This window comes from Zalophus californianus, chromosome 6 (assembly GCF_009762305.2).
Source record: "Zalophus californianus isolate mZalCal1 chromosome 6, mZalCal1.pri.v2, whole genome shotgun sequence".
Taxonomy (NCBI): domain Eukaryota; kingdom Metazoa; phylum Chordata; class Mammalia; order Carnivora; family Otariidae; genus Zalophus; species Zalophus californianus.
This window is the reverse complement of record NC_045600.1, coordinates 80,775,528-80,919,706: the sequence shown is the minus strand read 5'-3', so window position 1 is coordinate 80,919,706 and position 144,179 is coordinate 80,775,528. Positions and strand designations below refer to the sequence as shown.

Genomic DNA, 144,179 nt, shown 5'->3' with positions numbered 1-144,179 from the left:
ATCAGAACTGAGCTCCAGCTAACCCACCATACAGGCTTTCCCAACCATGCCCTGCTGCCTCTCAGGCACAGTTAAGGTGGAGAAATGAAACTAGCTTGATAAAAGTGTTTTGCTGTTCACCATCTGTTTATCATTTTCAAACCATCTGTTCCTTCCTGTGAACTATTTTGGCTATTGAGGCACTAGGGAGTGGTGATTAGAGCTGGATTCTGGACCTAGAATACCAAGATTTTTTTATTTATTTAAATTCAATTAGCTGACATAGAGTACATCATTAGTTTTTGGTGTAGTATTCAATGATTCATTAGTTGCATATCACACCCAGTGCTCATCATACCACGTGCCCTTCTTAATGTCCATCACCCAGTTACTCCATCCCTTCACCCCCCTCCCTTTCCACAACCCTCAGTTTGTTTCCCGGAGTCCGGATTCTCTCATGGTTTGTCTCCCTCTCGGCTTTCTTCCCATTCAGTTTTCCCTCCCTTCCCTTATCATCCTCTGTGCTATTGCTTATGTTCCACATATGAGTGAAACCATATAATAACTGTCTTTCTCCGATTGACTTATTTCACTTGGCATAATACCCTCCAGTTCCATCCATGTCAATGTAATGGTAGGTTAGAATACCAAGATTTAAATTTTGACTTTGCCATGGGGCACCTGGGTTGTGCAGTTGGTTAAGCATCTGACCGTTGGTTTTGGCTCAGGTCCTGATCTCCTGGTTGTGAGATCAAACCCCACAGCAAGCTCTGCACACAGCATGGAGTCTGCTTGAGATTTTCTCTCCCTCTCCCTGCCCCTCCCACCTGTGTGTGCACTCTCTCTCTCTAATAAATAAATGAATCTTTTAAAAAAATAAATTCTGACTTTGCCACTTCTGAGCTTTGAAACCCTGGGGAAGTCACTTAACTTCTCTGTGCCTTAGTTTTCTCATGTATAATTACAGTATCTCTTCTATTGTTGTTGTGAGAGGTATACTAATTAATACAAGTTGTGACAGTTTAAGTAACGCAGGTTGTGTGAATTCAAGTAAGAATGCATGCAAAGAGCCTAAAGAAAGCCTGGTATATAATAAGTGCTCAGTGAGTAATAACTGTCCCTCTTATGATTATTGGCTTCTCTCCTACGATTATTTCTTAAGGTAAGAGGAGGGTTGAACAATTAATTTGGCTATCATGGTGAATACTGAGAGGCAATGATCCTGCTACATTCTGAGCCCACTGGCTTAAACTCCTTCATTTGACCACATGAGTCAAGGTCACTGACCTTGAAGTTCTGCCCAGGTGCAGGTTCAGTGAGGACTGAGCTTGGCTGGCACAGACTGTGTGAGGTAGGGACATAAAGGGGCACCCAATCATGCCTCTGTGACTGTGAGCTACGTCCTTGTTGGTGACTTTTCCCTTGGTTGGCTTTCAGTAGGATTAAAGGTGTCCTTTCTTATCCCATCTCCTGACAAAAGTCAGACAGCATCTATTAAGACAGGGAAGGGCTCCTTGGGTAAGAACAGTTTGAGACATTCCCCTCCCACCGGGATTGGACCTTGTTCTTACATACCTCACCCCAAGCTCTCCTCCTAGATCCTGGGGAAGAGGACTTTCTTAGGGTGGAGACGAATGTCGGCGATCAGTTCTGCGCAACTGCTGCAGAGAAGGAAACGAGTCTCTTCTTAGGCACTTACAGCGTGAATCTTGTTCTTTAAAAAAAAAAAAAAAGGGATGACATCGAGAAGTGGCAACTACCAAACCAAAGTCTGTCGTTGAGATGAAGAGCGGGCATGACTTATGACAAAGCTGAGTGTGTTGCAGTATGCCCTAGAAATGAGAATCACTGTAGATCATTGTTCTTCTTGCTTTCAGGAGAACTCAGGAGACTCAGCATGCACCCTGGGTTGGAAAGTCATGAAAACTGCAGCAGCGTGGCGTGCTACCGCGCTCAGTGTCACAGAACCCCTGGACCACCCGGGGGCAACACAGATTGGTAAGCATCACGAGTCTCCCGACGTGCTGCCTGCTCAGTGAACAACCAGCATTTGTTCCCCGGACGCGCCGGGCACTGGAGGCCCACAGGTCACCTATGAGCACCGCTCTGCCTGGCCACCAGCTGTCTGCCTGACTGGGAGCGAATACTGCAATTCTCTCTGAAGTTCCATTTCTTCATCCAGGACACGGGGAGCCAAATACTTAAGTATATTGGTTAGGATGCTTTCTTTGGGCATCAGTTACCCAAGAAGCATGACCTGAATGCTTTGATAACCAGGGGAAGGGCCAGCTCATGGAACAGCAAGTGCGCAGGTATGCCAGGAGCCGGGTCCTGGCCTCCTCCCTCTGCGCTGGCTTCCGTTACAGCTCTAGAAATTCCAGGCAAACATCCAGACACCACAAGGTCCAGAGTAAGGAAGAGGGATGTCTCTTTCTACGTACCTCTCTTGTCGTCAACGAGGAAAACTTCGCCCACCTCCCACCCCGCCCAGCTAAGCTTTACTGGGGCCTCTCGGGCTTAGACAGGGTCACATGACTACCTCTGAACCAATCACTGGTGACGGATGCCATGACTGGTTTCTTCACCCCGCGGCTGAGGGCCGACTCACCTTCCCCAAGGACAGGGTGGTAGGAAGACAAACCTAAACAATAGCAGGACTTTGCAGACAAGGAGGAAGCAGGAGCCGGCTGGGGTGTAGACAACCGACAGTGTTTGCTACAATACCCTATCAAATTCTTATGATGAACAGATGAGATCGTGGATGAAAATGACCCACTCAATGCCTGGAAAGTGGGAATAATAAAATAGCAGCTGACATTTTTGAGGACTTACAATGTGCCAGGCACTTTACATGCATTCTCTGTCCCCTGAGGTAGGCACCCCTAGTATGCCCATTTTACAGATGAGGAGACTGGAACACAGGTGAGTGAAGTAACTTGACCCAGGCAGAGTGTACATCTAAATTCAGGCAGTCCGACTTCAAAGTCCTACTCTCACGCCTTCATTCTCTAAGATTTCCTGCACTGGAATGGTCGTCAGATTCATCACCCCATCTCTTCCCTAGGCTCAAGAACTGTGTAACTTTTGAGTTCAATGGGATTCACACCCATGAAAAATTTAAAAACAATACAGTACAGCAGCTAATAACAATCTTGGTGGTATAATAGAGGAAAGAAGTAACCAACCAATGTGCTGAGCATAGGGAAGACAGTAGAGGGTGATGCCATCAGTGAGGAAAGCAACAGGGCCTTGGAGGAAATGAAGAAGGGGGTGCAATGAAGAGCATGCCAGACGGGGGTAGCAGCTTGTAGTTCTCAGGAATAAAAAGCTGCTCTTGGGGTGTCTGGGTGGCTCAGTCAGTTAAGCTTCTGCCTTTGGCTCAGGTCATGATCCCAGGGTCCTGGGATGGAGGCCTGCGTTGGGCTCTCTGCTCGGCCAGGAGCCTGCTTCTCCCTCTCCCTCTCTCTCTCTCTCTCAAATAAATAAATAAAACCTTAAAAAAAAAGCTACTTGTATGTGCCTTGGGCGAAGGGAAGTGGCTTTGGAATCGACTCAAAGGAGTGGGGAAGCAGAGTAGGACTCCAGCTGCATTCGACTTTAGGAGAAACTTTGAAGGCTGATTTACTCATGAAACCTTGGGCTCATGAACTGCATTACAGTGGACCTCCTGAGTCATACAGCTATTGTGCAAGGGAAACCAAATCCCATCAGTAAACTCAAGAGTTTTCCTAGTGTTCTCACAACTCATGCCTGTGAGCTCCAATACAAAGCATTGTAAACTTCCAAGACAAGTTTGGCATTGATGGAGAAGACCTGGAATGCCCCCTATCCCCACCCCTCCCATCATGGCAAGATCTCCTGTAGATGTGAGCTGGATGAAAACAGGTGCTCAAAGGGTGCCTGGGTGGCTCAGTTGGTTAAGCATCTGCCTTTGGCTCAGGTCATGATTCCAGGCCCTTGGATTGAGTCCTGCATTGGGCTCCTTGCTCAGCGGGGAGCCTGCTTCTCCCTCTGCCTGCTGCTCCCTCTGCTTGTGCGCTCTCTCTCTCTCTCTCTCTGACAAGTAAATAAATAAAATCTTAAAAAGAAAGAAAGAAAGAAAACCGTGCTCAAGTTCAAACTCAAGGTAATTTTGCACATATCCTCATCTCCCCAAGGATTACATCCCATGCCTGCCGTTTGGGGGCCCAAGTATTCTGAATGACTGGAGATTTGGACCCAAGCCTTACATCTTATGAAGAGTACCTTGAATTTCCCATTCAGAGAGGGCACTACAGTGTCAAACACTAGATGGTATTTCCCAGAGGAACCTAATTTGAGGCAGAGGATTTCTCTTTCTGTGTTATACCTTTCCCTGTAGCACCAACTTTCACACCAAGAAAGCATCTCCAAGGACATGTTCTGGGCAGGGTTTCAGGTTATATTCTGTTCTCAAGTTGATGTGTTTGAATCAAATCGCTATGTCTAGATCCTATTTAGAGTTTTGTCTATTATCAGGTCTTGTTTATCATCTTTCACTTAATGTGCTCTTAAAATTACTCCCCAAATTCCTCTGCAATCTGATACTTAGGCAACAGGTACCTCTCTAGGTTAGCAAAATAGATCCAAGTTGGAGAAGGATGGTCTTTGGTGTCAGAGATGGAGTTCAAATTTGCAGCATTATTGCTCACCACTGGGTGCCTCTGGGGCCAGGACTGAAGTTGTGAAGCAAAGCCTCCCCCCCACCCTCCCTTACCCCCACCCGTGCAATATGGCATAATGCTCCCTCCTGGCAGGGTGGATAAAGTTAAGGGAGGCATCGTTCATTGTTTGGCACATAATTGGTGTTTTAAATGTTAGTTTCTTGCCCCCTTCTGTCCTTTTCCCTTTATGGGGAGGGAGGGACGTTCAAATGCAGTAAAAGCAGAAGAGAACTTGGGTAGTTTGCAGGATGCTTGATTTTGCTACTGAGTTGCTGTGTGCCTTGGGACAAAACCTTCACCTTCTCTAGTTCCGTGTCTCTCATCCACAAAAAAAGGAGGTTGGATTTGATATTCCCAAAGTCACCTGTATATTTAGAATTATATTTTTATTCTGTACTGTCTACATTCCCCAAGTTCTGAGTCACAGGAATTTCCCCAATTCATCTGTCACATCCAGGCTCCCCAGTCATCTCCCTCCAGTGGATGTGGCTTGCAGGGACCCCTCCTACTTCTGGCCTGTTTTGAATCAGTTGCCATCTAAGATTAACAAGTACCCACCGACCACTTCTGGGGGTGGGGCACGGGGAGGGGTCTGGCAGGGACCCAGCGACAGTGATCTCAGCATGGTCTAGACTGCTGGCAGTTCAATCAAAGCACCTGATAGCAGAGATGTCAGTGGAAAGGAATGTGAGGTCACCTTGCCCTGTGGTTTACAGACTGTGTGTCTCAGAGACCTGAAGTTTCCTCCAAACCTCTGGCTGCGGAGGGCCCGGGGAGGCAGAAACAGATGGGCCCAGCCCCACTCCACCGCATTGGGTTCACCTCTGATTCATTTACTTCCCAGTAGCTGCAAAAGTTTCTGCTGGCAGAGTCTATTGGCTGAAAAGAAAAAAAAAAAAGAGCTTGAAAGCCACCAATTTCATCTCACCCTTTCCTTTTACAGATAAGGAAACTGTACGTCATACTTCAGAAACCTCAGAATGATTCCTATACCCTTGAGATCCAGCAAATCCACTTTCAGGTAAGTTATCTTGAGGAAGTAATCATGGATTTGTGAAAGCTTCAGGAATGTTCATCATACTATGGCTTAAAATGGAAAATTGGGAACCCCGGCAAGAAAGGAGTAGTTGAACAAATATTGGTACATCTCCAAACATGGAATATGGGGAAGTCCCATATATCACAAAAGGAAATTACTTATATGGAAAAAGTGCTCATGATATATTGCTAACTGGAACACACATATGCACATGCACACACACACACACGTTCAGCCTCTAATATCTCCATTTGTGTCATAGGAGGACTTTGTAGGAGCCTCCAAATGGGGCATCATTGTGCCCATGATCGTCTACCGTTGACCTGTGGCATGTCCCTTCTCTTGCCTACTAGCTCTCTCTCATGCACGAACTCTACCACTGCCTTCAAAAGAACGAGCATGTCCATATCACACTGTCCTATCCAGCTGCCCCCCCCCCCCCCACGCTTCCATCCCTAGTGCATGGGAAATCTGCTGGGTTCTTGACAAAAGACGTAACTCTGAGCCACATTTTTTTCCTGATCCTAAAGCAGGCTTGCATGTGTCCAGAGGCACGGAGTCTTTTTTAAATAGGTCTCTCCATTTCTGGCCATCGCTACCTCTCCAGCCAGTCTCAAGTCCAATACTTCAGCCAGAACTAGAATAGACCTCCAGAACCTTCCATTCTCCCCTTCTGCTTTTTCTTTTCTGTCTTCCCACAAAACAAAGAAATCTCCTCACTATTCCTCATATTATAACAATAACCATTTGTATGTACATAAGTGCAGACAAACAGCACAATGTGTTTTGAGGGTGGGAAGGTGTGATAGACAGAATAGCGGACCCCCCAAAATGTCCACGACCTAATCCCCGGAAACTGTCAGTCTGCTGCCTTACATGGCAAAAGGGATTTTGCAGGTAGACATGAAAGATCTGGAGATGGGGAGATTATTCTGGTAGGCACAGTGTGTTCACAAGGGTCCTCATAAAACGAGGCAAGAGAGACAAAGTCAGAAAAAGGTAATGTGGCAATGGAAGTTAAGACCGGAGTGCTGAGCTGTGAAGATGGAGGAAGTGACCACAAGCCAAGGAGTGCCAGTAGCTTCTAGAAGCTGGGAAGGACTCGCCCTTGGAGACTCCAGAAGGAACATGTCAACATGTGGTTTTAGTTTTAGCCCATGAGACTCAATTCAGACTTGTGACCTGCTCACTGGTGAGGTTATAAATTTGCAGCCATTTAACTCACTAAATTTGGAGTAACTGTTATAGCAGCAATAGGAAATGAGTAGTGGACCTTCAGGAACAGGGCTGTCATGCCAGGAACAGCAAACCATCCTACTGTATATGATCAGGGCAGAGTAAGAAAATTTTTTCCCGATCTATATTTTATATCTTTACTAAAATGAACACACCTAACTTTTGTAATAAAAAAAATGAAAAGTTGCTGTCTTCAAAAAGAAACGTCTGATGACCCATTGCCTGACAGTCCTGGCAGGGAGCTGGCCCCGGGGTCAGGTGTCGGCTGCGGTGGGGAGGGGAAGAGTTAAGGAGAGAGCCCGCGTACAATCTGGACCGTCTGTAACACCCCTTGATCTACCCAGGGCAACAAGGTCCAGGAACTCTTGAGAGATGGCTAAAAAAACAGGACTCCAGAGTGCCCTGGCTTCTCCCAAAATGAACTGAGGATGAGTTTAGAAATGAGCAGGCACAGGAAGGAAAAGGAAAAAAACTGAGAAAGAAAAAATCCACCAGGGAGAAAAGAGAAAAAATACATGAAAGTGAATCCTCAGACACTTAACAAATCTATATGAAGGAGGCAGACAGAGCAAAGGTCAATCCACTGGCTAGGCTGAGCAAAAGCATGGCATGGAGGGATGTTTGCAGCACCTTCTCTCAGCAGATTCTTTGGGGTTCCTCCCATCGGGACATCCAACGAGACCCTCCCAAGAAATAGCCCTGCCTGCAGGTTTTTCCTAAAACCACCAAAATGTATCTGTCACATTCTAAAGACCACTGTCAAACATTTAAGTCAATGTCATAGGGCAGAAAGGAATGAGGTATATTCTAGAATTGGCTCTGCCCAATAGAAATGCAATGCAAACCATATATGTCATTTTTAATCTACTGGTGGTCACATTTGAGAAATAAATAGATGAAACCAATTTTTATAACATATTTTATTTAACTCAATATAGCCAAAATATTATTTCAACACATTATCAACATTAAAATCATACTAATGAGATATTTTACATTCTGTATTTTTTTGCTAAGCCTTCAGAATTTGATGTATGTTTTGCACTTAAAGTATATCTCAAGGGTGCCTGGCTGGCTCAGTTGGTACAGCATGCAACTCTTGATCTCAGGGTTGTGAGGTCGGGCCCCACACTGGGTATAGAGATGACACGAAAAAAATTTTTTTTTAGATAAAGTACATCTCAATTTGGACTAACCACATTTCAAGTGCTTACTAGCTACATCTGGCTAATAGCTACTGTACTGTAAATGCAGTTCTAGATTAAAAGAAATTAAAGAAACATAATGACCAAAGTCAGTGAGTGATTCTAGTTTGGATCCTAGTTCTAGAGAAAAGAGCTGTAAAGATATTCTTAGGGGAATTGAGAACATTTGAATAGGACTGGATAATGGGAAAAAAGGGACTGTAGACTTGTTATTAGATATTATTATAGAATTATTATTGTTATAAATGAAAATTATGGGTATGCAGGAGAGTGTCCTTATACTTAGGGGATTAAGGCTGATGTATTTAGGGGTAAAGTATCATGATGTCTACAAATTATTTTTTATTTTTATTTGTTTATTTTTAACAATTTTATTTATGTGAAAGAGAGAATGGAAGCACAATCGGAGGGGAGGGGGTGCAGAAGCAGAAGGAGAAGCAGACTCCCCTCTAAGCAGGGAGCCTGATGCAGGGCTCAATCCCAGGACCCTGGGATCTTGACCTGAGCCAAAGGCAGACATTTAAGTGACTGAGCCACCCAGGCACCACTACAAATTATTTTTTAAAAGAAAGCAAGCAAATAGGACAGACTGTTAATAGTTGTAAAGACTAGGCAGAAGGTAGATGGATGTTTCATGTACTCTTCTTTCAACTTCTCTCTTTGTCTGAAATTCATAATAAAAACTTGGAGAAAACATATCCATACACATCTGCTCTAGACCACATTCTAAATAAGGACAATTTATCTGTTGAAGGCCATTAGTCTGCTGAATTAATTGTGCTAAAATATTTTTTAGGGTAGAATATTTTATGGAGAAAGCAGCTTGGTTAGTAGTAAAAACACTAAAGGTGAAGACAAAAGACCGAGATTTTGGTTCTAGGTTTACCATTTACTAATTCTCTAACTTGAGCAGCTCTTTTTTTGAAGTCTTCAATTCATACACGTAGCCATATGTATTTGGCTTTTTCGATAGGAATTCCAGGCCTTGGAACCAATGAGTGAGGAAGCTACTTCTGTTTGGAGGAACCCCGATGATATCATTTTGTTTTGTGCCCACTTGGCTCATTATGCTGGTATCCTGGAAAGAGAAAGATTCTCCGAAGCCTCTGTCCCCAGCCACATGCTCCTGAGCTATGGCACCAGAACCTCTGCCTTGCCCAGGTGGCACCCTATTGCTCCACCAGCAAGAGAGGGATGGACAAGCTGGCTTAACTGAGAGGTGGAAGTGGCTTTGAAACTATGAAAATGCTAAATAATATCTGGAAGTAGAAATACCCCAATAATGTGGGAAGGGGTCATCCCTGTGGACAAAGAACACTAGACAGCCACAGAAAGAATCTGTTTTGGAATAGTGCCCATTCATCCTCCGAGCACCGTAGTCAGTGTAAGATAAAGACAAAGCAGGTATGTCGTGTCCCCATCTGTCATTTTTAATCAGTCTCAGAGGAATGAGGCAATTTGCCAGCATCAAATAAAGAAAAATAAGAAAGATTCTACTAACTAGAACAAAAGTTCCCAGTGAAGTTTCACATGCCTGTGTTCTCCCTAAAAACTGGTTGAATTGGATTTTTTTTCCTCATTGCCAGAGTCGGGAATATAATACGGGCCTCTTATACTAAGCCACAAACCTCAAAACTCATTTATTATCCCCAAACATAAACCCTATGCAGATGTAGAAATAACTATCTATCTCAGAAATTCTGTTCTGGTGGGTTCCATTTTTTTGTTCTGTCAAAGATCTTAATACTTCTGATGAAGTTACACGGGTCTCTGACTTCCCTCTCTGTTTTTTTTTATTTTTATTTTTTTTTATGCTGCAGTCTCTCTTTTACTTAACTTCAAAATTCCAAGATGAATTCTTTCCTCTTTTCTGTAGGTAACTTCAATTGCCGTTGCTCCCTTCCCTGGGTCTGCTCCCTTAAGCTCCTTCAGCAATGAACATCTATCAGCATAGCACACATACCTGCATGGGTGCACACCCTCAGACACACACACACACACGCACGCACGCGCGCACACACATACACATGCATGCACACACACACCTGAAGAGACTTATGGGTTTGAAGACCACACTCAAATCCCAGAGGTTGAGACTGCCCTCAGAAATCGTGGTTCAATCAGTCCCTCCAAACCTTTTAATATTATAACATCTAGTTAAACTTCTCAAGTTTGGACCAATTGATGTGAAGAAGGCCAATGTCATATCTAAAAAAAAAAAAAAAGAAGTCTCATCTATAGAATAGCTTTAAGAATGTGGAGTTTTATGTTATTTTTATTTTTTAACTTCACAGGACATATTAATTGAAAACTCTTTTAGAATGTTGCTCAGTCTACTTTGTTCAACGTCTCTGTAATTAGTAGCCACAACCTTTAAAAAGTATTTGAATCTTCAAAGAGTTTTCTTCTTAGCAGTGGAGCTCTTTGCTCCTACAATCATATACTTAGGCTTAATAAACAGTTTCTTCATATGAATGTTTTTTAAAATAGTAACCTTCATCTCCTACCTCTGGAATGACTAATCTCTAAAAGGATTGAGTCTGGATTAATGACATTTTATCTAACTGAAGAGCACAGAGTTCAGTCAAGATTACTACTAACTACGGCACTGCTGGGAAGACCAAGGTTTCAGGAGTGACCTGTCTAGTGTGCAAAGCAAAGAAACAGAATTGAACTAACAACCTAATACTGTTTACTTAAAAGCTGAGGAAAACTCTACAAAACTCAAAGTCTGATGGTCCCTGACCTCTTTGGAATCTAGTTTAAGGGTGTCCAGGTTGGTGCAGCACCAGAGAAGGAGAGGGAAGGGGAGTATACCTCTGAGACCATCTAGCCCCTCCAGAAATTCATCAGATTTCTGATCAATGTTCTTAGGGATTTTTTTCTTAGCAAAACAAGTTATGAAATTCCACAGATTTTTGACATTTATGTTCATAGTATGAATGTATGCTTCCAGTTTATATATACAAGTCCCCATGAAATAACAAAAATGACACACTCAAGGTCAATACTAAAATTGCTCTTAGGCATTGAGCTGAGTACTTGCTTTCCTAAACTGTAAGAACAGGTGCAGCCCAGAGCAAGGGCTACAGCAGGGGTGGTTTCCAGGATATAGACAATCTTGATATGTCATTTTATTTTTTTATTACATGGATTTCTGTCTTTTTACATGAAACAACTCAGCAGAGGAGGATCATATAAAATAAAATTGTATGATGTGGATCAATTATGAAGGCTAACCAGACTTTTCAAATAATACCTGCTAGAAACCAGAAATGAGATGAACAAAGACAAAGACCAGTGCTTTACCACCTGTGACTTGATCTTTTCAAGAAAGATAATGCTGTTTTGGTCAAGAGACCAAGTTAGACTTTTAAGGCATGGTGCAATTCTCAATTTGTTAATGACTCACCCTGCAGCCCAAGACAAGTCACCTGTCTCGGTGCCTTGGGAAGGACTCTTGTGAGTAATAAAGACGCAAAAATGGAAACTCCTCTGTGAACCAAGAGGTACCACCCATCTACTGAAATCCCAGGAAAAATTCAAGAGGGTTAGGGATTCCCCACCCCGCAGCTCTGAAAGTCTAGAACTGCTCTGTTAAGACAGTCTCCAGTCTTGAAGACTGAGTCTAGCATGTTTCCAGAGGACTCCCACAACCCTAAATCTCCCCCAACAGACCAGTGCATCTTTAAATGTCCATAGGGTCTTTGGAGGTCTCAGAGTGCTGGGCCTTCCAGCCATGCCAAGAACAGGAGTCACCTCCTAAGGTCAGTGTTACAATTGATAAGTAATCTTATCTGATCTGAGTCCTCCAGATCAGCACTCGCTCAGATATGAGTTAAACCTCCTTAAGAAACAACTAGACTGGGCGCCTGGGTGGCTCAGTCGTTAAGCGTCTGCCTTCGGCTCAGGTCATGATCTCAGAGTCCTGGGATCGAGTCCCACTTTGGGCTCCCTGCTCAGCGGGAAGCCTGCTTCTCCCTCTCCCACTCCCCCTGCTAGTGTTCCCTCTCTCGCTGTGTCTCTCTCTGTCAAATAAATAAATAAAATCTTAAAAAAAAAAAAGAAACAACTAGACATCTGTAGCTTTCAAAAGAAGTTAAAGAAAAAAAATAGGGAAGAAGGAGCCTGGTAAACCGGTAACCATTTCCATGAGTTCTATTCTCTTTTGGAATGATTCTGTTTTGTTTGAAAAGTGCCTGTAACTATAGCCATGGCCATCACGAAGCACAAGAAGAGAATAAATGCAGAGAAGACAGGAAACGGTTATCTGGTTCTTCCCCTTCCAGATGAAATTTATGCAAAGCAATGAGCACTGCCTATCCGTAAGTGGTGGCTGGCCTGCCAATCAAAGTGCACTTGGCTTCCAGCAAGCACAGTTCCATGAGCTTTCTCCCTACAAAATGAGCAGCCTTGGTTCAGTGAGCGATGAAACCCTGAATACCAGGGACCAAAAGATGGTTTCAGGCCATCTTTTGAAAGCCTAACTTTCTTTAGCTTTCGGCCTATTCATGTCACTCAACAAAGACTTACCATTCAGAGTAAAGCTGCATCTGCCAAACACCCTGGGCCTTGACACTGTGAGTCAGAAGTCATCCCTGACTCTCAGAAACCTGTCATAGTTTTGGGATCTACAACCTTAGTAAAGTTGTGGCCTACAAAATATGAAGACTGTTGTCAGTCTCAGGCAGCTCAACCCCCTGTCTCCAAGTGACAGGGGAAAGAACATAAGTGTGAGTAGAGGAAAAACCTTTCTCCAGGGATGAAGTAGCATGGGACGTAGTTATTTTTCAGGAACCTGGACCGATCATGATTCTTTGTAGCGAAAGCTAGAAAGTAGGTGAGCCATCCTACTGGCTGCATCTCCACGTCCTTCCCTACGTCTAGCCCCCATTATAGGTTCTGTGTTATAGGTGTCCTGAGTAGTTGATCATCTGACTTTTCCTTCGTGAACCCCAGTGTTTGCAAGAACAGGATTTGGTGTGCACTCTTGGGGCTGGCAGAGATGCCAGACATCACATTAAGTAGAACATGAAATAAAAAGTAGTCCTCAAAGGTCCTGGAAGAGTAAAAGGAAAAGCAAGGCACTAATGGAATAATAGCAAGAAAAGGTGGTTTGTGTGTCACCTCTGAGTTTTCCAAAGATGCTGGGGACCAGGGAGAAAAGCAGCACCGCTGAGACAGAAAATTTCTGGCATGTGATTTGCTCTGAGTTGAGAGCAAGGCAAGGGAGGGACCCTTTTCTTCAGGACCAGGTTTGTATCAGAAGCTGTAAGCAGGCTGGGTATGGCAACAAGGTAGGAAGATACTGAGAACACTGGGTTTCTGAGATGTTCCAGGAAAGGATGGTCGGGGATGGGCACTTGAGGGACTGGACAAAATAATCCAAAACCCAGAAAAGTCAAAATCAGTCTTCACTCTTAATTTACCAGGCTAGAACAAATATCTATATTTATATTGGCACCTCAGAAGGATATTCACACTGGTTGAGAGTAGATTTTAATGTTGGAATGCAATTCCATTAATAGCTCAGTCGGGAGAACTTCAAAAAGAAAGTGTGATGACAGCTAAAACTCTTTTCACATAAATAAACAAACAAATCAAAACTTTGGGGTTGTAGCAAGAAAGCCCTAAGGAATAATCCTTGAATCACTTGATCTAATAATCCCCCATTTCTTCAAGAGAAGATCAAAGACCCTTAAAAAAAAAAAAAAAGGAATCATGGAGAAGAGACTATAGTGGGAACCATGATTTAGCCCAATCTGTTTGGGAACCATTCACATGTATAGACACACACACTCCAGAGCTATGGTACCTGTCACGTGAGAACTGATTTATAAAGGGAGCCAACATATTAGTAGCACATTCACAAGGCCTAGACTTTCCTTTTTCAAATAACTTACATTGCAACCTTAAGGTAGGGCCTGAGGAAGGCTTAAGTCAGTGGCTCTTCCTCCCCACATCAATGGCCAACTCTTTTTAGGGAGAGTTTTAGCTTGAGCTGGGTCAGGGAGTAGCTGTAACCAGACCAAAATTCTGATCCCTGTGATGTTCTGGTTTGTAACTTGTGGTTGATAAGACAGCTGAAAGGTAGCACTTCACTGGGACCATCAACAATTTGGTTAGTGCTGGTTACCTATCTGGAATTTCATAATGGGTAATCGCCAACAAACTCAACTGTTTTGGGGTGCAAAATCTAATATATTGTGAATGGGCAGTGTAGCAAATGGTGATAAGTTCCAGAATCACATTGACTTGAAACCCAGATTCCCCTTCCACTAGCAATGCATCCCCGTGTGAATTACATAACCTTTCTGAGCCTTAAAGCCTCATCTATAAAGTAGGGACAACAGAGGTAAATCATAAAGGTTCTTTTTGTGAGGATGAAATAAAATAATGTATATTTATTTCTTGGCATAGTGATTGACGTGTTAGGAAGTACTCAATATGTTGGCTCATATAATCATCATTAGGAATTTAGGATAAACTAAAAATACAGAGAAAAAAGTAAAAAGCATTCTACATGATCCTGGGATCTAGCTCAGCATAGCTTAACATGGAAGTTGGCCCTTTTTTGTCTGCTTGTTTGTTTCTGCCGCCTACCAGTTATGCCCAGTGGTGGAGCCTACTTTCTGCAGTAGCTTGGGGGCTGTCAGGCCCTTTCGGGCTGGACCTCAGGTACAACAACCCCAAGTTCAAGTCTCACATGGAAGCGATAGGTACTTACTTTCTGGTGTAGAGCAAGCATTGCTTAGTCCCTAAGCCAGTTGGGCAGTAAGTACTACTGTTTTGGTCCTTCTAGGCTGGACCCTCTGGCCTTGAATGGCCCTTCAGAGCCCCTCATTTCTCCTCTCCTCTCCAGGCAAGCCCTCACTCGCCATCCCTTTTCTCAGTTTACTGCTCTCCAGGTAATCTTTCCTGTGCCTCGCTACTGCATGTCCAAAAGGGACAGGGGGAGCTCCTCAGAAACCTCGCTTTGTCTCTTATTTTACACCAACATTTTTCAACAGCCAGAACCCGCTGACTCTCCCAGAGCCAAGAGAGAGCACTCTCTCTTTCATGAAGACAGTCTAACTCCCAGGGCCAACGAATCCAGGAGGTGCTGTGCCTAGAGCCCACAGTACTTAGGCCCATAAAAATGTTTTAATTTAATTTCTTTCAAGATTAGAAGGAAAAAAATTGACAGGAGTGAATATATAATAATAAATCCAGCCTGGACTTTATTCATCTTCATGCTAATACAATCATAAAATACATTTTTTAAAAGATTTTATTTATTCATCTGAGAGAGAGAGAGAGAGCGCGCGCACAAGCAGGGAAGAGGCAGAGGGAGAAGGAGAGGCAGACTCCCCACTGAGCCAGGAGCCCGACACGGGGCTCCATCCCAGGACCCTGGGATCATGACCTGAGCCGAAGGCAGACACTTAAACATCTGAGCCACCCAGGCGCCCCCATAAAATACATTTTTAAAATATATTTTTATGGAGGAAGGGGCCCACAAATATCAAAATATGGCCTCTAATATGGGGAAGGCTGAGGCAAACTCACCCACCATTTTTCCCCTCAACCCATCACCTCTCCTAGCTGGTACAGGACAAAAGTTGCAATGACTCAGATTTTTAAGAGAACTTTCTCAGCAACTGCCAACATTGATTATATACAACTTGTCTCCTTCCATCATAAGTCTAACCCAGATTCCTCACCCTCCCCCACCCAAATACAAACTTATGATGTCAAAGCAGTAACACTCCAGTGGGATCACACCTGCCTGGGCCAAATTAAGGTCCAGCAAGTGGTAACCTTTCTCAAGGAGCAAAGCCTCACTTCTGGGACACTTGAAAAATCACACCTAAACGGGCGCTGACTGGATTTATCACAACATATGGCAGTGCTTTTCACTGATTAATTTAAAATCAATTAAGCTGAACACTGAACACCCAGTTGACTGTCTTGGTTGGCAGTGAGGCTCTATCCATACTTATGAAGCCATAATGCGGACTTCTTTAGCTGCACGCTTTGTTCGAAGTATCCTCAGTTTGATGCAAGGTATAGGGGGAAAAAAAGCAATATGAAACAAAAAAGACAGTTTTCTTTTACAGTAAATTTTGGCTATTGTTTGGATGGATGCTGACAAATTACTTTGACCAAAATGTTTAAGTTAGTTGCCAATTAGGCATGGAGGCAGATCAATCTTGATCAATACTTGCAGCGAATTAAAACTTTGAACTTTGTTTTTAGTCAATGCATTTCTAATTGTCATGATGCTCTTTTGGGTGTGACTCTGTTATTCATGAAATACAAAGTCTGCACTCAGGGAACACAGTTACCCACAAGGTCAAAGATACACCCTTCTTAGTGGGGCCGACAGAGCCTCACTTCCTACTTCCAAAACCAGAGGAACACAGAAGACTGAGTATTCTGTCTCAGTTTATACTTTCCTAAGGCTGCTCTCTGCCCAGAAGAGTTTCACTCTTTATTCCCATGACAAAGAATCAGACTGAATAAAAAGATACTCCCCCCATGGGGTGGTGGGGGAAGACTGGGCTTTGGCACAGAGCAGTGGGATTGGGTGTTAGAACCCCACCTACTGCTTGTAAGTTGTGCATGAAATAAGTTACTTTAGTATTTCCTAACTATGAGGAAAGTATGACCCCTTTTAAAGGGAAAAAAATTTTCTTTTAGATTCTTAACTATGTGTCTGCAGATGATCCCAGGTTGGAATACACTCACCCCTATGAATTTACAATGATTTTCTCCACTGCTCACATGCAAGTGCATCTATTAATATTTAGGAGTTTTCCTTTCAATACTATACTTATTACAGTACTTTTTTGAGTGCATATTAAACAGTTTTTGTACCCAGAAAACCACATCCTTTGACTGGTCCAGGCCATTTGAATCTTTCTATGAACGGTTTTTTTTCCAGCTTTTACCCACGTAAAACACATGTCTTTGTACGTGTTAAAATCTTAAGTGGCATTAATGAGGGTATGGTGCCGAGTGCACAATAGGAGTTTTAAAAATAGTGGTTGCATTACAAAACTAGTTTTAGCATTTAGTTATTGCCCTTTGGTTTGCAATGCCATTTGAAAAGGAGCCCAGTGTTGGATTTTAATTAACTCGGTCCTTTTTCAACAGTTCATTTCAAGCACCCAAAGGCAGACTTGAGGAGTGATGTTAATTGAATCACATCTAAAGTGGAGGGGATTTAAAGAGCTCATGGGGAACTCTTCAAGGTGTGAAGCCTCTCAGATTCTGCAGAGGCATTAAGATTAAATCAGACTTGAAAACCTTGTTTATACATTAGCAAGGGTGGGGAGAATCAGAGTCAGTTCCTGAGTGTTGTAGTTCAGCAAAGCACTTGATCTTCCTTCTCCTTACTTCCCCATCTTCCTTTTTTCTGAAATATTCTCCCCTCCCACTTCCTCCCCTCCCCACCCCTCATCCTTTCTCTCCTCCCTCTTCTCTTCGCCTGCCTCCCCATCCTCCCCTCCCCTCTCTGTTCAGCTCACTATTCATCTTACCTTTTGCATATTAGCCTAGACATCACTTCCTCTGAGAAGTTGGTTCCCCATCAATCAACAGCTATGGTACTGTCCCTTTGGTGTGATCGCTTAGCCCTTAACTAGGTTCTCAAAGCATTCACTTTGTATGCCCGCCACTTAGCCCTTAACTAGGTTCTCAAAGCATTCACTTTGTATGCCCGCCACTTGGCACAGAGTCATTGCTCAAAACAATATGTCCTCAGTGGTTACTACATGCTAGGCGTAGACCGTGCCATATCATCCTGAGCAAAGTCCCATGAGGTACGCCTTGTTTGTGTCCATTTTTATAGATGTGAAAACTGAGGCTTAGAAAAGTTAACTTGCTCAGGGTCACATTACCAGGAAGCATGAGGAAGCATGAGGGCTGACATGAAAAATCAGTTGAAGTCCAGAGCTCCTACTTTTAACCACCATTCCACCTCCCAAATATTTGTGGAAAACATATTGTTCGATTTTTTTTTTTCATAAACTTGAACAAAACAGATTCACTGGTAACTCACCTTTGCTGGTCCCAGCCTCTGGTTTTTTAAAGCCATGCGGGTCAGAATCAGAAAGTAAGCTCTCTGCCAGAATGATTCAAAATAGGATTTATTTATTGAATAGGTGCTTGCACAGAATACAAAAATAAAAGTTACAAAAGGAGAAACAACGAAAATGAAGATGCCCGCCCCCCATATGCAGAGCTGGCTAGTTCCCTTTTCCAGAGGTAACTATAAAGATCTATTGTTATCATGACAGGTAGGCTTAGGAGCTGTATTTCATAAACTATGATCCCAACCCAGTACTGGATCAATTTTGTGGGTCCTGACCAGAATTCATTTTTTAATGTCATTAGAAAATATATATTTGAGAGGACTGTGTTTCACATAGCTTGTGTTTCGGTTTCACGCGTAGCGTCAATATACATCTGAGTCACAGGGTGTAAAAAAATGTAATTTTACACTTCTCAACATGAAGTAATGTTCAAAGCAGTTGGAAAGCCACTGGCCTGGTCAACCTAGAAGTTGGAAATTATGAAGGTCGCATCCACAGAGAACCTTCCATCCTTCCCTCTCATGAGTCACTTTGGAACTCAGCAACCTGAGTGACACCATTAAAGCAGAAGTCCGATCCCATTCCTCCTCTGTTCAAAGCCCCTTTCAAGGGGCGCCCATCTGAGGAGAGTAAAAGCCACGAGACAACAGGGATTTCTATTTGTTTGTTGTGTTAGCAGCCTAAAATAATCCAAAATCAAAAATATGGGCTGTGTGATAATAAATCAGACTCTGTGGGGGGAGGGGCTCTGGGAAGGACTTCACAGAGTTGGACAGCATCCATCAAAGCAGCTGATATTAAGAATGGATATCCGCAATTAGGGTCTGTATATGGGATGAGCTTCTTTTCCTTTTTTAAAGATTTTATTTATTTATTTGACAGAGAGAGAGAAACACAGCGAGAGAGGGAACACAACCAGGGGGAGTGGGAGAGGGAGAAGCAGGCTTCCCGTGGACCAGGGAGCCCGATGCGGGGCTCGATCCCAGGACCCCGGGATCATGACCTGAGCCGAAGGCAGACAAGCAACCAACTGAGCCACCCAGCCACCCCGGGATGAGCTATCTTAAAATATAATTTTAGGACATTCATAAAATCCCCTTTGGAGAATTCTGGGGGTGCCTCCAGGAGACAGGATACTGTCCCTAACAGCTGGCCCATAGTCAGAGAGGCTCCCAGGGAGGCATGCTGCTGCATCCATGAGAAGATGCAGAGGAGAGAGAACGAGAAGGAGTCCCACCACAAGCCCCTGACGTACAGGGGCAGAGCAAAATGGGGCTGCTTCTCATGTGGGCAATTCCTCTCGCCTTGGTGCGAGGTGAACGGCAGCAGGGATTTACCGTGTCCAGTGTGCTATTGCAGAGGACAGCCAGCACAACAGCAAAATAATGAGGCCAGTTCTCCGTGTCTCAGAAATAGGAGCAGCACTCAGCAGGAGAGTAAAGGATGGTTCCGCGTTGGCTCCTTCCCTTCCCTCTCCATCTCTCGTCACTCTCCTCTGGAGCTGTGTGCCCCTAAACATGGCAGCTGCGTCCTCACAGGTCCATGTGGAGGCCTCACTAGGGCCACTTCCTCGTGTCCCCATCAGGGAGGAGCTAACCCTCCTCTGAAGTGGCAGCTCCTGCAAATCAAGAGTGTAAAATCTTGGCGTCTTTGTTCATTTGTTGGCTTGATTCCTGTCTGCTAGACATGTAACACCTTGTCTGTCTTGTTCTCTACCTGAGGCTCAATGCCAAGGGCAGCATCTGATGCTAAGTAGGCAATCGGTAACCATATATCTTAAATGGATGAATAAATGTTAGGCAACATTTATTCAGAGTAGAAGCTGTGGCAGCCAATTAGTTCCTCAAGCACAAGCAGGCAGATCGTGAAAGGTGGGTGTGCACCCCTCTGCACCTGGGAAGTAGTCCTGTATGTGCCATCTGGGGTGACTTGCCAGTTTGACATGCTTTGGGTAGAACTGTGCCTTTGTGTGTTTACCAGGTGAAAAGAGATGGCAGGCGGAAGGAAGTGCACAAGCAAAAGCACAGGGGCTTGCAAGGGCACTGGGCACAGCAATTACCAAGAGTGCCATGGTGCTATCTAAGACGTCAGGTTCCTGGGAGGGCATGGCCAGAGGCTAGGCTGCACACATGAGGTTCAGTTGTGAAGGGGCACAACGGTAACAAGTTTGCACTTTATTCTGTAGGCAACTGGGGATTCCTTGGCAGTTTGGAAGCAGAGAAATGACATGATCAGGTAACTCTGAAAGTGATATGAAAGAAGGATCAGAGAAGAGGAGGTCCTGTAATTAGGGAAGCCAATTACGAGTTTATTACACATGTCCAGATTCAGACATAATGGGGGCCAAGACCACCACGTGGCCATGGCGATGGCGAGGAAGCCCTCTGGGGCAATTAAAGGGAGGTGACCAGTTGGAAATGTGGGTGTGGATGTTAGATATTGAGGTTGGACGTTCAGATGGAGAGTCATATGGGTCCTGTTGAAGTCATGGAAGAAAATAAAAACACCGAATTTGAGTAATGTATCATTTAGAAAATCTGACAAGAGCAGGTGTTTTTTGTTTCAGAGCCTTCACAGATACCCACCAAAAAGCCAAGTAAAAGGTCCATGCACATCAGTTATGAATACCTGATTGAAAAGAGGAAGAATGACAGAGTCCCAAGGAATGACCTCACCCAAGAAGTGGGCAGAGGAAGACAATGGTCCCCAACCCTTCTCAACTACTATAGAGATGTTGACTACTGCCCATCAGAGAGGTAGGAGAAGCTGAAGAGAGAACGAGAGAAAAGGAGAACTTTGTTCTTGAGGTCAGAGGTGCCTCAGACAACACCAGGAAGACTAACCACATGGCAGAAGATGAAGAAAGAGATAAAGCTCACTTCTAATCTTTTTAGATGTTTGGAAAAGACAAATTGCTTAAGTAGGAATAGCTAGAAAGCCTCATCAAAGAGTTCAGAGTGGGCACAGACAGAGTTAGATGGACGCAGAATGCAGCACTCTCAGGAAGCCAGAAAGAAAGATGCTTTCCAGGCAGAAGTAGGCCTCTTTCTTTAGAAAAACTCAACGAAACTCGGTTACTGAATGAATAATAATTTCTATACTTATATACGTAATGAACTCAGATGTACAGGTGTGTGCAACTGCCTACATGTGTGTTTAGTATTGTGAAATACTAAATAGCCTATCTATTATGTAGATATGAACACATATTTTCATATAATTTTGCATTTACAGAAAGGTATGTTCATCCATTTAACATATATACATATGCAAATACAGTATAGTCTAGAAGAGTGTTATAGTTTAATGTCTATTAAATATCCACATGCTCCTTCCATATATATGGCTGCGACTAAAACTTGGTTCTATTACCCAATGTTCATGAGGATTCTCTGGAGAAATTTCGTAGTGGTCTTACTATTAAGAAGAGTTGATGTTTTTTCTTCTTTTGTCTTGCATGTGACAGAAATTGAGTTTTATACAAAGCTCCCTTTTGAAGATGACTGCTAGAAATCTGGGAAACAAATTTTGGTCCTCTTTGTAGCCAAGTGCTCTATGGGCGTGCATTTAAAAAAATGACTTTCACTTCTGGCTCCATTTTATATGCTTTATTTTTCACTTTTTATTTCACACTATTTTTTGTAAGTTGTGTACCTTTGTAAGTTACCTTTGTAAGCTTCTTTTTCTAGGAGGTGCCATAAAAACATGAAGAAATACAGAAATGAAATCACAGAGGGAGACTTTAAGGTCCAGGACTTTCTGACTAGGAAGAGACCTATTATTGTGGTCAGAATTAAGGCATGTGACAATGATAATGGGTGTGTTATTAGGACAGTCCAGCAGCGATTACAGGGAGTTGGACAGATCTCAGCCCAGGTCACAGTTCTCTCTGCTGTTTACGAGTCGTGTGACGGGAGGCATGTTAGTCCCTAAACTGTAATTTTCCCATCTCGAAAACCGTGACCTCTCGGGATTTGGGGGGATGGCTTAAACGAGGCAACGTATAGAAAGCACTTTAGCACAACGCACTCCATCAATCAGCTACTGCTATCGTCACTATCTTTTGGACAAGCAGAGCTGGGCCACCATTCCTGGCCCTGTCTGCCGTGAGAAAGTTCTTCCCACTGCTCCCCGCATCTCCCACACCCACAGACGCTGGGCAGCTGTCTCCCGCCAGATACGGATCACACCTCCGGCGCGCACCTCCACAGCCGCCGCCTCCCGCAGGGTGCAGGGCGCCGATCTCCAGCCAAAGTCCTGCAAATCGCTACCAAGAAGGCACGGGAGGCGCAGGCTAAGGCAGAGCCACACCTGAGTGTTAGTTCCCTACCGCGCCCCCGGCGGCGCTCCGGTAGACACAAGGGGCCCCGCGAAGGGGCCAGGGGTCTCCGCGAGGCGGGACTGAAGTGCGGCCTCCCCCCCAGCCCACCCCCCGAGCCGCTCCGCGAAGCCCGTGCCCTCGGGCTCACACCGACTCCGCGGCGCCCCTTCAGACTTCAGCTGGGGGCCGGGAGCGGCGGGCGGCGCCGCCGGGCGCTCGCGAGTGATGGGGGCGGGTTTCGCAGAGGAGCCGGAGAGCGCCACACGTTTCCTCCACCGACAGCATCGGCGCGTGTCAGGTGGTTGGTGCGGGCGAGAGTGCGCGCGCGCGTGAGGGCGAGAGGGCGCGCTCACAGAAACTTTGTGCCTGCGGGTGCGCCTCGGGCGGGCTCGCCGGCTCGGAGCGCGGCGGGTGGGCGGCCGGGGGCGGAGGGGCCCCGCGGGCGGCGGCGACGGCGGTGGCGGCGATGCGCCGCGCCCCGCCGAGCCCGTCCCGGCGCGGTAGGTGAGGCGGCCGCGGGAGCGCCGGCCGTGGCCATGGGCACCCTGGGCAAGGCGAGAGAGGCCCCGCGGTGAGTAAGGGCCCGGGCCCTCGGCGGCGCCAGTTTCCTCTCTTGGGGCGGGCGGCCCCCTGAGCCCTCTCGGGGGTGGGAAGTGGGGTGGACGACGTGGGCGCCTCCTTCTACGGGAAGTTGCTGACCCGGGGTGCGAGCGGCAGCAGGCCGAGGGCTCGGCTCCAGTCCGGGGAGACCGGCGCGCCGGGCAAGTGGGGCAGGGAGCTGGGTTGCGCGCGCGGCGAGCTCCGGAGTTGCACCGATCCCTCCTCCTCCCCTGCTCCTCGGCGTCCGGCACCTGGGTCTCCTACTCGCGGACTTTCCGCAAAATCCGCACCTGCTGCGGGCGCGGGGCTCGGGCAGCGCCACCTGGCGGCCTCTCCCGGCCCTGTGGATCCCGGGCAAGGCCCAGAAAGGCCGGTGGCATTTGCGAGGTCCCCGAAACATACAGCCCTCTGGGTGGAAACTATACCTCCCTCTCCCCCGAACGGCGATTCTAGAGAGATGTTTTAGGAGGGTCTTGAAGATGAAGGAAGAGTGATAGTGCAAAGTCTCTTGGCAGGAGAAAGAGGCCCGGAGGGGCCAGGCAACTTGGAGCGTGTTCCCCTAGAGCCGGGGGAGCCTGAGCACAGCATACCAGTTGTGCTCTGCCCAACTCCCTCCACGTGGACCCCGGTGTGACTGCGCTGTGCCCAGCCCTCACAGACAGGCCCGGGAGGGGCAGGAAGCTTTAACCTGCTGGACTTTCTGGAGCCAAAGGTTCTTGGCCTTTTCTGCATTCCCCCAACCAAGGGGGTGTTTGCTCCGAGGGTATAGCACTGCACCTTCAGCTAGATTGGGGAAGGGGGGGGTGGGCGTCGGTAAATTACACTGCGTCTATACTATGGGGCTGAGGGAGAGGACAGAACTGGGAAGGACCCTCACCAGAAGCCAACTAAAGCTACCTTCCACTGCAGAGAAAGTTGGGGAAATCTGTGTTCTCTTCCTCCATTTCATCCTTTCCTCTTCTTGGCTAGATTTCATAAAAAGTTAAACCCGAAAGTGTGTGTGCCCTCCACGGAGGCACCAGTGCCTGGACAGGATTTGACCTGAACCGGTTCGGAGGTTTGACAGCTTCCTGCGGCAAACCCCACGCGGCCTTGGCTGCTCATGGTCTCAGAAAACACTTTCAAGTTAATCTGTTTCTCTCACCATCCCCTCCCTTTTTTTTTAAAATTTAGGTGAGGACATTTGGCTACAGTCCTTTAAAAATATGCCTTTGGAAATTTAGACTATTCTTTCTGTGGATTGTTTAATACCTTTAGATATGCCTGTAATGAAACATTTTATACATCCTTACATAAAGCCATTTCACCAGAAAAGAGAGTGGTTTGCAGGTTTGCCAGGAAGCAGCCAGTCAAGACTGTCAGCAAAAAGAGCAGAGTTTCCTAGTTTACGGTGCAGATAACCCCATTTCCCCAGACCTCTCAGGTTGCAGTTCGGTTTTTAGTAGCATCTCTTCTCCCTGGTGTCTCAGGCCCCCGAGCCTCTGAGCCTGTCTGGCCTCCAGACTCCCAGATGAGGTCTCTCACTTTCCCTTCCTGCCCCCAACCTGAATACTCCCTTCATGCTCCTTCTTTCTACTTGAATCTCCCCTCGTCCCTCTTATATTCTGGTAAAAGCATCTACCTCTGAGAATCACGTTGGGACCCAAAGTGGTTTCCCCTCCTGCTGACATTAGGAGATGTGACTAGAATTAGAGCCGGGGGCAGTTTTCAGAGTCCTCAGTGGTCGATACCACCAACCGAGAGAGAAAATGGAATTTTCCCAGGATCCAACAGTTGAGAGACTGGAGTTAACACCTCCCAGCCCCAGGGGCGGAAGAGGTATGTGGAGACAAAGCCTCCAGTAGCAGTTGCTTCCTCTCCGGGGCCAGCTTCATCTTTCCCCGCTTTGCCTTGGGTGGAGGTCTTCATGGTGAACAGGCAGCAATGAAGGCAGAGGCTGACCGTTTCCACTGGACACCCAGCACCAGGTTTAGAGAGTTGCCAGTACTTTCAGGAAGGGAAGGGAGCCTGGCTGGGGAGAAAGGCGTAGGGCGCAGGAGGCCTGGCTTCTACCAGCCGCCGCACCAGTGGCCGGTGACATTGCCTTTCTGAGAGCCTGGACCTCCCCACGTATATATGAAAGTGGAAAATGACCGTGAAGAGTCTGCCCAGCTCTGGGGTCTGAGGACTGTTCCAGGGGTCTGCAGGAGGAATAAGGCCTGGGATTCAGCCTTTAGGTTATTAGCTATGCTTTTGGAGGATTTTTTTGTCTTGAATTTTCCAGCCCCTCTGTGACCGTCTACTTGCTGATTCTCATGTAGCAAAGAGCGCACGGTTCCAGGCACAGTAAATATTTATTAAATAAAGCCAGAGAGGCACCAGGTACAAATCCCAGATCTAGCACGTATGAGTTACACAACTTTGGCTGTGTCATTTAGTAGCTTTTAGATTCAGTTTCAACTTCATGAAATGGAGATAAGATCATTCTGGGCTATCAGCTTTAAAAACCATTTTTTTTTTTTTTTTTTTTTTTTGCCATTTCATAGGTACTCAATTGATTATGCTCATTATTTTCTCTTATTTTCAGATACTGATCTGATCCTGGGGTTATCACAGTGCCTAGATAAAAATCAGTAATGGTCAGAAACTTGATCAAGTCCTGTAACACCAACTTGATCTTTCAGAAATCACTTCCTTGGGTTAGTAGATTCTCAGAAGCCAGTCATTAAGGCAATTTCCCAGGCCTCACCCCAGGTCAAAAGCAGAGTCCAGTGGCCACTGCTAGACAGCGCCCTGGAGCTAGTTTGAAACAGAGCTCAAAGGGCATGGTCTTCCTTCCACTAGTCTGGCTGTGGACTGAGAATGGCCCAGAGTTCAGTACACGATCTTATAGCTGGTTTCCCAAAATCCATGTGTGCCCCAACATTTTATTTTGATCTGAGCGTTTCAGCTCCTTCTGGATGAGATGCTATCTTCTTGGAGCTGCTTCCCCCACCACTCTGCCTGGAACTGGTTCTCTCTCCTCTAAGAACATCACACTTCTTAGGCTTGACACCCACAGGACAATTAAGATTTAGAGAGTTGTCTTTTCATGGTCTAGGTCTGACTCTCCAACTAGATTTTTGAATTAAGGAGCTTCTCGTTCACCCTTATACAACAACAGCAACAACTAGCATAATGAGTATTTTTTTTTTACAGTTTACAGGGACCCCTCACCTCCATGTCTCCACTCTCTCACTGCGGTCCCCCACTCCTCTGGCCTATCACAGTGTCTTGCTTATAGAATAAGCACTTACTAATTGATGCCATTATGTGTTTATCAAAATACAGAGGGAGTAGCTAAAGTTATGGATCTGAGGTACATATTTTTTTTTGGGGTCTCCTCTTTGGTAGTAAACTATGAAATAACCAAAGCCACAGAATTAATTATGTGTTCAAAGAAGTTACCAGCAACAACACCCATCACTATTAAACCTGAAAAGGTTATAGATATGTATCTGTGTGTATGTGTGTTTAAATGGGAAGGAAAGTAAAATGCATAGTTAACTTTCATGTATCCTTTTGCAAACAACTTGACCTGTACTCGTGAGGTCATGAGCAAAGATAAAGCTAAGTGAGAGTGAATGAGGGTGCCCTATTGGACTCCTAAGCCATTTCCAGATCCAGACTTGTCCTTTCACATTCAGTTCTGGAATAAAGCTCCCTTTAGTTCTGTTTTTTTTTTTTTTAATCAGTAAGGACTTAATAAAATGATATTTGGTGGTGAAAAATTACTCAATGATTGCCTGTATTATCAGCAATGAAAAGCAGAATCTTAAATCCAAGATTTGTGAGAAAGGTAGGATTAGCTTAAAATCTAAATCCACCACCATAAATCCTCTCCGCTGCACACGAGTCCTTAGTCTTCGACTTCTCCCACAAAGTCCAGAGGTGTTTCTGGGGCTACCTGGCCTTCTGTAGCATCTCTGGCATTGCTCAAGATGAGTGAATTTAGCTGAAGATGAGACCGAATTCGACGATTCTTCAGAACCAAGTCAGTGGACTCCCCACTAAAATCAATTATTGCTAGGAGCTAAGGACTGCCAAGATGGTCTTGCCTCTGCCTCTCCCCTTCAGGAGCTGGAGCCAGCAGGCCAAAGCAATTCCAACCCCATGATGAAGAGCCCTTGTTGCAGCTGGGAAATCTCACCTCATTATTGGCTTGGGAGATCTCTCTTTAACAGCCAACCAGTCCATTGGGTGCATTTGCCAAGTGGGAGGGTCTTCTGTCAGCCCAACTCTCAGGATTAATTGTCTTACCTCTACTCCTTTCCTGTCCAATCTGCCTTCAGAGCTTGGAGCTGCCAGTTTGTCCGTCCCCTGGCTGCTCGGCTCACACTCAGTGCCTCCTCTTTTCCCCCAGGAAACCGTGTCATGGCTGCAGAGCTGCTACCAAAGCAAGACTAGAAGCGAAGCCAGCCGGCAGCCCTGTCCCCTCCCATCCCAGCCTGGCCCAGATCACCCAGTTCCGAATGATGGTGTCTCTGGGACATTTAGCCAAAGGAGCCAGCCTGGACGATCTCATCGACAGCTGCATTCAATCTTTCGGTGAGTTGGCTAACTGCCCACATGCATAAAAATCTATATATTACTTTGTTCTTCCCTAAAAAGTTGCTTTGTAGAATAGCAACCTAGATGGTATTTTGGCTTTAAAAATATCTTTTGAGCCTTTGAAATGTTGGAGACCGTGTGCAGTGCCTAAGGCACGTGACTGTGTGGGTGTAATAGGTCGTGATGAGAGGTGTGATTTCAAGGGAGAAAAGTTACTGAGGAGAGTTTGCGTTTCCATTTTTCTTGGGACGGAGGTTTTTCTCATGATGAAAAATCTCATAAAATGCTACTGTGCATCTGGTGCTTGGACGTCTTTCCACCCTTGTGTTCTTAGGGCACACAAAGACTTGGTTCCCTGAGCAAACACTGTTATCAAACAAGTTTGAAAGACTTTGGGTCTTGGGGACAGTAAAGTTTCATAATTCCCCTTACAATTGGAGGCTAGTTGTGATGGACTAGGGAAGGACAGGGTAAAGCCAGAATGGCTGTGACTGGAAGGTACTGGTTAATAAGTATTGTGCTTGATGGTCAAGGATCTGAGGAATAAGCAGATAGACACACACTGACAGTGAATTATCTAGAATGCTGCATGCTGTCATGCAGTGTGAGGGATGTACCACTTAGGGTAGCTCACAAGCAATTATCTGCAAAGATGCCATTTTTTTAAAAATTTTATAAGCACTGTCTTTTTTGAGATTGTTATTTGTGAAATAGTGATTGAAAAGTACTAAATATTGGCTCCCCTCCAAAAAAGGAATGATTAAAATTGATGGAAAATTCATAGATTTCCAGCATCACTGCCCCCCCTAATCTGTGCCCCCTTTGAGTCCCTCTGTCTCCCACCCTGAAGGATATATGTACAGGTAGTTCAGCTCAGAAGTGCCTCCCCAGCCCAGGCCCTCGTAGAGCCTCCTGGGGAGTGTAGGGGAGGCTTGAGCAGATGCCAGGCAGCATGACACGTAGATTGTTTAGATTTCAGAACTAGGGATTGGTTCTAGGGCTGAACATGTTTACTGCTTGGTATACTCTAGTACAACATTGAATGGTTTTGATGATTTCAACATTGGTTTAAATCACATGGAGGTGTTGGTCATTTTTTAATAGATTGCTGGGCCCTGCCCCCAAAGTTTCTGCTCTGGTGGGTCTGGGGTGGCTCAAGAATTTACATTTCTAACACGTTCTAACAGGTGATGCTGATGCAGCTAATCCAAGAACCCACTTTGAGAATCACTGCTTTATTGTAGCCTTTTTTTTTAACTTGGAAAAGAGGGAACATTTTTGTTATTACTGGGTTAGTCTCAAATTTTAATTAAATTTCTATTTACACTCTAATCGTTCAGTTACGAATGACTTTGGGAGCAAAGTGAGTGGTTTTCTATTCTTAAATAGTTTTAGAAAACACACAGGCAAGGAGGTGAACTAGAATTCAGGAGACGGGGGCATATGGCCGTGAGCAGCCTTGTTCATCGTGCACATTACTTTCAACTCACTCCCCACTGGAATAAACTGCAGAGTTCCTCACAGAGTCTTGGGAGTTTTATGTACTATTCTGTCGCAGGGCACTGTGAACTGTTTCAGGAATAAGGATTTTTATTCTTTCTCCATTTCACTGTTGAGAAAACAGGGACGGAGAAATGGTATTTATCATGCTTTCTTCCTCGTGTGCCAATTCAGCAACTGCTGGCTGAGGTCAAGGCTGTTTTCCTAACCTCTAATAATCATGACATCAGCCTGAGAAATCCAGGACCAATTCTGAAGTCCTTCCCCAAAAGAACCAAGCCTAATCCACCACCCTCAACAAATCCTACAGGGCATAAGATCCATTGTTTTCTGGAATATGTTGACCTGAAAAAAGTATGTTAACATCCAAAAGCTGTACAAATCCCATTGAGTCCAATAGTCTTTCATCCATGCTCAGGAAGCCCCTCATTGCATCTGACACATGCTGGGCAGTGCACAAGGGGAATTATGGTGACCAGACAGACCCCTGTTCCTTTATTAGAGCTTAGAAGACCTGAGAGATGCACCGTTCAGGAAAAAAATAGGATACACGAGGCAAGGCAATAATCAGCTAAGGCGTGCAGGAAGAATAAATTACACACGTAGAGTTTGAGGAAATTCGCTTCAAGGGTGAGAACAGCCACTGTCCTCACAGCCCTCTGGCCATGGGATTGCAGTGGGAAAGTAAGATCTCAAGGTTTTGCATAGTACGTACTACACCGTTTCGTGCCGCAGAAATTTATATGAAAGAGGTGAAAAAGAAAAGACTTGCTGTGTCTGGAGGGAGCGGGAGACGCACAGTGATTTTGAGTCCTGGGTTGTCCCAGCCGTGTGTAGTGGGGAAGGGGAGCGGAGCTTGAACTACCGAGGCGAGCCGAGCTGGGGATCGCTAGCAGCCCTTGACAAAGAACAATCCAGGGTGAAATGCCTGCTTGTGCTTCTGCAGGTCTCCTCAGAGGTGATCCAGAAATAGTACAGAGCGAGCCTCATGTTTCTCTCGAACCTTATCTTACTGGTTACTTTCTGTAGCATAAAGCAAATCTAGCTTAGCTTTTTGTTAATGAGTTTAGATGCCTTCTCATTTTAAAAGCTGTGAAAAGAGAGGGAAATAGTACGGAAAGGTAGGGAAATTGTTTTGTTTTGGTAATCTCGCACTTCAGACTCTGGCTTCAGCCACTCTCGGACCAACTTGGGGAAAAAAAAGGAAAAAAAGCCTGTTTTGAGCATAAAGACCAATTAGTTAATTTACTTTGTCCTGCCTTCTCAACCTCGCCTTCATGCAGGTCCTTTGAGGAGGTTTGAATTAGCTAGAGCTGAGCTGCCCAATATAGTAGCCATTAGCCAGATGTGGCTACTTACATATACATTTCAATTAATTAAAATTAAATCACATGTAAAATGTAGTTCCTTGCGACATTTCCTAGTAAGCTTCACTAGCCATATTTCAGGTGCTCAGTAGCCGCAAGTGGTAGCTGCTGCTGGACAGAGTGCATGGAAACGATTTCCATCATGGCAGAAAGTCTGTTGGACAGTGCTGGACAAGGTAGATGGTTGACTTTGAGGGGAAAAGCAACAGAGACCTTCTCGAAACTGTGGGATTTGTGTTTTTCTAGCATCTCTAGGTAATAATCTGAATACTGTCTTAAGGCATCATGGACATTTGGATTTAGCATCTTTACTGATGCCGCTCTAGTATTATTAACCATTAATTACCACCCACACTGTTCTCAGAGGAAGGACTTATTACAATGCTTTTAAGGGTGGGTGACCAGCACATACAAACAAAGCCTTGAAGGCCTCTTGAAGGCCTCCGGTGAGCCTCCCATTGTCACAGACAAGTTTACGGACCTGTGATTAGAAACTCAGAGCCTTGAGTCATAGTTCACTGCTTCAACCATGAAACAACCCACTCCCACCTTCTGTTGTAATCAGAGGTCATGCTTTATCTTTTCGTCATATTATTGCTCATTAATCTACTCTTCAGCTGAGCATAATGAGGCAAATCATCACAACCTGGTACATTTATGTCAAACATATGTGAATCACACCATCTGTTTCTGGGGTAGAAAAGACCTATGAGATCATCTGGTTTTTAATGTTTTCACTTTTTAAGAGGACTGCCAGCATTTGGGGCCAAACGGAAGGCTTCACATGTCCAAACTCACAAAACTCTTCCCCTGTTCCATTCTGCATGCAAGACAGCTTTCAGCAGCATCAGAAAGAAAACTGCAAACATGTCCCAGAAAGGGACCCTCAGCAAGGAACCCTCCTGCTCCCAGGTGGGGTGTAGGAGGATATTCAGCATCTTTGTCATACCTGTCAGTGTGAAGGGAAATGCAGCTTAGCTAGTATCTTCTATTTATGAAGTGTTGTTTATTTTTTCTTGGGAGTTCCATATGTATTGATTTTCTTTTAAATACAAAACAACTCTGAAATTGTCAGGTCAGGTGGTCTTGTCTCCATTGGACGAACGAGAAGATAAACTGAGCCTCTGAGGACTGAGGCAATTTGCCTCATGCCCCCAGTCTAGAGAGAAAACATGCTGCTCATGTGCTTTTTCCTCTGTCCCCAACAGCCACTTGTGACCTGAGCTGGGGCTCACTCAAACCCCTCTCCCAGGAAGGCCTCCCTTCGTGCAGGGGACACAGAACAGGCCTAAACCCTGTGCCCACGTTCTGCAGGCCTGGGCTCCCCCAGATGAGAAATTAAACTCCCTTCAATATGAGAAATATTCATTGGACCCCATGTATCTATGTCTGCCTGAAATTCTATCTTGAACAAAGTGTTGATTAAAATTACCTTAGGCATTGTACTAATGCTGTTCGAAGACCTCCCAAACTAATAGGTATATTTTCTGCATGAAACACTTAGACGTTGAAAGCATTTTATAGACCTCAGCTTATTAATGGCAAAACACCTACTGTTTAAAATCGGAGCCAAAGAAGGCAATCACACATTTGTTGGGACTGCACACAGTTCCCCTCTGCAACTTAGAGCCTGTGCACCGAAGTGAGGTGCCCAGAGGCAACGAGGACAAATGACCAGAAGCCCAGGGCCATGATCTTGAAGGGCATTCAGACCCAAGAATGGGCAGCTCCAAGGAACAAAGCCAAGTGTCAAGAAGGGCCTCAAAGCCCTGTCCATTGTGGACAATAGATCCTTTGTGAAGAAGACCAGAGGTGACCCAGTAGGCTCCTCAGGGGAACCCCCAGGTGCTGGGGTGTCACATGTAAAGAATGGTCCTTGGGGCACCCATGTTGAAGGCTTCTAGGCCACAGAGCAGCTGCCAGACATGACTGTTGTTAGCCCCCTGGAGGGCATTAGCATTCTGTGATCAAGATGCTGTTGATTCCAAGGAGTGTCTTTGCCAGGCTGGCAGCACCCGATGCCCTCGCCTGATGTGTCTGCCCTCTCATGGGTGTGAGGTACAGTGATTGCCAGGCTCAAGAGGAAGAGGTGGGAGATCCCCCTCACTCTAATCTGTGCTCTTCTCTGTGGTGGTGTTCATGGGAGTCCTCCCTCTGTGATAGAAAAATGTCAGTGCGTAAGGTTGACAGTGTCTCAGGAATCCTGAGCGTTTTAGTTCGCTAAGTCCATCCAGAGAGATAAGGGTTACTGCTGAGAGACAGACAGACAGACGGTGGCTGGACACTTACTGTGGGCTCTGTAGGGTGTTGGGCCTTTACCTGAACTGGGCCCGTGAATCTTCACAGCAACCCTATTTTTTAATTAATAGGACACTGAAGCTCGGGGATGTTACGTAACCCGTGGAAAGTGGCCCACTTCATTAGTGGGAGAGCTGCTGGGGTCTGAACTCTGAGGCTCTTGTTCTTTCTGCTCTACCGGGGGCTCTCCAATTGAACTTGAGCAGTAATCATCAGGGGGTGTGTTCATTCAGATTCTTGAAGATTAGCTCCAGAGAGTTTCCATTCAGTCCGCAGTCACTATGGTTTCGAGGGAGGTGACCCGTGAGTTGATCTTGAGAAATACTGTTCTCTAGCACACTTGCTAGCCCTTCTCAGTTGCGCAGGCTCCCTTCAAAACTTCCTGCCTGTCAGTTGTTGGGCCATGAAAATAAGCAGCGTGGGCGTCTGTGACAACTACACTTTGGTTCTTTGCACTCAAAGGCAGTATTCCTCGTCTGCATTTCCACCTGTAAGCCACACTTAGACCAGTTTACTGGGGTGCGTTAGGGCCTTGCTCCCTGTTGTATTCTTGTTCTTCAGAGGCTTGGAGGTAGTGGCTATGCTAGGAAGCAGGAGAGGTGCTTCGTCTGAGTATTTCCCAAAAGTGCCATTTTTCTGGGATGCCTGGGTGGCTCAGTCGTTAAGCATCTGCCTTCGGCTCAGGTCATGATCCCAGGGTCCTGGGAGCAAGCCCCACATCGAGCTCCCTGCTCAGCAGGGAGCCTGCTTCTCCCTCTGCCTGCTGCTCCCCCTGCTTGTGCTCTCTCTCTCTCAAATAAATAAATAAAATCTTAAAAAAAAAAAAAAAGAAAGAACGTGCCACTTTTCCAACAGGTTTTTTAAGGCCGCATGTTGACATGAAGGTTCTAAAGTCCATGGTGGAAACACAGTAGGAAATGGTGTGAAAGCAAACGCGCTGTTGGCAGTATTTGGCCGAAACAGCCGGGATTGGGCAGAGGCCGCAGAAGGGCCCACCCCCAGGCCCATCTCCTGCTCTCAGGATCTACCCTCTTATGCCTGGAGCAGTTCCAGCTGCTGGACTGTGTGTCATGTTCTGCAGGTAGTTTGGGCTGGCACCCCATTGGGGAAAGACGGAGTGTGAGCAGGGTCAGCTTCCTGGGCACCACAGTCGATTCAGTGCTGTAACAGTCCTGAAAGTCTTCCTAACCTGCAAAAGCAGTGTTACATTCTCAGGAGTTCTTAAGCCAGTTGTTAGACACAACCACCGTTAAAAATTAAATTATGTAAACTTACAATTATATTAAAAATGAAGGTAAGAAGTCCTCAAACTCATCATTTTCTAATGTATGACCACATTTTACTATTCTTTGGGCTCTTGAGGTTTTGCCTGTTGTATCCACACAGTATGGATGCCGCGTGGTGGTATGCTGTGGTATGTGCACCTCCTCCCGCCTCATGTTCCCTGAAATCAGGCTGGTAGCTGGAGGTTGCCTGCGTTGGGGATATTTACACCCTGGAAATAGACAAATGCTATTCATCAGGACTTCCTGTTGAACCCTACTCCCGGAGAGGCAATTGTTTTTTGTTTTGTTTTTTTAAGATTTTATTTATTTGAGAGAAAGAAAGAGAAACAGCATGAGAGGGGAGAGGGTCAGAGGGAGAAGCAGACTCCCCGCTGAGCAGGGAGCCCGATGTGGGACTCGATCCCAGGACTCTGGGATCATGACCTGAGCCGAAGGCAGAGTTGCTTAACCAACTGAGCCACCCAGGCTCCCACTGGAGAGGCGATTGTTAACCGTTTTTCAGCACACTACCTCCTTCCAGCTACAGAAGGTACCTTACATAGCAAAGTGTCTGTGGGAAGAAGAGCTGAAAACCAGAAATGTTATTTTGTATCACCTAATTAGAAGTAACTATTTACCATCCTTTGTCTTCTTTTGTGTAAGTATCCTATAAAACTCCATGTGCTCCTCAAAGAAAAGGAACGTAGAAATAAGGAAATCAAACATCAGTGAAGTTGAAAATTTGTCATAAAGCGACAGTGGAACTTAAAAATTAAAACTCAGGGAGTCTTATTCTGGAGTTGAAGCTATCTGTTTTTGTTTTTGTTTTAATTTACCTCCTCTAAAAATTCTCCATCGTTAAACTATCCCTTATTTCTGACCAGCCCATCCTCGGTTTTGTGACCTTTGTTCTTCATGTATTATATGTTGTCTCTTGTTTCTGATTCCATCTGTGTAATCATTTGCCTCCATTTTCCGGCTATGTGGTAACAGGTACTACTGATATATATAAAACCAAGCTTCTGCTGAGTATGTTTTCATAAGTTTGTTGGCTAACTATATTTCCAGTTGTGTGGAGTGTTCACATCCTTTATTTATCACTCGCTCTTTAATGTTCTTATTAGAGGTTTAGGAAAGCTTTTTATATGATAAAGCTATTAACTCTTTGAATACCATTTGCTATTGACATTTCCGGTCCCCCCCAATCCCATTTCCATTTTTTATGTTTTATGTCAGCTTTGGGATTTTAATGTTTAGAAATTTTACATTTTTATGTAGTTAAGTTTGTCCTCATTTTTAAAATCTTTTCCTTTATAAACTCAAACTTGAGAAAAAAAATCCCATTACAGAGATTTAGTGAATGTTCCATTGTCATTTTAGTCAAAGTTTTAAACAAAGTAAATCCATTATATAATATGTTCCATATCCCACTCTTGCAGGTGATCAATGAAAGTTTGTCAGTAGTTTGTCAGTAGGCTGAAGAAAAAGAAGCCTCCAGTTTAGTTTCTGAGACTGTCATTGGCTTAAAACCAGGGAGCATTTACAGTCACTTTGTAACTCAGAGCCTCAGTTTCCCCTTACCATGATGATATTGAAGTGATTCTGATATTGACAGTATCTGGGAGAAGGTGTCATGTGGTCTTGATCATGATGTTGAATGTGAATTTGCAGACAGTCCTTTACAAATGTATATATTTAAAGAAAGTACTTTTGATCTTTTTGAAGTACCCTTAGGGTGGAGACTTAGATAACCAACCAAATCTAAATCCATTTCTCCCCCCTAAATTATTAATATAGAGTGAGTTTATTCTTACATTTTTTTTTACTGTGGTAAACAAAACTTACATAGCATGAAATTTACCACTTACATAGACTTTTAAAATATTATTTTAGTAAATAGTTAACTTTTGAGTATTTACTGTGAACAGCATGGTGTTCATATTAATACATCACTTAATCTGCACCACCCTTTTATTAGTTCTTATATTTACAAAGATCTAACTGTAACTCAGCCCTCGTGTTTCCTTTTTAAATTTTAATAACTTTAAAATTATTCATGCTCACTACAGAATATTTAAAAAACACAATCTAGCAAAAAGAAGAAAATTGTAGTCATCCATTCCACCACCAAGAGCAAGATAAGCACTACTAACATTGTTTAGTGTATCTCCCTAGATTCTCTTACATGCGTGTTTACATGTACTATAATCGTGGTAACTTTTTCTTGGTAGATTCACTGTAACTAACTCTTTGTTTTCCATCATTCACATTTTAAACAGTTATGATCTTACAATCAATGTTAGTATTTGTAAAGAGGTGTGCTAGCACACAGAGTTGCTATTCAATCCTAAAATGGATTTTTAAAGAAATGATTCCGGCACAGTCCCTTCAAATGTGGGACATAAAAGTGAAGGTTGTCTGGCAACTAAAGTGAGTCTAATGAGGAATTAAAGGCATTACAAGAAGAGTAGCTACTCATTTCTTTCTAATGCTAAGTGCTAATTATAACCATGGCTGACCATAGTTGTAACAAATCAAGGAAACAAACAAAAATGCTTCCATTAACTCAAAATTCTAGATGTTTGTTTTATTTTAATGCATAGAGAAAGTTAGATGGCTTTTTTTGAAGGGAAGCTTTACTTTCAGAAACAATGAAAAAAATCTTGGTCTTTATTAATAAACTTTCTAAGGTAATCTTAAATAGTAGGAACTGGGAAAGATACATAGAAGAAACAGAGATGCTACAGTTTGGTACATGTCTGATTCTTCTGCAGAGTGAAAGAGGTGGTGGACAGTGGTGTGACAGAGGCCATGTTTGAATACTTTGTTTTTTTCCAGAGAATGGTCAAAGGCCTTGGGGGAGATTGCAGAGGTGTTTACCAAAATCTTCAAGCTTCCAGGACAGAGCTTGGATCGAGGGACACCCGTGATTCATTGAAGTGGACAAAAGAAGTGGGAACCATGGGCACTATTCTTGGCAGGGGTGGGAGAAGCAGAGATTGCCAGTTTTACAGTGAAGGAGAGAATGGACTAACCAGAGTAGTTAGGTACTCAGAGATGAAGTCATCTGGGAGTTTCTGGGGTGGAGGAGCAAAGGTAGCCATGTCTGGCTTCCCTTCACTGATCTCTCTGAACCATCTTCCAGGACATGTTTTTGTCATCTTGTGAACAGCCCCATTTTAAGAGGGCACCTAGGGCATTTAGGAGGCCAAGAGTCCATTGCGTTAGAATGGAGTACAGCCTACAGAGCATCCTTAAATCTGATGAGCAGTTAATCACTTTGGTGAATTTGGCATCCAGTTACTCAATGCCAGGTGCATAGAGGCTTTTTCATGGGCTCCAGATTTACTCCATCCAAACCTGCTTTGGTGGGTTCACCATTTACTTCTACTCCCAGGTAGTTGAGGTCACACAGTGAGTCACTCCAGCTTCTGATGTGCTGCTTCCCAGAACGTAGTTGGAGTACTCATGCTGCCGGCTGCCGGCTCTTCAGTTATTGCCAAGGATAAGCAGAGTGCCTGGTCTCAGCAAGCAATCCTGGGGTTCACCTGTTCAGTTCTTCTTTAAGCCCAAAGAAAGAGCTCCCCGCACTTACTATGCCTGTGGTTCCCCAACCTCTCTGCCCGCCCCCATGGCTTTGAGTCCTCTTACCTACTCAGCAACCACCAGTATCTACCTGAGGTGGACTTAGCTTTAGTTACCTAAGAAAACATGCCCTCAAAATAGCAGGAAAGGTGGAGGAGAACCCTCTGGATTAAAGAGACTTAAGGGACACTTCAACCAGTCATAGTGTGTGAATATTTTTTCTAAAAATTGTGTGTATATATGTATATGTACACACATATACTCATAATTATATTACATTATTATATAATTACTTGTTTGGAAATTAGTATGCTGACTGGGTATTCCATGATATTAAGGAATTACTATTCATTTTGTTTTAGGCATGTTAATGCATTTTTCTTTCTTAAGAGTCCTTATTTTTAAAAATATATACTGAAATAGTTACTGATGAAATAATCACGTTTGGGATTTGTTTTAAAATAATATGAGACAGAGAAGTGAGTGGGGTATACATGGACCAAAATTGGCCATGTGCTGATCATTGTTGAAGCTGGGTAAATCCATAGAGGTTCTCTACATTGCTTTTCCCACTGTGGTATATGCTTATAGTTTTCCATAAGATCTTGCAGCACCAGGCTGGCTCAATCCAAAGAGCATGTGACTCTTGATCTCAGGGTTGTGAGTTTGAGTCCCATGTTTGGTGTAGAGATTACTTAAAAATAAAATCTTTTTCAAAGATAATAATTTTCCATAAGATCTTAAAAAGAAAAGTGTCCTCAAACCTAAGAAAAATAGATTAAGAACTACAGAAAATTCAAAGGAATGTAGTATTCTAATTTTCTTGAATGATGAAATAGATTATCATGCTTGTATTAAAGAGGGAGACAAAGAGTAAAGAATAGGAATGGGATACTTTGGTTCCATACTGAAATAATTTATTCATGTTCTACACTTGATTTTCCCCATTACATTCAGCCCATTCCCTATTCAACACAGAGATGTTGAATGTCTGGTATCCAGAAAGACAGGAGAAAAAAAAAAAACAACCCTGAAAACTTTGGTCTTCAATCCCACCATCAGAGGTGGGAGTTGTAGTTAAGTGAGAGAATCTAATACTCTCTTCCCCACCCCACCTCACCCCACACACACCCAGGTTTGTTCTGGAAAATGCCATGGTTGTGGCATAGCCTGATTTCAGCAGGGCAGAGAGCAGATTACAGAGGGGGCAATGGGAGACCACACAGCATTCATGGTCTTTGGAATCTACTCCTGACTCTACCATTTACCAAATGTTGACCTTTGGCAAGTTATTTTACTATAGTTTTTCATCTATAAAGTGGATGATAATGGTGAAAAATTGTAAAGGTTTTAGTTCGGTTGGAAACTAAATATGGATGCCTTAGTAGAAAACATTTACATAAAATATCAAAATGCCATTACATAGTAGATACTCAAAAATAGTAGCAATCATTATTACTATAGATTTGAATGTTAGAGTATCATTCCCTCAGATTAACGCAAACTACCTAGGGATCCATAACCACATTATAGAGATGCAAGATGGAGATAACTGGCTGGAATGGCTTGTCAAAGAAATTACCAGGATGTTGTCATAATAGACAAGCAGGTATGAGCCTAGTAGATAGTGCTATATATATTTTAAGATTTTACATGAATTTAAGCTATATTAACATATGTTGAGTAAAAAAGACCCAAAAAAGTAATTCTCTTATTTTTCAAAATGTTAGGGCAATGACAGAAATCCATGAACTATCTTATGGAATTTATTAGAAGGAATACAGATATTTCATGTAACTAAGGCACAGGAAGAGTATAGGATGCCTGTGCAGGCCTTGGGAACATCTGAGATTAGAGACTAGAACAGCATCAGGAGACACTAGCATGTCTCTGTCTCTCTCCCCTCACTCTTCCCCCTCCTCTCTCTGACTTGCTTCTCTCTGCCTGTCAATTAATCATTCTCTTTTGCTGAAGATTTATTTCCTTCATGGACAGGAAATATGGTACTAACAGCTTCAAATCTTGCATCTCTTATCAATAGAGATTTATTCTCCCCCCCCCCCCAATTCAATGAAAAAATTGCCAGGGAAGAACTTTGATTGGTTCAAATTGAGGCAGGTGGCCACTGCTTGAACCAATTATCTGTGGTCACAGGGTGGAGTGATTTAAGAATGAAGCATTTCTAACTAGAATCCCATGAGTGAAGTCAGGGAAGTAATGTTTCCCAAAGGAAGACTGATATTCTGGGCACACAAAACAATGTCTGCCTCTTGCACCAAGGTCTGACCCAACACTAGACTACAAAGTGTTATTAAATTCAGGCTTAGTCCTTGAGTCTTAGGATAGGAATGGAATGCTAGAGAGAGGACAGAGGAGATAAATAGCTAAGAAATGATAAAGAAATAGAATCTATGAGAATGTAAGATGGCAGCCCCTGAAAAGAAAACAAGTAAGTGGCTTTTTCTCTCTTAACAGTGCTAAGCAAATGTTTGTCCTGATAGTGTTAAGCATAGAGGAGTCAGAATGTTATTTACCTCCAAGAGGACAGATAGAGAGTAAATTGGATTTATATTTCAGCAAAGAACCACAGCTTCCCATTTATAAAGGTATTAAACATCAAAATAAGAACTTCTAGTTTAGACCTTAATGAAATACTGGGTACTGGAATTATTTTTCTTTAAAAACTGGATAAAATATGTGAAGCAAGTACTTTCAGGTATTGGAAAACAGGACAGACTTGTGATTGTGGATGTAACCAAAAGATACGAAGTAAACTCAAAATTCATCTCAGCGCTCTGCCTGGGCGCACTTTACAAATTGTGGTACAGGGAACCAGGGCCCAGAAAGGAGCATTTTGCCTGATAGAGGAAACGGACTTTATGCTTCTGGGATGACTGGCATTTGTGGAGCTGGGTCCTGGAGAGAAGGGATCTCCTTTAGTCTTTGGCTAAATACTAAACTATGCATGAATATGGTGGAAATCCATGATACCAAATAGTTATAGTTATGGAAGTCTGTGAGACAGAGGAAGGCTCATGGTTTGGGAAATACTGCAGTTCCAATCAACCAGAATGGCGAGAGATAACACCTTGGGCATTCAGTTGAAACATAAAAAAAGATTGTTAACAGGGGTGCCTGGGTGGCTCAGTCCGTTAAGCATCTGCCTTTGGCTAGGGTCATGATCTCAAGGGATTCAGTCCCTTGTCAGGCTCCCTGCTCAAAGGGGAGCCTGCTTCTCCCTCTACCTCTCCCCTTTCCTGCTGCTCATTCTTGTTCCCTCTCTCTCTCTCAAATAAATAAAATATTTTTAAAAAAATTTTTAAAAATGCAACATAGATGTTGAGGTACTCTAGCCCTAGAATAAGAGCTACTTTTGACCCATTCTAACAAAGCCTAAATCTAAGCCTTGACACGATCAGTTTAAGACTCCCATAAATTAAGTGCCTCTGTAAAGAAACAGGATCCAAATTCTCAGCATTGTCTCTACTGTGCCCAGCATATAGTATAAAATTACCAGACCTTTTAATAAGCAGGAAAATGTGACCCATAACCAGAAGAATAAAGGTTAATAGAAATGAACTCAGAGTTGATACAAATATTGCAACTAGTATATAAGGAATTACAAACAGCTATTAGAAATAGATTGAAGGATTTAAAATAATGTGAACAGTCGTGTAAACTTAACAGAGAACTGGAAACAATAAAAAGAACCAAATGGAAATTCTAGGAGTACAAAATATACCAAAAGGAAAAATCCACTGGATGGGCTTAATACTACATTGGACACTGAAAAAGCAAATACCTGTGAATTTGAAGGCAAGTCAATATCTCAGGGAAAAAAGAGTGAACGTTAAAAAAACCAAAAATTAGAGTTTCAGGTGACACAACTAGAGCTGATATGGGGATGAAAGGACCTGGGACAGCCACAACAACCTGAAAAAGAAGAATAAAGTTAGAGATTTTACAGTGCCTGATTTCAAGATTAACTATAAAGCTACAATAATCAAGACTGTGTAAGAACAGACAAACATATCCATGGAACAGAGAGTGAATGCAGAAATCCACATATGTGGCAATTGATCTTCAGCAAGAGCACCAAAGCACGTCAGTGGAAAAGGCATGTCCCTTCAACAAATGGTGGTGGAGCAACTGAAATTCATGGGAGAAAAAAAAAAAATGAACGGATATCTATATTTGGTACAATACACGAAAAATAATCTGACATGAACCTGGGACTTAAATATAAAGTTAAAACAATAAGGCTTCTAGAGGGAAATATAGAGGAATGTTTTTGTAAACTTGGGGTAGGTATTTTTAGACAGGATGCAAAGGACTTACTGTAAAAGATATATTTAGGAAGCTGGACTTCATAAAAATAAAAGACTTATGCTCATCAAAGGATACCATTAAAGAAAGAAATGGCCGAGCCACAGAATGGGAGAAAAATGCTTGGCATTACATGTTTTGTTACAAGAACTTTTATTCCAAATATATAAAGAACCGTTGCAACCGAATAATAGAATGTAATGGCGTGGAAAATTAGTTGAACTCCCACTTCACAAAGGAAGACATATAAATGCAAATAAATACATAGAAAATCCTCAGCATCACTAGAAAACATGAATTATAATCCCGAGCTACCACTCTGCACCCACTGGAAAGGCAAACAACACCTAAAGAACAACAACGCCAATTGGTGAGGAGGTAGAGCATTTGGAACTTTCAAACATTACTGATGGGGTTGTAAAATGACAGAATCACTTTGAAAAACTGTTTAGCAGTTTTTTTATAAAGTTAAAGGTGCATCTACCCTGTGGCCCACCAAGTCCACTCCCAGGTATTTATGCAAGAGGAAGGAAAACATATATCCACAATCTGACACATACAAAAATGTCCACAGCAGCTTTAGACATAAAAATCCCACACTGGAAGCAAACCAGATTATCACTCAACATCAAAAAGAATAAGAAAAATATGTTGCCTATACAACAAAATACGTACCCACTGATAAAAAGGAATGAACCACCGATATAGTTGACATTGGTTAACCTCTAAAATATTTTGCTTCATTAGGCACAAAAAAATACATACTATAGGATTCCAATCATATGAAGTTCTGAAACAGGCAAAACTAATCTAGGATATGAAAAAATTAGGATCGTGCCTTCATGGTGGGTGGGGTCAGAGGAACTTACTGGGAAGATTAGGGAATTTGCTGGGTGATAGAAATATGCTAGATCTTGAGAGGAGTCTGGGTTACATGGGTGTATGTATCAGAAGACATCAAACTAGACATTAAGACATGCACCTTTCACTGTACCTCAATTAAGGTAGAAAAAAGTTATTGAAAAAAAAAACAGCAACACCCAAACAGGCTATGAGAAAAGAGAGCTCCTTTTAACAATCCACATACCTGTGGTAGAGCTTGTTAGAAGGCAGACCAAGACCTTTCAAGGCAACAGCAGATGACCAGTGAAGATGACTAACTTCTGGTTCACCTCTGGATTAATCCTTTGGGTTCCTCTTTGGTTGTGTGTGATCTAATATGTGAGGGCCAAGATCTGAGGGACAAAATGTCTGGTAACTCAGAAACCAGGGCTCCTTTGTGAGGACTCACTGGGCAGGGGTGGGGAGAGGACATCTTTATTTAATCAGCTTACTGGTTGCTAACGAAATACTCTTCAGAACAACCTAAGAACTAAAGAGATGTGGGGCGCCTGGGTGGCTCAGTCATTAAGCATCTGCCTTCGGCTCAGGTCTTGATCCCAGGGTCCTGGGATCGAGCCCCACATCGGGCTCCCTGCTTGGCGGGAAGCCTGCTTCTCCCTCTCCCACTCCCCCTTCTTGTGTTCTGCTCTTGCTCGCTCGCTCTCTCTCTGTCAAATAAATAAATAAAATCTTAAAAAAAAAAAAAAGATGAAATGCCAGATTACTTGAAGATGGATTCAGGAGACCACACCAGTCTACAGGAGGGGTTCCCTGAAATTTACCAGGAACCCCACACATTTTGTTTTAATCATTCTTTTGAGTTTATTCCAGTTGTTCTACCAGAGTTGCTGAAATACTATAAAATAAGTAATGTTCAATCCCCCTGTGAGTCCTCTCTCAGGCAGAAATATTGCTAGTGGTACAAGGCCCAAGAGTTGGGTGGTGAGGAAGAGAAGTATTTTAATATCCTGAATAAAATGCCCCAGTTTAAACAAAGAGACCAGGGTCATCCCCAGGATTGAGATTTTGGTGTCCCTTCATTAATGCCTGGAAGGTGATAGACCCTAGTGAACACTTCCTAGGATACCAGGAGCAGAAGGGAAGAAGACTGCCCACACACCATCATAGACAAAGACCATTAAGGGGGAGGCCCTGTGAAGGCCACGGGAGAACTGACATCTTTGTTTTGGAGAGTATGAAGGGCCCTCATCTCTGGCCTCAGGGATAAAATACCACCTCAGCATAGGCTGTGCAGGCCCTATCAAGAGGAAAGCTTTGCTAGTTACAGTAGGAAACTCCCTGTGGCCCAGATCAGTTACCTTTGATCGTGGGCTTCTGGCTCACCCCAGATTGATTTCTAATGTGCTGCTAATTGTGCATTGTAAATTAGAACTAACCAAGGCCCACCAGGAACTGGTAATGTTGGTACCAAGTCACCTATGTAAGTACTTCCCTTGTGTCTAGCCCTGAAGACCACTGGAAGTGTCCTCGTGGGGTCATTTAGTAGCTTGTAGACCTACCCCAGGGCAGGGAATGAGCTAAATGGTTTCAGTCAGCCTAATCAAACTCGATTGATCATCAGATCCCAGTTTTTTTGTTTGTTTGTTTTTTGTTTTTTGAGAGAGAGCAAGCAGGGAGGGGAGAGAGATCCTAAGCAGGCTCCACGCTCAGCACAGAGCCCAACGCCAGGCTCAATCTTACCACCCTGAGATCATGACCTGAGCCAAAACCAAGAATCAGATGTTTAACAACTGAGCCACTCAGGAGCCCCAAAGAGATTTTTTAAAATACAAATTCTGTGCCCCATCCATGGATATCTTAATGCCAAACGACCTGAGATGAGGCCTTGGAGCCTATTTTGGGGGGAGGTTATCTGGTTTACTCTTGTTTGTTTTATTTCTAAGCTACCCAGGAGGTCTTGGAAAGTCTCTCAGGTTTGATATATTCATTTGCTTCTGGATAAGCCTGAACGTCTTCATTCTGTAGAGAAAACCACTGATTTCCCCATCCCCTGCCTGAAACTCTCCATTAACGTTAAGGTCTCCTCACTAAAAAAAAGAGAAAAAAAAGATTCACCCACCAAAGCCCAAAATTTTACCCTGAATTGCAAACTTTTTCTTTTCATTATGTTATCTCCTCCCAGAATGACTGTTATTATGCAAGTATGAGTTGAAGAATATTGAAGTCTCCGCCACCTTAACATGGGTGTGTCTTTCCTATGGTTTCTGTAAGTAACTAGGTGTGCAGAGAGATGGAAGTGAAAGGGAAAAAACTCACCAAGTGGGGAAAGCATCAAAGTGTTTACCTGCTTCATGCTCGGCCCTAGACCTATCTGGACTGGTGAAAGGGTGTCATGTTACTTAAGTCACTAGTGTGATTGGGTGCGGATTGGGTGTGGATGGGGTAGCTGTGCCAGGCAGTGCTTAGAAGGTGAAGTGACCAAGTTTACCCCCACTGTGATAAAACTCAGCCACGCAGATGAAGTGAAAGCCTTGCCAGCCGTCAGCCCCCCTCCTTGCTGACTTACATGTTTGGCGGGTCTGAATTTGTTTGAAAGTGAGTGACCCAGCATCCCGGTGACCCATCTGGGGAGCCCTAAAATCTTTGCTCCCTAGTAGTCATGGATGCTTCCATTTGGTTCCTCAGCTTCTAAAGCAGGCCGGGAAGCATGTGGACAGGGAAGGAGATGGGAAGTTGCCGTGCTAATGCCAGCAACATGAGGTAGGAGAAATCATAACTGCAAGTAACTGTGCTGCTCGAATAACAGAATCAGTTTAGTATTTCCTACTCTGCTACAGTGTCACTTACTACAACAACAAGTGCACACACAGATACACACTCACGCTTCCTAGCCTTCCCTGGGTGGCTGTGTCTCTTCGGGGCCTATGCGGTTAGGGGGAAACATGCAAGTGGAAAATAAAATAAGTTCAATGTTCTTTAGAGATGATCCACTTTGAAAAGAGCCCTCAGGGCCAAGGTTGTAAGATGCAACAACCTGGCAGTTGGAACAGAATGTGGGGTGAGAGGACAGTGCTTTGCTCCTTCTGTAGACCATCTACTCTGGCAGATTTTCAAGGTAAAGGTCAGGGTAAGGGCAGCTCCCCAGCTCAGTGTGTGAGGTTCCCACCTGCAACCCTGAGGTACATTTCCACATTTTCTCCCTGCCTAACCAGTGCTTTCTGATTCAACCAGACTGGACTTCACATCTTTTCCCAGATATGCTTGGACCTCTCTCATCTCCCACAAAACCATTTCTTCCTCAACCCAGAATACGCTCACCTCCATCTTCATCTGTCAAATTTTGAGCCCTCTCAGAGGCCAAATCTTCATGAAGATTAAGAGATTTCTTCTAGTCAAATCTGGCTTTCCCTCTCCCCTACACTGTCTTACTGTATTGTTCATACCTCTCTCCGGGCCCTTACTGTATTTTGTACCATATTATATCTGGTCATTTCTGGACACTTACTGGGACAGGATCCTGGTTATCTCTGCAACCCTGCCCCCTGCCCCCCTTCCCCCATACCTAGCACAGCACTCTTTGAACAAAACACCCTCGATTGATGATGAGAACATCCAAATCTGAAACCCCAACTCTGCTGTTTGGTGATGGTGTCATCCATGGGCCAGTTGTCTATCTGGGAGTGATATACAAAATATTTCACCAGTATGGTCAGGCCCTCATCAGCCTGAACAGATGCCAGTTGGTCAGATTGAACATCCACCCTCTTGTGCCATCTCATCTGTAAGATACAGTCCCTCCCCAGCTTCCAAGGTGGTTGTGATGGTCAAATGAGATTATGCACGTGAAAGTATTTTATAAAGTGAGAAGTGTTATGCAGATGTAAGTGTGGGTTGTTTAGTGGGACTTCTGGCCCATGTGTGTGGGGTTGGTTACCCTGCCCTTAGCATTTCCTTCTGCTTTGCTCAGAGCAGGATCTCAGGGGCTGACTAGTGAGTTGTTGGTCAGTTGAATAGGACACAAAAATTGAAATCTTGGAATCAACCTGTTGGATCCCACAGAAACTCAGGATGTCAACTCGTTCAAGCATCTCCCCTTACCTTTCAGTTCTGAAAATGTAAATTTTTCAGTAAATAAGTTTTGGAAGACCTAATCAAAATCAAAAGGCTAGAAAATGTTTTTTGAACATTAGTCTAAAGCTATTCTCACTGAAGGTTTCTAATTTTTTATTGGAGTGTAGTTGACGTACAATATTACATTAGTTTTAGGTGTACTACATAATGATTTGACGTTTATATACATTACAAAATGATCACAAGTCCCGTTACCATCTGTCACCATAAAAGTGATTACAGTATTATCAACTGTATTCTCTGTGCTGTACTTTACATCCCTGTAATTTATTTTGTAACCAGAAGGTGGTACCTCTTAGCCCCCCTTACCTATTTCACCCATCCCCCTAACCCCCCTCATCTGGCAACCCCGAGTTTGTTCTCTGTATTTATGAGTCTATTTATGTTTTCTTTTGTTTGTTCCTTTGTTTTAAGGGTTTTTGTTTTCTGTGTTAGATTCCACATATAAGTGAAATCATAGGGTATTTGTTTTTCTCTGTCTGGCTTATTTCACTTAGCATAATACCATCTAGGTCTGTCCATGTTGTTGCAAATGGCAAGATTTCTTTCTTTTTATATGGCTGAGAAATATTCCATTGTGTATATGCACTACATCTTCTTTATCCATTCATCTATCACTGGACAAGTAGATTGCTTCTATACACTGGCTACTGTAAATAATGCTGCAATGAACGTAGGGTTGAATATATCTTTTTGAATTACTGTTTTTATTTTCTTCAGATAAATACCCAGAAGTAGAATTGCTAGATCATATGGTATATCTATTTTTAATTTTTTGAGGAACCTCCCTACTGTTTTCTACTGGCTGCACCAGTTTGCTTCCCCACCAACAGTGCATGAGTATTCCCTTTTCTCTACAGAATCTGCAAAGAGTTGGACGCTCAAGCAACTAAGCCACCCAGGCGCCCCTTCTTATCTTTCTGATAATGTCCATTCTGACAGGGATGAGGTGATAGCTCATCATGATTTTGATTAGCATTTCCCTGATGATGAGTGATGTTGAGCATCTCCTCATGTGTCTGTAGACCATCTGTATGTCTTCTTTGGAAAAATGTCTATTCATGCCCTATGCCCCCTTTTTAATCAGATTTTTTGGGAGGTGTTAAGTTTTATGAGTATTTTATGTTTTGGATATTGGTACCTTGTCAGGTATATCATTTGCAAATATTTTCTCCCATTCATTAGGTTGCCTTTTTGTTTTGTTGATGGTTTCCTTTGCTGTGCAGAAGTTCTTTGGTCTGATCTAGTTCCAGTTGTTTATTTTTGCTTTTGTTGCCCTTGCCTTTTTTGGATTGTTGCCCAGTCCAAAAAAAATATTGCTAAAACTGATATCCAAGAGTTTACTGCCTCTGTTTTCTTTTAGGAGTTGTATGGTTTTGGATCTTACATTTAGGTCTTTAATCCATTTTGAGGGTTTTGGATCTTACATTTAGGTCTTTAATCCATTTTGAGTTTATTTTTTGTATAGTATCAGAAAGTGGTCCAGTTTCATTCTCATGCATGTAGCGGTCCAGTTTTCCCAGCACCATTTATTGAAGATACTGTCTTTTCCCCATTGTATATTCTTGCCTCCTTCATCATAAATTAATTTACCATGTAAGCATGGGTTTATTTCTAGGTTCTCTATTTTGTTCCATGCAGGTGTCTGTTTCTGCACCACTCTCATACTATTTTGGTTATGATAGCTTTGTAGTATATCTTGAAATCTGGGATTATGATACCTCCAACTTTGTTCTTCTTTCTCAAGATTCCTTGGCTATTTGGGATCTTTTATGGTTCCATACAAAGTTTAGAATGATTTGTTCTAGTCTGTGAAAAATGTCATTGGTGTTCTGATAGGGATTGCATTGAATGTTTTGATTCCTTTGGATAGTATGGACATTTAAATAATATTAGTTCTTCCAATCCATGAGCATGGTGTATCTTTCCATTTATTTGTGTCATCTTCAGTTTCTTTCATCATTGTCTTACAGTTTCAGAATACAGGTTTTTCATCTGCTTTGTTAAATTTATTCCTGGTATTTCTTTTTTGATGCAATTGTAAATGAGATTGTTTTCTTAATTTCTATCTGATAGTTTGTTATTAGTGCATAGAAACAAAAGATTTCTGGATATTTGTATCCTTAAACTTTACTGAACTCATGTATTAATTGTAATAGTTTTTTTAGTAGAGTCTTTAGGGTTTTCTATATATGGTATCATGTCATCTGCATATAGTGACAATTTTATTTCTCTTTACAATTTAGATGCTTTCCTATTTCTTGTCTGATTGCTGCAGAAAGGACTTCTAGTACTACGTTAAATAAAAGTTGTGAGGGTGAGCATCCTTCTCTTGTTTCTGGTCTTAGAAAAAACCTTTCAGCTTTTCACTGTTCGCTGTGGGTTTGTCATATATGGCCTTTATTATGTTGAGGTATGTTCCCTCTATACCCATATATGTTCAGAGTTTTTGATCACAAGTAGATGTTGAATTTTGTGAAATGTTTTTTCTGCATATATTGAGATGATAAGATTTTTATCATTTATTTTGCTAATATGATATAGCATATTGATTTGTAGATACTGAACCATCCTTGAATACTGGAAGAGATCATACTTGATTGTGGTGTAGGATCCTTTTAATGTATTGTTAAATTCAGTTAATATTTTGCTGAGTGTTTTCGTATATATCTTCATCAGAGATATTGGCCTATAATGTTCTTTTTTTGTATTGTTGTTATTTAGGTTTGGCATCAGGGTAATGCTGGCCTCATAGAATGAATTTGCAAGTATTCCTTCCTCTTCAGTTTTTTGGAATAATTTGAGAAGGATAGATATTAGCTCTTCTTTGAATGTTTGGTAGAATCCCCTATGAAGTCATCTAGTCCTGAACTTTTGTTTTTTGGGTGTTTTTTGATACTGGTTTCATTTCATTACTAGTAATCCCTCGATTCAGATTTTTTATTTCTTCTTGATTCAGTCTTGGAAGATTATATGTTTCTGGGAATTTATACCTTTCTTCTAGGTTATGCAGTTGTCTGGCATGTAATCATTCATAGTATTGTTTTATGATCTTTTGAGTTTCTGTGGTGTCCGTTATAACTTCTCATTTTTTTATTTGGGTCCTCCCTCCCTCTTTCCCCTGTTGCTGCTCCTCCTTCTCTCTCTTTCTCGCTCTCTCTTTCAGTCTGGCTAAAGGATTATCAGTTTTGTTTACCTTTTTGAAGAACCAGCTCTTAGTTTCATTAATCTTTTATATTGTTTATTTTTTCATTCTCTATTTCTTTATTTCTCCTCTAATCTTTTGTTATTTCCTTTTCTACTAACTCTGGTCCTTGTTCTTCTTTTTCTCTTGCCTTTAAGTGTAAGGTTAGATTGTTTATTTGAGACTTTTCTTGCTCTTTGAGGTAGGCTTTTTGTTTTAAACTTCCCTCTTAGAACTGCTTTGGCTCTGTCTCATGGATTTTGGAACATTGTGTTTCCATTTTTATTTGTCTCAAAGTGTTTTTTGTTTGTTTGTTTTTTAATTCTTTGACTCCTTGGTTGTTTCATAACATGTTGCTTAGTCTCTATGTGTTTGTTTTTTCCAGTTTTCTTCATTTTTTTCTTGATTTCTAGTTTCATGCTGTTGTGGTTGGAAAAGATGCATGCTATGATTTCAGTCTTCTTGTATTTTTTGAGACTTGTTTTGTGGCCTAACATGTGATCTTCCTGGAGAATGTTCTATGTGCATGTGAAAAAGAATGTTTATTCTGCTGTCTCTGGATGAGATGTTCTGTATATATCTCTTAAGTCCCTATGGTCAGATAATGTCATCTGAGGCCTCCATTTCCTTATTGATTTTTCTGTCTGGATGATCTATCCATTGATGTAAATGGATAGTGTTAAAGTCCTCTACTATTACTGTGTTACTGTCAATTTCTCCCTTTACATCTGTTAACATACGCATTTTATATTTAGGTGCTCCTGTGTTGGGTGCACAGATACTTACAGTTGTTATATCCTGTTGTTGGATTGATCCCTTTATCTTTATGTAACGCCCTTTTTTGTCTCTTGCTATAGCCTTTGCTTTAAAGTCTCGTTTGTCTTATCTAAGTCTTGCTATTCCAGCTTTCTTTTTGTTCCCATATTTGTGGAATATCTTTTTCCATCCCTTCACTTTCAGTTTCTATGTGTCTTTAGATCTGCAGTGAGTCTCTTGTAGGCAACAAGTAGATGAGTCTTGTTTTTTTTTTTTTTTATCCATTTAGTCACCCTACATCTTTTGGTTGGAGCATTTAGACCATGTGCATTTAAAGTAATTATTGATGTATATGTACTTGCTGTTATTTTGTTAATCATTTTTCTGGTTATTTTTGTAGTTCATCTCTGTTCCTTTCTTCTTTGTCTCCTCCCTTACAGTTTGATGACGGTCTTTAGTGTTATTTTTGGATTCCTTTCTTTTTTTTTTAATTTTATATCTATTTTAGGTTTTTGGTTTGTGGTTACTCTGAGGTTCATATATAACACTCTATGTGCATAGCACATAGTTCAAACACATTCTAAAAGCACTATATTTTTATCTCCCCTTCCCCAAATGTTTTATGTATTTGACATCATATTTTACATTTTTATTTTGTGTATCACATAACCAATTGTTGTAGATATTGTTGTTTTTACCACTCTTATCTTTTAACCTTCATATTAGCTTTATAAGTGGTTGATCCACTACTTTTAGTATATGTTTGCTTTTACCAGTGATATTTTTTCTTTCATAATTTTCTTCTTTTTATGGCCTTTTCTTCTTAAAGAGCTCTTTTTGATATTACTTGTAAAGCCAGTTTAGTGGTGATGAACTCCTTTAGCTTTTGTTTGTCTGGGAAACTGTGTCTCCTTCAATTCTTAATAGATTAGCCTTGCTGGATAGAGTATTCTTGGTTGTAGATTTTTTCCCTAGCACTTTGAATATATCATGAGACTCCCTTCTGCCCTGCAAAGTTTCTGCTAAAAAAAATCAGCTGATAGTCTTACGGGTGTTCTTCCCTTGTATGTAACTAGTTGCCTTTCTTTTGCTGCTTTTAAGATTCTCTCTTATCTATAACTTTTGACATTTTAATTATTATGTGTGTTGGTGTGGACCTCCTTGGGTTCATCTTGTTTGGGGCTTTCTGCAGTTCCTGGACCTGTATCTCTATTTCCTTCTCCAGGTTAAAGAAGTTTTCAGCTATAATTTTTTTCAAATAAAGTTTCCTGCCTCTTTCTCTCTCTCTTCTCTTTCTGGGACCTCTATAGTGCAAATGTTAGTACACTTGATGTTGTCCCAAAGGCCTCATAACCTATCCTCATTTTTTAAAATTCTTTTTTCTTTCAATTTGGGTGATTTCCACTGCTCTGTCTTCCAGATCACTGATCCGTTCTCCTTCATCCTCTAATCTGCTGTTGATTTCCTCTAGTATATTATTGGTTCCATCTTATATTTTCTCTTTTTTGAAGTTCTTACTATATCCATTCTTCTCGGGAGTTCAGTAAACATCTTTATGACCATTACTTTGAACACTTGATCAGAGGTATTGCTTTTCTCCATTCTATTAGTTCTTTTTCTGAGGTTTTGCCTTGTTCTTTCATTTGGAACATATCGGTCTCCTCATTTTGTTTAACTTTCTTTGTGTCTATGTATTACGTAGATTAGCTCCGTCTCTTGGTCTTGAAGGACTGGCCTTATGTAGAAGGTGCCAGTCCTGGCTAAGGCCATTTGCTGGGTGTGATGTGACAGGAGCCATTTTGAGGGTGCACTGTCTCAGCCAAGGCTGCCTGCCAGGTGTGGTAGGGCAAGAGCCCCTTTGGAGGGGTGCCTGCCAACACAGGCGAGTCGGGTAGGGCAGGTCTGCAGGGGAACACTGGAGTTAGGTGAGTAGTGCTGGCAAGGTAGATAGTGTCTGAACCAGCACCCACCAGTGTTGGGCCAGTTAGGCAGAAGCGGGGGGGAAAGAGTGGTGTCTGCAAGTACTTCATTCCCAGAGAAACTTCCTATAGATCCCTGCCCCTCCAGCACATGCCTGAAAACCAGTAAATCTCCTTTACATATGGCCCAGACACTTTTACATCTGCCATCTTTGTGCTAGGTCTTGGAGCGAGTAAGATTTTGTGTGGGCCCTTTAAGAGTGGAGTCTTGATTTCCTATAGCTCTCGAGTTTTTTCAGTGTTTAGCCCTGCTGATTTTCAAAGCCAGACTTTATAGGGGTTAGTCTTCCCAGTGCTGGTCCCCAGGGTGGGGTGTGCCCAATGCGGCTTGAGCCCCCCCCACTCCTCAGGGAGGACCTCGGTGCCTGTGATATCCCTCTCACCGTGCACTGCCATGCTGGGGGTGTAGGTCTTACCCAGACTGCGTCTCTGCCCCACCAACCCTTCTTGATATCTTGAGCTGTATAAGAGCTGTTCTGCTCCAGGTCATTTTCAGAGTTGCTCTACATGTAATTGTAGCCTCCGTGTATCTGTGGGGAGAGGTGAGCTCAGGATCCTCCTACTCTGCCATCTTGATTGGGTTTCTCTCTTGAGGACGTATTGTTCTACTGCACAATGACCTTAAAATTAAGGATTCTTACAGCTGTCTGGGAAGCTCTTACTGTACTGTGTCAAGGGGCTGTTCTGTCTAGATCTGTAAATGGAATTCAACACCAGTGACGTTAACACAGAGTGAAAGAACAGTCTAAATCTTAGTTCCTGCTTTGTCCTCATAGTTTCTTGACTCTTTTTACCCTTTCTTTTTTTAAAACTGTGTTAATTTCCTCACCATTACCTCCCTGCATCCTCTCACATCTCCAAGTCCTGGTACTAGAAATCCCTAGCAATTTTTCCTTCTAAAGGCATTTAACTCTTTCCCCACAGTAAGTGTGCATGTACTGTTTCGTATTATCAGTGGTTGCTAGTCATTGGCTATTCTTCTATACTGCGATTTAGGTGGAGGAAATGGCCCCAGGATAACGGGTACAGCAGGGGACTAGAGACTGTAGGAAACTGATAGGAAGTGAACACACCCTTTTCCTTATCCTTGGAGGATTCCCATTTAAACAGTAATGCAGGCCCATCATAGACTGAAAACCCTGGAGTCAGAAGGATAACCAGAGCAGTAGTCCCCCTCCTCCCACCTCCTCGCTTTGGGACCCCGACAGAGTTATTTTACCTCTCCTGAGTGTTTCTGCATGCGTGAAACAGAGACCCATCTAGAAAGCAGAGCTGCGGTAATAGAATAGATGTCACATGGCGTCACCTGCACCTGGCACACAGGATGCTCAGTCCGTGGTGGTGGTGGTTGTTGATGTCAGTGTTCTCATTTACCGTGGAAGCTGGCTCCAGAAACCCTCAGGTGCCAAGGGGAAGTGATCCTCCAGCTCTCAGACTGAGCAGCCATGGCTGCAGTGGAGAGGGCAGGGCTTGAGTCAGAAGACCAGAACTCAAGCCCCAACACTGGCACTCATCAGCTGTGTGACTTCAGGTCGATCACATTGCCTTACTCTCCATTTCCGTACCTATAAAAAAAATAAAACTCACACCCGTCCCACAGATTTGTTGTGAGGCTCAAATGAGCTAGCGTGCAGGGAGACTGTAGTCGGCAAGAAGGCACCAATAAATAATAACAATACTTCAGCAATAGAATGAGGGTTTCATGTGCCTACGTGACAACTGTCAGGCAGCCTAGATACTCAGGACCCACAAGTCAACCAGATGTCACATGGTTTGGACTCAGTTCAGGACCTGTTCTCCCCAAAAGATGTCAAAGCTCTTTCCTTATCTCAACAGATCTCTCTGCTGGGTGGCCAGGGGGCAAGACACTGCCAAGCTCTCTTTATGTAAATGAGCAAGTTGAGGCTCAGAAATGATCAGAGCTATCTCAGGCCTAGGCAGCCTGGGTTCAAACCCCAGGTCTGCCACTTCCTAGCTGGACTCGGGGACGTTAGGCCCTTTCTGCCTTACTGTCTTTATCTGTGAGATGACAATAATACCACCTATTGCATAGAGTTAATACACGTAAGACCTCCCTCGTACACAGGAAGCATTTCGTCTATGTTAACGGGAAGATACAGAGAAGGAGACGGAGTCAGGCTAACTTTTGAATATAGTTCATTTCTTCTAGTTAGATGCTGCATTTACTCCAGCATCACCAAATATTCCGCCTGGCTCATCCAGCTGCCAGTTGGTATCAACATGGTGAGTTTCAGTGTTGCATTTGGGCTATTTCTGTAAGATGGTGACAGCACCAGTTTGTGAGTTGGGGTGTTTTGGAACATTCTTATTTGGCTCTTTGCTCCTGAGTGGAGGGAAGCTGCTTCTCTCCTTCAGACTGTAAGAGATTCCTTACCCTCCATGCAGTTCTGTCTGGATAGCAAGGTTATCTAGGTGTGTAGGTCTATTAGAATCAGAATTTGTTTCCCAGGTTCTCATGCAGATTTCTCTCTAGCATCTCACCAAACTCTAAGCTGCCCTCCTGTCTTAAGGGTCTGAGGGGCAGGTGCACTTCAAAGCTAGGATTGTGAAGAAGCTTGGAAAGCCCCCCAACTAACTGTGCCATGGAGTGGGACCATGCTTGAGAGGAAGCCAAGTCCAGTGTCATTGGCCTGGACAGTGTGACATACCACAGTGGACAGCCTCTCTGAGTTGTGGTTACAGTGTTCCATGAAAAATCATAGTTCCATCTGGAGTAGCTGAAGACTAACAGAAGCAAAAAGAAAACAAAATGGTGCTCCAGATCCAGCCAGAGAAACAAGAATAGTTCACCAACTGTTGTAGTGCTTCATGGGTCACTAAGCCCTTTTTTGTACTTAATCTAATGTAATCTAATCCTAACTACAACCAAGGAAGGCAACGGGAGACTTTCAGAATAACTTCTATCAGATTATTTTGTAATCTGGGTTAATTTTGCCATACATGGTGAAATTATGACAGTTTTGTACAGGACTCTTCATCACAGAGAATAATAAGCCGAGAACAGCGTCTTTGGTGAAAGACTATGCTCGGTGTATTGCTGTTTTATGTCAACATATACCAGTTGCTTCAGCCCCATCATGCACTGAAACGAGGTGATTGAGGCATGTAGTAGGTCTGTTAGGATCAAGTCACACATTGAGAAAAACTTTTTGAAGAAGGTTGAGTGTGAGGCTACCCAATCCATCTCAGTGAGGCCTTGTATTAGTTCACTGGGTGGTATTTGGGAAGTTCCCCAAGTTGCTTCTTAGCCTCTTGAGCCTGTCAGTGAACATGCAAAAAAGGCCCCAAATCTAACAGACAAGAATGAAGCAAGAGGAACGTGCTCCAGTGAGCAAAGAAAGAGTGCTGCCCCAGATTTCCCTCCCTATTGTGTTTGCCCTGTCTCTTTTCCTTTGGGTCCACTCCCCCCTTGCTGGCCTCTCTCCCGGCCACCTGCTGGTAGCTGTGTGTGTCCTCTGGGGAGCTGGGACAGGCCTCTCTGCCAGGCACATTCCTGTGGCACTGAGCTGGGCTCACTGTGTGAGCCAAGTAGGTTCTGCTGACGGCAGCTCACCAAAGAATCAAATGGCAGCCTAACTGCCCAGGCAGATAATCTGATTGTTCCCAGGGAGTTGGGCCCCAGAGAAGTGGCTGCGCACTGTGTTCAGTTGGTGCTACCTTCTGACCACGGCTTGGAAAGTTTGAGGTCATGGTGTTGTCCCAGAGTCAGATCACTGGGCCTGCCTGGAACCTGTCACACCTTTCCCTCCCCTGGCCTTTTAGTGCCAGCCCAGGTCCCCAACTCCCGCCTCAAGAACTGTGTCTCGTCTGCAGAACTGAAGAGGACAGCTTCCCTCACGACTTGTCAGCCCCCTGATTCTTCAGACGTGACAGGTCCAGATTGAGGCAGCAGTCCCCAAGGAAGGCCGGCTGTCTTGTTCAGCAGAGATGACACAGCTAAAAGCTCTTTTTCACATTAGGCAATTCATGCACTTGGTTAGACATTTATAGATTGCAGTCACTCATCCAAAAAATCTGGGTCATCTTTTACATAGAGCTTCACGCTTTGGAAGGAAAACCGTGCCCAGGGAGGAATGTTCCTGCTGATGGCTTGGCCAAGGGAGCAGAGAGAGCACCTGCTGTGCCAGAGGGGGGAGGTGGGCCAACACAGGAGGGCTAGGAGCTCCCGGGGGCCTTGGCATTTCCACCCACACAGCCACTGGCTCGCCAGGCATTCTGGGTTCTAGTTGTCCCAGCTAAATGGTGCCGGTAATAGCTGCCTTGTGTTGCTGTGATGAAAAGTGGTAGGTTTAAGTGTTAGGGTCTCCAGGGTGGTTTTTAGAGAATGTACCATAATTGCAGTGAAAGGGTTGGTCCATATGGGTTCAGGGCTTCTTGGGGAGACAAAGAGAAGGGGGTTAGCCTTGTACCATGGATGGATGAAAGGTAGAGCTCTTCCCGGTATAACCAGTCTTCTCCCCATTCACCTAATCCCTGAGGAGTGACTGGTGCCAAGGAAAGAGCCCTGGGCTGGGGGTCAGAAGGCCATTCCTGTCCAGGAGCCTCCACTCACCAGCCCTGTGATCATGGCCAAGGCATGACACCTTGTTTCTTCATCTTTAAAATTGAGCCCACGGTCCCTGCCACAGGACAGAGTTGTGAAACTCCCACGTTCAACACGGGTGATCCTGTTTGTGGAACCTAAGTGCAATAAAAACAAAGCATTGTTATCAGGTGTTGTCATCTAGGGAGGCTGGCGTGGTTCTCCCTCTGCTGGCTTCAGGAACAGTTTGCTCATGTGCACTCTGTGTGTGTGTGTGTGTGTATATATACACACACGCATGCAGTATCTAGGTGTTGTGCTGCTTGAAATGGCTGCCCTGCTCCCACCCGCTGCCCTGACCCAACAGGATGGAGAGTCAGTAGGATGAAGGGAGGAGGCACAGGTGCTTTTCCTCACTGAGTGTCTCCCTGGTCGGCCTCTCTGGGACAGGAGTTGAGGGCCTGATGGCACCAAATCCCCTTTATGGTAGAGGTTGATTAGCCAGGTTTTCCCCTTCTCTGAGTTCCTGGCCTTAGCTGTCATCACCCCCCAGGGGTTGGGTGGGAGCAGAGAGAAGAGGTGAGCCTGGCCAGCCCCTTCCCCACTGGGGGAAGATTCTACTCCTAAAGGCCTGTTGCTGAAGTTTGCAGTTGCAGGTCATGGTTAAATTGAGGCTTATGTATTGTCCGTGTCCTGGTGCCCCCGGCCATTGCAAACAAATAATTAAAAGCCAGTTGTAACCAAGGTACTCAGAGCTCCTGGACGCTCTATTGGGCTACGGATTAGGAAATACTCTAGCTAGACTGACACCTTTGCGCTCACATGGTAGGCCCCATGCCTTCGCTTGGCTGTGATGTGCCAGGTTATCCCAGAGGGAATAAGATCAAGGCTAGATTTATGAGAAACTGGGAGCTTCCCTCTTCCCAAATTCTCACCTTACATTAAAATGTTTGTCCCTGGGTTAGAGCACCAACCACTTCAAGAAAATCGCTGTTGTAGATATCTGAGCAGCTTCACCCTTCACATCCTTCTCCACCAGAGGAGCTTCTTGATCCAGATTAACTGTTCCGTCAGTCACTAGGCAAAGTCCAGAGGGCGTGAGATGCGGAGTGAGGGGGAGCAGTAAAGTGGGTTCAGGAGCACCTGGTAGGAAGGAATAACGCAGGCTGCTGGGCAAGACCAACCTTGTTGATCTCGGGTGGGTTGCCAAGCCCTGCCCACTGCCCCCCCCGTCCCCCCCACCCCCTACAGGTAGCTCTCCCCAGCTCCACACTTGGGGTGACTGCATGCTGGCAGCTTGGAAAAGGCTGTAATGGGAATATTTAGACCACGTAAATCTGCCAGCACTACATATCAGGGTCCCCCTGGCCGTCCCCCAGGAGAGCTGTGCTCTCAATGCCTAGCGGCCCGCCACTGGCAGCTTCACAGACCCTTCGCTCGCTCCCGATTGTTCTCCTGCTCCCGGACTTGCGGGGCCAAGGAGCAAAAGCAAGACCAAGGTGGTACCCGGCACATGTTCTCAGCTGCGCAGGTGGTTGGGACTTGTGAGAGTTCAGGGTACGAAGCACCCCATTCTTTCTTCACATGGGCTTTCTGCCCTGGTGGCAACTGTTAGCGCTGAAAAGCTTGACAAGGAACAGCAACAAACTGTTAATTTATTTTTCAGCTTGCTGATTTTTGTACCCTCTCCAAACAGGATTTACTGAATATAACAATGTTGCTGTCAAGTAGATTTTATTTCTTTAGAACATTTATCTGGTGTTACACATTCACAATTCTCTGTGTATCTGTCAACTTCTCCCCGGATCCTGTCTTCTCCTTTCTGGAGACACTGACCTCCACTCACGGCTTCTGCTCTGCTCTAGGCTCCAGATCCACCTCTGCCCCCAGGGTTTTCTGACCCTAGCATTCCCATTACCATTTTTTCTGGTCCCTGGTTTTGACACACCTGCTATTTGGTGGTACACCCCCAATGCTGGCAGCTTGCCTACCCGCGATAGGCCAGTTTCTGACCTGCCTTCAGTACACTCAAAATCCTTCACATATCAAGAGATGTCCATGGAAACCAAAATGAAGAGGAGTTCTGGAGTTTCTCTGGTGTTGGTCATATTTTATGTCCATTCTGCTGCAAGTCATTTGTGCCTCATCCTCGGATAAACATTCGCTGTAGGAAAGTCATCCCCACCTCTTGTCAGCAAGAAGCAGTACCTGGAATGCAAGCTGATTGCAAGTTTATTCTCATGGGATTCTAATCATTAGGGAGTAGTTCATTGCTGTCAGAGGCAGATAACTTATTTAAGAAAGGAAGAAGAGAGTGTGCAGACCAATTGAGGGACAAAGGGCTGAACCAGATAACCTCTTGAATCTCCAAGTTCTGGGTCACTTCTCCACAGATACCAAGATGCTTCCTAAACCTTCATGACTAGAGAGGGTCTCTCCCTCCTCTGAACTTTGCCATCCTTCTGTGTGCTCACTCTTAACATTTACTGCCTGATAGTATTATGTGTCTTGGGTGTGTGTCTTATTCCCTAAGTAGATCGTGGGCTCCTTAATGACAAGGGGTTTCCTTAGAGCTCCTCAGCTCTCCTTTGGGACCTAAGACGGTGCCTCACACAGAGTAGATTAATGACCAGTATAGGTTAATTGCATCAAAAAATGTTTTTGGTTGAAGTGGAATGAAAAGTCACTCCATAGAATAGTTAGGGAGCCATATCCTTTTCCCTGGAAAGGTACAAGTCGATGCTAGATAGTCACCTACTGTAATGCTGTCATGAGCTAGAAGGTTCAGGTAGAAAATGTCAAAAGTCTTTTCCATCCCAAGATTTCGTGATTCCATAAAGTGTAGCTATTGCCGCCACTGAGCCTAATGATGGAAAATGGTGTGTTTTTTTTTGTTTTGTTTTTGGTTCAGAGACAAATGACTATCTAGAAGCCACGTGGCTTTTCTTTTTGCTTTGTGGACCAAATGGTCCTCAGGTTGGATGGGTCCTTAACTAATATACTTCCCTAGCAGCATACGTTACTCCCCAGGTCCAGTGATAGAGTATAGAAGATTGACATTTTGTACCCCACCGCTGAGGTTTCAACCCTTTAAAGAAGTCTCCCCTAAAGTGTGAGAAGCAGATGGTACTGAGAAAATATGCACATTTTATTATGCATTGCACATTTTACTTATTAGAATTTTTAGTATGACACCCTGCATTTTGAAAAGCCTAAAGAGGCAAACAAAATGAAATTATTCATTGAAATATTTAAATCAGCTTACAGCAATTATATCAAAATATCAAAATTAAATCCTGCAGTCTGGAAGGTAAATTCCCCTTGACCACCCACTTAGAAATCTGACTTTCAAAGGGAGGCTCTTCCTCTCAAAAAAGAAGTGTTTGTTCCGTGAGATGAAGTCAGGAAGGGAAGGCGTACTTGATGAGGTCCCATGGAGGCTGACCATCGCCTGGGGGGCAGATGGTGGCAGGAACGAGGGCAAGTGAACACGCAGACTTCCTCCTGGTGGAAAAGGAGAGCCAAGAAGGGAGTTCTGGGTGTGGGTGCCTCACCCCATTCCTGCCTCCCTTTGCTGAGTGAGTCAGCCCCCTCCCCACCCTTACCATTTGCCGGCCCTCACTCCCACAGAGAGCATGTGAGGATTACCACGCCGCAGTGGGGGAACATCATGGAGCTCTGGAAGAGGGGGTGCACGGTAAAAACGGAGAGCAAATATGGTTTTGCATCTTAGGCACAACACCCTTCTTAAGGGCAACTTTAATGATCAGTATCAATCAGCCAAGGCATACATGAATTTTTCAGAAACCATCAAGAGTACAAAAGCTCTTCTTCCAAATGTGCATTGCTTCCAGCCCGGTAGCTCAGCAGCATCTCTTAGACTCAGCCCTGAGCACTGGAAGAGATCTTAAAGCTGATCTCCTTCAGCCCCCATTTAACACTTGAATTCCCTATACTGGCCGATGACCATGTGGCAGGCGGCTGAGTAATAGTGGAGAGAGCTGGAGCCAGATCCAGATCCTAGCTCTTTGTCTCTTTGACCTAGGACAAATTACCTCATCTTTCTATGCTTTGATTTCCTCAGCTATAAGTTTTGAGCAACACCAACGTTGCTGAATTATTTTAAGACTGAGAAATAACATCATTAAGGTTCTTAGCGCAGCCCCAGGGATTAGTAGGGCTTCAATGAATAACAGCGGCTCTGCCCCTTCCGGGTGGAACTAAGTACTGCTCGGCAGCCTCCTCGTGCGTGTCTCTGTGATGGGAGTCCTTCCGTTGTTGGGCAGTCTTAGTGGTTAGAAGTTTCTGCCCCATGTGGTGCTCAGTCCTCTTTCCGTCTCAGCAACCCTGGTTCTGCCTTTTGTGGCCCCACAGAACAAATCTTCTCCCACAGATAGTACTCCAGGTATGTGAAGACAGTTCTAATAGCTCTCTCCTTAGTTTACTCTGTGGTAAACCTATTTAGTTCCTCAAATCCTTCCATATGTCACTTGGTTTTGATCTCACCCAGGACACTTCTAAGCCCCTTTCCCTAATATATGAGCATCCATGGAAGGATGCTGGGCAGCCACAAAGACCAGTGGAGATAACAAGGCTGCCCATCCTAAAGAAGCCTGTCAACTGTGTCCGTAGCTCCTGTGAATAGTCTAATGCATACCCTATAAAGATATTTCATTTTCCCTGCTTTTTACCACAGTATGCTGAAATATGACCCTACTACCTTGGTGAGGAAAGGAGCATTATAAAAACCATATTGTCAGATGCTGAACTGAAAAGTTAGCCGCCCACCTCCCCCCCCCCCCCATGGGGCACCTGGGTGGCTCAGTTGGTTAACTGTCTTGTCTGCCTTTGGCTCAGGTCATGATCCCGGAGTCCCCAGATCGAGCCCTACATTAGGGTCCTTGCTCAGCGGGGAGTCTGCTTCTCCCTCTGCCCCCTTACCCCTTCACCCCCTCACTCCGCTCTCTCGTACTCTGTCTCTCTCAAATAAATAAAATATTTAAGAAAAAATGAAGTTAGCCCCCTCATAATTGTGGTAGATTTGATTACGTTGTTACACACCCCCTCCCCCGTGTTTCACCTTCTGTGTGTCAGTGATATTCTTCATGTAACTTTAAAGTTCCCACTCTTTTGCTGGAGATTCAGCAGCGTGACTTGCTTTGGCCAGCAGAATGAGGCAGAAGTGGCAGCATGTCACTTCCAAGCCTAGGCTTGAGAGGCCTTCAGTACTTCCAGTAGTCCTTTGGTGCCCTGTGGTCACCACGAAAGAACACACCTCACTAACAAGCTGGTCCAGGGCGGTGGGGGGTGGGGGGGTGGGGGGGTGGGGGGGCTGTGCAACAGAGGCCCCCAGCAAAGCCCAGCCTTTCTCAGCTCACCTGCCAGCCAGTTCACAGACACTTGAGAAGAAATAATTGAGTCCTGTTTTAAGTCACCAAGTTTTAGGGTGGTTTGTTATGTGGAATTTTCATGGCAAGAGATCACTCTTACAGAGATTGGGCCGGAAAACAGAGAGAGTGCAGCACTAAGCAGTTCCAGGCAATTTCGGCACCGACACCTGTGCAGTAAGCATTTTCCCCACAAGTATTCTTGATGCATAACTAATCAGGTGAAAAACAATTTGGCCATAAAAGATAAAAATCACACAAAAAAGAGGGATATTCATTTAAAAGGACATGAGAAAACATGAAAACTGAATCACGAAATTAAAAAGACTTTATTGCAAAACAGAAAATATTTGAGTACCTTTAAAACGTGCAGTGGCAGTCCTGTGCAGATAACCAAGTGTCTTTTGTGTGTTAGAGCTCAACACAGTCTTCAGAGTCTTTCGTACTATTACACATTTTTTTTTTTTTTTTGCTTATGGATTTGTCTCCTCGCTAAAATTTCCTCCTTCATTAAGAGAGATATCCGTTTCCAAGTACTAAGATGCATACTTGTACATGAGCTCCATATCGCGTTGTGAAGCCCTTCTCCACGGCTGTTTGTTCTGGGCATATTGTCCCGTGTCCACTGACGGACATTCCAAGTTCTGTGGGAAACTTGGGTTCAAAACTCGTTGCCACCGTATAGACCATTCTGAGGGCTGAGCTTCATCTCCTATAGAAATGAGAGTATGGCATCATGGGAAGATGAAGCCAAACTGTCAACCAGGTACTTTTTTATCTTTTACAGCAAAATTGCCTTACAGCCTGTTAATTATGTGGTGAAAAAGCTTGTGGCAAAGATGCTTATGGTGAAAATACCCAACATGATACTGACCCTGCCTCAGTAAGTTGAGAAGAATTCATGAAAGATTAACAAAGCTGGGGCGCCTGGGTGGCTTAGTCAGTTAAGCATCTGCCTTTGGCTCAGGTCATGATCCCAAGGTTCTGGGATCAAGTCCCACGTCGGGCTACCTGCTCAGTGGGGAGTCTGCTTCTCCCTCTGCCTCTGCCCCTCCTCCCCAGCTCATTCTGTCTCTCTCTCTCAAATAAATTTTTAAAAATCTTGAAAAAAAAAAAGATTAACAAAACTATAATGAGCCTAACTGAATACTTCATAAAAATGATTTGTCAAGTTGTAAACACGAGTTTTTTTTGTAAACTTTGGCCAAGAAGAAAACAAATATTTCATCAGTGAAATATGTAATGACAAAAGAAAGCTCAATATCCAAAGACATAAGAAAAGTTAAGGGGTGTCCTATTTGATAGAGTTCACTCATTTACTCAACAAATGTTTAATGAATACCTGACATGTATCCTCACTGTTCTAGGCCCTGGAAATAAGGTTGTGGGAGAAACAGGGCTGAGGTCTCACGAAGCTTATATTCTAGGGGAGACTCAGAAAATAAAAATTAAAACGATAATTCTAATCATGGTAAGTGCTATGGAGAATCTCAGGTAGGGTAATGGCTACCTCAGGTAGTTTAAGGAAGGCCTTTCCGAGGATGTGACATTGAAACTGAGACCGAATGACATGACTAGGCCAATGGAAGAAAGGCCACATTGCAGGAAATATCAAATGCAAAGCCTATGAGTTAGGAATAAACTTGGAGGGTCTGAGGTATAAATAGAAGTATGGACAGGAGTGATATGGTATGAAGTGAAGTGGGAGATATTAGAAGGGGCCAGGACATGTGGAGCTCCACTGGCCACAGCAAGGATTCTGTATTTTATTACAAGTGGAGTGGAATCCATTAAAGGGTACGAAGCACATGACCTGATGTATGGGCTCCCTCCTGGTTTCTGTATGGAGAATGGACAAGAGAGGAAGCAGGGGGTCATTTGGGTTTGTGCATCACAGTGCTGGCTACGAGTGGTCTCTGTAATGGCCGGGATGGAGAGAAATGAACTGGTTTGAGGTATATTTTGAAAGTAGAATCAAGACCCACTGATGGATTGGATGTGAGGGAAAGTGAAAAATTAAGGATGACTCCTAGGTTTTCTGTTTGGGTAACTGAGGATGGTTGGTGGTACCATTTCCTGAGAGGAAGAATGGCGGAGGACTGGACTGGGCGGGGAGAGAGAGAGGTCAGGAGTTTTGGTGAGTTAGTTAAGTTTGAAATTAGACCTCTGTGTTGCTTTGCCAAGGAGGATGTTGGACATGTTAATTTGGTACTCAGGCTAAAGATATCAGTTGGACAGTCATCAGCAAATAGATGGTGTTTTCGCCAAAGGACGAGATGAGTTCACCCCAGAAAAAAAGTTAAAATTTTTAATTTAAAATTTAAGAAGTTTCAAATTTTTAAAATTGTTTTTAAAAAGAAGTGGGAGGACTAAGCCACAGAGCATGGTGACATTTAAATGCTCAGCAGAGGAAGAGGAGACAGAAGAAGAGTGTGAGAGAGAAGCTGAGACAGTGTGATGTTATGGAAGCCAAGAGAAGAAAGTGTTCCAGGAAAGAGGGTTGTCAACTTGGGTTGGGTTGGGTTGAATGCAACCTGAATCACGAAGTCAGACAAAGCCAGCGAAACAAACTATCAGATTTGGCAGTGTGGAGTTGGTTGATGACCTTGAAAATAAACTGTTCAGTGGGATAGCAGAGATAGAAGTCAAAATGGAATGGTTGAAAATGGAATGGGGAGGTGGGAAATTGATGAGAGTGAGGATCTGCTAAAAAGGGGAACAGAGAAATGGAGAAGTCCTAGAGCTGGTGAGAGCCCAAGGCTTTGTTACATTGTATTTAAGTGCCATGGGTAAGGAAAGCAGGAAAGAGAGAGAGAGGGAAGTGGTGATGCAGGAGAGAATGTGGACAGAGGCAGGATCGGCATCCTTGGGAAAGGAGGAGACATTGCGCCCAGTGGAAGCCATGGCCTCTTTAGAAAGGCCTCCCAGGGAAACAGGGGAGGGCGGGCAGGGGGAGGAACAGCACACGCAGAAATCTGTGGATTTGATGAGGGAAAGGTGAGTGATCCGGGCCATTGAAGTGCAGTTTCTCAATGAACTGTGACTTTAGGTCATCGTCTGAGGGTGATCCAGAACTTCCAAATCTGGAACCCAAATGCACGGTGCCCTTCATTTATCGTTTGGTGCACTTGGAAAGAGTGAAAATGACAACCTTGCTTGCACAATGTGTTTTAAAGAGCTTCGAAGTGCAGCAAGTCATGTCCCTTCCTTCCTTTGATACTTTGCCCTGAATCATCCAAGTTCCCATCAGAGAACAGAATTCACATGGCTTGGTTAAATGAGAGCACTGGAGCAAAGGTAGTACTTACAGAGATGAGGGTGGGATTAAGAGATGCTGCACCCAGACGACCAACAACCAGAAGTCATTGCCCTTCCCCCCACCCAGGGGCCAGGGATCAATGGAGATCAGTAGTGTTAGATCTCAGTTAGAGCTGGAGTCTGGAAGGACAGGCCAGCCAGCGTGATCATTCATTGAAGAGACCTAGAGCTGCTATCAGGAAGTGGCACCAGAGCCTCCCTGATGCTTCCCCATAGCTGAACCCACCTGGAAGCTGGCTGGCAAGGGTTAATGCACGGTGAAGGACAGAGAATAGATCTGGCCCCAAATAACCAACACAGCCCCTAACACTTCATGCCATAAGTGTTGAAAAGATTTTGGAAACCACTCCAGAGGGAATATTTATACCCACTGCCCATGTATAGAATGCATCTATGTGGTATCTGCTGGGTTTGGAAAACCTAGTTAACCGTGATCTTTGAAATGAACCGTCAGGGATACTTCATGGATACCACCATCTCCAAATGCCATGTTTGCCTATAGTCTTCCTCCTTTATTTTCATCCAGAGGCATTTTGCCCTTAAACCTAGGAAAGCTTATATTTCAGGGCCCCTCGCTGGCAGGAATCCCTTCCAAGGCCGTGAGAGAGCCCTAGAAATGTATTCCTATGATCACATGTTCTTGTAAATTTTTCAAAAGTAGGATATTTAACTGTAATCTCTTAAGACTATATATTTTTCACTCTGACCCTAGAAAGGACCCCACCCCACCATTATATGCACTTTGGGCCCCATAAAACTTGGATCTGTTTCTGCTTTCAACAGAAACTCGAGTGTATGATGCAAGTTTTATTCCTTTCCCAAGATTCTACTATCTTTCAGGTGGGGTGGTTAATGAACATCAAAATGGACAATTTGGGAAGGGGAGAATGCAGCAGGAAGGTAAGAAGCAAAGAAGGGAGGGGTGTGTGGTGCTCAAGGCAGGGGGAGAAAAGCACTGTGTGAAGCCACTCTGGCCGTCCACCACCTTCGGGTAATGGAGGGTTGTCAGGTGTCCCAGCAGGGGACTCCTTTCTCTCAGGGGGCCTCGCTCAGATGCTGCTTTTTGTGTTTTCAGATGCAGATGGAAACCTGTGTCGAAGTAACCAACTGTTGCAAGTCATGCTGACCATGCACCGAATTATCATTTCCTCTGCTGAGCTGCTCCAAAAAGTTATCACCCTATATCCTTGAGCACAGTGACTACCCATCCCTCAATGGGATTCATTCAGAAGTATCTTGAAATTTGACATTTGCTTTCATTGCGATTGGTTTGGAATAACTCTGAGTGGTAAATGGGTTCAAAAATGTCCTTTTGGGGGTATGCGGGTTGTGCATGGGTGTCGATGTGTGTGTCTGTGAGCACATGGGCACACACATGTGTCACTGCGGTTGGGCGGGGCAATATTTTCAAAGCTGATTGCTCAGGCAAATCGTCAAAGAAATGGGTCTTCAAAATCCCTTTCCTGTAGGTTAGTCAAAATCTGTTTTCGTCCTGTGCAGATTGACAAGGGTGACTCCAATGACAAACTGGCTCTCCTGTCTCCCCCTTTCCCAAGACTCTGAAGAAAGCTTCGTGACACCACAGTATCTGAAGAGTCCCCTTTCATGCTTCAGGCAGAGGCGCTGGCTAGGGGCCAAGCAAACCCTGCTGGATTTTAACCTTCTTATGGGGTGTGAATCGAGTAGGGTGGAGAAGGAGCCTGCCCCCTGCCTCTCGCTGGGGACACCGGAAGTTGTGGCCCCATCAGAAAGGACTGTAGGTGGGAGGAGCCCGTGGAGCACCTGCAGCCGGGGTCCTTGGCATTGAGTCATGACTGGTGGCTCTTCTCATCCTATACCCCCTCCCCTGGCCCCTTCTTTTTCACCTTATGGCATACACAAAAATAAAAGCCACCAGAAGAGACTGAATCTCTTCTCTAAACCTACTTGGAAATCTTTACTTCTCATATCAAAGGATTCCAAGGGCCGAGTGTTGGCAGAGGTCTATATAATAAGAGCTGCAGGTAATAAGTGGGTGCCTGGTCTGCAGAGAATTTTTAAATCATTGTAAAGCTGACTCAGAGTCGGTCAACTTTTTATTAACTCCATGTACCAGCAGTTTTAAACAGTGTCAATAGTTAAAACCTCCTCATTGAGAAACGTGTTCCTCGAAGGACTAAATGGTGCCCCCTGGCTGCCCCTGTGTACGCAGCCCCCTCTCCCTGCTCACCCCTCCGCCCCGCACGGGCTGACCCCTCACATGTCCCCTCTCCTCCACTTTCACCTCTGCCCCTTCAGTGACGCCTGCCCTTCAGCCTAAAACACATTCAACTCTCCCCAACCTAAAAATTAACTCTCCACCCTGCCTTCCCTCCACTGTTAGTTAGAAATTTGATGCACAAACCTCCTAAAATAGTCTGCACTATCTCCCATCTCTTGACTCCCACTCACTCCTTCACTCAGCTGGGGCCCCCACGCTGGCCCTCAGACTTTCCTCTCGAGTCACCACTGGCCTTCTGGTGGCTCAGCCCCTTGGCTCTTTTCTGTCCCCGCTTACTCTGGGCTTTGTGGACACCCCCCGCCTCTCCAGACCCTCTCCCTCCTGGTCTTCCGTCTGGCTTCTCATGTAGCCCCTTCTCTGAGCACCTCTCAAACAGGGGGAGAGCGGCCCGGGGTCCTTCTCACTCTGCCTCCTTGCCTGGGTGATTTCCCTCCAGGATCTCCACGTCTATCCCTCTGTGCTGTGGACTTTCAAGTTTGTATTTTTTGTTTTTGTTTTTGTTTTTATTAAGTTCAGTTAGCCAACATATAGTACATCATTAGTTTTTGGTGTCGTGTTCAGCGATTCATTAGTTGTGTAGAACACCCAGTGCTCATCACAACACGTGGCCACCTAATGCTCATCACCTGGTTACCCCACCCCCACCCCCTCCCTTCTGCAACCCTCAGTTTTGTTTCAAGTCCGTATTTCTTTAACCCAGACCGTTTTGTAAAAAATATTTGGACTAGTTTGTGCTGCGGACACTTCCATCTTAATATGCTCAAAACTTACTTTTCTCACCACCTTCATCCCCAGTTACTGCCCATTAATTCTGCTGTGACACCTGCATTTTCATTTTCAGTTTCAGTTCGTGGTGTCCTTGCCCATTCACTTAGCCAAACCAGAAACCTCAGAGGCGCTCTTGACTCCTCCCTGCTTTTCACCTCCTATGGAGTCCATTACTCAATCCCAGGGCTTCTACTTCAGAAATGACTCTTCGCTGCTTTCTTCTCTCCATTCCCCTGCCACGGCCTTAGTGTGGGCTTCCATCTTCTCTGCTAGGCCCCTCTCTGTTCCGGACTGCTGTCCTCACCGGTGTGCTGAAAGCACCCCCCACCCCCCAATCATTAGCCACCTCTGAAGTTACTTTCCAGAGAAGCAGATCACAAAGGCCATTGCTTCAGAGCCTCTGCAGACTGCAGGGTAATGCCCAGCTCCTCAGCTGCCAGGCCAGGGCGTCCGGGGTCTGACCCCAGTGTCCCTTCTACTCCCCACTGCAGCTCTCCCAGAAGCCCTGTCTCCCCCACACCCAATTTCCCCATGCACCAGGTGGACCAGATCCTCTTACGATTCCTGTGCCTGGATCGCCTCTTCCTCCTCATTGCCTGACAGACTCCTTCAAGACCCCTCTGTGAAGTCTTTCCTGACGTTTTCAGCCTTCCACACACCCCTCCCTTTTGAAAACACATCTAGTGTGCTTAGACAGTGCTTTGAAAATCTATCCAATTCCTGTGACTTTAGTTCTGTATTGCTTAAGTGTCTCTCACATCTCTGGTCTGGATGTAATCTGCTTTGAAAAGCTTTTCATCTACGATTGCAGAAAGTGCCAAGTATTTTTACTCTGTTAGCTAAATAAATTGATCTACCCAGACTTCAGTCTGTAAGTTTTGCAGTGTGCTATACGTGCTCTGGTCTCTATAGATGACTATTTCAAGTACACTGCAGAAACTGTGTGTCTAGCTGCGTAGTTTGATTTGTGTTAGTAACATAGAAAGTTACAAAGGTACTAAAAATTAATTATGTTACCTTAAGAAAAAAATATGAATATATTTTTAACCTAGATTTAAAAATGTATACACTGTAACTTACCTGCATACATGTCTCCCCCACTAGTCTGTGTGTCCATCAGCATCAGGAACCAAGGCTTATTTATCTTTGTTTCTCTAGAACTTACCTCAGGGGCCATCTCATGATAGTACATAACGAATGTTGCCTGACTATAGGTACAAAACACTGGACACTTTTAGGTGAGAAATTCAGGCTTTGGTCTGGGGCAGGGGACGAGATTCTAAGAAGGGAACATGAAGTAAGACTGCCTGTCATTGAAGCCCAGGTTAAACACTGACAGCAGAACGATTTTTTCTTCACGTTTAGTGTCGCTGTTTTCTGACTTGGAAGTAATAGAATTATTAGTTAAGTAAGCTCATAGTTCCCTTGATTCTTCCTGGTGTTTCATCGTTAAAAAGATTTTAAAACACACTTTGAATGGCTCAAGTGCCTGAAAAGTACAGTCAGAATACCGGCTGTGAAGAGAAGGAAGATGTGTGGAGCCTGAAGCTTCCAGCAAACAGTGACCTGAACCCCTTCGAGGCAGATGCTGGAGCCTCTGGATACTGCACGTGCTGGGTGCTCGCCTCGGCGCCCCACGTGAAAAAGCAGGTGCCCTGCCTCACTCCAGGGCTGCCTCTGCTGTGGCTTAGGGGCTCTGGTGAGGGGGAGGCTGTGTCCTCCCGCCCGGTGTCCTGCCTGGCCCTGTGCACGGAGTGCTGGCGTGCACACTGACCCATTTACTCAGGTCCTGCCCACACGCTGGGCCACCGGCTGCCCCGCGCACCACAGGGATGGGCATTGGAAGGGACAAGGGATGGGCAGGGATTGACCAGACGAAAGCTCCACAGTAAAAGGCACCGTGTTGATTTATAGATCTACTTAGCTGGTTTTAAAAGAGAAGTATGTTTTCCGTCCCTTCCTCATTAAAAAGGAAGAATAAAAATTTCAACAAGTGCATCAAATAATAAAAATACAGAATCTGGGCCTTATTTATCTAGAATGTGCCTTGTGCTTGAAGCTCTTTGCATTGAAGGCAGGCATTTTCTCAGCGATATGGCCTAAAGATGCGTAAAGTCCTTGTTTTCACTCTTAACTTTTAAGCCCAAAGGCAGGCGTCAGACAGAGCCTTTTAGTTCATCAGGTTTGCCGGCTACCTAGACTTATTTTTATTTTCTGTGTTGCTGTGCATGTGTGTTTTCGTGTTTTGTTTTTGTTTTGGTGCTTTTGAGGACAGATATTATAGGCAGTAAGTCTATTAAAATTTAGTTTTTAAAGTGATTTTATTAAAGGTACAAATTTTACAGCCATAGCTCTTCTTTAGGGCTTCAAGTTTAGTTTGCAAATATGATTCTTTCTGTAAGTCTAGCATGTTTCACCAAGCATTTTTAAGGGGCCTTGAAAAATGTTTGGTTAATTTGAATAATGCTCATTAAATACTTCTGATGGTTGTAAACTACAGTTACGAATTTTACATTTTGAATGATTTTTAAATACTTCAGATGCCTTCCTGAATTCTAAATAGTTTTTATAACTGTTAAAGTTATAAACAGTTAACATCATTTTAGAAGTTCCAAAGCCATGATTAAACTGAATAAAATTTCAATTTAAAACCACAAGTGCTTTAGCACTTAATTATAAAGGGAAGTTTTGAGACTATCATGCCAATATGCTCTTAAACATTACAGGGATATAAAATCCCCGAATGCTCCAATTCCTTCCTAATCAAAAGCACTGATCCTAAGATGTAGACTTTCACTTTGCTGTGTTTACCTCTACATTTTCTGGGATTTAAGATACACATGCCCACTGAAGGAAGACCACTCCCACCCAGTTACTTGAGCTTTCTGCCAGCTTACTCACTGGACTCCTGGCAGGGCCCCTGCAGGAAGTCACTGAACCCCATACCGAAGTTATGATGGCACAGTGTTTAGAAGGGACGGAGGGTACAGCCTCGCAGGGCCCACGGTGCACGTAGCCTGATTCCTCAGTCTGGTGACCAGAGATGGTAGACCCACCCAGGGTACCAGTGGATTGGATTTTGCATTTCTTTGGCTTGTAAAATAAATGAAATATTCTCTCCACAGATCTCTAAAGAGGTCAACGTAATGGGATCTTACTATTCTCTCGTATTTCTTAGGATGGCACCATTCTCATGGAGTATTCCGAGTGCCATCTCTGATTGTATTTTGGATTAATCACATGGCTTTGTCTGACTTGCCATCACAACTTCCAAGGCCTATCTGCTTACCTCCTCCAGGCATATATTATCATTTTTCACATTACTGCCCTTAATTATCATGACAGTATATCTGAATATTCATTCATTCTCCTCCTCATTTACTGCACAAATTGTTTATCCATTTCTTGAAACACTTTAAAAGAGAAGGGGCTCCTCTAAGTTGTTTCAGTGGGACTCCACATCTCTTGGGCATGGGTAGGAGTTCATGTGCCCCTTTGCCATTCAGATAGGCTGCTTATGCCAGGACCTTCCCACACTGTTGGCTTCCTACTTCCCCTTCTGCAAAGGAGATGTTGGGACCTCCTTCCATAAGGAGGTGTGGGCTCCACAGAAAGTCCCCATCATCAGCCTTCCAGGTGCTACTACGCACACAGCTGCACACATCAAGTTGGTGGTTGTCCTATGGCCAAAAAAATAAGAAAATATGGGGGGTGGTTAGCAAATACTGGGCACCTGGGTGGCTCAGTCGTTAAGCGACTGCCTTCGGCTCAGGTCATGGTCCCAGGGTCCTGGGATCGAGCCCCGCGTCGGGCTCCCTGCTCCGTGGGAAGCCTGCTTCTCCCTCTGCCACTCCCCCTGCTTGTGTTCCCTCTCTCGCTGTGTCTCTCTCTGTCAAATAAATAAAATCTTAAAAAAAAAAAAAAAAAGCAAATACTTCCAAACATGAGAAGTTGTTTGGTTTCTATGACAGAGGCTTCTATTTCCCTTAACCACAGCCCTACCTATAAGGACGCCTTGGCAAAGAACTCACCAGGGCTTTGTCTGAAGATCTGCTATTTTGTAAGGTAACGTTTCTACGTGTCGTTGGGACTTGTGGAGTGGGGTGAAATGAAAGGCTGAAGCAAGGGATTCTAGTTCTTTCCTTGTGCTCTCCCCCTTTCCCGTGCTGTCTATAGAACACCTCTGGACAGACTGGAGAGGGCAGTGCTGCCCCACTGGAGATTCCTTATTGGAGCACAGTCTCTGCTCGTGTGTCTGAGCTTAATATTTGATACCAACGTTTTCTTCAGTCTTAAAGCATTTTGGTATCAAATGACACAGGGAGAGATACAGAGATAATGAAGGAACTCTCTGTCCTTTCATTTTTAGTCTTAATTATTAAAGTAATACAGCTCATCTTAGAGCATTTTGGAAAATACAGTAAACAGTATAATTATAGTAATAATTATTCATATCCCACGACCTATTTTGGAATATTTCCTTTGTGATTTTTCTAAGCAGTTCTTTTTTAACATAGTTGAGATCAAAATACATTTTTGTATCCTTTATTTCTCACTTAATTTTATATCCTAGGAATCCTCTTTAGTCATTAAAAACTTTTTTTGTGGATATTATTTTTCATGGTCCTATATTTGTAAGATATGAGAAAGTAATTTACGGATGCACTGCCCCGTCTTTGGACGTTTGGTTTGTCTGTAACCGTATTCCTTAGAGTTGTCTCTGATACACACGATTGTGCCTAAATCTTTGCCATCCCTTTTTGTGTTGTGCTGCGCCTACCCTGTCAAAGCATGTGGCGTGTGGAGGGGCGGAGGACTGCCGGCAGGTGGTTTTTTTTCCATCCCCCACACCATCCCCCCACCCCCGTACATTCTGTATATAGAACATATATTCTGTATTCCCAGGCACACAGAAGGACAAAGCAGCCTCTTTTTCTCATTCCTCTTTGTGGGAAGAACCCACCAAAAAGCATGAGTCCTTGGCTTCAGTTTTGGACTGTTGTTTGTTTTGTTTTTTAACTCCCACCTCGTAGGTACTGGATAACAGAATTCTGGATCATGTTTAAAATGGATGCCAGCTTGACAAACACTATGGAAGAGTTTCAGGAACTGGTGAAGGCCAGTGGTGAGGAGTTACACTGCCGCCTGATCGACACAACTCAAATGTGAGTGTCAAGGTTTTGACTAATCTTTCCAAACCACCTCCCTCCTGGGCTGCTCAGCCAGGCCTCTGAACCCCTGCTGGGATGGCTGAATTCCCCACTTCCAGAAGCCCCTCAGGCAGGCTCAGACTGTAGCCCCAGAGTGAAAAGACTGCCCTTTAGCAGAAAAGCAGAGAAGCCCCACTGGTGATAAAGCTGTGAGTGACTAATGTCAAAGAGCAGGGGAAAAAAAAAAAAAAGTCCCAGTGAAGAAGAAATCGGGTAGCAAGATAGTGACTAAAGTGAATCCAGATGATGAGAAGCTGGAAGTACGGCCACTAGATGCTTCCTCAGCAGCCACGGTCTCGGGAAAGGGACTGCTGAGAAATGGATTGAGTGGAGGGTTTCTAATTTGTATGGATGTCTACAAGAGATGCGTAGACTTGCAGAGATGGGAAGGCTCTCAGGAATAGTTCAGATTATTCCATATGAGAAAGTGTAATTTACAGACGCACTACCCCATCTTTGGACATTTGGTTTGTCTGTAACCGTATTCCTTATAATTATCTCTGATACACGTCTATGACATTGTCTGTGACGTTGGCCCACTCTAAAAAAATGAGGGCCTTTCCATCACAAACTAATGATGTAATGTATGGTGATTAACATAACAATAAAAATTTTTTTAAAAAATGAGGGCCTTTCCTAGTTTTGGGAGAACACATGCACACACACATACACACACACACACACACACACACACACACTCTCTCTCTCTCTCTCTCTCTCTCTCTCTCTCTCTCACACACTGTTTGCAACGTGGGCACTTTATTTTGGAATAATAGAAATCCCTAGGATATAGCGTTGTAGGACTGAAGCACATTCTAGGGATCATTCCATGCAACAGCCCGGGAACCCGAGGCTTGGCAAGGTCGGCTCAGGTCACACAGTTAGTAGCAGAGCGAAGCTAGGCTCGGACCACCCTCCAAGCACTGAGCCACAGCCCCCCAGAAATGACCTCAGGATCACATTGCATCATCCTGGATATCGTTCTGCGGATGCCAGTTTGGATTCTCTGCACTTCTCTGCTTAGAATCTACAACTTGAAAGATAAGAGAAAATTTCAAAGTTAACAGTGTTCTCATTTTAAAGATGTAAAACCTGGGGCACAGGGCAGTTCTCAGACCCCGATCTCCTTGTCCCAGCGTGTCCCTAGCTGACTGACCTCTCCTGAGATTTCCCACAGTACATTCTTTAGGAAGCAGCCAGTGGGATATTGCCTGACCACATATACTTAAGAAATAGTGAGTTAAGGGCGCCTGGGTGGCTCAGTCGGTTAAGCGGCTGCCTTCGGCTCAGGTCATGATCCTGGAGTCCCGGGATCGAGTCCCGCATCGGGCTCCCTGCTCGGTGGGGAGTCTGCTTCTCCCTCTGACCCTCCCACCTCTCATGTGCTCTCTCTCTCTCATTCTCACTCTCTCAAGATAAAAATAAATCTTTAAAAAAAAAAAAAGTGAGTTAAGCTTCCCTTTGGCATTTCACTTTATAACACGTTCACTGGCCAACAGGGCTCCAGAATCTGTAGGCTTTCCCAAACTCACTTGACCACAGAATCCTTTGTCAAGGGACAAGGTTCTCATCAATACCAGTTTGGGAAACAGATCTGTACCCTGCTGCCTCTCAAAATGGCTGCTTCCTTCGTGAAGGAAATTGAAACTAAGGATCAATTCTAGGAAAACTAATGGATCAATTCTAAGAAAATGTGGGGGTGGAGGGCACTCTAGGGTTAGCTAGGCTTCCTTGGTCATTTCCGTGGCTGGGAATGTTTGAGGACAATGCCCCAAGTCTGCCCAGAGTGACCTTCCTGTACGATTCCCTTTAGCGTGGCTTCTCGGTCTGTGGAATGCTACTTTGCTGAAATCTTGAGGTAGCATCCCCATCGCCCTCCTAAGAACGAAAGAACACACAGAAGGCATGGAGAGAGCAGAGATCCCAGGGGCTAGACAGAGGAGCAAGGACCAAAGGCCAGGACACTGTGACCAATGCCTGAGACTTACTTTCCTTCCCACGGCCTTTAAAGTAAACACATCTTACCCAGGTCCCACGACGTGTTCCGAAGGTTCATTGAAAACCAGCAAGGCTTTCCTACTTGGTGCCATAGGGAAAAAATAAAAAGTGGGGGGAAACTGTTTAACGCTTTGTTTTGGCAGAAGAAAGTTAGCTAATTCACGGTGCTTTGTATATCCTTGTGGGAAATGCGAATGGATTTACTTGAACTAAAAAGTAATTTGGGTTTACTTTTCCTCATCTTCTCCCTTTCATGTTTACCCACAAAAGCAATGCCCGGGACTGGTCCAGGAAGCTGACCCAAAGGATAAAATCAAACACCAGCAAGAAACGTAAAGTTTCCCTGCTCTTTGACCACCTGGAGCCAGAGGAGCTGTCGGAGCACCTCACCTACCTGGAGTTCAAGTCCTTCCGGAGGATATCAGTATGTACTTGACGGGCAGGAGAGAAACTTCCTGGGGTTATTTCAGAAAATAAGGCCCGTCTGCCTCCTAACCCTGGAGGCCCCCTCAGAGCCGGTGGACTTTCCCATCAAACTTCGGGTAGTCTAGAAAATGGGTACGCTAGAAATTTCTTTGTAGCTCTGCTGTGCATCCCTTCTCCCATCCTCCATGCCACCCCACCACTCACTCAAGTGACAGTACCGTGGGCACCTGGGGCACCCTGCACACTGATACACACGTGTGTACACACAGCATACACACACTGACGCACACGCCTCTTACCCCGCATAACCATTAAGCTTCCAGAATTTTTAAAAAATTTTCCTGAAAAAAAAAAGGAAAAAGAAAACGGGGATATGTCTTCTCAGAGTTTTTTTCTGAGATAGGCTTTGAGTGGCTTGGGGAAATCCTAAAATAAAGTAGGGGCTAATGGTCTAGCCCAGAATATAGCGAAGTTCTTGAAGTAGTGCTGGCCAGGCCCAGCAGACACCCATGATTCTAGATCTAAACCAAGCAGTCCCAAACCTTGCTCCTTAAAGCTCTGTATGTGATACCAAAGAACACTGGATCTATACAAGAGAACCTGTCAACATGTCAGATGCCAACAGAACCCCCCCCCCCCCCAGCCCAGGCCAGTGTGCTTGCTTGCCTGAGAAGTGCCACCCTTAGCCCACTCAGTCCCCACCCCTCCCAGAGGTACAGTCTTTGGCTTTGCTCCAAAAATAGAGCATACCTAGTTGCTGGATGCATTTCTTGGAATGACCTGGGTTCCCCAGAAGAGGGGATGGGGGCTGCTCAGAAAGTGGCCTGAACAAAGTCACTCAGCTCATCACGGTCAGAGCCGGGGCTGGAGTCACGTGCCTCCTGGTCGCTCAGTTCCAATTTCTGGAGACCTGCTTGTGTCTGGAAGAATGACAAACCAAGTTTCAGAGTTTATTTCATCTTTTCTCCCGTGATGTTGATGTAATCCTGTTTTCACACAGCGGTTGCACCATTCGGCCAGGCCCCCTCCCCCCAGCTCCCATGTGGAAACAAGCCTCCAAGCATTAATCCCCACCAGCCCCCCCAGGGTCCCCACTGGCACCCCTCCCACAAAACTGCAGGCCCCGGTTAGGAAGCTCCACCTGGGGAGTTTCCATTTGGCAGTGCCTCCCCTGTCCCAGGGAAGGACACTGAAAAGAGCCATTTAGCACGCGGGCAACATGAGCCCTGCGGGGCCCCAGCGGGCCCTGGCAGCTGCAGCAGCCTCCAGGAGGCTCAGCTTGGCAGAGGCAGGAGTGAGAATCCCTGGGACTTGGAGCTAGTGCTCCCCCCAGCTGGAGGCTGTGCTCCATTTGCAAATGAAAACATCAGTGTGAACTTTCATTGCTTTTAGGTGGCATGATCCCCTCATAGAAGAGGATTTGTGTGTGGGGGGGGGGCCATATTTTCATTTTTCCTACACAATTCTAAGTAGCTTTCCCAAATATGTTCCTTCATTGTAGTTGGAGGGAAATTTCTCTCTGCTATGAATGGAGTGGCATTTGATATTTTCTGCTATTTATAGTACTTACTATTATAGTACTAATTCTAAAAAATAAGTGGATTTGATGTTTTATTTACAGTGGGAGGGGTAGATAAATGTATTCACTGGAGTGAGTCATGGGGACTTTCTCTCAGAACCAGTAAGATTGCTTATGTGTCCCTCTTGAGTCGTTTTTGCTGATAGTTTTCCACCCATCAGCAGTCACTGGCTCAGCCATGTCACATCTGATTTCAAAGGGGAGTTCGGAAGCAGAGAGCTCGAAATAGCTGGGATACTGCACCAAAAGCTTCCCCAGGCCCCGCTGGAGCAGAGTAGAGGGCTCCTGCCTCTTGGTTCTACCACTTGAACAGAGGATCGTCTGGGATAGGGGACGAGATGGCTGCATCCTTGCTTAGCCAGTGATCTGCCGAGACAGCTCCATTTTCACAGGAGCCGATCACGGTCAGCCATGGTCAGTGCCCTTGGCCAGTTGGAAAACTATGGTCACTCCATAATGGCTAACCACGTGGCCTCTGCTCAAGCTGGTGAGTCAGAGGAAATCCAAACAGGTTTGTTGTAGCATGAGGTTAATGATTATCCTGTCAGTACCACCTCATGTGGGCCAGCACTCTGAAAAGTTAAAGTGCTTTCAGACATTGTTATGTCTAACAACTTTGTGACCTAGATGGGGCAGAGTTTATGATCCCACTTTTCAGTTAAGAAAACAGTTGGGGATGCAGGGGGTGGGGGGGAGAGAAAGAGGAGATTTTTGAGGAGAGGGTTGTCTGTTTTTCCCCTTAACTTCAGTGACGGAGCTAGAACTAGTACAGATCTTACTCAACGTATGATGGGTTTATTGAGCCATAAACCCATTGTAAGTTGAAAATATCACAAGTTGAAAATGCATTTAACACCTCTAATCTACCAACATCATACATAGCTCAGCCTAGCCTACTCTTCAGTGTGCTCAGAACACTTATGTTAGCCTACGGTTGGGCAAAATCATCTGTTGCAAAGCCTATTTGTAATAAAAAGCTGACTATCTCCCGTAATTTACTGAATACTGTACTGAAAGTGAAAAACAGAAGTGAAAACTTTACAGGAGACAGGATGGTTGTAAGCGTATCAGTCGTTTATCCGTGTGATCACGTTTCTGCCTGGGAGCCGCAACTCGCTGCCCAGCATCACGAGTTTCGCACTGCATATGGCTAGTCTGGGAAAAGTTCCAGATTCAAAATTCAAAGTATGGTTTCTTACGAATGCATATGGCTTTTGCAACATTGTACAATTAAAAAATCCTAAGTGAAACCATTCTAGTCAGGGACTGTCTATACTGAGATTTCTCTTCTATATTGTATTCTTTAGAAGGGACAGTATCATTATCCACTCAGAATACAGTATTTGGATTAGTGTGTGGACACATCCCCTTGGGCCTAATGACTTTTGATGTAGAGAAACCATGCTTTGGGTAGGATAAGAAAGATTTCCTTCCCACCATTCTCATCAGCCAAGTGGAAGACATGCAGGAGGAGGGCCAAGAGCTCCTCTGTCCCATAGCATCAACTGAACCATCAACAGAGCAGAAGTGATGTGCCTCTCAGATGTCCCAGAGGACCAGAGGGCCAGTCCTGATGGGTTTCTTTTTCCCCAGTTCTCCGATTATCAGAATTACCTCGTGAATAGCTGTGTGAAGGAGAATCCCACCATGGAGCGGTCCATCGCCCTGTGTAACGGCATCTCCCAGTGGGTACAACTGATGGTTCTCAGCCGTCCCACCCCACAGCTCCGGGCAGAAGTCTTCATCAAGTTCATCCAGGTGGCTCAGGTCAGTGACTAGCTTAAGAATTTGACCTAGGCTATGAGGTAAAGTATCCCTTCTTCCCCCCAAGTCAGTCTATCCGTTAGAGCGGCTTCCCGCCCCCTGAACCACAGGAGAGTTTGTGTGATGTGAATTGTCCCAGGTTTAGATATGGTGACTTTTCTATTTCCTACATAAGGGCAATATGGTGAGGACCATATTGATTATCTCAGGGGTCAGGATACACTTTTAGAGCTGTTTGGATCTTTTAAAATTTTTTTACGTATTTATTTATTTTAAAGTAATCTCTACACCCAGTATGGGGCTCGAACTCACGACCCCAAGATCAAGAGTCACACACTCTTCTGACTGAACCAGCCAGGCACCCCGAGATCTGTTTAGATCTTTTCACCTATTCAGAAGATGCTTCCCAGCCTACATTGTTTCCCCAAATCTGGCCCACATGGCAAAGGAAAGGGCAGGTTTTACTGGGGCTGGACTACCTCAGTTGTCTTAGGTCTGTGAGCCCTTACTGTGTTGAACGGCTGGGTTTAATGTTTGAAGGCAGAGTTTAAGCATTTGATGAGAGGAAAACAGGTAGTAAGAACACATAATTGAAATTTCCCAGAGACTCTAGCTCCTCTCTCCCAGGGACGGTCCGGCATAGGCACTGGCACAGCATAAGAGAATAAAACAGTCTTTGTCCTTAAAAATAAAAGTGGTTATTTGAGATGAAGGATATAAAATAATATTAGTTCTAGAGGTTTAAGACCAGCGTTTCTCAAAGTTTGGTACATGGCCCACTTGCTCTGATATTAACTGAAAGTTTATCCCTCAGCTCAGCCCCAGATCCCGGGAGTCAGAATAGCTGCTCTTGGATCCAGCAATCTTTGCGTTAAGCAAGTACTTTGGGTGGTTCTTAGAAACTGCTGATGTAGAGGATGGCCTGCCGAACTGGTGCAGCAAAGAAGGGAGATATGACACCTTGCTAGATAGGGTTTGAAGTTAAGCCTATAGGGGAAAATGGTCAGAAAAGCACAACACCTGACTGCTAGGCTTTGACCAGTATTAGGAAGACTGGAGGTGCAGAGTGGAGAGGTGCGCAACTGACATGTACATTGACTACTCTCCTCGCTTTTCTATGTCACAGAAACTCCACCAGCTACAGAACTTCAATACATTGATGGCTGTGATAGGTGGGCTCTGTCACAGCTCAATCTCCAGGCTCAAGGAGACAAGTTCGCATGTCCCACATGAAATCAATAAGGTCAGTGTCACTGCCTCCTTCCTCCAGGGCCCCTTAGCAGCATTCCCAGGACCAGCATCGACATTTATTGAGAGGCAACCCAGAGAGCATTTCCAAACCATTTTATCCTTTCTCAGTTAATTAGGCAGAATACTAGAGAGGCAAACCCCCAGCAAACCCATAGGATGTGACTATCCCAGATCTGAGAGTGACTGTGACTCAGTCTGGCCTCGGTGTCACTGCATGCTTCCCTATGGTCAGTTGCAGTAACGTGTGCCTCTCTCCTGTACTGCCATGAATATTGAGAGTCACGGTCTTTAATACCGACTCCTTGCTCCAGCAACTTGTTCCAAATGTTTTCCTAAAAGAAAGTGGCTCAGTTGACCGTAGTTCAGTTTATATGTCAAATATGTATAGTGAGTGACACATTAGAAACCTGCCTATTCAGATCTCTTAGAGAATGACATTCTGGATAGTTGAATTTTCCCAGAGAGTTGAAAATGAGCTTTTCAGGTGCCATTTTGTAATAGGGTCTTATTGAGGGATATTTTTCTTAAGTGCCCTATGCACTTTCCTACATTCTTTAGATTTTAGAGAATAGGCTTTAGCTCTTCATAACGTAGGGCTATTAGGCATACAAACCCCTAAGGTATACTGAAGCTAGAAATGCAGCTGTTTGGTGCGGACTAGCTGACAACTGCTCTCTCAGTGTCTCCGCCTCACGTGAGGACCAGCCAGCCCCCCCTTACTAACCTCGGCCCCCAGCTCCCCCGCCTCTGTCCTCCCGAGCTGCATGGAGGCTCTTCTTCGGGAGACAGGTCTGTGCCCCATTGTCCTGTTGTTCTCAGCTGTCCAGCCTGCTTTCGGGAAGTCTCAGATTCATCATCCCTGCTCTCACCACCCTGAGCTCTGGGGACGCTACCCCACCCCCACCTTCCAGTTCCCTACTAGTTCTGGCGAAACTCAGTGGAACCGTCGAAAAGATTGCCCATGTCTCAGAACTGACAGAGGGAGACAGTCATGGAGATGAACACGCTCTCGTGTTATCTCACTGACAAGATCGAGCTTGCTCCTCTTCAGCTTGGAGCCCCACAGCAGTGCTTCCATGTCTGGAGCTTCTTGACCCTCAGGGTGGTCTGCACAGCCGATTAGTGAGGCCAGAAGTAAAGCAAGAACCCCTTGCTCCTCTAGTAGTTTATTTCACCTCCCAAGGGGAGCAAAACTATCTCATTTTTGCTGTTAGTCTCTCGTCTTGTGAGCCCCTTCCATACTTCACACTCACGGGCACCGTTTGCTGAGAGGTGAGTGAGAAGGAGGCTCTCTTGCCTGCTCATAGTGATTGAGGGAGGCTAACTCCAAGCCTCAAGTCCTTCATTGGAGAGAAATGGTACTTGTTAGGCCACAATTTTATTAAAAGAATTTCCAGCAGCATTTAAAGTAGGTATTTTGTGCTGTAACATGATTGGTGGACAGTCTTTGCGTCTGAGGAAGCTGGTCGTCATGCATGGGGACTGGGGTCCTGCGAACTGCTTGTTCACTTGAACCAGGCATATTTGTTGAGAACCGCAGATCTGGCCGCTCCCTTTTTGTGCTGGTGAGCAGCCATGCCCCTTCCAGGGCTAGGGCAGGGCGTGGGCTCTCAGGAAGAGCTCCCTAGGCCTTCCGCCTGATCTTCCTGCGTGCCCTCTGCTGGAACTCGGTCTCTGGTGCAGGTTTTCAGTCTGTGAATGCAGTATCCCATGCTTCAGAATCGCTAAGGCCCACAGAGTGCAACGTTAGAGTATGAACATGCTAGAGACCGCTGAAGCCCCACAGCTTCTCCCCTTGTTGGCAATAGTCAGCGCTTCGACAGTACACTTCCCATGTGTCTCTGGAAGCGCTCAGATAATAGTAGGGAGGGCAACTGCATGCCTGGGGGACAGAGGTCAGAGGGACACTTACTGTGTACTATATATTCTTGTACCTTTTTAATTTTTATCTCCGGTTTTTATTTTTAAAAAATAGTATAAAAATGTAAGACCGCACTTAAAATTTTTCAGTTATGTAGTATAATCAAGTAAAGCATACCTTGTGTTTGCAGATACACACTGACATTTGAAATAAACTGGAGTTTTTTAATTCGGGAGTCACAGTATGCAAATTGTAGATGAATCCCCTCCTGCCCAATTCGGGATGGGGTGAAATCATGGGAGGGACTGAGAGTATTGCAGATAATACACGCTGCCAGGTGGGTACCTGTGACCGGGTCTCTTCTATTTTGTAGGTTCTGGGTGAGATGACCGAGCTGTTGTCCTCCTGTAGAAACTATGACAACTACCGGCGGGCCTATGGGGAGTGCACCCAATTCAAGATCCCCATTCTGGGGGTGCACCTCAAGGACCTCATCTCCCTGTATGAAGCCATGCCCGACTATCTGGAAGATGGAAAGGTCAATGTCCACAAGCTGCTGGCCCTTTACAATCATATCAATGAACTGGTCCAGCTGCAAGAGGTGGCCCCGCCCTTGGAGGCCAACAAGGACTTGGTGCACCTGCTGACGGTGAGGCTCCCACAGGAGGCAGTTACTAAGGACGAGCTGTGTGCCACCCACCACTCCCTGCAGCCTAGCAGATACTAGTTCAGTTAATCCTCATAAAAACTCTCGCAAGTAGATACTATGATGATCACCATTTTATGGATGGGGTACTGAGGCACACAGGTATAATTGGTCAGGGTACCACACATGATTAAGCAGCAGAACCTGGATTCAGACCCAGGTGGTGGGACTCCAGAGGCTGTGCTTTTAAACAGTATGCCCTTAGGACTTCTAGAACTCCTTCCCACCCCTCTACAAAAGCAATTCTAAACTCTCCGGGAGGAGCTGATAGCAAATCAGGATCTAAAGCTACCTAAGAGAAGGAGACAGTGTATTCTCATTTTAAAAAGGGTAAGGCAATGAGTTAAAAACAAACAAACAAAAAAAACCAACAACAAAATGGAGGCATTCAAGTCAAGAATAGGTGAACAGTTGTGGTACAGGAGACCAGGATTTGCACTTTCGGTCCAGAGTGAGATCAGATGAACCCCCTTCCAGACCCACGATTCTGTAGTTCACCAGCTCTGTGACTGTGGGCACCTAACGTATCTGTTTTCTTCTCTGCAAATCAGAGAGGAGTCTCTGGGATAACTTGTAACTTCTTGCAGTTCTAAAATGAAACAGTTCTTAATCTGCTCTTCTGCAGAATGGCATAATTATTACAGCCTCTTCTTCCCTCACATGATGATTCTATTGATAGAGCCCCATGGTTCACATCCCAGCCCCTTTGGCAGTTGGCCAGGTGACCAAAGCAGGTCTCGGCCGTAGACACCATCTGTCAAAAGACATACTGATCTTAACTTTTTTGAATCACAAATCATGGGATGAAAACTGAAAAATATAAAAAATATATAGGAGTTCTGGACCTCTTGAAGCCATCCATAGACTCTAGGTTAAGAACAAGATTATTTCTAAGATCTCTCCCTTCTAGATTTTATGGTTTTAAGATATATGAAACTGATTAACTCTTAATATCATTTAATAAAATCTGTTCACCAATCACTTAAACTGGGTTCTGTTGTAGAGAACAAGTGAGGCATGGACCATCTGACCAGATGGGCCCTTCTGCCTAAACTCTAAAGGCTTAGATATTAAATATTTTAAAAGAGGACATCTTGACATTTCTTCACAATTTAAAAACACGTTAACAAGAAGGAACTAATGCTTGCCCTATTACAGTAGTAAGTGTTACACCCTCCAAACTTTGTGAATTGTTAAAACAAACCACTAGAATGGCCTAGAAGAGTAGAGAAACACATCAGCCCTGGGAAAGACAAACAGCATCCTAGCAAATAACTGTGTTCTGCTTTGACCTGCAGTTGTCCTTAGATCTCTACTACACTGAAGATGAAATCTACGAGCTTTCCTATGCTCGGGAACCAAGGAACCACAAAGCCCCAGTGAGTTTGTTCATATTTTTATGCTAAGATTACTGCAAGTAACAGGTACTTTACAACTGCTCATCAAGGTCATTATCTTAAGGAACAAACCTTTATTCAGTTTAATAAGTATTATGTTTCCACTGTATGCCCAACCTCGTGCTAGGAACAGAGCTTCAACATATGTATCATTAATTCCTGACCATAAAGAGCCTGTAGTCTACTTGAAGGGATGAGACGAATATAGGAACGGTAAACGACTATGTGCCCTAAGCACATCCCAGTGAGTGGTGCAGTCAGTGATTTACCAAGTAGAGAAGGGAGACTTGCGGGCCATAGTGACATCTCCTTCCTATTATTATAAAGTATCCCCACATCAGTTGTTTCTCTTTGATTTGTTGATAAGCACATGCATCCCAGTTAGAAAAGACGGATCATCCTGTATTCATCTGGGTCAGAAAGAGCAGTCTGCTGGGGCTTTTGACCTCTTGTGCTGGTAAGTCCTCAAAACAGCGCAGTCCCAGCGCTGCCCAGTAGGACCCTCACAGGTCGTCTGGCCCGCCTCTCCTACAGGCAGGTGAAAATTTCAGCCTTCCTTCTGAAGGTCCGGGGACCCCCACCCCCCACCGCCCAGTCTCCTGGGCAGCTTCCCAACCCCCAAACACGTAGTACTCAATGCGGGGAGGTACCTGCGCTTAAGTAATCCAACTTCTCTGCTCAGATGCCTAGACTGCATTGCCTCTACACAGAAGAATCAAGTTCTAGCTCCTACCGTAATGAAAGCTGTTCACTAAAAATACTTGGCAGGTTCCATCTTCAGGGTGTTAGAGGGCATTTCAATGGAAAGGGTACATTCTCCCATTTTTGGAAGAGATTTTCATTTGGGCCAAGTCTCAAATTAGGAATGGAGCCCGTCTCCAGGTGTCCAAGCCTCAGACTTCTTTCCTTGTGTCGTCCTGCCTGTGTTTCAGCTATTTTTCTCCTCATCTACGGCTTTAGTAAGAAGAGAACAGAGAGGAAATTTAAATGAGCCACTGTAGTTCTGCTGATAGCAGTTCTGCTGACAAAAGGTTTAATAATGCAGAGGGAATGGAGAATTTTGAGTTCTCTGTGATGAAGAGAATATTATGTGAGGAGCACTTTGTCAGCTGTGAAGCACAACATTTGCATTGGCCAAGATGACGATTGTAGATTTCAATTCCACATGGGCTCTCAGCTCCTTGCCCCTGCACAGAGCTGACGGTTGTCCAGTGTGGCCATCAGGTAGTGGGAAAGGAAGGAGCTGTAGGTTGTACTGCATTCTGGTCATGGGGATTTCTCTGAATATTTCATTTCAGCCACTAACACCTTCAAAACCACCAGTAGTGGTGGACTGGGCCTCTGGAGTATCTCCCAAACCGGACCCAAAGACTATAAGTAAACACGTCCAGAGGATGGTGGATGTAAGTACAGCTGTTATTTCAGCAGACAAAAGCAAGGCACAGCCTGGCTTAGCTTTATATGCAGAGGGTGGGGAGGGGGTGCCCACAGTGGCAGAAACACACAGAGGGGAAACTTGAAACCTGTTCCTGGTGAGCACAGGGAACCGCTTCTCATACTGTGCCTGTAGGACAGTTCACAAGTTACGTTTTGCAAACACACTTGGGCCTCATGTTGGGGGAGGTGTGCCCCCTCTTGAAGACCTAGTAGGAGAGCATATATTTAAGGGCTGGCAGTTGATTTGGGAGGCAGAGAGGCATCAGAAAAAGCTTAAGTAAGGATAATAAGGAGAATCTAATACTGAAAATTTTGGCCCTCTTGATTCTCTTCACTGTTACTGTGGAGGAGGGATACCTACTTCTGTGTTTCTAATCCAGGGTAGTAAGAGAAAAGGGAGAGCCAGCTCGTGACAGAACCATGGGCAGTGGAGGACTGAGAGGGAAGGAGCGCTTCCCGCTGGGCTGTTAGCAGAAGCACTGTAAGGGGGGCAGAGCAGAGGGAGAAGAGCCCCTGTGCAAGGAGCGAGGAGCACCCAGTGGCCAGGGAGGTGGCACCATCAATGTGCTAAGGGACCCGCCAGCCCCTGGCCCCCTGCCGATGTGGGCCCGGGGCAGCCCTGCCATGTGCCCTGCTGCTTCTCTGCAGCAGCTTCAGGAGCACGTTTCTTCGTTCTCTCATTCAGGCTGAGCAGAGGCTTTTATCAGACGTTCCAACCCTTTGTCATTTGGCTCAAGGGAGAAATGGCTGGTTTCGCTTTGGTAATCACCAAAGAAACTCCTTTTTTTCCACAGTCCGTCTTCAAGAACTATGATCATGACCAGGATGGATACATTTCTCAGGAAGAGTTTGAAAAGATTGCTGCCAGTTTTCCCTTTTCCTTCTGTGTGATGGACAAAGACAGGTGAGCGTTTGTGTACAGGCATAGGAGGCTCTTGGTGCTAAGGGAGCAATCATCAAATCAATGCTGGTCTGGTTTTCGTTTGGACAACAGACCATGAAAAACACGTGTGTTTTAAATGCCTCAGAATTGAAGATTTCATAAATCTGCCCGTTAAGGAATAGTCAACTCTAAATAAGAAAACCTGTAGTAGTGTTCCTTCTTGCTTGGTTCTGCAGATTATGAGAAATAATTATTTAATACGTTATCTATTTACTTTTCAGAAGGTTACATAAGCTCTATGTTGGTTCTCTGTATGAAATCAAAGGGATGGTTGGTGGGCTCCAGTTATGTGTCATGTACTGTCTAAAGTCAGAAACCACAGCATAAGGCACTTCTCTCCCTGTACAGTTTCCATTTCTTTCTTGAGTCTTTAAATTGGCTAGGAAAACCTACTTTAGCCAAAGAACACCTCTGTAGAAATGAATAGTGCCTTCTCACCTACTCATGACGTGCTATCCATGCATCCCTACTGAAGAGCAGGGCTCAGGGAAATAGTCCCCAGCACTACGTACTGTACCTGCCACACAAGGGTAAAAACAAAGGCTAGAAGCCACTCTTGTTACCCCAGACCCCACTCACACCTTGTCTGTCCCTTGCTGGCAGGGAAGGCCTCATCAGCAGAGATGAGATCACAGCCTACTTCATGAGGGCCAGCTCAATCTACTCCAAACTGGGCCTGGGCTTTCCTCACAACTTTCAAGAGACCACCTACCTGAAACCTACTTTCTGTGACAACTGTGCTGGATTTGTAAGTTGTTCTCTGAATGCTTTAGGTTAAACTTGGGGAGGGGTATGAGACAATTTAAGTGATTAAGCCAAGCAGAGACCTCACCACCCTTATCAACCACCCCAGCTTAAAGCCTAAACAAACACCTAGAATAAGCTCATTCTCAAATGCATGGTTTTTACTTGAACTCATCTTTACCATTTCTCCCGGACTGATTTCTTCCTCTGGTCTATGAGGCCTGGGACAAATGGTAAAAACCGTTGAACTGAGGATATATTTTTTAAGTAATTATAGTCATATGCTGTTGCCACTGTGAGAGAAAAAAATTATGAGACATCCCTGCCCTTTGCCCTTCAAAAGGAATGGCTTTTAAGAAGTCATGTGGCTCTGCCCCTCTCTGACCACCCCCCCCTCCACCGACCCCAGGATTCTGTATGCTTGTTCTCTAGTTTGGAGTCCCGAGAAACTAGTTTGTTCTTTGATTCATCTACTTCAGGCCTCAGGAAGGCCTCCTAAGTCCATGCTAGTGAGCTTCTCGCACATCTTTCATCAGCACAAACTCTTCATGTTTGCAATTTAAGGTCAGGAGAGTTAAGATGGGGAAGATAAAGGAGGTTTCCTTCCCACCTGAGGAAGAAAGCACAATGAAGGAAAATAAAGAATGGATGCCACTGTCTAGCCTCATACCGACAGATGAATGATGGCTGGTACTCTAACCATCTCTCGTCTCTCTCATAGCTCTGGGGAGTGATCAAACAAGGATATCGATGTAAAGGTAAGGCTCAGCTTCGTCGACTGTGTTGTTTTGCCTGGTCTCAGAGGATCTCCTAATAAAGTATTTTTTACCCAGAGGAGTTGTCTGTTGAATCCGCAACTTCTCAGCACGGCTCCCAGCCTCATTCCCAAACTGGTTTCCCTAGAGCACCCACTGACAGTGACTGCCACCACAGAGAAGAGGAATGCCTGAGCGACCAGTTATGAAGCTCCTCCCTGCGAGGTCCTCTCTCTGTGTGGGTTGTCCTGGACCTGGGGATGGCGGGTAGGAGATGATGCTTTCATATGGTCATGGAAAGGTGGGTCTCCAAAGAAGGGCACTTTGGGAACAGAAGTCTTTACATACAAAGGCCCTTGCCAGCTTTCCTCTTACCAGTGGATTCCTCCGGACCTAACTGTCCTTCCTTCTAACTGGAGAAATTCAGGAGTGAAAGAGGTGACTTTATGGCAAGGAAGAAAGAGTAAGACGTAAGAGCTGCGAGCTTCCAGGGGGCTCTCTGTAAATTAGGCAGTATACGCAGGATGACTAAGACACCACTTCTCTCCAAGACAGTGCTTCTGGTTCTGATAAGGGTTGCAACAAGATTGTGAGATCCAGAGTTGACCAAATGAGGCTACTAGGTTCATTAGGAATAGCAGGTGTCCAGCTCCAGACTAGGACAGGCACGTGTGACGAGAAAGCACGGCACCAATGTGGTTTTGAGACTCTGGAGAAGAAAGCGAAAGACTTCCTGACCAGGGTGTCTCGTCCACAGACTGCGGGATGAACTGCCACAAACAGTGCAAAGATCTGGTTGTGTTTGAGTGCAAGAAGCGAACCAAGAACCCAGCAGCTCCCACAGAGAACAGCACCGCTGCAGGGCCAACATCCAACCTTTGCTCACTGGGAGCCAAAGACCTGCTCCATGGTAAGTAGGCACAGAGAACATTCCTCTTGGAAAATGAAGTGGGAAGGATAAAGTTTTCAGGGAGGAAAGATTACCTTTGTCCTTCCCCCTTAATAAAAACCACTGCAGACACCACTGTGGAAGACACGTTTCAAGAATTACATATCACTTTTGGGGACCTCAGTTCTGTCACATAAAATACAAATTTTCATGGGAGAAAGGTGGCAGAGAGCAGCATGAAAGTCTGGTTGTAAAATGCGAAATACAAAAAAATCATCATGCATAATATTCCAAAAATATAGGGTTGTTCTTTTAGGGTAAATATAACTTAAATATTCTGATACTTCATGTCAATTTATGTTCCTAAGGTTTCTAGTATTAGAACTGTTGGTTCAAATTATAAATGCCAATTGGATAACTTTTTTTGTTGTCCAGAAGCCACTCTGACTATACCAATCCAATGTCTTGGCTACAAAGTTTAGTAATTAAAAATATGTAACATTTTACTAGATTAAAAAACACTTTATATAATCATTTCATTTCCCCCAAATCCTGGAAGGTAACTTTTTCATCCTTATTAAATGAAAGACTCAACAGAATCTAAAATCTGTTTCTTTATAAATGATGTGTTTAAACAGCCCAGAATTACTGTTGAGTCATTGCAAAACAATAGTCTTACAACCTACCAATCATCTCAAATATATCCACTCTTTACTTTTCCAAGAAATTACTCCTAATGGTTAATATCCAGGCTGGGTCCTGGGCAAGGGTGTTGGCTGAGAGAAAACCAGAATGTTAAGGGCAACACATTTTGAGACACACTTCCACAAAGCTGGAACTTCCCCCTCACAGTTAAGCTATGCCCACTGTACAAACAGGTCCCAAAGAAAATTCCTACCAGCTCCTGGAGGCCACCTGCAAGAGGACCAAAACTTGAACACTCAGAGCTACCCCCTCCCAATGTCCACAGAAAATCTGTATGGACCATTTCTCTCTACAGCACTGAAGCAGGGCCTCGCTTCAGCTAATCTGCAGCAACTGAAGTCCTCTAGACAACCTTTGTGCAAATAGAAAAATGTCCTTCCCTCAGGGTAGATGCAGCCTGGCACCAGTGGCCGTGGCTTCGCCAGCAAAGCACCTGCACTTCAGGCCCCTTCACCCCCTGAAGAGGGTGCCTGAAAAGGAGTCCACTTTGGGCCCATGGAACTCCTATAATAAGAACGGTCTCATCTGAGTCTCTGCTTTTCTGAGATAGAATACTAATATGTCCTGTATCTTTCTACAGCACCTGAGGAAGGGCCTTTCACATTCCCTAATGGGGAGGCCGTGGAACACAGTGAGGATAGTAAAGATCGGACCATCATGCTCATGGGAGTGTCCTCACAGAAGATTTCTGTTCGGCTGAAGAGGACTGTCACCCACAAGGCCACCCAGACAGAATCACTGCCGTGGCTTGGCAGTGAGGGTCCTTCCGGGCCCTTGATGCTGTCCTCCCCAAGGAAGACAGCCCAGGATACTCTGTATGTGCTTCCCAGTCCCACATCTCCATGCCCCAGCCCCGTCTTGGTCAGAAAGCGGGCTTTTGTCAAGTGGGAGAATAAAGAATCCCTCATAAAATCGAAGGAGGATCTCCGTCATCTCAGACTCCCAACTTACCAAGAGCTGGAACAGGTACCTTCCTTTTTTTTTTTTTTTTTTTTCTTTCAGACTCTCAGAGAAGTGGGGCTGAACCGGGGAAGAACATGTAAGCTGAAGATTCTGACCAGGTTGATTACTAGCAGGATAAAGCCAAAAAAAGAAAAGAAAGGATTCTGGCTTTCTTTCAAACCAGTGGAGGCTATGTCTCACATTACATGAGTAGAACAAGATATACTGGGCTCCCTATTGCCATTTCAACGTGTTGGTGCCAGGACCCAAAGTCTGTTCACAATAGGCGCTTTGAGAGAAAAAGACAGTTTCTACTAATCAGCTTTACTGTGCTGACCCCACAGCCCTGTTTCTAAATGAAACTCAAACACGTAAGAGAAGGTGCTGATCTTCTGTATACATCATTAGACAGTATCTGGCAGATGCACAGTTGAATGTAATCTATAAACTGGTAACAACTGTACCAGGAGTTGCTTTTCCTTCTGTTCAACTTACAATGTCCTAATTATAAGGTGCCCCATAAAGGCATTATAAAAGATAAAAGTTTACCAAGAAAGGAAGAATAGGAGTTTGGGAATATGGTTCCAAGGTTAGAGAAAAGGGCATAATGAAAGAGGATAAGAAAGGGGACAACAGGCAGTTGCCCTAATACTCAGTTCTGTAGGGCCAATAACTGATGTACTTCCTTTTGTTTAGAGTACAGGGCTCAGGGTGAGGGCTGGCTCCAAGGGGTTCCTACCAGTGTCAGGTAACTTTAAGTCATTTTAGAGAGAGGGAAGCTTAGATCCTTAACGGTTTTCTTTTTTCTAAAACATCAAGGTTGGCAATGTGTTTTTGGAGGCCTAGCAGTACAAACACAAAACCAACATCCACCTAGCGAGAATTCCTTAAATAATTCAACATATTACATAGTGAAATTGCCCAAAAGGGCCTCAGAATCCCCTGCCTTCTCAGTGTTGTACCTTCCCTGTCAGACTCCTAGAAGCTGGAATACAGAAACATGTGAGGAAACAATACATGTGAAACTCTTGGCTTGGTGCCTGAAACAAAGAACATAATATTAGGAGGAACATAGGAAAAAAATAACAGATTTTCTGGATGAAAGGTATTCTCTGGCTCAGAGTGTTTTTTAAGACCTGCTTTAAGAATCAAGTCAATCAGAAGGTGACAAAATGTGGGTTACACAAAGCCCTTTCTCTTCAGGGGTAGAAACTGTCAAAAGCAAATTACATGTGTGATGCTAATACCAGATATACTGTGCCATACTTAGTCCTCTGTAAAATACAAGGCAGGATTCCATGCTCTCTATGGTTTGCCTCAGATCGTGAATAATTACTCTATTATCATGGAACACATTTACCTAGCACGTAACAATCTAGATAATTTCCACTGAGAAACAACTCATTGTATCCAGATTACCCAGAAATTGCCTACACTTGCAGGGAGGGAGTAATCAATATGGTATAATGTAAGAACACTGGATTCACAGAAGACTGGAGACATCATCGTGGCAATGGGAGTTGTACCCTCCTACTCTCCCCTTTTATTTACAACAAACTGGTTATTCATAACCAAACAAAAAGTGACCTCACGGAATACCCAGGAGATCTGTACCTGCCTGTGCTCTGGAAAGTAGGTGGCTAGGCCTCAGATCCAAGGGAGGTGGTGAGCCTGCTCCACCCCGTCTTGCCATCTCCGTCTTGCCATGAGCAGGCAAGAGCAACACTGGAGAGTGCAAACCAGGTCGGACATGCAAGGAAGATACAGAAGTTGTGGAGGTCCCACTGGGAACGGAGCCAGACCGAGAAGAGTTTGGGGGCAGAGGCTGAGGAGAATCTTAGGAGTCAGCCTCCCTGCCCAGGATGACACTGCAATTGCACTGGGCTTCCTCCCTCACAGAGGACAGGGAAAGCAAAAGTAGTGAATGGCCCCCTGGCTGCACAGGCTATAGCTGGAAGGACTCATTTCTCTCCAACGGCACCCAGGTTTCTAAGAAAGGACCTCCAGGACTAGGGGGAGGGAGAGGAAAGGGAAAGAGGCAGATAAGAGTAACAAAGGGCACTGAAGGAACACATCTCCCTCAGGGTTTCACAGCAGGTTTGCCCATGGACCTCTGGGAGTACCCCCACTCGAGGATCCCCCTATCATGCCGTGGGCAGCCCTCCACCTCTACCGCCAGTACTCTATATATCAACTTTTTTAATGCACGCTCCCAAGTGCAGCACCAGAGCCGGCTTAGGTAAAAAGAAACCCAAAACTTGAGCTATAGTATGTGGCCACCTTATGAAAAACAAAAGGACTTTAAATGCCAGTCTGTTGCACTGTAACAGTCAAAGTAAACAACTAAGAAAGGTGTGTGCTACTACTTCAAATACGATGGCAGAGGCACATTTCGTGCGACGCTACGGAAACTCACGGTATCACAAAGAGAAAAGAATTCAACCAAACTCAAAGGCATGGAATATTGGGATCTAACTGATAAAGAATTCAAAATAGCTGTTATGGAGAGATTCAACAAGCTACAAGAAAAACTCAGAAAGGTTATTCAATGAACTGTGGAAAATAATGAACAGGAGTTCTTTGTCAAAAAGATTGAAATTGTTAAAGAACCAGACAAATTCTGGAGCTGAAGAATTCAATGAGATGAAGAATGCACTAGAAAGCTTAGGAAATAAGGCAGATCAAGGGCAGAACTAGCAACTTAGAGGACAGGAATTTAGAAATGATTAAGAGGAACTAAGATTTTTAAAAAAGTTTAGAAACCCTATAAGAGCTATCAGTTACGATGGGAAAAATATAGAAGGAAAAAGGAACAGAAAGCATATTTAGAGAAATAATAGCTGAGAACTTCCCAAACATGGAGAAGAAATTGGAGAATACAAGTCCAAGAAGGTAATGGACCACCCAATTATTATTATTCTTTTAAAAGATTTTGAGAGAGTGAGAAAGAGCATGAATGGTGGGCAGGGGGCAGAGGGAGAGGGAGAAATAAACTGGGAAAAAAGAGAAACCTATGAAGGAACCCCATTAGCTATAAGCAGGTTTCTCAGCAAAAACTCTATAGGCCATGAGAGAGTGAAATGACCAAGTATTAAAACTGCCAGGAAGAACACTTCATCCAGTAGTCACCTTTCAGATATGAACGTGAAATAAAGGCTTTCTCAGACGAAAACTGCAAGTGCTCACCACCGCTAGACCAGCCTTGAAAGAAATGCTGAAAGTAGTTCTTCAAGCTGAAATGATTTGGTGACATAAAAGCAAATGAAAGTACACCATACTCCAGCAATGATGAGAAATAAGCAGAATCAGAAAACTGTAACTATATTAGAATGGTGTGTTCAACCTCTTAATTGTAGGAGAAAGGCCTAAGGAAAGGAGCATTAAAGATAACTATAGCTACTATAATTTCTCAATGAATTCACAGCATAAAAAGATAAATTGTAATGTCAAAAATTTTAAAAGGGAAGGAAGAGTGGATAGCACTTTATTTTGGTCACCTATAAAATTTCAAGCTAAAAAGGACTATTTTAATTATGAGATGTTTTACATGTAAGCCACATGGTAATCACAAAGCAAAAAGAATGAAATCTTGCCATTTGCAACGATGTGGATGGAACTAGAAGGTATCATGCTAAGCAAAGTCAGAGACAAATACCATACGATTTCACTCATATGTGGAATTTAAGAAACCAAACAAATGAACATAGGGAAAGGGAAGGAAAATAAAGTAAGAGGAAAATAGGGAGGCAAACCATTAGAGACTCTTAACTATAGGGAACAAACTGACAGTTGCTGGAGGGGAGGAGGGATGGGGTGAGTGAGTGATGGGCCTTAAGGAGGGCACTTGATGTACTGAGCACTGGGTGTTGTATGCAATTGATGAATCACTAAATTCTACCTCTGAAACTAATACAATATATGTTAATTAAATTGAATTGAAGTAAATTAAATTTAAGTAAAACATTTTTTAAAAAGGCTCAAATCACCGTAGAAAAATCACACTTTACAAGAGTAAACAGAAGTAGAGGGGAAAAAGAAAATGGAGATAGAAAACAACCAGAAGGCAAATACGATGGCAGTAGTAAGTCCTTACATAACAATAATCACTCTAAAAAATAAATGGATTGGTTTCACCAGTCAAAAGGCACAGAGTGGCTGGATGGATAAAAAATAAGACCCAATTCTATGCTGCTTACAGGAAACTCATTTCAGCTCTAAAGACACATAATGGCTCGAAGTAAAGGGATGGAAGAGGATACTCCATGCAAATAGAAGCCCAGAGAAAATGGGGCATAGCCATACTTATGTCAAACAAAACAGACTTCAAGCCAAAAATGTTAACAAGAGACAAAAGGTCATTATATAATGATAAAAGGTTTGATACATCAACAAGATATAACAGTTGTAATATATATGCACCCAACACTGGGCTTCACTGGTGAAACCTACCAAACATTCAAAGAAGAATTAACACCAGTCCTTCTCAAACTCTTCCAAAAAATTGAGGGAATACTTCCAAACTTATTTTATAAGAAGAGCGTTACCCTGATAGTAGAGCCAGATTAGGACACCATAAGAAAACTATAGCCCAATACTGCTGATGAATACAAATGCAAACATTCTCAACAAAATATTATCAAACTCAAAATTCAAGAACATATAAGAGGATTATACACCATGACCAAATGTGATTTATCCCTTGGATGCAAGCATAGATCAACATATACAAATCAATAAATGTAATACATCACATGAGTAAAATGAAAGAAAAACCACATGATCATCTCAACAGAGGCAGAAAAGGCATTTGACAAAATACAACACCCTTTCAAATTAAAAAAAACAAAAGACACAAAACCGCAGTAGATTGGGTACAGAAAGACCCCCACATAATAGGGGCCCAAAACGACAAACCCATAGCTAATATACTCAGTAGAAAAAAAGTTAAAGCTTTTTTCTCAAGATCAGAAACAAGACACAAGGAGGCTTACTCTCATCACTCTTATTCAACACATTACTAAAAGTCTTAGCTAGAGTGATTAAGCAAGACAAAGAAATAAATAGCTTCCAAATCAGGAAAGAAGTAGAACTGTCACTATTTGCAGATGACATGAGTCTGTATGTATAAAATCGCCAGAAGAACCAAAATACTGTTTGAACTAATCAAAAATTTAGGTATAGTTGCAGGCTACAAAATCAACATACAGAAATCAGCTGCATTTTTACACACGAAGGATGAAACATCTGAAAAAGACATAAAACTATCCTATTCATAATAGCACCAAAAGCAATGAAATACTTTAGAATATATTTAACCAAGGAAGTGAAAGATCTGTACAATGAAAACAAGATTTTGCTGAAAGATATCGAAGACAGAAACAAATGGAAAGATATCCCATGTTCATGACCAGAAGAACTGTTAAAATGTCCATACTACCCAAAGCCATCTACAAATTTAATGCAATCTCTATTAAAAGACCAATAGCATTCTTTACAGAAATAGAAAAAAAAAAAAAAACTCTAAAATCTGTATGGAACCACAAAAGAACAAAGCTGGAGATATCATACTTCCTGATTTCAAACTATACTCAAAGCTACAGTAATAAAACCAGTATGGTACTGGCACAAAAACTAACACATAGACCAATGGAAGAATAGAGAGAGCCCAGAATTACAACTTGCTTATACTGTGAGCTAATATTTGATAAGGGCACCAAGAGCACCCAAGGAGGAAAGGACAGTCTCTTCAACAAATAGAGACTACATCAAACTTAAAAGCTTTTTTTTTTAAAGATTTTATTTATTTATTTGAGAGAGAGAGAGAGAATGAGAGAGAGCACGAGAGGGAAGAGGGTCAGAGGGAGAAGCAGACTCCCCGCTGAGCAGGGAGCCCGATGCGGGACTCGATCCCGGGACTCCAGGACCATGACCTGAGCCAAAGGCAGCCGCTCAACCTACTGAGCCACCCAGGCGCCCCCAAACTTAAAAGCTTTGGCACAGTGAAAGAACACAATGAAAAAGCAATATACAGAATGGGAGAAAATTTTTGCAAACCATAAACTGGATAAAGGGTTGATATCCAAATTATATAAAGATTTCATACAACTCAACAACAAAATCTGATTTAAAAATGGGCAGAAGAACTAAAACATTTTTCTAAAGAATACATACAAATGGCCAACAGGTACATAAAAAGATGCTCGATATCTCTAATCATCAAGGAAATGCAAATCAAAACACGATGAGCTATCAACTCACACCTGTTAGAATGGTTAGCATCAAGAAAACAAGATAGCAAGTGCTTGCTAGGATGTGCTGAAAAGGGAACCCTTGTGCCCTGTTGGAGAAAATGTAAAGTGGTGCAGCCACTATAGGACACAGCGTGGAAGTTCCTCAAATACTAAAAGCAGAACTATCATATTATCCAGCAATTCCACTTCTGGGTATTTATCTGAAGAACACAAAAATACTAACTCAAAAAGACAGATACACCCCCATGTTCACTGCAGCATTATTTGCAATAGCCAAGATATGGAAACAACCCGAGTGTCCATACCTCGTCAATGAATGGACGATAATGTGTATATAAACACACACAGTGGAGTATCATTCAGCCATGAGAAGGGAATTTGCAACAACATGGATGGACCTCAGACACATTATGCTAAGTGAGGCAAGACAGATACTGTATGACATCACTTATATATGGAATTTTAAAAAGCCAAACTTGCAAAAACATTAAAATGGTGGTTACAGGGTGCCTGCATGGCTCAGTTGGTTAAGCGTCTGCCTTCGGCTTAAGTCATGATCCCAGGGTCCTGGGATCGAGTCCCGTATCAGACTCCCTGCTCAGCGGGGAGGCTGCTTCTCCCTCTCTGGCCTTTCCCCCCAGCTTGTGTTCTCTCTTGCTCACTCACTCTCAAATAAATAAAAATAATAAAATAAAATAGAATGGTGGTTACCAGAGGGAGGATGGGAGGTACAGATGTTGTTTAAGGGTACCAACTTACAACGAGTGGTAAATAAGCCTGAAAGGTAAAATGCATGGTACAGTGAACAATAAACAATACCGTACTATAATCCTCAAACCTGCTGAGTCCAGAACTTAAATTATTCGTTACTAAAAAGGATATTATAACAATGAAAGGTCCTGATTGTCTTTACAATGGCAGTATTACAACATATCAAAATAACATGTTGTACATCTTAAATTTATACAATGTCATAGGTCAGATATAATTCAATTTAAAAAAGGCAGTAGCCTGGAAGTCAACTGCCGCAGAAAATTAGATAACTAGATCCCAGTTTAGGGGGTAGGAAAAAATTCCTTATCCAAGGAGTCCATTAGTTTTCAGTGATTTGGGGGGAAAAAACTTAAGACTAAATGAACTATAGTATTTCATATGACAGTATTCTGAGTCACTGTTTTCATACCTCAGACCTGACGAGAGACTCCGTTTCTGCCAAGTTTAGGTCTCCCACTATACAGCATCCAAAGGTTTTATATCCACCTCTTGTCTGGGAATGGTTTATTCCGCCTGCTAGCCATCTTTGATATGATAACAAAAACTAATTGCTGTTTGCACATGCTCACTTGACATTAAACTTGTTATTTTCTATTCAGAGCAAAATAAACGTCTTGAAAATAGTTTTTAATTCTCAGCCACAGTGAAGAGAAAATGCCAATCAAGTGTAGTACTCCCAGTATTGTAACTGATTTGCTATTCATTGCTGCTTTATTAACATACCTCATTCTCCTTTCCCTTTAGGAAATAAATACCCTGAAAGCAGATAATGACGCTCTAAAGATCCAACTGAAATATGCACAGAAGAAAATAGAAACCCTCCAACTTGCAAGAAGCAATCATGTCTTAGCTCAAATGGAGCACGGTCACTGTTCTTAGCCCAGAAACTGAAGGAGCACAATGTGTAGAGGAGTATATCAGAGATCTCTTAACTAAAATGAGTAACACAAACACCTGGGGAACCTTAGATCGACCAGTTATTTTAAAAGGGTACTTTAAAACAGAAAAGCAAGTTACTTTTTTTTTTTTTTTTTTACTTGAAAGACTCCTCATGAGTGGAACTGTCTTCTCTTCCAGTCAGTTGAGTCAAAGGGTAGGAAAGCTGAAGAATGCAGAATTTTTGCCATTCACACCATAAACTTTTTTTCCCCCTGGGACTAATCCCAACAGCTTGATAAAAATAGGACTACAGATTTCTAACAAGGTTGCTTCTCCTATGTGGCCTGTGTAGCTACTACTTCCTCAGAACTCAAATCCCTGGAAAATTAATTTGCTTCCTTTCTGTGGGTTTTCTGTGAACTGAAAGATTTATTTTGTTCCATCCAAAGCTTGCTTACCATGGGAAGAGACTCACATTCCAAAAATAGATTCACTTCCTCTGTATTCCAGCATTCTTTTCAAATGCGGTTCCCACTTCACTACCTCAGATACCTAATCAATTAGCCTTCTCCCACTCCTTCCTCACTAGGCTCATGCTCATACATGAGGGTATCTATTTAGAAGTAAACTTCTAGAGATGGAGCCACAAATTTGGGGGTGGGGGAGGGGACTAAGACATTATCCAATTATAGGTCAACTCACAGTGTTAGTCTCACAGTCATAAGTAGGCAAACTAAACACCTGGAAACATAGCTAATACCACCTAATATACTACCAGCCAGGTAGCTAAAAAAAACCTGCCAACATGGTATTTGTCCTCATATATCTACATTGGATAGAATTAGGAATTTATGGCCTTTTGAAAGAATCTGTTTAACTTTTCATGTGCCATCTTTTTTTTTTTTGAAGTAACTATTTTGAACTGATTTTGTGCTATACTGTCTTCACTATTAATATTATTTAGAAATAAGCTAATTGGATCAGAGGCTTCAATAAGACCTGAGAACGTGTATATGTGTATATATTATGTATATACAATATCAAGCATGCATGTGACTTGGAATTTTGTTTCCTCCTTCATAAAATATGGAGATGAATTAAACAACTTTGTCATTTACACAAATCCACAAATATAAAGTTAGTTTGTTACAAGATAAAGAAATTGCTCACAATGTAAAATGTATTGTTTAGCAAAATCACAATTAAGAGTCCTATGAGTTTTCTATTAATGAAGGTTAATGATAAATGGGCTCATTTAGTTGTCTGGGCAACTGTTTACAAACTCCCAATCTATGTGATTTCTCTAAAAAGTTCATATAATCATTTTCTTTTGGAGGGGAACTTACCTTCCATGCTTGGAAAGCTTGGTACCAAGCATACTTGAAATTCATACGCAAGTTGACCAACTGCCAAGAACATAATCTCAACAATTAAAAGTTCGAAACCTAAAACCAACACCACCAAATCTTATTCAGAATACAAAGTATATACAGTGTAATTTCCTTGGAGGATTCAGATCATTTAAGAAGTTTATCTGATGAAAGACCGGTTTCCATTTGCATACCTCCTTGTACTGAGCTTTGGTGACAAAACTAGTGAGTGGCTTTCAGTTAGTGTTTTAAAGAATTACTTTACACACAATTTACCCTTTCCTAATTCCAAACTCAGAAATTCCCAGAGCAGGATGCTTAGGTCCATCACCTCGTATTTAAGAAGCACTTTGTCCAAATAGGTAAGTAGCAAACATGAATTTATGGTAATCTCTAAAATTCATGTTCACTATTATTCTTTCCCTCTGATACAGACCAAAGGTGGTGCAGCTCAATTTCTTTATAAACATAGTCATGTAACACAATTTTTCACTCTCCTTACCCTCCATCCAAAATACAGACCCCAGGTTAACTCCTGTGTACCTAATCTGTAATCCTAGAATTCTAAAGGTCAGAGCTCCCTTCATCAGTCAAATTAATATGGCTAGAGGGTCTCAAGCATTCCAGAATTTATCACTAAAATGGACAGGAAGCAGTTTTATCACAAGTTTTTACAGTCCAGCAAGGGCCAAAGACGAATAGCATGTAAATTAATATCTGCATTGAGCTACATGGGATTAGTAGAATCTACAGAAATAATCTGGAAAAAATTTTTGGTTTGTCAAGCCTAGGATACAAACTTTTATGTCTTATACTGACTTGAAATATGTTTGAGCACATATTTACCTGTCAAAACAAGGACAAATCTTGTTTTGTCAACAGCAACATCACTTCTCATTTTCTTTGGTAACTGACTTGCCTTTTTACTGACCGTTTGTGAATTTCTAAGGATCTATAATGTAAAAGAACTGCAAGGAAAAAACAAGTGTACAGATTGTAAAGGGTTTTTTTTTTTGATACCTAATGTAAGTTTTCTTTGTGTAATATTTATATGATAAAAGACATTAGGACCCCTACCACACAGCTGTCTTGTGTTTCTTCTAGTTCATGAGTATGTAGAAGCTTCTCTTAAAAAATCTGTAATCGAGGGGCGCCTGGGTGGCTCAGTCGTTAAGCGTCTGCCTTCGGCTCAGGTCATGATCCCGGGGTCCTGGGATCGAGCCCCGCATCGGGCTCCCTGCTCCGCGGGAAGCCTGCTTCTCACTCTCCCACTCCCCCTGCTTGTGTTCTTTCTCTCACTGTGTCTCTCTCTGTCAATAAATAAAATCTTAAAAAAAAAAAGAAAAATCTATAATCCACAGCTGACACCACTCCCCTATTCTATTAACCAAACTGGGTTTTCTTGGAAGGAAAAGCAAAGCAATTATTCAGTGTAAGTTTTTCTCAATCTTTTTATAACATGAAGTAACAGTACAGAAATATTCAACCTTTTCCTATCTTACTGCATAAGGACTTACAGCGGTCCCCAAATATTAAGTCTATAAATAACTTAAGAGTGAAGGAGACAAATTTAAGGTTGTCCTTTCTCTGTAGCTTTTGTCTTTAATCCAACAGTTCTAAGAAAACTAGCAAGTAAAGAACTTTGAAGTTGTGCATGAAATTGATATAGTTCAGTCCAATGTAGACCACCCAGAGCAATTCATATGTATTCATGACTACTCAGAGTGATTAAGAGATAGCTATGACTTCCTCTTAATCCCCAGCCAACTTCTGTTTAACCAGACCAATGAAGAGTTGGGGTAAATTCCAATCACTCAAATTCCACTATGGAATGCATTCTGGTACATTTGGATGTGGGTGCATCTATCCTTTTGGCAATTCGTAACACTTCATACAAAATAAGTCACATTGACAACCTGACCCTGAAGGAGAGATTAAACTGCCTCCTTTCTTTCATCCCCAGATTCCATCCCAAATTTATCTATCCTGTGCTTCTTATAAGGTATCATCTCATTGCTCAGAACATTCCTGGTCACAAATGTTTTCCGGGTTATCACACCTTCTTTTGACATAAATACAGGTAACTAAGTGTTCTTGGTTTAAAATGTTTTTTCTCCTCAGTGAAGCAAGGTTCCCCTGATCTGCAACACAAGGCCATAGGTTCAAACATCTCACCCTTCTGCTGAGACCTATGTGTAAAATGGATGGGGACACATATTCTTTGTAAGGTCCAGATAAGAGATTAGTTACTTTAACCCAGAATCTCTCAGTAAAGTCATGTCCATAGGTGCTATTAAGATACCAAAGGCTAGACTAAGGCAGGTAAAAGAAAAAAAAGGGGGGGGGATAAATGAGGTAATAGGGGAAAATGAAACTGAGAACCGGGCAAAAAAGAATGAAGAGGAGGCCCATAAAAAGGTTTAGATTGTAGGAAGCAGTAAAATACCATTCATCATACTCTGCATTTGTACTGCACTCAATTCATAAAACATTTTCACATTATGGCTGTTGACATCAAAGCCCCAAATTGCCTATTGCTAGTCTAGCTATTGCTCAGCACACTCTTCTACAAAACAAATTTTTACTTAAAAAAGAATATCATGAAAATCCTACCTTTCAGGGAAGAAAAAGATACTAGGGTCTAGATCACCCTGCTTGTCATTGAAGTGAAGTTTATGGGAATGTGTAAATAGGAGTGGTTCCAGCTCCAATATGATCCCAGGAGCAAGTGATAAAACTGGATAAGGTTTACAGTGAGTATAGTGGATAACTCAACAGCACTCCGGTGAAGGTACAAGGAAATCTTACAGAAATGGATAAATTAATGTTTCTACCATTGTTTACCACAAACCTTGAGTGATAAAAGTTGAAAGTAGTTGTAAACCCCTACTATATCAGCAACTATACTTCAGTAGTCTGATTAAATATTTTTAAAAATTATTTATTTTTCAGAATTCATAGCTATTGAAAAGAATGTTTTAATTACGGAAAGCCTTTTTTTTTTCCCCAACTATCACAAGTGAAATTAAGTATCTTCATTAAATATAAACACATTTTTAAAATCTATTTTACAAATAACCTAAAGTTTGTTTTCCTGTCCTGAACAAATTTCTTTGAAGAGTTAGCTTGAAAAATACATGGCAAAGACTGCAGTATACACAATATTTACTTTTAAAGTTTTAACATTATTTTAGTTTTCACTACAGGGTTTACTGTAAAGCAAAACAAAACAACAATGAAACTGCCAAATATCAAATACCATGCGTCCACTGGTAACCAGCTTTCTATCTGTTGAGTTTGCTAGATCACAGAAAGTTGTTACGCACAGGTGTCGAGCACGAGCCCACACTGGGACACACATTTTACAGTGGGAATGAAAAAAACGTGTGTGACTATCTTATCTAACTCTCTGTACTAAGAGAAAAATGCATTACTTGGCCCACTTCTTAAACCATTCACAACAAGCCCTCAATAAATGGCACTTATACTTACATCTTTATGAAACAATCTGAGAAGAGTGCAAGTGTAACACTCCTCATTTGACAAATGAGGACAAATCAATCCTTGAGAGCTATGGTCATTTCAGCCCACAGCACCCCTGGGCTAGTGCCATGATTCAAATTCACAACTCTTGATCTCCAAACTTTTACCTGCTCCAACCACCAAACCACATGTAACCATTCCCTAACTCTGTTTCCCAAATCGAGCTATGAATCAGAAATTCCAAGGGATGCCCTGATCCTACCTCTGATGGACTGAAACTGGCAATTACTGCCCTAATCCTGAGCAATACAGCTCAGCCTGCCTTTTAATATTCAAACACCTAAGGTGATGATACAAATGAAGAGACCAGTTTATATGAATATTTTTTACATCACCATGTAAAATTATTGCTTGTCCTCATACCTTTAGAATAATTCTGACCTCAGTCTTTAACTTTGCTTTGTTAAACAAAATCACAGATTTCAAATCCACCTGGGAAATAAATATATATAGCAAAAAGTAGGCTTGAGCTTCAATTAATGGAACTTTAACAGAAACCTGGTCAGAGGAATCGCTGCCTATAAAAGAACAAACAAGTCATGACAACTACCTATTGAACACAACTATCAGATCAGCCCCTTTCCCTATTTAATAAAGTATAATTATCAAATACAAAACACGGCCACAGGAATACAGATGAGGCAATAGTCTATATTCCTTTCCGTTACAAGTTGGGTAATTTATGTGTTTCAAACCTGAATAAAATACAGGTAACAATCTAAATTCAATCATGACAATAAAATACTTTCCATTTTCTAAGTCTGATGGTAATAAATATTTACATTTTTAAAAATAATTTTTGCTCATTCTTTTTTAAAAAGACATGCTCAAGGGTACACAGAATATGGAAAAAGCATCACTCTAAGAGATCAGATCAGATGGTAGTATAAAACAATGCTCTTACAGATTAACCCAATTCAAGAATGGCATCAGGGAATCTAACATGGTGTTTACTTCAAAGATGACATTCAAGTATGTTATTTAGAACACTACACCTAATGTCTCTGCCAAGAAGTAAGCACTGCTATCTAATTTTGGTAGTTTTTAATATCTTCTATATCCACCCCCACCCCCTCCATACGGATCTCCATAACCTCTTCCACCATAGCCCCCTCTTCCACCATAGCCCCCTCCTCTTCCACCGTAATCTCCCCTCCCCCCATAATCTCCTCTGCCTTGGAAACCTCCTCCTCTACCACCCCCTCCCCCGCTTCCTCCCCACCCTCCTCCTCCTCCCCCACCTCCCCAACCTCCCCCACCTCCCCAGCCACCTCTTCCACCCCCACCACCTCCTCGACCACCCCCACCACCTCCACCTCCACCACCCCAACCACCCCTTCCGCCGCCTTCTTGTCTCTTTTGCCAAGGGGGCATTTCAGGGGGTGGTGGTTCTATTTCATTCGGCCGTCCTCCTCTGTCAGGCACCCTTCCCATCAGCACCTGTGTGAAGAAACATTGTCCTTCAGTTTCTAATATTTTAGAAGTTACAACTTACATAAAGGATTCAAATGATATTGAACTTACTGTTCTAATAAAGAAACAGAAGCCAAATATTTAAGGACATGAAAGCAACAGACATGTAGCACAAATTAATACTGAAAATATAAATGTGATGTATGACAAATTCCTCACAGTGCAGATTACTTTTAAACAATCTGGGGAATATTGCTGAAACTTAAGGGCTTGTTAATTTTCTCTTGTTCAAATTTGTTTCAAATTCTGGAACAAATGCAGCACCCACCATACTAAAATATTTTTACCAACATATTTTCAATATACATAAATTATATACCCTATATTCATTAACTTCATATCTATTTATACAACAACTCTGGACTTCCCACTGCCATTCATTTGGTCATGGATTATCCAACAAAAAACTATATTCCTAAACATGTACTATTTTAAAAGTACTAAGTATATATGGTAACATGTGAATTTAATGAGATGTCAGAGATGAATATGACTATAATCCAAGGTATCCCTCTAGAGATACAAGGATTCTCAATGAACTATTCCTTTCTTACGAAACTTAAGCTCACTAACTTTCAATGATGATACTAGTTACTATATTATCATAGAGAAAATGAAGTCTTGATAGGCCCTCTTAACCATTCTTCACAATACTTGAAGTATAAACCAGGGAAGAGTTTGGTTTAAGTCCCCAGCCTTCTGTAGAAAGGAGCTACTTTATATGCCCATAAATACAGACAGACACTGCTGAGGAAGTAAGCTAGGAGACTAGCTTCCTGCTCATCTCTTTCAGGAAAGAAGGTAAAACAGTAACTGCCTCAACCAAAATGACCTACAAATCAGTTGGGTTCTACTTCCCTTGATCCTCTAATCAAAACCATGTTTTAGTAATTTATGTCATAAATTAAAGACAAAAAGTACATCTTTACTGTGGGGGCAATGTTCGAAGAATGTAAACATTCTCTTAAAGTCACCAATAATGTTCTAATTACCAAATGCAAAAAACAGTTTTTGGTCGTAATTTTCATTGGTCTCTCCACCAAACAAACATGCTATGTTGGTGGCCACGTGGGGACACTGCTCCAGGAACTGATAAGATTGCCTTCAAATAGACTATAAATTATAAACTTAGAAAAGAGATGGGCAATGTCACTTAAAGTAGAACTCTTAATCCCCTAAGATTAGATCATGACCTGATAATAAGATACTAAGTAACATATTTAAAGAGAATAGAATAGGGCGCCTGGGTGGCTCAGACGGTTAAGCATCTGCCTTCGGCTCAGGTCATGATCCCAGAGTCCTGGGATCGAGTTCCGCATCAGGCTCCCTGGGGAGCCTGCTTCTCCCTCTGCTCTCTCTCTCTCTGTCTCTCATGAATAAATAAAATCTTAGTTTCAAGAGAAGAGGAGGTTGATCTAAAATAGGAGAGGGAGGAACAAACACTGGTAACTTAGTAATAATTAACAAGTTGACTTTATATACAACCATCCCTCTAACAAGATATACCGTATCAAGGACACTTTTTTCACTGAGTAACAATGTTTTAAAATTGCCCAAATCCCTTCTGACTTTTTGCTCTTTCGTAATAAAGTTTGCCATAAAGTGCTCTAAATAAAGAGCAGATGCCAAACTGACAAATCTAGATTATTGTCATTGCTGCTGTTGTAAAAGATTCAATCTCTTTGAGCTTGTTTAAAAGCAATGTTATTAGAGAAATGGATCTACACTCTTAATCAGAAAATGGAACCTCCAAAAGATTCAGTAACCTGCCCAAGGTGACTCCTCTATGTAAATGACAGACCTAGGATAGGAATCCAGACCTATAGGTCTCCAAAGCATGTACTCTTCCTTTACACCAAGGATATAAGGAACCTGTCACTACCTGAAACAACTACTACAGATTTTTACTGACAAAAAATAAATACATTCTTGGAAAGAAGGCAAATAATTCTTGCTAAAGCTACTGATACAATCAATTCTTAATTCCTCTAATTCAAAGATTTATTTTTTTTTTAAAGATTTTATTTATTTATTTGACAGAGACACAGCGAGGGGGAACACAAGCAGGGGGAGTGGGAGAGGGAGAAGCAGGCTTCCCGCTGAGCAGGGAGCCCGACGCGGGGCTCGATCCCAGGACCTGGGATCATGAGCAGACGCTCAACGACTGAGCCACTCAGGTGGCCCCAAATAGATTTAATTTTCATTTATGAATACAGAGACTCCAATGAACATGCACACACAAAACATAACAAAGCCTGGATGAACTGAAATACTATCATCACTCTGTTCTAGGAGTTTACCAGGGTGTAAGAGAAAAATGGATTGAAATCTATAAAAACACCAAATGAGGATATTATACATTCATTCTCCACTGTACTGAAAGAAAAACCAACCTTATTAATGGCACATGCCGTCTTCTCACGGCTGGAGCCACTACTTGTTCTAATGATCTTGGACAGATCTTCACGAGCAGCAAGTAGATGTGCCAGTGTAATTGTTGTCTTGGGTGATAAAGCGTAACGCTTAGGCTGGTAAATTCTTGCTATGTCATCTGTTTTTACCTAAATAACAAAAGACAGGGGAAAAAAGAGCCAAAGAACATTTCAATGAAAGAACAATGGCAATCATCTTCAGAAAGAAAAAAGAGATAACGCACAAGCAAAGAAACAGAAAAGAGCAAAACATTTAAATATCTCATCATTTGTATGCAGAATGAAAAAAAGAGACCAACAGATGCCAAAAGAATACATAACTACCAATAACAAGTCATTAAAAAATAACACAAAAAAAATTCCATCAATATTAGCTAACAACAAAATACCTAAAAATAGCCCTAACCAAAAACACATATAGGACCTTTAAGAAGGAAACATCAGTAAAGCTTATAAAAACAAAAAGAAAACTTGAATGAATCGAGAGAAATGCCAAGTTTCTGGATAGGGACATTGAGTATTGTCATTTTCCCCCCAAATTAACTTATACATTTATTGTAATACTAATGGAATGGTTTTTGAGAGGATGGGGGGGAAAAAGGAATCTAAAGTTAATCCAGAAGCTAAATATGTAATTACAACAAAAAGAATTTTGAAAAATAAGAGTTCTACCAGATATTACTATGTAATATGAAATCATCATCACTGTCTTAACAGTTAACATTTCTTGAGTACTTATTAAACGTGCCAGGATACTGTCCACTTAACAGTCATTTCTTTAATCCTTAAAACATCCTTTTAGAGTGGTTGCTTTTATTATCCCCTTTTGCAGATAGAAAAAGAAATGAGACCTGGAAAGCTTAAACAGTTTCCCCAAAATACAGAGTCGCAGTTTTGCCTACCTACTAATAAAGGTTCTAGCTGACTCCGAGGCAAAGGTACAGATAAAAATATACTATCCTACCTCAGTCTAATTAAATGGAACTTGGGGGAAAAAATAGACTGATGAAACAAAACAGGCAATTAAAATTCAGAGCTTCATAAATATATGACTGCAATGACAGAGGAGGCATCAAAGATCAGTGAGAAATGGGGGGTGGGAAGTAAAAAAAAAAAAAAAATCAGTGAGAAAAGGGATGGATGAATTTTTAAATGGTGTTAGAAGGAACTATTTATAAAAAAAAAAGGAACAATAATAAGGCACACCATATAACAAAGAGAATTCCAAATACAATAGAGTTCATTGTTTAAGGTTTTATTTTAAATTGAAAAACTTAACTATATTACAAAGATTAAAATTTCTAGACATCAAAAACATAAACCAAAAAAACTGGTGAAAATATTTTCAACAAATAAAGCAACTAGCTAACTTCCTTAATATATAAAAAGACCAAAAGGAAAACAGGAAGATCCTAAGGGGGAAAAAAGACAAGACCCAAAAAGAAATTTTGAAACAAGAGGAAATTCAAATGACTAATAATCTTAGGAAAAAAAGTTGAACTTTACCAATAATAAAAATATACAACTTAAAACAATTTAGTCTTTTTTTAACCATCAAGTTAACAATAAAACTGTTAATATTCTGAATATTAAAGAAGCTAAAGTGAGGACAAAATTTTATTTACCTTACTGGTTGGAGTTTAAATTCATAAAAACTTTCCAGAAAACAATTTGGCCATGGGAATCAAGACCATCAAGAGTCATAACCTTTGACACAGTAAATTTCCACTTAGGAATCCACCATAAGAATAGAGCTTGCAATTTACAAATAAAAATTACATACATTAATATTCCTAGTAGTAAATACAGGAAAAAATGTCTAAAATAAATTATGGCATCATTATATGATAAAATATAATGCGGCCATAAAAAGGATACTGAAAGGAAGTACTGCTACATTCAACAACAGTGAATGAACCTTGAAAGCATTATGCTAAGCTGCCAGACATAAAAAGCCACATACTGTATGATTCCACTTATATGAACTGTCAGAATAAGTAAATCCAAAAAGCTGTTACAGAAGCAGATCATAGGGAGTTTGGGGAATGACTACCAATAGGTTCCTTTTGAGGGTGATGGAAATGTTTTGGAACTAGACAGCAGTGATGGTTACAAAATTACAGTGAATATACTAATAACCACCAATTTGTACATTTTAAGATGGTGAATTTTACTGCAAAACAATTAATAAAAATTAATTTTAAGAAGAATATTAAAATAAACTTTTAGAGGTATGGGACAATGATCACAATACAATCAGTGAAAAAAGCAAACTATAACATTATACTCAGTCTTATCTTAATACTAGCAAAATAATGAAGAAATCAGATTAACCATACTAATAAACTTATATAATCTTTCCAAAGGGCAACTCTAGAGTGTGTGACAAAACATTAAAATCTATTTATATTGTTTCATCAAGAAATTCCATTTTAGGAATATATCATGGACATGAACAAAAATTTAGCTGCTGAGCGTATCATTAAAGGGTCAGACAAAATTAAAGAAAACCTCAATATCAATAGAGTATTAAACTTACTTGACAAAAATATTCTGCAGAGTTTAAATGCTGTAGAACAATATTTTATGAGTTATTCAACAATCTCAGACACATGAAATAGGGGGGAAATGATAATGATATTTAAATTTAACAAGAAAACTCGGTACAATTGCATGCATTCATATAATTAATTGAAAAGGATCAATTGAAAGGACAAAAATGACCTAAAAATAGACTAAGAAAAAGAATTTTTAGAAATCACCCAGACTAAGGAATAAAGAACAAAAAGACAACCTCCTTGACCTAAAACATGATGACAAAAAGATCAAGATGAGAAGATAAATATCAAGGTATTTCCTAAAGGCATATTTTCTCAAAGTCCCCAAGTTTAAGGCTAAGAAAGAGTCAACATGTCCATGGTGTTTTAAATGGTGTTGGAAAGAACGGCCACTCCGAACGTTCAAAGAGAACAACATATCAAAACTCATTTTGGATTTCTGTGTAAATTTAAGGTCAATAGTGGAAACATCCTAAGTTAGTATGTTAAGACACTTTTAATGCACTACATTTCACAATTTTCCTTGTATTCTCAAATTCCTTTTTCTCCATTAAAATTCTATCAGGTTAAGGGGCGCCTGGGTGGCTCAGTCAGTTAAGCACCTGACTTCGGCTCAGGTCCTGATCTCAGGGTCCTGGGATCCAGCCCCGCATCGGGCTCCCCGCTCAGCAGGGAGTCTGTTTCTCGCTCTCCCTCTGCTCTTCCACCCCACCCACACTCGTGCGCATGCTCTCTGTCTCAAATAAATAAATAATCTTTAAAAATAAATTCTATCAGGGGCGCCTGGGTGGCTCAGTGGGTTAAGGGTCTGTCTTCAGCTCAGGTCATGATCCCGGGGTCCTGGGATCGAGCCCAGCAGGGAGTCTGCTTCTCCCTCTCCCACTCCCTCTGCTTGTGTTCCCTCTCTCACTGTGTCTCTCTCTCTGTCAAATAAATAAATAAATAAAATCTTTAAAAAAAATTCTATCAGATTAAACTGGAGACCCAATACATAAGCCAGCTCTATTAAAGTTTCCAGAGGTCAATAAAATTGGTATCTCCCATACATCTGAACTTTATTCCATTTCTTGAGGTCCCCAGTCATGTCATCTATTTCTTTGGTAACTCCCAGCTCTTAGAGTATCTGAGTTTCTTGCATACAGTAGTCACTCCAGTGACATGGACACACATACACATCTCTGGAGTTTATCCTGGTGCACAAGGAGACTACAAATAGGCTTACCCCATCTGAGAAGCTGATTAGGTATTGTGGATACAGAGATCTTCCAAAAATATTCTACACCTGATCGTATAGGGTGCTGAAACGCTCATCCAGAACCAGGTACCTCATAATGCTTGACACATATGAGGTGCTAAATAAATGTTTATTGAAAGAAAATACATGAATGACAGTCTACAACTCTGCCTTATAGCTATTCTATTACCATGCTAAAAATATGTTTTCTCAGAGGAGGGTTCAGATAGTGGCATAAAAGGATCCTGAAACTCACCTTCTCCCCTGGTCAAAACAAATACACAGCTACATGTGGAATGATTTCCTCAGAAAAAGTCCTGAAAACTGAATGAACAGAGCCTCCACAAGGAGGAACTAAGAGGCAGCATCAAGAGGAGTAGGAATGGCAGAGATCTCCTCTCACCAAAGGAAAAAAAAAAAAACACCAGGCACAGCAATCCACAGTTGGGAAAGAATCTCAAAAAGATGGAATTTCTTCCTGAGGAGTGAAGGGTTAGAGCTCAACACCAGGCACTCCAAGCCTTAAATCCTGCACAAAAGAGGTAAGCCCCCCAAAAGTCAGACTTTGAAAACAGAGATTACATCCAGGAAAATCACAGAGGTACAGATAACTTGTCAGAAAACTTGTCCTTAAAGGGCTCACAGGGGGGCACCTGGGTGGCTCAGTCCTTAAGCGTCTGCCTTAGGCTCAGGGCGTGATCCCAGGGTCCTGGGATCAAGCCCCACATCAGGCTCCCTGCTCCGCGGGAGGCCAGCTTCTCCCTCTCCCACTTCGCCTGCTTGTGTTCCCTCTCTCGCTATCTCTATCAAATAAATAAAAAATCTTAAAAAAAAAAAAAAAAAGGGCTCACAGAACCCAGTGATAAAATACAGGTTGGAAAAGTACCCAGACCATGGGTAAAGGTGTCCACTTACTAGTCCTTACTTTAAATGTTAATGAAATAAAATCTCCAGTCAAAACACACAGGATGGCTGAACAGATAAAAGAACAAGACCCATTTATATGCTGCCTACAAGAGATTCACTTCAGATCTAAAGATACACACATACTGAAAAGAAATGGAATAAAAAAAAAAGGTATTACATTCAAATGGAAATAGAAAGAAAGCCGGATACCCACACTTATATCAGACAAAACAGACTTTAAAACAAAGACCAGGGGCGCCTGGGTGGCTCAGCCACAGCATCTGCCTTCAGCTCAGGTCATAATCCCGGGGTCCTAGGATTGAGCCCCACATCAGGCTCCCTGCTCAGCAAGGAGCCTGCTTCCCCCTCTCAAATAAATAAATAAAAAATCTTAAAAACGAAACAAAAACAAAGACCATAACAAAAGACAAACAGGAGTATTACATAATGAAAAGGGGGGCAATCCAACAAGAGGATATAACATTTGTAAATATTTATGTACCCAACACAGGAGCACCTAGATATATATAAGCAAATATAACAGACATAAAAGGAGAAGTTGAGAGCAAATACAATAATAGTGGGGGACTTTAACACCCCACTTACAACTCTGGATAAATCATCCAAACAGAAAAATCAACAAGGAAACATTGGCCTTAAACAACACATTAGACCAAATGGACTTAAAAAAATATACATAGAATATTCCATACAAAAGCAGTAGAATACACATTCTTTTCAAAGGTATGTGGAACATTCCCCAGGACAGAACAGATGTTAGGCCACAAAACAAGTATCAAAAAATTTAAGAAGACTGAAATAATACCATGCATCTCTTCCAGCAACACAGCACCAAACTAGAAATCAATTACAAGAAGAAAACTGGAAAAAACAAACATGTGGAAACCAAGCAACATGTATTAAACAACCAGTGAGTCAATGAAGAAATCAAAGAGAAAATTAAAAAATTATGAGATGATGAAAATGGAAACACAACATTCCAAGACCTGTGGGATACAAAAAAGTAGTTCTAAGAAGGAAGTCCATAGCAATACAGGCTTACCTCAAAAAACAAGAGAAACCTCAAATATTCTACACCTAAAGGAACTAGAAAAAAGAAGAACAAAGCCCAAAGTTAACAGAAGGAAGGAAATAATAAAGATCAGAACAGAAATAAATGCATTAGAGACTAAAAAATAAATAAATAGAAAAGACTAATGGAACAATGAACTGATTCTCTGAAGATAAACAAAATTGATAAACCTTTAGCCAGACTCATCTGAAAAAAAAGAAAGAGCCCAAATAGAATTAGAAATGAAAGAGAAGTTATAATCAATAGTACCGAAATACGAAGTACCACAACAGACTATTATTGAACAATTACATGCCAATAAAGTGGGCAACTTAGAAGAAACTAATAAATTCCTAGAAACATACAATCTTCCAAGACTGAACCATGAAGAAATAGAAAATATGAATACACTGAGTATTAGCAATGAAATTGAATCAGTCATCAAAAAACCCCCAACAAAAAAAAGTCCAGGACCAGACAGTTTCACAGTTAAGTTCTACCAAACACTTAAAGAATTAATAGCTATTCTTCTCAAATTATTCCGTAAAACTGAAGAGGATGGAATGCTTCCATACTCATTTTTAAAGGCCACCATTACCTTGAAACCAGACAAGGATACTAACAAAAATAAATTACAGGCCAATATCCCTGATAAACATAGACGCAAAACTCAACAAATGATTAGCAAAAGGAATTGAACAATACATTAAAAAGACATAGTCAAGTGGGATTTATTCTACAGATGCAAGACGGTTTAACATCTACAAATCAAACGTGATATACCACATTAACAAAATGAAAGATAAAAATCGTATGATCCATCATCTCAATAGATGCAGAAAAAAACATCTAAAAAATTCAACATCCATTAATGATAAAAACTCTCAACAAAGTGGGTAACGTACCTCAACATAATAAAAGCCACATATGACAAACCCACTGTAAACATCACACTCAACGGTGAAAAGCTGAAAGTTTTTCCTCTAAGATCAGGAACAAAACAAGGATGCCTAATTCTTGCCACTGTTATTCAACATAGTACTGGAAGTCCTAGCCACATGTATTAGGCAAAGGGAATAAAAAAGAAGGCATCCAAACTGAAAAGAAGAAGCAAAACTTCCATTACGTGTAGATGACATGATATTATATACAGAAAATCCTAAGGACTCCACCAAAAAAACCTATTAAAACCAATAAATGAATTCAGTCAAGTTGCAGGATACAAAATATACAGAAATCTGTTTCTAAATACTAATAACAAACTATCTGAAAGTTATTAAGAAAATAATTCCATTTACAACTGGAACTGTAATTTTTAATTACAAATTTTATGCAACTTACAACTGCATAAAAACAAAACAAAACAAAACAAAACTTAGGAATAAATTTACCAAAGAGGGGAAAGACCTGTACAATGAAAATTACAAGACAGTGATGAAAGAAACTGAAGACAACACAAATAAATGGAAAGATATACTATGCTCAAGGATTAGAAGAATTAATATTGTTAAAATGTCCATACTACCCAAAGCAATTTACAGATTCAGTGCAATCTCTATAAAAACACCAATGGCATTTTTCACAGAACCAGAACAATACTACTAAAATAATACCAAAATTCATATGCAACCAGAAAAGATACCAAACAGCAAAAGCAATTGTGAGAAAGAACAAAGCTGGACATATCACATTCCCTGATTATAAACTATACACAAGCTATGGAAATCAAAACAGTAAGGGACCAGCACAAAAACCAGACACATAGATCACCTTAACACAATAGAGAGCCCAGAAATAAACCCACGCTTATATGGTCAATTAACATACAACAATGGAGGCAAGAATATACAGTGGGGAAAGCATGGTTTTTTCAATAAATGGTGCTGGGAAAACTGGACAGCTACATGCACGAGAAGGAACCTGGACTATCTTCTTATATCATACCCAAAGATAAACTCAAAATGGATTAAAGACTTAAAATAAGAACTGAAACAATAAAATTCCTAGAAGAAAACAGTTAGTAAGCTATCTGGCATCAGTATTAGCAGTATTTTTTTTGGATCTGTCTCCTCAGGCAAGGACAGCAAAAGCAAAAAAAAATAAAATAAACAAATGAGACAACATCAAACAAGAAAGCTTTTGCACAGCAAGGAAAACCAACAAAACTAAACAACAACCTACTGAATGTGAGAAGTTATTTGCAAATGATGTTACTGATATAGGTTTAACATCCAAAAGATGTTAGATATAAAGATATAAAAGATACAACTCAGTATCCAAAAAAATTAATTAAAAAATGGTCAGAGGACCTGAAAGACATTTTTCCAAAGACATACAGCCAACAGACACATGAAAAGATGTTCAACATCACTCATCAGGGAAATGCAAATCAAAACCACAATGACGTAACACCTCACACCTGTCAGAATAGCTATTATCAAAAACACAAGAAACAACAAGTGTTGGCAAGGATATGGAGAAAAGGGAACCCTCATGCACTGTTGGTCAAAACATAACATAAATGGTTCAGGCACTGTGGAAACAGCATGCAGGATCCTTAAAAAGTTAAAACTAGGACTACCATACGATCTAGCAATACCACTTCTGGGTATTTACCCAAAGAAAAGAAAAACACTAATTTGAAAAGACATATGCACCCCTATGTTCAATGTAGCACCATTTACAATAGCCAAGATATGGAAGCAACCTAACATCTCAGTGGACACTGACAGATGAATGGATAAAAAAGACGTGGGGAGGTTGTCTGTGTGCATACACATATACATAAGTAATGGAATATTATTCAGCCATAAAAAAGAATGAAGTCTTGCCATGTGTAACAACCTGGATGGATCTTGAGGGTATAATGCTAAGTGAATTAAGCCACACAAAGAGAAATACCGTATGATTTCATGGTGAAATCTAAAAAGCAAACACAGAGCTTTTCAGTGTCTTGCTCTTAAATATGAATAACCAAGAACCATCCTGCATTTGAAGAAAACCACCATAAGAAAAAAACTAAGAAAAACCAACAAAAAATTATCCTGGAGGAAGCAGATAATTAAAGACAAATTTTTTTTTTAAATGTTTCATCTTTACACTTAAGAAGAGAATACATCCATAAAAAAAGAAAAAAAATATGAAAAAGGGAAAACTAAAAAAACAAAAAGACTCCCTGGAAATTAAACAATGATGGCAGAAACAAAAATTTAATACCAAGAACAAAATAAAATTGAGGACATTTCTAAGAAAGTATATCAAAAAAAGAAGAGATAGAAAAAGAGGAAAAATAAAGCAACTTAAGCGGTTCTATCTACCCAGGATGTCCGAAATCTAAGAAGAATTTCAGAAAGAGAAAACAAAGAAAACAAAAGGGAAGAAATTAAAGAAAAATATAAAAGCTAAGAGTCTGCAGATGCAAAGGTCCACTTAGTGTTTAGCACAATAAAATGGAAAAAGACCCATACCAACACTTACCATGAAATTTCAGGACTCCAAGGCTAGAGAAAAGAGCCCAAAAGCTTCCAAAGAAAAATAAAAAGTCATCCAAAAGGACACAGGATATCAGGTTTCTCACCAGCAGCACCAAATGCTAGAAAACAATGAAGTGATGCCTTCAGTATTCTTTCCCCCCCTCTTAGGGGAAAATATTTTCAACCTAAATTTTTACATTTACTCACACTATCAATCAAATGTGGCAAAATAAAATATATTCAGAATGCAAGGATTCAGAAAAATCACCTCCTATGCACCCTTGTTAGGAAGTTATTTATGGATTTACTATAGCAAAATGAGAGAATAAACAATGAAAAAGGCGACCACAGGATCCAGGAAATAGTGGAATAGCCAAGGATAGCCATGCAAAAAGCCCATGATTGCAAAAGGAGAATAGTATCTTTTGGGAGGGAAGGTATACAGAAAATGGAGAACTCATCAGAATACTTGATTTTAAAAAGTATATTCAGAAAGAAGCAGCAGCAGCATATAATAGAGAAATACAATGCAAGAAAAAACAAAATCCAGTATTAGGAAGATGACACGCGAAGATGGCCATATCCCAATCCCTGGAACCTGTGAATATGTTCCCTTGCAGATGTAGATGTGATTAATTCAAGTCTCTTCAGATGGAAAAATTATCCTATATTATCCAGGTGGGCCCAGTATAATCATAGGAATACTTAGAGAGACAAAGGTGATGTGAAAATAAAAGCAGAGAGAGAGAATGGAAGACCTTACACTACTGGTTCTGAAGATAAGAGGATGGAGTCAAGAGTCAAGGTACACAGGTGGCATTTGGAAGCCAGGAAATACAAAGGAAACAGATTCTCCCCTGAAGCATCTGGGAGGAATGCTAACTTAACCTTGCTAAGAGTTCTGATCTCCAGAACTGTAAGAGAATAAATGTTTATTATTTAAGCCACTAAGTGTACGCTAATTTGTTACAGCAGCCATAGGAAACCAATACAAGACACCACATGGAGACAGAGACCACGTAAGAACCAAGAAGATAACCAAAGCACCCCAGCAATCAGCAGAACCCAGACGTATGAGACAACCATCTTGAATATTCCAGACTAGTCCAAGCACCAGCTGAATGAAGCTGCATTAGTGACTCCAGTTGATACAACGTGGGGCAGAAGAACTGCCAAGTCAATATAAAAAATGTAATAATGATGATGATGTTGTGATGATACCTGAGAGTAAGAGGCACCAGATTTACCCTCCTACCTGAAACAACTAGCAAAGTGGACAACCCATATGAGTCAATTTTCAGACACTGGACACCAAGGAGCACAAAACAGTAATCCCTGAAACGAAGGAAGCAAATGTGGTGAGCCCTGTAACTGTGCAAGCTTACTGTCTGGAGAGTTCTAGACTATGATGCAGAGTGGAGCAGGGTACCCAGATGAAGCCTGGTACAGATTAAAAGCATCAAATGGGAATGATGGGAGACAACTCTCTAGGACTGTGTGAAGAGATCCATTGTTTCAGAATGCCCTCCTGCCCGCCAATGTCCTCTTCTACTAGAACACAGTCCACAGCCTTAGGACACTTTGAAGAAGACTTGTTCTGGTTCAGTACTATCTGTACTTATTCCAATATTCTGCTTTCTTGACCAGTTGCTCATTATATCTATCTCACTGTCTCAGATGATGTCCTTTTCTTTATGCATATCATTGCATAAATCACAACACCTAGGAGTTTAAAATAAATGTGAAAGATTTGGAGAGAAATTAAGACATCTGCAGACGGAATTTACAAAAGACTAGGACCATTATATAAGACCAGTAGTTGGCCTGGGCACATGCTTCAGACGGAATGTAAGTGCAAATGTGGCACAGTTATACAGTAACAAACAAGAGGGCCTGAAGAGCTGTCACAGAGTACCACCTACAGGACACAAATGGGAAAACAGTCTTACCTTTGCTCTATCAGACCAACCAAAGGACTGCACGGTCACATCTAACCGTTTCATTAGCATCCGCCGGCGGCACTCATATTCACAAGAAAGAGCATCATTGATTCTTTCCAGTTGTTCCTAAAGAATTCAGAAACAAAAATCATAAACTTTACACTCTTTCTGACATAGCCCAGAAAAGAAATTTGAAAATTGTAGTCAATACTTCCTACTGATTCAAAAGATACTGTATTTGGTGACCACTTTTTGATCCCACGAGACTTGATGGGAATATTTTTTAAATAATAAAGAGTATCTGATAGAACATTTATGATATTCACAAGATAGTAAACATAAGAATTAAACTGTTACACTGGGAGAGTTTACCTCATCTTCAATGAAGCATGTTAAGTAAAACATCTACTTGCTAAGTGGTCTGGACCAGTAAGGAAAGAAAACACCCCAAATTTCTACCTTGCTGACACTGAGCTACCCTCCTTTTCAAATCACAACTAAGCTAACATATTGAGTGCTATACATACTCTTGGCCAGGTATTGTTAAAACTAATTAATAATCTGACTGAAGAAAATGTTAGGACCTATTACTCTAGGGTATCAACCCATTTTAATTCTCCAAAATAATAAACACATGCTACCCATTGTAAAATTAGGTGTCCACTAATAAAATTAAGCCATATTCACTAATCTAATAAAGGGAGGGAATTTACCGCCTGTTCCAGATTTAAGTCAATTTTCAGCAGTGGTTTTCCCACATGATTCTTCTGGACTTTGGAGAGAATATCTTTCACCTAAAAGTAAATATAGAAGATTATGAAAATGTACATCCCTAATTTAAAACAATCTTATTCCTTCTTAAAATGTTGTTTTGAATGCCAAAATATAAATGAAATGTTAAAGTGAACTGAAATTCACCCTCACATACCAAGAAAGACTATCACCACAAAGCAGAGTATCTTTTTCAAAGAAGCATTAGTTATATTAATTCAAACTACAGCATACCTTCTTTTCCAGAATAAGAAATAATATACACAGACGACTACAAGTGTAGCTTCTAAAAGGTTATACTATGAGAATGTGTATGGTCTTATGTGAAATAATTTCTGGAATTTCTCCTTGAAATGGCGCACTCTTATGCACACTCTTGTACACAGTACAACTCTAATTAGGCATTCTGGTTTCATGGTTCAGCAAGACAACCTAGGAGAGCAAGGCCTCTAAATTATAGTCACCACATACACATTTCATTACTTTTGCAAAGCAACACTTTTATTTTAGTGAACGTACTATTAGACATTTGTTTTTGCTTTAGCAATTTCAGCCATTCCAATAACCGTAACTTATCCTGAAGAAAATGACTGAAAAATGATAGCCCAAGTTGGGCTCACCCTCCTATCTGAAGTAACTTCCATTATCCAAAGAAATAATTTCAAAACCAAATGGGCTATCTATAGTTTCTTAGTTATAAGATAACTAGGGAAAATAATCAAGAGATTTTGAGGCATACGAAGCTTATTTAATGTTAGGGGCACTCTTTAAGAAAAAGAATTAAAAATTGTGAACACAAAATTAGCTTAGAAATGTGGTGGTGATGGCGAGTGACCGTAAATGGGCATAAGGTTGTTTTTGAGGGTGATGGAAATGTTCTAAAATTCTATTTGGATGATGGTTGTACCTCTAAATACACTACACATAGCTTAAGATACTAAAATTATCTACTTTAAATGAGTGAATTTGATATATAAACTGTATCTTCAGAAAGCTATTTTTTAAAAATCAGCTTAGAAAGAACTTGTGCAAGGGCGCCTGGGTGGCTCAGTTGTTAAGCGTCTGCCTTCAGCTCAGGTCATGATCCCAGAGTCCTGGGATCGAGTCCCACATCGGGCTCCCTGCTCAGCGGGAAACCTGCTTCTTCTCCCTCTCCCACTCCCCCTGCTTGTGTTCCCTCTCTCGCTGTGTCTCTGTCAAGTAAATAAATAAAATCTTTAAAAAAAAAAACTTGTGCAAATGAGGGGCCCAAAGCTTAAGCTTTATTAGCTTCACAGCAAATATGCCTGTACAATGATCCAATTCGTATAGTAAAGAATTATTTGCTTAAGATAGACAACTTCTGTAGATTTCCCAACTATTCTAAATACCTCCTTTGATCATTTCATATATTACTATTTGTAACTGCTCACTCAAGTAGGATTCTGAATGCATACTTATAGTTTCTTACACATAATCATATTCAGCTCCATTCCCAGAATTTCAACACTGGACTACAGTTAAGTTTGAGAATTAAGCACAAATAGGGAGTTAAGAGCACAGACTCTGGAGGTTGCCTGTGTTCAAACCTCAGGTCTACCACTACTACTCAGAAATGTGCTTGTCCCATTTATTAAATCTTTCCTCATATGGCTATTGTAGAGAATAGTAGTAACTACCTCATTATATGTAATGTGAGAACTAAATGAGTTATTATATATAAACATTTAGAACAGTAAATGCTGGGGGCGCCTGGGCGGCTCAGTCATTAAGCGTCTGCCTTCGGCTCAGGTCATGATCCCAGGGTCCTGGGAGCGAGCAAGCCCCACATCGAGCTCCCTGCTCAGTGGGAAGCCTGCTTCTCCCTCTCCCACTCCCCCTGCATGTGTTCCTGCTCTCGCTGTCTCTCTGTCAAATAAATAAATAAAATCTTAAAAAATAAAAACAGTAAATGCTGTACGTTTGTCATTAATATTACTATAATTACATTAGATTCACATTTGAACAGCTTCAAGTTAGAAAATAATTTTCTTCCCCAATGGTGACAAAGTGTATTCTGGACACATCACATGTACAATAAGGAAATTTTTGCTTTTGATAGGAACTGAATGGGGAAAAAAATCTTAAGTAAATATTTGGCCACAACGGCCAAGTAACAACTACCTTATAATTAACCTGCTAGCATTTGAACACAGGCATTATGGCCTACTTCAAGTAGGGAAACGAGAGGTTTGGGGATATTTTTAATACTAACTGAGACCCATAAAAGGGAAAAGCCTCTTTGGAATCAACATGTAGAAGCACTGGAAGATTAGAAAGAGCCTAGAAATCTGTCTCAATTTAAAATTATCCCATTTTAGCCAATTCCAGATCATTCTTAATCCAAACAAAAAGAGAAAATAAGCATTGAAGATTAACTTGTTAATTCCAGAACAATGTTTTTGAGCGATTCACAGCGCTATTCTTCAGTCCAAAGGTTTCACAAAAAAAAAAAATGTTTTTAAAACTGTGTTTTCATCTTAATGATACCAAAATTCTTATGTTCAATGAAGATAAATGTATTTTTCAGTTCATAAATTATCAAAGCAAAAGTATTTTATTCAAGGATTTAGTATACACCACAGCATACCTAAAAATGAAGTTTTAGTACCTGTTCTTGAGAGTGTGAATGTTCTTTTCCTTTAAAATAAATCCTGTATTATTCCCCTAGAGGACTCCTAGAAACTAGGCTGGAATTCGGCATGCAAGAGTAGCATTCTCTCTAATATGTGGCTCAATGGGGAAGGGTGTTTAATAACCGAAGAGAAAAATTTCAAAAAGTTTAAGGTATAGAGTTTTGTGGTTGTTTTTAACTCTATCAGGGAACTCATTCATTCATTTTCTATACAACAACATTTACTGAACACCTATCCATCAGAAACTGTGCTTCCTCACTGCCAAAAACAACCACATTACAATTCTATTAACAATATTTTTTTTAATGTAGTTTGCCTTTGACTTTGGAGGATTACTCTACTTCTTTCATTATACTACAATACAACTTTATTTAGGAAAGGGATCCTTTAACTTGTAAAGTGATTTCTATCACAGAAAACTCTCAAAAGGCCTAAGGGCCCTCACTCATTAAGATCTGATTCCTGAATATTAGCTATAGGCAAATTAAGTCACATGCATATTAATTCAAAATCCAAAATTTGGTTTACAGAAAGATACACTTCTCCTGAAATGGAATGTATCTTAAAAGAAATATTTTCATTTTTAATACAACATTTACATGTTAGCATTTAATTCCATTTTTGGGAAATGAAAAATAAAACAAACACAATACCTTTGATTCCACTTGGTTTAGCATAAGCGGAATGTCAGAAGTTGCTGACTTGGGTACACCAAGAGTATCACAGATAGCTTGAACTTCCTGATAAATTTCACTGTTTTTATCTAATTGAGAATTTTTATGTTTCTTGTTCTGCAGTATCTGTAAAGCTTGAAGCTCTGTACTTAAAAATACTATAATAAAAAAAGGGAAAAACATGTTAAAATATACAAGAACTACTTAAAAATCCCACTTCTAGGTACATATCCAAAGGAATTGAAATCAGGATCTCAAAGGGATTTACACTGCCATGTCCTCTGCAGTACTGTTCACAATAGCCAAGAGAGGGAAACAACCTAAGTGCCCTTCAATAGATTAATAAAGAAAATGTGGTATATACACACAATGTAATATTACTCAGCCTTAAAAAAAAAGGAAATCCAGCTACTTGTGACCACATGGATGAACCTGGAGGACGCTATGCAAAGTGAAGTAAGACAAATACAGAAGGACAAATACTATGTGTTATCACTTTAATGAGGAACCTAACATAGTCCAACTCAAAGCAGAGGAGAATGGTGGCTGCCAGGGGATAGGTGAGGGGGAAAACTGGAAGTTATCAAACATAAATTTTTACAAAACTGGTGATCTGTTTTAATAGGTTTTAAAATCAGAGGGACCTTGGCATAGTACTCATAAGCAAAGTTTGATACATTTTGGTCAGTGACCTCAGGGTCTTGAGGTCAAGCCCCAAGTCAGGCTCCCCCACTTAACAGGGAGTCTGCTTCTCCCCCTCTTCCTCTCCCTTGGCCCCTCTTCCTGCATTCACTTTCTCTCTCTCTAAAAATAAATAAAATCTTTAAAAAATATTTGCTAAGGGGTAGATCATTATGTTAAGTGTTCTTATCACAAAACAAATAATAAAGAAGGCAGGAGGAAACTTTTTTAAAGAGATCATGCCTACTGCAGAATTTAAAGTCTGGTAGGAGAGAACCACCAGTAAATCAATAATTTAAGAATGCAGAATGTGTAAAACTGAAAATATTCCCCCTCATATGCACAGAGTGCTCAACTCAGGGGAGAATGTACAGCTTTAATTGATCTATAAGCTGATAGAGCAATATGAACAGCCATCGGCCTTCAGGATAGACCACCTCAGGCTGTTCACAGTCCCCTCTACCATCATTTCGTTTAATCCTTTCAACAGCCATATATAAGAAAATTACTCAAAACTCTTACATGGTTACAGTTTTGTTTTAAATTAACTTTCACTATAGTAGTTAAAATACTGGATTTTTTTTTTGTTTGTTTAAAGTTAGGCACACACACTACAAACACTCCACAACATAGCAGTTTCAACTTCAGCTGAGAACTGAGAAAACTTTAAAAGTGCAGACATACCTTGTTTTATTGCACTTCATTTTACTACACTTCACAATTGCATTTTTTTTTTTACAAATTGGAAGGTCTGTGGCAAGCCTGTGGCAAGCAAGTCTATCAGTGCCATTTTCCCAACATTTGCTCACTTCCTGTCTCTGTGTCCCATTTTGGTAATTCTTGAGAAGGGGATTAAAAGTGCTATTCCAGTGAACACACAAATAAGAAACTGAAACAGCCTTACTGCTGATATGGAGAAAGTCTGAGTGGTCTGAGCAGAAGATCAAACCAGCCACAACATTCCTTAAACCAATCTAGTCCAGAGCAAGGCCCTAATGCTCTTCAATTCTATGAAGCATGACAAAGGTGAGGAATCTTTAAGATTTTGTTTATTTATTTAGAGAGACAGAGACAGTGACAGATAGAGAACATGAGCGGGAAGGGGAAGAAGCAGGCTCCCCGCTGAGCAGGGAGCCCGATGCAGGACTAAATCCCAGGACCTGGGGATCATGACCTGAGCTGAAGGCAGACGCTTAACCGACTGAGCCACCCAGGCATCCCAAAGGTGAGGAATCTGCAGAAGAAAAGTCTGAAGCTAGCAGAGGTTCATGAGGTTTAAGTAAGGAAAGAAGCTGTCTCCACAGCATATATTTAAGTACAAGGTGAAGCAACAAGTGTGATATAGAAGTTGCAGCAAGTTATCCAGAAGAGCCAGCTAAGATAAGTAATGAAGGTGGCTATACTGAACTGCAGATTTTCAATGCAGATGAAACAGCCCACTATTGGAAGAAGATGCCCTCTAGGACTTCTTACAGTTAAGAGACAAACCAATGCCTAGCTTCAAAGGGCAGGCTGGCTCTTTTTTTAGGGGCTAATGCAGTTGGGGACTCTAAGTTGAAGCCAATTCTCATTTACCCTTGTAAAAAATCCTGGAGCACTCAAGAACTTTGCTACACTGCACTGCCTCTGCATGTGCTCTATAAATGGAACAACAAAGCCTGGGTGACAGCACATCTGTTTACAGCATGATTTATTGACTATTTTAAACCCACTACTGAGACCCACTACTCAGAAACAAAGATTCCTTTCAAAATAGGACTGCTCATTGACAATGCACCCAAGGGCTCTCACGGAAATGTACAATGAGATTAATGTTTTCGTGCCTGCTAACCCAATATCCATTCTGCAGCCCATGGATCAAGGAGTAATTTCGACTTTCAAGTCTTATTATTTGAGAAATATAATCCCTAAGGCTATTGCTGCCATAGACAATGACTCCCCTGGTGGATCTGGGCAAAGTCAATTGAAAACCTTGAAAACCTTGAAATTGAAAACCTTCTGAAGCGAATTCACCATTCTAGATGCCATTAAGAACATCCATGATTCATGGGTAGAGATCAAAATACCAACAGGAATTTGGAAGAAGCTGACTCTGACCCTCATGGATGCCTTTGAGGAGTCCAAGACTTCAGTGGAGGAAGTAACTGCAGATGTGGTGGGAACGGCAAGAGAACTAGAAGTAAAGCTGAAGATGTAACTGAATTGCTACAATCTCATGACAAAACTTAACAGATGAGGAGTTGCTTCTTATGGATAAGAAAATGGTTTCTTGAGATGGAACCTACTCATGGTGAAATATTATGAAGATTGTTGAAACTACAACAAAGGATTATAATATTCCATAAACTTAGTTGATAAAGCAGCAGTAGGGTTTGAGAGTATAAACCCCAGTTTTGAAAGAAGTTCTACTGTGGGTAAAATGCCATCATAAAGCATCACATGCTACAGAGAAATCATTTATAAAAGAGTCAACTGATGTGGCAAACTTCACCGCTGCCTCATTTTAAGCAAACACCACAGCCACCCAACCCTCAGCAACCACCACCACCCTGATCAGTCAGCGGCCATTAGCACAGAGGCAGGACCCTCTACCAGCCAAAGATTACAACTTACTAAAAGCTCAATGATAGCTAGTATTTTTTTTTAAAAATAAGGCATTTTTTAATTAAGCTATGCATGTTGTTTTTTTAAACATAATGCTATTATTGTACACTTAGTAAACTATAGTATATTGTAAATATAATTTTTATATGCACTGGAAAACCAAAAAATTCATTTGACCTGCTTCACTGTGATATTCACCTTGTTGCCGTGGTCTGGAAATCAACCCACAGGATCTCTGAGGTATGCCTGTACAGGTGCCAGGGTCCCGCCCTCAAAGATTCTGAACCAGCAGATCTGAAGTAGGAGTTAAGCATCTGCACGGTATTAGACCCACAGTGATTCTCATGGGCAGGCACTGACTTAAAGACTTTTCCACAAAGTCTATAGGTGACAGTCAAAAGAGCTCACAAAAAGTTAAGACCAATATGTATCAAACTATGCTTATGAGGACTATGCCAAGGTCCTTCTGATTTCAAAACTTCATTCAAACAGATCACCAGTTCTTCAAAAATTTGTATTTTGGACAGAACCTAAGCTGTCTGCCTTTGTTCTAGGAAACGTGTTCTATGTAATACTACAAACACGAGTTCAGTCTAATATTTCAAGTGATAATCCATGCAGACAGCAAACAGTACAGTGAAAAGTCTTCCCACCACACATCTTATCCCCCTCACCAGAGGCAATCAATATTAATTTCTTGGGTATCTTTTTAGGCATATGCATATATATACTGAAAATGCATATCCACCATCTACACACTTTTCTTTTATACAAACAAGAGCATACTGCAGATGTTCTGTATATTTTTTAATTTACCAATACATCAGAAATCATTCCATATCAGCACATCTATTTTCATTCAAATGGCTGTATAATGGTATCACTGCAAGGATATACCATTTCTATTTAACTACTATGAATAATGCCATAATAAACATCCTTTTTACATACCTTTATACACTTAGGGAAACAGGTATGTACTCCTAGTCCTGGAATTTCCAAGTCAAAAGGTAGGGGAATTTTAACTGTGATACTAAGAATTTGCCCTTCTAAAAGGCTGTACGGTTATTCTCCCATATCTTCATGCCTATCATATATGAGAATGCTTATTCCCCCCCAATACAATGACCTCTTTTCTCTCTCTTTTTTTTTTTTGGTATTTACTCACCTGTTAAATGAAAAATGGTATCCTGTCATTTTACTTTTTTATAACTCTTTAAATCTGAGGAATACTGTGCATGTTTTCATGTTTAGAAGCAATTTTTTAAAAAATTTTTCTGTCGAGTGCCAGTTCATTTCTTTTGTAATTTACACACTTTTCCAGTGAGTTTTTATTTTTTTCTTCTTGATTTATAAAAGCTCTTCACGTAGTAAGGACTTTGGCCCTTATACATGTCACAAACACATCCAAGAAAATATGAAGAGGCTTATTATATCAGTATGTTTTAAAGACAGCCAAACTCAAGATAAAGATGGAAGAGATGGTGGTAAGACTGTGAACTGGTATAATATATCTAAAGCAAAATATGGCAATATACACCGAATATTTACAATCTTTGTCTAAGTAATCAAAAATTTGAAATTAAAAATAGAAAAGAATCTAAATACCCATTATATAAAAATGTTATGTCCATAGCATAGAATGTTATGTAGCCAATTTAAATTATTTTTTCAAAAAAATTTCAAGTGATGGGAAAATGCTCACAACGCATTAAATGAAAAGAAGAAAGAGAAGGAATTGTTGTATCTATGATAGACTCCAATCTTATTTAAATGTATGTGTATAAAGGAAAAAGATGGAAAAGAAAATACACCAAGAAGTTATTAATGATTCTCTCTGGGGAGTGAGATTATCAGTGATTTTTTTCTTTACAATTCTTTCAACTTTGTAAAGATTTCTATGATGAGTATATAATTTTTTAACATATAAAATTTACAATTCTATTTGTAAGCATACAGTGGCATTAAATACATTTGCACTATTGTACAACCATCACCACCATCCAACTTTAGAACATTTTTATCTTCCCCAACAAATACTGTACCCATTTAACACTAATTCTGTTTTGCCCCACCTTCTCTTACAACTCCTCTTTACTTTTACTTGTACCATAAACCTATATTGCTATTATTGCTCAGATTTTTAGCAGATAATGCAAAAAAGGAAACACAGTGGAGTACACAGTTCTCACTGACTGATAGAGCATGCAAGTTCCTCTAGGCCATTGCTTCTTAGCTTCCTTTCTGTCTCAATATATCTAAGGGTTACTGTGACCTACCATTATTAAGAATGGTTCATTAAATCAGTGACTCATACTAAACGGAAGATGGGGAAACAGTGTAAGAAATGGGGGAGGGAGACACATAATTTTTATCCCTCCCAACACACACAAGGCAATTCAAATGTCAACACTACTATGAGTACCACTCAACATTTATGATTTCTGCACCAATGAAACAAACGTTACTAATACTAGAGCCTATGTGGAATATATCACATGGATCTCTTTATAAATGGTATGACCTAAAATAATAGAAATCTTCAATAATAAGGTTGCTAGAAAAATTCTTTCAAATGGCCATTGTCTGTAGAACTTTCAAAACAGCATGAAATTTAACTGAGTTTAAAAAAAATTCAAAGGACCCCAATACAAATAGATATATTATTTATGGTAATTGTTTGGATGTAGGGTAATCAATACTCCAAACTCACCCCTGACAGAAACAGGCCACACTCACTAGAATTCAAATGTCCAGAGAATACAATTTTTTTTAAAAACTGATATAACCCTAGCGCCTAGAACAGTTTCTAGTACAATAATCGGTGATCAGTAAATATTTTTGAACCAACTGTCATCCAATGCCTAATCACTAAGAACAAGATGTAATACTTAGCTGCCTAGTTTCAGAGAGTTTTAAGAATAAATAGGACTCTAAATGACCAACTTTAGTCATTTAGTCATGAATGCTGAAATGAATTATGTGAAGGAAAAATAACTAAAGTAATTTATAAATGACAAACACAGGGCATTCTATATTGGCCAAATAAATCTAAGTATTCAAAATCTTAGCACTTTAGAATTTATACTACATTTATATAAGTATCTCTAAGTCAGCTTCAGATTTTAAGTCAAATGTTAAAAACTTTTTAACATACAAAATTTCTAAAGCTTCACTAATGAAATTTCATAAATCTTGAAAATAACAAAAACCACATCAAACACATGTGTTTAAATGTTCAAAGAAAGATAACTTACATAGAAGCTTCAAACAGTCATCCTTCTTTTTTAAACGGTCTTTAATATCTCCTGATACGAGTACAGAATATGGACATGCCATTTCTTTTAAAAACCCACTTATCTCAAGCTGGAAGCTTTCTAGATCATCTCTCCCTTTAAAGAAGAAAAATCATAAAACACTTACTGAATATTTACCATATAATCTGAAAACTATAAAATCTACCTCTAGTTGATTTCAATTTTACATTCAATTATAAATTTTCAATTTGCCTTAAATCCTTACATGCGTGACCCCAACGCTTAGGTAAAGGTAATCAAACAACTTCTACAGAAATAAAGTAACACTTAAATTTAAGAACTTAAGTATCTAATCATGGGATAAGTATTTTTATATTTCAATCCCTGATGAGTATTTTCCAATGGACTTTCCACAAAAGCAGATAAACTGGAAATATTTTATGTTGGTAACTGAAATATTAAAAACATTACTGTGGCTATAATTATTAATTGGTTTCAGAACAAATGATCTATTTCTATTGTATTTCTATAGATTCAGATAATGCAATCATCTAATTAGGCTTCATTGCTTATCTTTCTTTCATAATCTAATTATGTAGGAATTTGTGCCACATGTTTTAAATTCAGCTAATTTTACTTTGCTTCAAGTGAATTCTATATCCTATCAAATGCTCAATTACAAAAAAATTTTTCATTTTGGTTCTCTATTTGAAATTCTACCAACTGAAGGTCCACAAGGACTCCAGTTACCAAGACAGGAATGAATTAAATAAACATTTCTGAGGTAGCACAGTTTTTTTTTTATGGTATTCCTATGTGAATCCATGTCCTAAGTTACAGGCTTGCTAATACAACTTAAATTACTTTAAAAAAAACAAAAACAAAACCTTAATTTAAAATAAGCAGTATTCAAAAATTAAACTGTTTAAATAATCAAATTCAGACTCTACTTTTTCTAAAGAATACTAAAGACTATACAGTTATTGTTTAGACTCATATAAATTTAAGAATCAATTTTGAATATAAAATTTAATCCAAAGATATTTAATATCACATACTATAGTTCTTCATAACATTATTTTGCTTTGTAGATACAATGTAGGCAAAGCTATAAATCATAACCTATCACTTCACTTTACTATTACACAAAAGTAAATAAAACACAATAAAATAAAATACCAGCTGAAGTGATACTTTCTTCCAAGTCGCACAATGATTTTATCTGAGAGCCTAACCAAACACAGAGCTCTGAAAATTCAGGTGAAGACAGTCCACCCTCTGCTGCCTTGGTAAGGGCTTGCTCTTCTAACAGTGGTCCCTTATACCTAGAAAGGAAGACATAAAAGGTTTAAAAAAAAAAAATGATAGTACTCTATATCAAGGCCTGCTGCCTATTTTTGTAAATAAAGTTTTAGTGGAACACAGCCAATAAATATATCCATTCACAGACTGTCTCTGGCTGCTTCCACACTGCAATTGCAGAGTTGATAATATGGTCAGCAAAGCCCATAATTTTTATTATTGGGTCTGTTTATAGACATAGTTTGCCAATTTCTGCCCTATTTAATTAACATTTGGCTTTTTTCCTTTATCATTTCTTAGTAAAACTATCAACCAATTTTAAGATAAGTATTACAACTACCACAAAGTCAAAAAGAGCAGAGTCTAATAACCACATACTAGCAACAAAAATAAAGAATTTTAGCAAAAAAAGAATAGATGCAAATTTTAAATTAAAAAATTAAAGCTGCGGGACGCCTGGGTGGCTCAGTCAGTTAAGCGTCTGCCTTTGGCTAAGGTCATGATCCCAGGGTCCTGGGATCAAGTCCCACATCAGGCTCCTTTCTCAGCAGGGAGTCTGCTTCTCCCTCTGCCTGCTACTCCCCCTGCTTGTGCTCTCTCACTCTCTCTCATATAAATAAATAAATAAATCTTAAAAAAAAAATTCCTTTCCATGTGATGAAACTACCTACTCAATATACTGATAAACATTTCATTTTGCTTTCAACTTTTAGCAATTTGTCTCTTTGACTTCATTTTATTTAATTTTGCTTTATAATTATGTAAAACATTTACATTGTTTCAAAGTAGAATTTACAAAACAAGGTACATTCAAACAAATTTAGTTTGCAATCTTAATCTTGTTCCCTCTACTCTGTTCCCCCTGCCCCCAGAGGTAACATGTTTATTAGTTTGGGGTTGTCATTCCATGTTTTTAAATATAAACATATATATACTTCTTTTTTAGGTAAAGGTAGTCTACAATACACTGTTCTTTTCCTTGCTTTAAACAATATACACACACATGCACATATACATTTACATATAAAGCAGACCCTTGAACAACCCAGGGGTTAGGGGTGTCAATCCCCATGTAGTCGCCAATCTGCATATAACTTTCGACTCCTGAAAAACTTACCTACTGATAGCCTACTGCTGACTGGAAGCTTTACTGATTATATAAACAGCCAATTAACACTACTTTGTATATGTATTATATACTGTATTTTTACGGTAACTAAAGAAAATCGTAAAGAGTTTTACAATACTGTACATGTTTACTGAAAAAAGTCCACGTACAAATGGACCCACATGGTTCAAACGCATGTTGTTTAAGGGTCAACTGTACTGGAGAGCAGCAGAGACACTACTCAATTATCTTTTAGGTTACAGTTCTCCACTGTCTGGAGTACTATGCCCCTAGTGAAGGATATTTGGGTTATTTGCAGTGTTTTGCTCTTATAAAAAAATTTGGCAACTTTTTGCCAGTTTATACCTGGGACAGATTTCTAGAGGTGAGACTCGGGTCCAAGGGTAAATGGTATGTAACTTTGCTAGATACTATTAAATATTCCTCTACAGCGGTTGTACCGTCAAGGTGTAAGAGTACCCATTCCCTCATAACTCACCAAAGTTGTCAAACCTTTAGATTTTTGACCATCTGGTATCTCAGTATAGTTTTAATTTACATTTCTCTTAAGAGCAAGGCTGTACATCTTTTCATATGTTTAAAGGCCACTTGCATTTCTTTTTCTCTGAATTCTCTGGTCATAGCTCATGAAGGGTGAGTATTTTCAAATCCCCATTTTGCAGGTAAGAAGTTAAGGCTGAATGAGGTTAAGATACCTGCCTTAAGCGGTAGGCTAGGCACAGTAACAGACATGCACGGATACAGATACAGACGTAGAGACCGATAATTGTATTTATTTATAACTCATTTAGTCTTCAGGGCAATGCTTTGAAGTCGGCATGATCTTAATTCTGTAGGATCAGAAGATAATAACTAGGTGATGACACTAGGATTTAAATCCAGAGTTGAACTCACACACTCCATATGAACTCAAACTTCTGTCTATCCTAACGAGGAAAGTTAAGCAAATAACCTGGCCAGTTGACACAGCCAGGCAAAGGGAGAGCTGGGATTATTACCACTGTCTCTGCTCCTACAGACAAGATTGGTTCTTCTATATGTTACCTTGCCTCCATATCTTACAGTGCCTCCTATTGAGATTTAACAGTAAACATCTTTCCCCTACTTGCTTTCATCTCTACAATAAAGAAATAATCAAACTCTTGAATAAAATTAATTCGTTCATATCATTGGTGATACGTTATTTTTTTTCTGTTCAGGAAGCATTTTATTGTTGCTCCAAGTTTAGTAATTTTCACTGGCAGAAAATCAACACTTTCAGAAAACCTCCTGCATGGCCCTGCTCAGCTTCTGAATCTTGGTTTTCGCAGACATATCCCAGCATATCTCTCTCCAATACGGACAATCATTCCATCCATGATTGACGGATCAGTCTTAACTTCCAATTTCAAGACTTGGCCTTTACTTAGGAAGCTCTTCAGGACCGTCTTTAATTCAGTAAGAGTGGCTTCATCTAAAGGGGATCCAGTGGTCACTGGGCACGGTACTTCTCCACGGTGGATGCTCATCATGGTCGACAAGGCAGAAATGACTCCAGGGGTACTGTCCAAGTGACCCTTCTCAGCAAGCAAACTGATCAGGTTGGATGTGAGAGGAGAGAACCTCTCTTTTGCGCTCATGTCATTTAGGCTTTTTACTTTCACAGAACACTCTATATAGGGAATCATAATGGAAGCAGCCATTTTGGGTTCCTTCAAGATTTGTACTACTCTCAACAATTCTTTCTCTACTTGTTCCAGTTTATTCTGTTTAGATGCAGCAGAATAAAGGGGAGTGGCATAGCGACCTTCAATACCATATACCTGAACAGGTGGCCACATGAGCTTGGAAAACGGCCTGACCACAGTCATACTAAAGCATCGCACCTGCCGGGACAGCCCAGACACTGCTGGGACGGCCATCTTCTCCATCTGGGATGGCTGCAGGTCAAACCCGAGTTAGAGGGGTGATAAGTTATTTTTAACTGAAATGCCAATTATAAAATTCAATAAAATTTTTCAAATCACCAAAAATACTGAATTTAGAAGGGGGGAAAAAACCCACAAATCTTAATGCCTCAGCTCACCAAATCAGGTAAAAATAAAAAGAAGAAAAAAATGCATTGAACATCCAATAACAATGATAATTAAAATGGCAACTAACACCAAAAACTACTCTTACACTAGGCCAGTGCTGTGTGCTTTATGTATATTACCTCACTTAACTGCCACAATATCCTGTAAGATAGGGATTATTATAATGTTCTTAGTTCATTCTAGGTATTTTTATTTAATTAGGAAAGTGCTACTCTTATTCCAAACACTGGGGACACCTCCCCTAAGCCGACTCCCCCAGGGCCACCTATATGGGAACCATAGTTGCTAGTCTGACACTGCTTCAAGCTCTGGGTGATCCAAATCTTCAATCCACTACGGCCATTGGCAAACCCCCACAAAGACACAGCTGGTGCCTAATTTACTTTCTCTTTTCCGTTTCCATCAGCCAACACATAAAATATGAGACCCCTTCCTTCCCCCCGTCATTTATATACCCTACTGGCTTGCCTCTGATCCAGCTCTCCACTTCCTGACCCAAACTTATGTTTCACCTATAAACAACAACTGTCCTAGATTGATAATCAGAAAGATTATCCCTACCACCTCTAGCTTTGGTGATTTTACTCTCTGAAGTTCTTCAAGGACTTGCCCTCCTTGCTTCCCAAAACAGCATCCATATCACTGGTCTCCCACCATCTTATAAACACCTCCTTCTCTCTTTAGGCTCAGGCCAGTCAGATTTACCACTCTCCCTCTTGTGGTTTTCACCTATTAATTGCTTGGACACTCCCCAAAATGCCCTGTGCTCAGTTTTCCTCTCCATTCCTATTTCTGCTATTTTCCTGTATGCATACCCTATGCAATACCCTGAGCTCTCAATTCCTGAAATTTCTCTTTTCAGACCTTTGCCATGACATGTCAGTGAGGCACCCCTTAGACCTTGCCATCACCAGAACTACTCCACCTCCGAAATCACTAAATCAAACACGTTACTCCCTGACACAACCTACTACCTATCCTTTCAGCTTGCTCTTTTGACCACTCACTTTCAACCATCCTTGGATCTCATCTCTACCTCCATTCCACTGGCCACTCCATATTCTCTGTATTTCCTACCTCCTTGTGGTCTTCATTTTCTTCCCTTTCCAATTTAGATTCCAAGGTGTTTCATTTCATTCTGGTGCTCAATAAATACTTACTGAAGAAAGGAATCCTTGATATCGTCATCCCTGTCAGCTTTAATATCCAATCACTAAGTTCTACAGTGTGCACTTTATTCCATACCCACTTCCACTGAGCAGCCATCACTCCTTGCCCTGACTAGTAAATTCTCCAAGCCATCTCCACCTTACTGAAGTAACTTCTCAAACTAGACATCTGATCTCTCCCTTTTTTATTTAAAGTCCTTCAATCATGCCCCATTGCTGTTATGACAAAGAACAAACAGTAACAGTAAACATCTTTCCCCTACTTGCACTGCATGCCTTGGGTCTCCCCTTCAATCAAATCTTCCACTATCTTGGCCATTGCTCTCTGCTCTCCAGGCGCATGGGCCTCCTTCCAGTTATTCTAATACAGCAAGTTCCTTTCCACTTCAAGAGCTTTCATATTTTGTTCTCACTTTAAGGACCCCTGTCCTCCTTTCCTGTGAACCTCACCTAGTTTACTCCTATCCACCTGTCCTGTCCTGTCTTTACATAGGTCCTCCTGTCATGTCATGTCACCCTGCTCTTTTCCTTTAAAGAGCTTATTACGGTTTATCATGTTTGTGTGATCAAGTCTGTTTCTCCACTGGACTGTAAACTCCACAGGGACAGGGATCAATTCTATTTTGCTCACAAATGACTTCTCTGGACAGTTTTCAACATACAGTTGTGCTCAATAAATAACTGAAAAAAACTTCCTTCCATAATGCTGATTCTCAACTAGGCTGTGAAGCTTTTTAAAAATATGCATGCCATACTGCACCCCTGAAGATCATGATCAGTCAATATGGTACAGAACAGACTGGAACATTTTATTTCACAAGCTCCATACATGATTCTGATGCACAACCAGGGCTGAGATCCACTCTACAAAATCATAGATGGTCAGAACTAAAAAAAAGACTTCTGAAATCATGTGCTCCAGCCTCCTTCTTTCAGACAAGGAAACAAAGTTATGCCCACCCAGTTTTCATGTATATCACCGAACTCTTCTTTCACATAGATTTTCCCTTTTAATTCCTCCCTTTAATTTCCAATTTTACCTTACAGACCAAAGTACTTTCACTAATATCCTAAATGTTTCAGTCACAACAGAAAATGCATTATTCACAAACTAAATGGATATTTTAGAACAGTGTTAAATTACAACACATATTGTAAGTAAATACTAATTTCCACATTTCATTATTATTGTAAGAAAAACCAAACTTCAAAATTTTGTCCTCAGTTATTCCAGGAAAAATCAATTCTAAAGTCTATAAACTGTTTTACTTTCTATATTGAATAATCTGAAACTAATTTTCCTTGGTAAAAGTCAAGATTATAGCAAAGTTCATTTTTCAAAATGCCTGTAAAAGAAACAAATTCGAGGCACCTAGGTGGCACAGTTGGTTAAGCATCTCTTGGTTTTGGCTCAGGTCCTAATCTCAAGGTCATGAGATTGAGCCCCTCACGAGGGTCTGTGCTCAGGGTATTGTAGGCTTAAGTTTCTCTCTTCCTCTCCCTCTGCTTCTCCACCCAGCCCCTCTAAAATAAATAAATAAATCTTAAAAAAGAGGGCGCCTGGGTGGCTCAGTTGGTTAAGCGACTGCCTTTGGCTCAGGTCATGATCCTGGAGTCCGGGGATCGAGTCCCACATCAGGCTTCCTGCTCAGCAGGGAGTCTGCTTCTCCCCCTGACCCTCTTCCCTCTCGTGCTTTCTATCTCTCATTCTCTCTCTCTCTGAAATAAATAAAATCTTTTAAAAAAAAAAAAGGAAACAAATTCAAGGAATGAAGGAAGAGGAAAAAGCACTGACTTTCTCTTTTTCATGGACTATTTACAGAATCATACTATTTTTATCTGAAGGACCTGGGATCTCAAGCTATTTGGGGTCTACACACTTCTAGTATTTTAACGTGTTTTGCTTACCTCCTTAACCAAGTTAGGTGAAAATTTCCAAGAGATTTCACAGAATAAAAATGCCCCTTAAATAATCACTGGCTCAGTTCTTTCATTTGACAAACATATACCCTGGATCTATCCACTAAGGGCAAGGCTTTGTTATATTGCAAAGTAGGTATTACTGGGGTCCAAAGAAGCAACTGATAGAAGAGCCAAGTGCAGTTTTAGAAAAAAATAAAGTGGGGTAGGGGTTTCAAGCTTCCGTATAAGACTGCAAAGTGCAAAGGCACAGCCTATCCCATTCAAGAAACTCCAGCCTGTGGCAAGGCAAACAATTGTGTAGATGGCTCCAATCTTTTTGATCCTAAACTATCTGTCCCTATGTCTATCTCTATGCACTCTCTTCTTTGAACTTCTCTTCATTTACCCATTCATTCAACCGCTATTTATTCTGCCAGACCCCAGTGTAGAAAGTTGCTGGGAACAAGACAGGTAAGGCACCTGATTTCCTGGAGCTGGGGGGGGGGGGGGGGTGTCAGAGAGGCTAAATAAATACACAGGACAAGATAGTTTGGGATGTCAACAGCTGTGAGTAAAAACAGGCTGAGGGTGAGGGAGACTACTCTGCATAAATTGATCGCCGTGCTTCGAAGTATTAACATCATTCCAGGAGTTCTCACAGCACTTGGCATTCTGAATTGTAAACTCCGGTAGACTCTGTAGCCCCCAACAACTACGCGAGCTACTAGTAATCTGAAAACTGTCTTCTTCCTCTGCCTAGCACTTAAATATGCATTAATTAATGCATACTAACCTCACGACACTATGTGGCTAACGAACGGATGAAACGGTCGAATGAATGGACCCACACTTAACTGGGACACTTTCTCCGGTCAAGGAAGCAGGTGATTCGCTCCCGAGCCCTAATTAAGCCACAGGTTATACATGGCAGGAGACAACAGTCCCCAGCCGCAGTCGGGGTTCCAGCACCCCCCAGCCCCGGGCGCGACAACTACGTCAACACAAATTAGCACCCGCGGGGCAGGGACATGCTCCTCGGAAGGGCTGGTGCTAGCCCCGCTGCTCCGCGCCAACGCCCCAGCTCCTGGCTATGGAGTTTCGAGACCAGGAGTTTGGAAAAGGGGGCCACGCGCCCCAGCTCTCCGGCCCTGCTCCACCCCCCAAACGGATTTCTCTCCCGCCTCCCTCTTAACTCCGTCGGCGCCGGCGGGAGCGCGGTGGCCAAGGAGGCCTCCACTGAGATGCCGGAGCCCAGCGGAGGCCTACGGGGAAGAGACCGCAGCAGCCAAACGGAGGGACAGCTTACGTTTTCAGGGGAAGGGCGTCCCCGAGAATACTCACCCCAGCGCCTCCAGGGTGTCCAGCACGTCGCCCTCCATCGTAGGCTCGGGACCCGACTCCGGCCCTCTCATGGTCCTTCGGCCCAAAGCTGTTCAGCGCTCTAAGAAGCCCGCCGGAAACCTGCGTCACGGCGCCAAGGTTCCGGGCGGAGTCTCAGCCAGGACTGTCTAGGAGCGCCTCTGCCCCGGGGCGTGAACGTTCCGGCCCGAGGCAATCGCCTCGCAGTGACGAAAACCGCTTTAGGTAACAAAGAGAAGTTTTTAAGGTAACAGTAAATTATAGTAATAAAAAAGGTTTCTTTGTGCTGGGTCTTTTCTGTGTGTTGAAATCAATCTGAGCAAACACCGTGATTCTACCCAAGTTGTTCTCAACCTATCAGGCTCCGGACCTCTCTTTTCATAACAAAAGTCCTGAGATGAAATCACTGTCTTGGACTAAAATTGGTACATAATACTATATATTAGACATATTTTTAAATCAGTATGCACGGCAATGCTCCTACTTAAAAGAAGAAATAAAGGGAAAGTAATGTATGACAATATTGTTACACTGAATCGTAGATCAACAAAGTGATGGGGTGTTTGCATCTATCTGCGGAATCCTCTTAAACACGCATACACATACAGGTTATGTGTTGTATTGCTGACATAGCATAGGTGAGTTGTATAAGAAACAAAAATACCATAGGCAGAATAGGGTAGTTAGTGTGATTTTCCAAAATTGTGACTAACTCTCCGTAAAGTTCCAAACAAACAAAACAATATTCTTTCTGTGTACTATTATTCATGGAGAATTCAGACTCTATCTAAACCATGCAAAAAATATTTTAGGGTTCATATGTAAAAGAGAGTCAGGATATAGGGTAAAATCATAATTGTTTTATCACTGGGCCCCTGGGTGGCTCAGTCGGTGAAGATTTGGGCTCAGGTCATGATCTCAGGGTGCTGAGATCCAGACCCATGTAGGGCTCTGTGCTAGGCGTGAAGCCTGCTTAAGATTCTCTCTCTACCTGTCTCTGCCCCTCTTCCCCCCTCTTCTCTAAAACAAAACAAAACAAAAACCAGTTGTATCACCTACATGAATATCCAGTGGGATGTTGTAGAGTTGTACTGTCCCCTCCCTTGCAGAATATAGCATCCCTTGCCCCAGCTCACTAAAAGTAATGTCCTCATCTCTCTATTATTGCTACATATAAAAAGCTTACCCATAAAATTATAAAACTCTGACGGATGTTTACCCATAAATTTGAATCCATTTCAATAATGACTACTCTACCATATATCCCAGGCTTAAATATAAAATTATTTGCAGTTTAATGTATCTGAATTCATCCCTAAACCAAAGAGAGAGAATGTATGTTCTCTCTGAATGGTTTTTGCCTCCTTCAAACAGTTGCAGTCGGAGAGAGTACTATTCTTAGTAATCTTGGCAAAAAAGTCTCTACAAACATCAAATAGAAATGAGGTAACTGTTCTTTATCAATGTTGATCTTGAGTGTTCTGCGATTTTTTCCTTAAAACAACAAAACTGAGGCACAAAAAAAGGAAAGATTAAAAATACAAGGAAAAAAAGCATGACAGATACATGGGAAAGATAAAAGGGCAGATGCTAGAAGAGATTCTAGACTCATTCTTAGAAGAGATAGCATTAAATGTAAATATTGGAAATTTTAAAAAGACAGAAAATTAATTATCTAAATGTGAATCTAGAGTAGCTGAAAAACAAAGCAAATTAAATCCCAGAAAACAAATAGAAATAATAAAGGGATATCAATAACAGACATCATTGAAATGGGAGAAAATAGAGAAAATTAAGTCAAATTTGCATCTTTTTTTGCAAAAACTAATATCAACAAATCTTTAATCAAGTTGAACAAGAAAACAAAAGGTGATGACCTAAATAATCAATATCCAAAATGAAAAAGGGGACATTGTTACTGTTCATGAGACATTAGACAGTTAATAAGAGGATGTTAGGAATAACTTTATGCAACAAATTTGAAAATTTAGATGAAACGGACAAATTCCTTGAGACAATTTAACAGAAATAATATAAGGAAAAATGTAAATATGAATAATTTCATATCTATTAAAGAAATCAAGTTACTGATTAAAATTTACCCATGAAGAACACTTCAAGTCTGGATTGCTTTCCTGATGAATATCTCCAAACATTTAAGAAAGAAAGAAGAGCCATCTTCTAAAAACTTTTCCAGAGACTAGAAGAACATTTTGCAATGTTTTTTATGAGGACAAAATTACCTTAACACAGACACCATAAGGACATTACTAAAAAGAAAATCTGGGGGCGACTGGGTGGCTCAGTTAAGCAACCAACCCTTGATTTCTGCTCAGGTCATGATCTCTGGGTCATGAGATAGAGCCTGCATCAGATTCTCTTTCTCTTCCCTTCCCTCTGCCCCTCCCCCCAAGGCCTTGTGCTACCTTGTGCTCTCTCATGCTCTCTCTCTCTCTCAAGTAAATAAATCTTTAAAAAAAAAAAAAAAGAAAGAAAGAAAGAAAAAGAAAATCACTCAAGTCACTATCATAGTTCAGATCTCTACAATACATGGTGCCGGGCCCGTGGGATAGCCAAATCTTGACCTGTACCTCATGCTACACACAAAAATTAATTCCAGATGGACCGTAAGTATAAATTAAAAGATCACACAAAGTTTCTAGAAAATAACATAAAATATCTTCATGGACTTGTGATAGGCAAAGATTTCTTAAGCCTATTGATTAGAGCTTTTGCATCTGTCTTAGGAAATTTTTACCTAATGCTACAGGACATGAAGATACTTTATATTACGTGGACCACTTGGTCTTTATTAAAATTAAGTTCGTAAAAATACCCCATTACAAAATTGAGAAGATAAGCTACACAAGTGAGGGAAAACATCTGCAATACAGACATCTGACAGGGTTTGATATTCAGATCATGTAAAGAAATTCTTCAAATCACTTAAGAAAAACTCAGACAACTCAAAGGGGGACAAGTGGTCCAAAGACTTGAAAAGGTACTTCACAAAAGGGACTGTTCAAATACTAACTATATGCAATAGTGCTCAACCTCACTGTCAGTAAATAATGCAAATTAAAACAATACTGTCAACATACATACATAGAAATCTCTATGTACAATCTCTAAATACACAGAAAATGGTTAGAATTACACACACACATACACACAAATAACTGATATCTGGTGTCAGCAAGAATATAAAAACTAGAACCCTCATACAATGGGGATGTAAACTTTGGTGGTGGGGTGGTCGGTGAATTAAACAGTATTTGTTTTGTTTTGTTTTAAAGATTTTATTTATTTATTTGACAGAGAGATAAAGAGCACAAGCAGGGGGAGCAGCAGAGGGAGAGGGAGAAGAAGGCTCTCCGCAGAGCAGGGAGCCCGACGTGGGGCTCGATCCCAGGACCCTGGGATCATGACCTGAGCCTAAGACAGGTGCTTAAAGGACTGAGCCACCCAGGTGCCCCTAAACAGTACTTGTTAAAGCTAAATCTACACAGTCCTTGTGGCCCAGCACCAACAGCCATGTACATGAATGTTCAGAACAGCATTATTGATAGCAGCCAAAGACTGGAAACAATCCAAGTGTCTATTTATAGAATGGAGAAATAAATTAAGATATAATCATACAATGAAATGTTATATGCAGTGGAAATGGGTAAACAGTTGCCACATTAACATCAATGAGTCTTACAAACACAACATTGAGCATAATATAGGCATAAAAGAGTTCTTTCTACTACATGAATGGAAAGCAGACAAATGACAGAAATCAAAATAACGATTTTCTTTGAAAAGGGATAATGACTGGCAGAGGTACAAGGGAGGCGCTTCTCTCGTGTTGGTAATATTCTGTATCTTGAACAGAAATTCATTGAGCCATACACGTATGAATTCTTTACTTGTCTGTTTGTTTGTTTAACCTTAACTTTGAAGTTACTTTAAAAATAATGTTGTACACCTACAAATGGTTAAAATGACAAATTTCGTATTATATATATTTTACCATAATAAGAAAATAATGTAAAGTGCTTGAAACAGTGTCCAGGATACAGTAAGCACTTCATAAATGGTATCAATGATCTTAGCCTGGGTTTCTTAGAGCTTGAGGCAAAAAGCTTAGGTGCTAAGATATTATCAGTAAATTCAATCCTAGGAAGCAAGACTGATGGAAGAAGGGAATGGGATGGGAAAGGACAGCAAATATATGAAGTGCATTACCAAGTTGACAACAGCTTGGAACAACAATTGGTTTGCTATCTGCACTGATGTCTTATGAAGCGAACATATTTCTCAGACATCTCTCTGGGTGAGGAAGGAAGACTTTAACAGCTAGCTCCTGTCTCCATCTGTCAAATTTGCTCCATGTGGAGGATGACTCCCTCACACTTCCAGGTTACTTGTACACCTCAGCACCTACATGCAGTGCCCAGGGCAGGAAATACCAGGCATGTGGCATGGGCATAACTCTGGAATATACCTACAAGCACAGCCATGACAATGAGGCCTGAAGTCTGGGGGAGCAAGGAAAGCGGCAGCAACGGTCTCCCCAACCACTTAAAAGTACAAGCTATTGTTAGGGGCCACTCTGGCCAGAACCCAATGCATGCGCATGAGCTCTGGATGCAGCATCAACTAAAGCCTGTCACTCAGAGCCAGCTTGCACCCTCTTATACCCGGGGCTAAATCCCTCCCTTCTTTCCTGACAGGAGAGATACAAGATAACTGTCAAGGTAGTAGACACTGTAACCTCTCCAAAAGACTTTAAAATGGTTAGCAAACCAAGCTAGAGTCCTTGATGGGACAGCTGGTCCAAGCTATAATGGATGCCCATCATCTTCCTCCTCCACACCTATGTTTC

The 144,179-nt window shown here is 41.9% G+C and overlaps 3 protein-coding genes across 4 annotated transcripts; 1 reads left to right on the top strand and 2 right to left on the bottom strand.

Annotated features, from left to right (window-relative positions):
- Positions 1–23,077: 23,077 nt before the first annotated feature.
- Positions 23,078–102,177, top strand: RASGRP1 (RAS guanyl releasing protein 1). Of its 2 annotated transcripts, XM_027571699.2 has the most exons (17): positions 23,078–23,112; positions 27,523–27,707; positions 67,268–67,373; positions 73,223–73,285; positions 74,254–74,385; positions 76,699–76,852; positions 80,027–80,200; positions 81,324–81,440; positions 83,683–83,958; positions 85,314–85,394; positions 86,711–86,815; positions 87,644–87,753; positions 88,396–88,540; positions 89,258–89,294; positions 90,049–90,201; positions 91,466–91,851; positions 99,597–102,177. In XM_027571699.2, exons 1-17 carry the CDS (start codon positions 23,078–23,080, stop codon positions 99,729–99,731), a joined length of 2,394 nt encoding a protein of 797 aa, XP_027427500.1. In that variant the 3' UTR covers positions 99,732–102,177. The 2 variants fall into 2 exon arrangements, with proteins under 2 accessions (XP_027427500.1, XP_027427501.1); XM_027571700.2 differs by lacking the exon at positions 90,049–90,201.
- A 1,849-nt stretch (positions 102,178–104,026) lies between these two features.
- Positions 104,027–139,469, bottom strand: FAM98B (family with sequence similarity 98 member B). Its single transcript, XM_027572260.2, has 8 exons — positions 139,292–139,469; positions 131,553–131,698; positions 130,374–130,508; positions 123,811–123,989; positions 120,446–120,526; positions 119,742–119,858; positions 108,511–108,678; positions 104,027–106,084 (listed from the first exon to the last, which is right to left on the bottom strand). The coding sequence occupies exons 1-8, from the start codon at positions 139,360–139,362 to the stop codon at positions 105,689–105,691; spliced, it is 1,293 nt and encodes a 430-aa protein (XP_027428061.2). The 5' UTR covers positions 139,363–139,469; the 3' UTR covers positions 104,027–105,688.
- On the bottom strand, positions 134,088–134,705 carry LOC113910274 (ATP synthase subunit O, mitochondrial-like). Its single transcript, XM_035728241.1, has one exon. It carries the CDS (start codon positions 134,703–134,705, stop codon positions 134,088–134,090), a length of 618 nt encoding a protein of 205 aa, XP_035584134.1.
- Positions 139,470–144,179: the final 4,710 nt, after the last annotated feature.

Coding starts and splice junctions, on each gene's coding strand:
- FAM98B (XM_027572260.2), bottom strand. CDS start 139,362: ATGAGAGGGCCGGAGTCGGGTCCCGAGCCTACGATGGAGGGCGACGTG. Junction 120,527..123,810: donor TAAACCAAGTGGAATCAAAG/GTATTGTGTTTG, acceptor ATTTACTTTTAG/GTGAAAGATATTCTCTCCAA. Junction 108,679..119,741: donor GTTGGTCTGATAGAGCAAAG/GTAAGACTGTTT, acceptor TTTGTTATTTAG/GTAAAAACAGATGACATAGC.
- RASGRP1 (XM_027571699.2), top strand. CDS start 23,078: ATGGGCACCCTGGGCAAGGCGAGAGAGGCCCCGCG. Junction 87,754..88,395: donor TGTGTGATGGACAAAGACAG/GTGAGCGTTTGT, acceptor CCTTGCTGGCAG/GGAAGGCCTCATCAGCAGAG. Junction 88,541..89,257: donor GTGACAACTGTGCTGGATTT/GTAAGTTGTTCT, acceptor TCTCTCTCATAG/CTCTGGGGAGTGATCAAACA.
- LOC113910274 (XM_035728241.1), bottom strand. CDS start 134,705: ATGGCCGTCCCAGCAGTGTCTGGGCTGTCCCGGCAGGTGCGATGCTTT.